General features: G+C 45.4%; 4 protein-coding genes across 13 annotated transcripts; 1 reads left to right on the forward strand and 3 right to left on the reverse strand.

The window, feature by feature from the left end:
• Positions 1–5,614: 5,614 nt before the first annotated feature.
• Positions 5,615–17,241, reverse strand: VPS37D (VPS37D subunit of ESCRT-I). The gene is made up of 4 exons (XM_060756718.2): positions 16,978–17,241; positions 11,220–11,391; positions 10,004–10,086; positions 5,615–7,712 (listed from the first exon to the last, which is right to left on the reverse strand). The coding sequence occupies exons 1-4, from the start codon at positions 17,146–17,148 to the stop codon at positions 7,233–7,235; spliced, it is 906 nt and encodes a 301-aa protein (XP_060612701.1). The 5' UTR covers positions 17,149–17,241; the 3' UTR covers positions 5,615–7,232.
• A 9,250-nt stretch (positions 17,242–26,491) lies between these two features.
• On the forward strand, positions 26,492–56,947 carry LOC132763319 (septin-4-like). 7 transcript variants are annotated; one of them, XM_060756712.2, is made up of 13 exons: positions 26,492–26,578; positions 32,128–32,250; positions 33,555–33,911; positions 35,407–35,500; positions 35,692–35,778; positions 37,920–38,043; positions 40,431–40,565; positions 40,736–40,853; positions 41,696–41,797; positions 44,710–44,806; positions 45,205–45,367; positions 52,295–52,394; positions 55,143–56,947. In XM_060756712.2, exons 1-13 carry the CDS (start codon positions 26,576–26,578, stop codon positions 55,200–55,202), a joined length of 1,563 nt encoding a protein of 520 aa, XP_060612695.2. In that variant the 5' UTR covers positions 26,492–26,575; the 3' UTR covers positions 55,203–56,947. The 7 variants fall into 7 exon arrangements, with proteins under 7 accessions (XP_060612695.2, XP_060612699.2, XP_060612697.2 ...); XM_060756713.2 differs by lacking the exon at positions 26,492–26,578 and adding an exon at positions 27,535–27,924 and having other exon boundaries at positions 52,290–52,394; XM_060756711.2 differs by lacking the exon at positions 26,492–26,578 and adding an exon at positions 27,537–27,924.
• Positions 56,948–58,221: 1,274 nt separating this feature from the next.
• LIMK1 (LIM domain kinase 1) lies at positions 58,222–84,762 on the reverse strand. 3 transcript variants are annotated; one of them, XR_010910353.1, is made up of 17 exons: positions 84,602–84,762; positions 77,309–77,405; positions 69,618–69,756; positions 68,688–68,797; positions 68,063–68,254; positions 67,671–67,776; positions 66,996–67,162; positions 66,601–66,784; positions 66,398–66,484; positions 65,798–65,929; positions 65,112–65,171; positions 64,691–64,756; positions 64,230–64,377; positions 64,059–64,114; positions 63,583–63,740; positions 59,475–60,906; positions 58,222–59,420 (listed from the first exon to the last, which is right to left on the reverse strand). XR_010910353.1 is itself a non-coding variant. In XM_060756709.2 (16 exons), exons 1-16 carry the CDS (start codon positions 84,657–84,659, stop codon positions 60,744–60,746), a joined length of 1,923 nt encoding a protein of 640 aa, XP_060612692.1. In that variant the 5' UTR covers positions 84,660–84,762; the 3' UTR covers positions 58,222–60,743. The 3 variants fall into 3 exon arrangements, 2 of the variants coding, with proteins under 2 accessions (XP_060612692.1, XP_060612693.1); XM_060756709.2 differs by having other exon boundaries at positions 58,222–60,906; XM_060756710.2 differs by lacking the exons at positions 77,309–77,405; positions 84,602–84,762 and adding an exon at positions 74,645–74,821 and having other exon boundaries at positions 58,222–60,906.
• A 3,827-nt stretch (positions 84,763–88,589) lies between these two features.
• ELN (elastin) lies at positions 88,590–136,858 on the reverse strand. Of its 2 annotated transcripts, none has more exons than XM_067472175.1 (33): positions 136,473–136,858; positions 120,529–120,579; positions 120,006–120,083; positions 117,813–117,845; positions 117,646–117,669; positions 117,348–117,446; positions 116,547–116,687; positions 115,142–115,210; positions 114,273–114,335; positions 113,911–113,982; positions 113,369–113,401; positions 113,189–113,263; positions 112,799–112,825; positions 112,441–112,503; positions 111,689–111,733; positions 111,243–111,344; positions 108,578–108,643; positions 105,465–105,593; positions 105,012–105,056; positions 103,525–103,662; positions 103,392–103,442; positions 102,393–102,524; positions 102,232–102,291; positions 101,104–101,280; positions 100,878–100,937; positions 99,614–99,781; positions 98,800–98,847; positions 98,654–98,692; positions 98,465–98,533; positions 96,257–96,277; positions 94,709–94,726; positions 93,769–93,813; positions 88,590–90,950 (listed from the first exon to the last, which is right to left on the reverse strand). In XM_067472175.1, the coding sequence occupies exons 1-33, from the start codon at positions 136,561–136,563 to the stop codon at positions 90,925–90,927; spliced, it is 2,358 nt and encodes a 785-aa protein (XP_067328276.1). In that variant the 5' UTR covers positions 136,564–136,858; the 3' UTR covers positions 88,590–90,924. The 2 variants fall into 2 exon arrangements, with proteins under 2 accessions (XP_067328276.1, XP_067328275.1); XM_067472174.1 differs by having other exon boundaries at positions 120,006–120,125.
• Positions 136,859–143,272: the final 6,414 nt, after the last annotated feature.

Raw genomic sequence — 143,272 nt, forward strand, 5'->3', positions numbered from 1 at the left:
TATATCTGTGGGAGAAAGAACTCTTGTCTGTTGGAGGCAAGTGTGAATATTGAAATTGGCCACCTTGATCAGCATTGAATGTGGGTGAAACGTCATGTGAGAATGCTTCTGGAACATGGCCATACAGCCCGGAAAGCCCACAGTAACCCAGTGATTCCGGTCGTGAAAGCCTTCAATCACACCCTGTATCTAATTCTCAATACAATTCTCAATATTGGAAGGTGGCCCTTGGCTTTTAAACAGAGGCTTTTGGAAGGGCTTTGATTGTGCTTTTCCTGGACTAGATGGCCCTCTAGGAATCTATGATTGATAGATAGATAGATAGATAGATAGGTAGATAGGTAGATAGGTAGATAGGTAGATAGATGTGTAAATATAGTAGGTAGCTAGGTATGTAGGGGATCCCTTCTGGAACATGGCCATACAGTCCAGAAAAAACACAGCAACCCAGTGATTCTGGTCATGAAAGCCTTTAGATAAATGGATGGATGGATAGGTAGGTAGATAGACAGACAGACAGACAGACAGACAGACAGATATGTAAATATACTAGATAAGTAGGTATGTAGGGGATCCCTTCTAGCCATACAGCCCAGAAAACTCACAGCAACCCAATGATTCTGGTCATTAAAGCCTTCGACAATAGATAGATAGATAGATAGATAGATAGATAGATAGATAGATAGATAGTTGGATAGATAGATAGATAAACAGATAGACAGATAGATATGTAAATATACTAGATAGGTATGTAGGGGATCCCTTCTAGAACATGGCCATACAGTCTGGAAAACTCACAGCAACCCAGTGATTCTGGTCATGAAATCCTTCAACAATAGATAGATAGATAGATAGATAGATAGATAGATAGATAGATGAGCAGACAGATAGATATGTAAATATACTAGATAGGTATGTAGGGGATCCCTTCTGGAACATGGCCATACAGTCTGGAAAACTCACAGCAACCCAGTGATTGCGGTCATGAAAGCCTTCGACAATAGTTAGTTGGATAGATAGATAGATAGATAGATAGATAGATAGATAGATAGACAGACAGACATATATGTAAATATATTAGATAGGTAGGTATGTAGGGGATCCCTTCTGGAACATGGCCATACAGTCCGGAAAACTCACAGCAACAATTCCGGTCATGAAAGCCTTCCACAATAGATAGATAGATAGATAGATAGATAGATAGATAGATAGGTGGATAGATAGTTGGATAGATAGTTGGATAGATAGATAAACAGACAGGCAGATAGATAGATATGTAAATATGCACAGCAACCCAGCGATTCCGGTCATGAAAGCCTTCCACAATAGATAGATAGATAGATAGATAGATAGATGATAGATAGATAGATAGGGTGGTTGTACTGAATGGCCCTTGCGTTCCCCTCAAACTCTAGGATTCTATGCTAGATAGATGTTCGATAGATAGACTAGATGGGCCTTGAGGTCCCTTCCAACTCTAGGAATCTATGACCTATAGATATATAAATGCACATATACAGTATAGATGTATGGTGATGGTACTGAATGGCCCTTGGGTTCCCCCCCCTCCCAACTCTAGAATTCTATGCTAGATAGATAGGCACATACATGCAAACAAACATCCATGGAGGGGGTTGGACTAGATGGCCCTTAGGGGACCCTTCCAACTTTCCAATTCTATGAACGGGCTACGAATTTTCCATCTCCCACAAAGAATGATGCAATCCAAAGGCCCTTGAGGGTGACGTAACGCCTTGCTTACAATGCTGGGTCAGGAGAATGGGGGCTCAACCCTGCTCTTTCTGGCATCTCCCCCCAAGCCCCAGGACCCCCACATTTTTGGGGTCAGGATGGCAAAATGGACCTTAAGGACCGGTTGCCATGGCTTTGGTGTGTCCCTGGATGCAGAAGGGAGGTAGACCTCTGCTTCCCCCCTTCTTCCTTTCCTGCCTCCCTCCCTCTTTTCCTGGCAGCTGCTGAGGTTGAGAGTGGAAGATGGGAAGGAAAGGGGGGAGAGAAAGAGAGAGAAAGAAGGGCTCCGCTTCCTATTTGCCAGTGGGTAGCCCTTGGTTACAAGGCAGAAGCCGCTGTCTCCGGGATGCCAGCCCGGCGCGGCGATTGGCGGAGAGGACCGGGCCGTTTTCAACGCTGATGGGATGCCCGTCGCCTTGGTAACAGCAGCATCCAGACCTCGGTGCTCCACAGCCCCTTCTTCTTCGCCAAAGAGACGAAGGAGGAGGATGCATTGTGCCGCCCTCCCCCTGAGGCACAGGCCCCAAAAGCCAGGCCCAGGCATTGCAAAACAAAGACGGGGAAAGGGAAGGGACCCAGGCGGTGGCTTTGGAAGAATCAGAGGGCCCTAGAGTTCCATTTATCTATTATAGGATCCTAGAGTTGGAAGAGACCCTCAAGGCCATCCAGGCCAACATCCAACCACCTATCGATTGATCTCATATTCCTAGAGTTGGAAGGGACCCCAATGGTAATTCAGTCTATCATATCTATCTATCTATCTATCTATCTATCTATCTATCTATCTATCTATCTATCTATCTATCATATAGATTCCTAGAGTTGGAAGGGAACCCAATGGCCATCCATCCATCACATAGATTCCTAGAGTTGGAAGGGACCCAAGTGGCCATTCAGTCTACTATCCATCCATCCATCCATCCATCCATCCATCATATAGATTCCTAGAGTTGGAAGGGACCCCAGCGGACATCCATCCATCACATAGATTTCTAGAGTTGGAAGGGACCCAAGTGGCCATTCAGTCTACCATCTCTATCTACCTACCTACCTACCTACCACATAGAATCCTAGAGTTGGAAGGGACCCCAGTGGCCATTTGGTCTACCATCTATCCGTCCGTCCATCCATCCAAGCATCCACCTATCTATCACATAGATTCCAAAGTTGGAAGGGACCCCAATGGCCATTCAGTCATCCATCCATCCATCACATAGATTCCTTCTTGGAAGAAACTCCAATGGCCATCTAGTCTTCCATCTTATCTATCTATCTATCTATCTATCTATCTATCTATCTATCACATAGATTTCTAGAGTTGGAAGGGACCACAATGGCTGTCCGTCCGTCTGTCCGTCCGTCCATCCATCTATCACATAGATTCTTAGAGTTGGAAGGGACTCCAATGATCACCCAGTCTACCATCCATCCATCACATAGATTCCTAGTTGGAAGAGACCCCAATGGCCATCCAGTCTAATCTCTCTCTCTCTCATCAAATCCTAGAGTGTAACAGACTCCAAGGACCATCTAGTCCAACCCTCCTGTCTTTATGTATTTAGATATATGCGCTCCCTCCTCAATGGGGCATCCTCTCAGACATTGAAACAAAGCATGGATGTCATGCTCCCTTCTCTCAGCCTTCTCTTCTCCAAGCTAAACATCTCCAGCTCTATAAGCCTCTCCTCAGAGAGGTTTCTGGCTTCAAGACCTTTGGCAATTTCGGCCTCCCTTCTTCCACCTTGTCCATATCCTTCTTAAACATAATACTCTCAGTGAGGTCTGACCAAAGCCAAAGAGAGTGGGGCTAGGACTTCCTTTGCTCTGGACAGTGTCTTCCTATTGATGCTGCCTTGAATTGCATTGGCCTTTTTTTGCTGCTGCATCACACTCTTGGCTTCTGTTCAGCTTGGAGTCCACTAAGACTCTGAGATCCCTTTCCCATGGAAGTATATATTAAAGAGAGATGCTTAGAGAGCAGGAAGACAGGGTTGGCTGCCCTTTGGCCTAGCGTAGCATTGCAAGCCAGAAGAAAGAGCAGTTGGCATCACACCACCATCGAGGACCTTAGCATTGCATCATTCTCCATTGAAGATGGAGCAGGAAATTGGAATGGCAGAGGTATAACAGTGCACCGTAATAGGGCCTGAAGAGGTGTGCCACCAGGGTTTTGCCTTGAGGCCGAGAGAATGTGACTCAAGATGTGTAGGTAGAGGGATCTGCCTCTATCCCGGCCTCAAACCATCCCTGCCAAGCTCTTCCCCCAACTGCCAGCCGTTGTCGGTCTGCTTCTCTTCTCCAGCCTCGCCAATATTTTGTCTGCTGCTTTCCCCCAAACAGCACCGGCAGCTGTGCCAAAGGGAAGCGCTGCCAAGCAGCTCCCATTATCATCATCATCATACGGAGAAGAGGCCTCCCTTCAATGCGGATCTGCTTCTTCGACGCTGAGCAGCCTGTCCCTGTTTCGCTCTTCGTTGTCTCCTAGTCTCCAAAGTAGGCATGGGCCAACTTTGGCCCTCCAGGTGTTTTGGACTTTAACTCCCACAATTCCTAACAGACTACCGGCTGTTAGGAATTGAAGTCCAAAACACCTGGAGGGCTGAAGTTGGCTCATGCATGCTCTAAAGCAACAGAAAACAAACTTCCCTTCTCCTCCTCCTCCCTTTCCAATACATAAACAAGCCACAGAGAGCGGGGCTATGATTTTCCTCAACACTGTCGTCCTAAAGATTCAGCATCAAACCGCATTAGCCATTTAACCAGCTGCATCAACACTCAGCTCATGTCCAGCTTGTGGGCCACTAAGACTCCTCAGATCCCTTCCACGTGGACTGTTCCCAAGCCAGGGCTCCCCCTATATCTGTGAAACTTACGGAGACACCAGCATATCTACCTGGTATTGACTGGGTGCCACTGGGATCATGGCCCATCTACTTTCTCCCTTCTCCATCTCTGAGAAGGCCTACCGCACAATGTCTTCACGGCAAGGCTCTCTTTGTGGCTCTTCCTTCCTCTGATTCCCCTCATACACCTTTTCCCTCGCTATTTGCTTTCCTTTCTCTTCCCTTCTTTCCTTCTTTTCCCTTCTTTTTCTCTAATTCCCTCCCTTCCTTTGTCTCCTACTTCTCTTCTTTTTCTTTCCTCCTTCCTTTGTCTCCCTTCTTTTTCTCTTTCCCTCCCTTCCCTTGTCCTTTTCTTTGCCTCTTACTTTTCTTCCCTTCTTTTTCTTCCCTCCTTCCCTTCACCTACCTTCTAGTCTCTCTTTCCCTCCCTTCCTTCATCTCTTTCTTTTCTTCCCTTCTTTTTCTTTCCTCTTTCCCTCCCTTTGCCTGATTCGTCTTACCTTCCTTTTCTTCCCTTCCTTTTCCTCTCTCCCCTCCCTTCTTTCCTCCCTTTTCTCTTTCCTCCTTCCTTCGTCCCTTCTTTCTTTCCTTCTTCTTCTATCTTTCTTCCTCCCCCTTCCTTCCCCATCTTTCTTCCCTTCCTTTTCTTCCCTTCTTTTTCTCTTCCTTCCTTCTTTTCCCCCATCCTTTTCTCTCTCCCCTCCTTCCCCCTTCCTTCTATCTTTCTTCCCTTCTTTTTCTCTCTTCCCTCCTTCCCTCCCTTCCTTCATCCCTTCTTTCTTCCTTTCTTTTTCTCTCTTCCCTTCCTTCTTCCTTCCTTTCTTTCCTTTCCTTTCCTTTCCTTTCCTTTCCTTTCCTTTCCTTTCCTTTCCTTTCCTTTCCTTTCCTTCCTCTCCAACCTTCCCCCTAATTCTTTGGGGAATAACCAGCCACAGAACAACATATAACACAAGACCCATCCAAATGCACCTGACCCACAGCGGGGACTTCGCTCCAGAAGGTTCCTCCTCCGTAAAAAATGCATTACTTAAAATTTTATTCCAAAGAATATTATATATCGCTCGACATAATATATAATATTCCACACATCATGTTTTCCACACTGAAGTTTCCAAAAAAAGGGGGTGGGGTTTACATGGGCAAAGGAGGGAAGGGGGGAAGAAGAAAGGAAGCGTTTTTCCCCCCACAAAAAGACAGCAGTGAGGTCTCGCTGGGAGCGGTCAGGATTCGAATCCAGTCCCCTGGAATAAAAAGGACCCCGCCAGGCACACGCAGACACTCACTCAGAAGGAATCGAAAGGCGCTCTGATCCGGACCTTATGGACAAGGAAAGTGGGTCCCGTATACCCTCCCTGGGCTTCCCTCCGTCCAAATTCTCAATTTCCGGCCAAGAAAACGCTGCAAATTCCCCCTTGAGATTCCCAATAGACTCTCAGTTAATCCACATTCCGGCTAAATGTCGTTCCAGGTTGCTCGAGAGTTCCTATTACAAAAGAACCCTAACTAATACTTTATCCTATACTAGACTTGATATTCATATTCCACTTCTAGATTTACAATAGACTCTCAGTTAACCTAATATGGATAGATTCCAGATAAATGTCGGTTCTAATTGTGTAAGTTTCAATCAAATGGGCCTGAGTAATACTATTTTAATTCTTTTTATTTAGAGGACTTATTTATTTGATTTTTTTGCCGGTTGCTTGAGAGTTCCATTTAACTGAGAGTCTAATGCATTTTGGAAACGGAGGGGTTTGGTGGTAGGAGAAGATGCCTTCTTTGTCTTCATGGAAAAGGGAGGGAAATGTATAAAACGGTTGGAAAAAATTGTATTTCTTGAGTTTCGAATTCTAAACCGATGAGAGTCGTGGCTGTTTGAAACTTTGCAGTTCGAACCGTGGACCAAAAAGTTGTTTGCATTTGTAGAGGCAAGGAAAATGGGGCATTTGCGACCTCTCCCGCTCCGGATACCCTGTGGAGACCGTGTCCCTGTGCTGGTTACAAACTCTGTTCTGTCGCCGTTGCAGAACTTGAAATAACTCTACCCTGTGCTTCACAATTTTGGAACCCGACCCACCCCGAAAAAGAGACCCCCGCCCCCATAAAACACCCCCTTCCACTTTCAACAGAAACACCAAATAGCAAGGAAGACGGACGGAGACGCCAACCATGCCCCGCCGTGCCCTTCCTTCCGGTCCTTCTCTCTGCCCACTTGTCCCTTTCTGTTCTGAGCAACCTCGCACTCACGCCCCCATTCACACGCCCCTCGGATGTGGGATGGATTGCGGATCGTCTCCCGGATTGGCAGCTTGGTGGTCTTCGTTCTCCGGATCATGGTTAATAATGAACCCCCACGAAAGAAGGAAGTGGCAGGGGGGAAAAGGACAGCGAGATGGCACTCAAGCATCGCTCAAAACGGGGACGTCTCCCGTCCCGATCCCACAGTCGTCCAAACAGCTGCCTATTTGGGGAGTGTTGGAGACAAAGGGGAGTCCAAATCAGATTTGGCGCCAGAAAGAGGAAACAAAGGGTCCGGAGCCGTCTGGGGTTCCGACCCGTCATCAGGTCCAGGGCTCCGCACCTCGGATCCCGACCCAAAACGTCCCATGTTCGGTACAACTGTCGCATCTCGTCAGGCTACCGGTGGGGCGGCTCCTTCTTCTTGGTCTGGTGGGGCAGGTGGGCTTGCGGCAAGTGGATGTGTCCAATTAAGCCGAAGGGGGCGCCGGCGGCTGGATGCGTGGCAGAGGTGGTTAGGGAAGGCAGGCAGCACTTCTGGGGGCCACCGGCTGCCACTGGGATGGGCAGGACAGCCTCCGATGGGATCAGAAATGCTGGTGCCAAGCGGAGCTGGAAGAGCTTGGCCCCACTCTGTGCCAGAGCCAAAGTGGACGGGGGGATCGGGGCCATGGGTGGGGCTGCCGGGGAGATAGCAGGGGTATCCTCGCTGCCGGGACTGGGCTTCTCCCCTGGAGTCTTCTCCTTCTCCAGCTTCAGCATCTCCTGTAGCTTCTCCAGCTGGGTGCGGCGGAGGTGGGAGAGCATGCGGCTGTGCTGGAACGTCTCCACGAAGCTCTCGATGGGCAGCTCCCAGCACAGGAAGCGCTCCATTTGTTCCTAGAGGGAGCAAGAAAGTTAGGTCACTGGGATCGAATGGGTACCACACTTGCAGCCAAGACAACTTGTTCCCCTACCACATCATTAATTCCGTGTGAGCGTCAAACTGTTGCAGTCGTTCAAAGACAACTTGTTCTCCTACCACGTCATTAATTCCATGTGAGCGTCAAACTGTTGCAGTCGTTCAAAGACAACTTGTTCCCCTACCACGTCATTAATACCGTGTAAGCGTCAATCTATGGTAGTGATTCAAATACAACTTGTTCCCCTACCACGTCATTAATTTTGTGTGAACATTAATCAATGGCAGTGGTTCCCAACTGCAGGTCCATGGACTATCAGTGGTCTGCAAGAACTAAAATATGTTCTTGTGGGTTTTTTCGGGCTATATGGCCATGTTCTAGAGGCATTTTTTCCTGACGTTTCGCCTACATCTATGGCAAGCATCCTCAGAGCGAAACGTCAGGAGAAAATGCCTCTAGAACATGGCCATATAGCCCGAAAAAACCCACAAGAACCTAGTGATTCCAGCCATGAAAGCCTTCGACAATAACTAAAATATGGTCCGCGACCTCACCATCTCTACACTGTAGCAACAAGAGCGACTGCTCTCGTGAAACCTCTTATACTGCCAAGGCTTTTTAAACATGTTAATAGTTGCTCTATGTTCGGTTTTATAATAATGTGAGGCATTAAATTTTGCCATAAATAAGTTGAAAACTGCTTTGAGCTCCCCCCCCCCCCGGGTGAGAAAAGTAACATATAAATAAATAAATACATAAATAAAGTTTTTTGTGGGCGGGCAGATGGCAGCTACTGGATGGCATATGTTCTGTATCAGAAACTAGAGCTGATGTGGTCTGTCCAATGCAGTTTTTTCTGAATCAGCATCCCAAATAACTAAACCGAATCTAAAGTTGACCAAAAACTGATTCGTACCTTTTTTGGTACTAATGTTGGAGAGTGGTCCCTGGTCAAAGGGGTCCCTGGTCAAAAAAGGTTGGGAACCACTGATCTTTGGCAGTTTATCTCCGCATTTGGATCAATCCCACCCAGAGGAGAGCTTTGACATCTGCAAGGCGCAATGTGTTGTCATCCGCTCTTTGGGATGGGAGATATGAAAATGTGGAACGTTCTAAAAGGGTGTGTTCATGTGACTTGTTTTCTTCCCCATTCTTTGTTTGCATGGCCTAAATATGATTATATAAGGATGAAATACAGGAATTTCCTTTTTTTTTTCAGTGTTCTCATTGGCAAGGGTGTTATAAAATGGCCTGTCTTCAGAACAACTCTGATGCATTCTTTCGTCAGACTGTTGCACAATTTATTCTTGGGGTTCGTAACTCTTAATTATGCTTTTCTTTTGATCTGTGACTTCCTCTTGCTGTATATGCCTGTGTTGTGATTTTGTTGTTGTATGTCAATAAAGGCTGCGTATGTGTGTGTACACGTATGTAGAAGCATTGGACCACACAGATCTAGGATGGATGACACCTGGCTTGGAAACAGTCCCTAGGGAGGGGATCTAGGCATCTTAGTGGACCACAAGCTGGACATGAGCCAGAAGTGTGATGCGGCAGCTCAAAAGGCCAATGTGATTCTAAGTTTTTATGCTTTAGCTAAAATAAACAAATTGATTTATAGCTATGTATAGGATGGGAAACACTTGGCTTGGAAACAGCCCCTGGGAAAGGAATCTAGGAGTCTTAGTGGACCACAAGCCGAACATGAATAGCTCCATTTGCTCCTGGAAACAACGAGAAAGTTGGATCTCAGGGAAGAATGGATAATCTGACACCATTCTGTGTGGAAAAACAAAGGTTTTTGGAAAGAAAGCAACATTTTCTGTGAGGAAACCAGCCTTTTCTATTCAGAAAAGCCACCCTGAATCTCAGTCTGGAAGAAAAGTGGGATATTAATCCAAGAAATGAAGTTTTTTTCTGCACAAAAACACATTATTTTTTCTTTTTGCAAAGAATGAATCCGGAATAAGTCTACATTGAATAATTATAGTGGTTTGATACCACACTTTGATACCACATCCTATCATATCCTGCAATTTGGGACTTGGATAAGGTCTAAGAATTTGCTTGTTCACTCACATTAGCGAATACTTCTTACCTCTGGAAACTACTTATTTCAGTATTGCCTAGCTATACTGGTAGCTAAAGCTGGTCAAATTGTTCTTGTTTTGGACAGAGTTCCTAAAGTTTGGGAGCTGCCACCAAAAAGACCCTGCCTTTACATATTATCAACATCAGTGTATGTGGATGATTTCATGGTGGACTCACCTCGACTCTGATTTCTACTCCATCCAGCTCAGCTTGGAGTCGACTCAGGGCATTTTCGGGTGTCCATTTGGCCATACACGCTCCTGTGGGTGCAAAGTCAGCATAAGTGTGTGTCTACACTGTCAAATTAATGCAGTTTGACACCACTTTGACTGCCCTGGCTCCAGCACCTTGGAAATTTCAAAGCTTTCCAAAACTTGGAGAAGATTCACAGCTCCAGATCCTAGTCCTCTGGGGAAGACAGGGTTCATGGAGTTGCCTCAGGCCAATAATTTCCATCTTCTTCTGCTTTCAACCTGACCTACCTTGCAGGGTTGTTGTGAGGTTTAAGGAAGGGAAGAGGAAGGAAGGCACTACTTTGAGCTCATTAGAATAAAGGTAAAATATAAACCCAATGTAATGTATTAAAAATAGGTATTGCATACTCCATGGAGTAGAGCTCCCATGTCAGTGGGATGGCGGATCCACTCCAGGTTTTCACTCATTTAATCAACAGAAATATAAACCCAATGTAATGTATTAAAAAATAGGAATTGCATACTCCATGGAGTAGAGCTCCCATGTCAGAGGGATGGTGGATCCATTCCAGGTTTCACTCATTTAATCAACAGAAATATAAACCCAATGTAATGTATTAAAAAATAGGAATTGCATACTCCATGGAGTAGAGCTCCCATGTCAGTGGGATGGCGGATCCATTCCAGGTTTCACTCATTTAATCAACAGAAATATAAACCCAGTGTAATGTATTAAAAATAGGAATTGCATACTCCATGGAGTAGAGCTCCCATGTCAGTGGGATGGCGGATCCATTCCAGGTTTCACTCATTTAATCAACAGAAATATAAACCCAGTGTAATGTATTAAAAATAGGAATTGCATACTCCATGGAGTAGAGCTCCCATGTCAGTGGGATGGCGGATCCATTCCAGGTTTCACTCATTTAATCAACAGAAATATAATCCCAATGTAATATATTAAAAAATAGGAATTGCAGATTCCATGGAGCAGAGCTTCCATGTCAATGGGACACTGGATCCAGTCCAGGTTTCATGACATTCAGGGCATCCAGCCTTTGGGAAAACTCCGACATTTTCCAAAATCCGGAGTGGATTCTCTGCCCTGCCAGCATGGGATTGCTAGTCACCAATGCATCTGGGGAGGACGGTATGTAAATATACATATGGAGAAACACATGCATCTAGCTTTGGCTCACCCAAGCGCTGCTGCTTGTCTCGGCAGGCCTCGCGCAGCTCCCGCAGCTCCTGGTACTTGATGGCTAAGGAGGCCTTGCCGTTCTCCAGCCGTGGCTGCATGGCCAGATTCTGCCTCGCCAAGGTGTAGTTGGAGGCCAGGCGCATCTCCCGCTCCAGCTGCAGGTTCTGGAACTGCAACAACATACAGGCGAGGGAGGCCAGTCAGGGTTCCGGCCTTGTGACGTTTGCGAGCTAACCCATTCAAGAACTGCATGCAATGTTTGCCAGTTCCCCAAGCCTCTTTGGTGGTTGGTTATAGACACTTCTTGACAGTTCGGACTAAAGCTCGGAGTGGATAGGCCAACAATGCCCACAGCAGCTTGGAAACATTGGGATTTATTGAGACTTTGACGTCTCCCACCTCAGGGATCAATTAAACATCTTTTAAAGTTTGGACTAAAGCCCAAAAGCGATAGTGGTGGGTTTAAATTCATTCTAGAAAGTTCGGATGAAAGACCACAGACCCATTCACCGCCCTCCGCAGAGCGGACTAAAACCCAGATGGATTTGCCTTTGGAGCACAGATGGTCGACAACTGAATCCATGGGCCTTTTACGAGAAGTCCCAGAAACCAAATGGATCCATTAACCCTCCTGTAATGTTTGGACTAAACCACGGAGCGGATACACCAGCACAGACTATTAAAACCCAGTTGAGTGTGGACTACCAAATCCATATGCTTTTTAGGATACTCTCCAAAACCAAATGGATCCATTAACCCTTCTGTAAAGTTTGGATTAAAGCCCAAAAGTGATGGTGGTGGGTTTGAATTCATCCTAGAAAGTTTGGGTGAAAGACCCCATTCACCGCCCTCTGCAGAGCGGACTAAAACCCAGATGGATTTGCCTTTGGAGCACAGATGGTCGACAACTGAATCCATGGGCCTTTTACGAGAAGTCCCAGAAACCAAATGGATCCATTAACCCTCCTGTAACGTTTGGACTAAATCACAGAGCGGACACACCAGCACAGACTATTAAAACCCAGTTGAGTGTGGACTACCAAATCCATATGCCTTTTAGGATACTCTCCAAAACCAAATGGATCCATTAACCCTTCTGTAAAGTTTGGACTAAAGCCCAAAAGTGATGGTGATAGGTTTGAGTTCATCCTTGAAAGTTCGGGCTAAAGACCACAGACCCATTCACCATCCTTTGCAGTGTGGACTGAAACCCAAGACGGGTTTGCCTCTGGAACACACAATCTCAACAACTGAATCCATGGGCCTTTTAGGATAACTCCCAGAAACTGAATGGATCCATTAACCCTCGTGTAAAGTTTGGACTAAAGCCCAGAGCGGACACACTAGCGTGGAGGCTACTGAAACCCAGTTGAGTGCGGACTACCAAATCCATGTGTATTTTAGGGTACTCCCCGAAACTGAATGGATCCATTACCCCTCTTGAAAAGTTTGGACTAAAGACTGGAGTGGACCCACAAGTGCGGAGCCTATGAAAACCCAGTTGAGTGCGGACTACTGAATCCATGTGCCTTTTAGGATAGTCCCCAAAACTTGAATGGATCCATTAACCCTCTTGTAAAGTTCAGACTACAGCCCGGAGCGGACACACCATTAAAACCAAGTGGAGTGCAGACAGCCCAGCCCATGTGCCTTTCCAAAACCCTGATCCATTAACCCAGGACACCAAGATCCCAAAACACCATATGTGTGTGTGTGTGTGTGTGTATTCCTCTCTGTTGTGCGCAGGCACACGACTGTTGTGAAGGAGTGTGGGAAGGTGCCTTTCGGAGATAAACAGACCCCGACATCTTTATTTTTTGTTTGGTTTGTTCTGGATGACACAAAGCGTGTGACGTGACCGCTGTGCCACAAAAATAACAATGGGACTGGATGGTGATGGTGATGATGGGAGGTGAAACCAGGAAAATTTGGGGAGAAATGGGGGGAATATATAATATATATATATGCCTGTGTATATATATTTTCCCCTATTATTATTATTTTGCTCCAAGGGGGCGGAGAGACTGCTTTGTGTCTCTCTTTCTCCAGCAGAGAAATGGAGACCCAAGGATGTCTTCACCCCAAAAAGATTGGGGGTGGCAAATAATAATAAATAATAGAGAACACACACACACACACCCCAATAATGAAACCAGTTTGGTTGTTTACTGGGAATGGAAACCAGTTTGGAGGGGTTGGCCTCTTTGTGTGTGTGTGAGGTTGAGAACAAGGGGCATCGGAAGAGACAAAAGACCCCAAAGCACCCCAAATGTATCATCAGCACCCCCTTTCCCCCCATCTGGTTTCAATATATACAGATGACAAAGGGATTTCTTTAAAGGAGAGGGTCTTGATTGACAGGTGGGCGGGAACATGGCCCCTACAAACCTGATTTAATGGGTTTCTTGGTCGGATTTTGGGGTGCTTCTTGGGTGGATCGAACCAACCCACGTCCATGAAAAGGGGGTCTTTTTGTCCCCCCTAAAAAGGCCATTTTGGGGGTGATACTGTCAATGCATATATCTGGAGTGACCCCCAACTCCACAAATCAAACCTAGGCCCCCCCTTAAGTGGCATTGCATTACTATTATTATTATTAATAGTAGTAGTAATAGTAGTAGTAATGGAGATATAATTGCATGGCAACCCCCTTTTATAAGATCCAATGTATAAATATAATATATAATATGTGCAATAAATAAATAAATAAATATTTTGTATACACTCACACACTTATATAGGCATGACCATCCACCTTTAGAATAATACAAATATAATAATATAGGAATAATGGAAAATAGACTACCAATAATCCAATGGCACAATATTTAGAACAATATAAATGTAATAATATAATGATAAATATAGAAATATATGACTCCAATGGCACAGTGGGTAACCCTTTACGAATAAATATAAATACAATTAGGCAATAATAGTAATAATAATAATAATAATAATAATAATAATAATAATAATATAACGGCATGGCGATTCCCCTCTAGAATAGTAAATATAATAATATAAGAATGAATATGGAAATATAATACTAATGATGGTGATGTTAAAATGGCATTGTGTGTCTCTTTTATAAGGATATAAATAAGAATAAATATAGAAATGTAATACTATAATATCATGGCAGCCCCCCCTTTATAATAACAACAATAATAATACAAATAGTCATCATCATAGGAAGAATGCATTGAAATCCTACACACACACACACACACACACACACAAATATAATGACATCATGGCATGGCAAACCCCCCTTAATAATAATAATAATAATAATAATAATAATAATAATAATATAGACACAGAGTACTAGAATGGAATGGCAATAATAGAATGGCATGGCAACCCCTTTATAGTAATAATAATAATAACAATAATAGTAATGATGATGATGTGGAAATAGAATATTACAATGGCATGGCAACCCCTTTATAATAATAATATGTAAAAATAGAGTACTAGAATGTCATGGTAATTTATAATAATAATAATAATAATAATAATAATAATGTAGAAATAGAATACTGTAACAGCAACAATAATAAATGAAATAATAGTATATTAGAATGTCAATGTAAAATTGCACTTAATAATAATAATAATAATAATAGACTACTAGAATGGTATGGCAAAATCCTCCTTTAAAATAATAATAATAATAATAATAATGATAATAATAATAATAATAATGTAGAAATAGAGTACTAGAATGGCATAGCAACCCCATAATAATAATAATAATAATAATAATAATAATAATATGGAAATATACTAGAATGGCATGACAGATGCCTGATAATAATAATAATAATAGTAACAATAATAATAGTAATAATAATATGTAATAATAGAGTACTAGAATGGTATGGCAACACCTTAATAATAATAATAATAATAATAATAATAATAATGATAGAATACTGGAATGTCAATGGTAAATCTTTTATTATAATAATGAGATAGAATACTGGGATGCCAATGGCAAATATCCCTTAATAATAATAATAATAATAATAATAATAATACTTATGATGTAGAGATAGAATACTGGAACATCAATGGCAAATCCCTCTTAATAATAATAATAATAATAATAATGTAGAGAGAGAATACTGGAATATCAATGGCAAATCCCTCTTAATAATAATAATAATAATAATAATATAGAGATAGAATACTGGGATGTCAATGGCAAATCTCCCTTAATAATAATAATAATAGTAATAATAATAATAATAATAATAATAATGTAGAGATAGAATACTGGGATGTCAATGGCAAATCTCCTTTTATAATAATAATAATAATAGTAATAATAATATAGAATACTGGAATGTCAATGGCAACTCTCCCTTAATAATAATAATAATAATAATAATGAGATAGAATACTGGGATGTCAGTGGCAAATCCCTCTTAATAATAATAATAATAATAATAATGTAGAGATAAAATACTACAATGTCAATGGCCAATCCCTCTTTATAATAATAATAAAGAGATAGAATACTGGAATGTCAATGGCAAATTCCTCTTAATAATAATAATAATAATAATAATAATACTTATGATGTAGAGATAGAATACTGGAACATCAATGGCAAATCCCCCTTTAATAATAATAATAATAATAATAATATAGAGATAGAATACTGGAATGTCAATGGCAAATCTCCCTTTACAATAATAATAATAATAATAATAATAATAATAATAATATAGAGATGGAATACTATAATGTCAATGGCAAATTCCTCTTTTTTATAATATAGAATACTGGGATGTCAATGGCAAATCCCTCTTTATAATAATAATAATAATAATAATAATAATAATAATGTAGAGATAGAATACTGGAATGTCAATGGCAACTCTCCCTTTATAATAATAATAATAATAATGTAGATGTCAATGGCAAATCCCTTTTAATAATAATAAGAATAATAATAATAATGTAGAGATGGAATACTATAATGTCAATGGCAAATTCCTCTTTTTTATAATATAGAATACTGGGATGTCAATGGCAAATCCCTCTTAATAATAATAATAATAATAATAATAATATAGAGATAGAATACTGGAATGTCAATGGCAACTCTCCCTTTATAATAATAATAATAATGTAGATGTCAATGGCAAATCCCTTTTAATAATAATAATAATAATAATAATAATAATGTAGAGATAGAATATACAATGTCAATGGCAAATCCCTCTTAATAATAATAATAATAATAATAATAATGCTAAAACTGCAGGGCAAGCCTCCCTTCAACAATATGCAGGAGCAGACTGAGAAGAAGACCTGCATGGCAACAACAACAACAACAATAACAGAAATGAACCCCCTTTTGTATAACCAGGAGCTGTCTGAAGAGAGGAATAGAGGGAGATGCACCAGGATCACAACACGGCCATTTCCCAGGGAGAAGAAGGAAGGCAGGGAGGGAAAGAGGGAGACAGAGAGAGAGAGAGAGCACAATGCCTCCCGAATGCACCCAGTGATGGAATGGCAGGCATGAGGGAGGGATGCAGAGGCAAGAGCGAGCCTTTGCAGCCCCCAGACCCCTTGGGTTTGGCCATGGGGAGAGGCAGAGGCAGAGGAGGAGAGGCAGGGTGGAGGGGCTTCCAAGGGAAGATGGGGATGATGCAATGCAATGGGGACAATGCAAGGAGACAATGCAACCCACGGCCTTTCTTTCCTCCCATCTCCATCCCCACCGCACCCCCTACCTTCCGGCTCAGCTTGACGATGCGCTCTAGCCAGGTTTCGTCGCGCATCAAGGCTCGGAGCTGGGCGGTGCTGAGGGCCCCGAAGCCGAGATCCACGGCCGAGTTGCCCCCTCCTCCTCCTCCTCCTCCGCCGCCTCCTCCTCCGCCCCGCGGGCCCCGATCGCGCTCCATGGCGTGCGGAGCCGACCCCAGCGGCGTCCGCACCTGGCGGATGGAGCGGCGCGATCCCGCACCTGCACCTGCACCGCCTCCGCCGCCCGCCGCCCGCCGCCACCAGAGGGCGCGCGCGCGCCGGCTCTTAAAGGGGACGCCAACGCTCTGCTGGATTCAGAAGGAGGAGGAAGGAGGAGGGGGCTGCCTCCCAGGCGCAGACAAAGGAGGGCTTCTGAGCATGTGCAGAGCGAAGCGTCAGGCCCCCTCGCACACACACCAGGGAGGCGCGATGCCTTAAAGAAAGGGCTGGGAACTAGTCCACAGATATAGAAAGGGAGGTTTATATATCTGTGGAATGATTGGTGTCCAGGGTGTCTGTTGGAGGCAAGTGTGAATAGCACTTAATAGCCTTGCAGCTGCAAAGTCAACCAGGGAGGGTATCTGCATAGAAATAGCCTAGCCTTTCTATGCAATGATGTCCAGTGTGGACAAGAAAGAACTCTTGTCTGATTGAAGCAAGTGTGAATGTTGCTATTGGTCAGCTGCAAAGTCAATCAGGGAGGGTATCTGCATAGAATAGCCTAGCCTTTGTTGCCTAGAGGCACCCTCTGTGGAATGATATCCAGGGTGGGAGAAATAACTTGTCTGTTGGAGGCAAGTGTGAATAGCACTGAAAAGCTTTGCAGCTACAAAGTCAACTAGGGAGGGTATCTGCATAGAGGTAGCCTGGCCTTCGTTGCTTAGAGGCACTCTCTGTGGAATGATATCCAGGGTGGGAGAAATAACTTGCTTGGCGAAACATCAGGAGAAATGCCTCTAGAACATGGCCATATAGCCCGAAAAAACCCACAAGTTAATGTTGCCATTGGCCAGGTTGGTGAGCTGCAAAGTCAATCAGGGAGGATATCTGCATAGAGGTAGCCTGGCCTTCGTTGCCTGGAGGCACTCTCTGTGGAATGATATCCAGGGTGGGAGAAATAACTTGTCTATTGGAGGCAAGTGTGAATAGCACTGAATAGCCTTGCAGCTGCAAAGTCAATCAGGGAGGGTATCTGCATAGGAATAGCCTAGCCTTTGTTGTCTGGAGGCACTCTCTGTGCAATGATGTCCAGGGTGGACAAGAAATAACTCTTGTCTGATTGAAGCAAGTGTTAATGTTGCCGTTGGTCAGCATGGTGAGCTGCAAAGTCAATCAGGGAGGGTATCTGCATAGAGGTGGCTTGGCCTTTGTTGCCTGGAGGCACCATCTGTGGAATGATGTCCAGGGTGGGAGGAAGATCTTATGTCTGTTGGAGGCAAGTGTGAATGTTGCCATTGGCCAGCTTGATTAGGATTCAATAGCCTTGCAGCTGCAAAGTCAATGAGTGAGGGTATCTGCATAGAGTAGCCTGACCTTTGTTGCCTGGAGGCACTCTCCATGGAATGATGTCCAGGGTGAGAGAAAGAACTCTTGTCTGATTGACGCAAATGTGAATGTTGCCATTGGTCACCTTGGTCAGCTGCAAAGTCAATCCGGGAGGGCATCTGCATAGAGGTGGACTGGCCTTTGTTGCCTGGAGGCACCCTCTGTGCAATGATGTCGAGGGTGGGAGAAAGAACTCTTATCTGTTGGAGGCAAGTGTGAATGTTGCCATTGGCCAGCTTGGTCAGCTGTAAAGTCAGTCAGGGAGGATATCTGCATAGAGGTGGCCTGGCCTTTGTTGCCTGGAGGCACTCTCTATGGAATTATGTCCAGGGTGGGAGAAAGAACTCTTGTCTGTTGGAGGCAAGTGTGAATGTTACTATTGACAATATATTGTGTTATTATACATATCATGACCACAGTGGCTTATTATAATAAGCCACTGTGGCTATAATAAAAAACCAAGGCAGTGACATCACTGGCCCATCTGCTGTTCAGATATCAACCAAAATGCCAATGCAATAGTTTCTTAAGATCTACAGAGATAATAGCAGGAACACCTCAGCAAGCAAGAGTCCAAAAGTGGCAGGCTAAAACCCAGAACCTCAAGCCATGGCTGATATCAAATGAGAGACTCCCTCCTGGGCACACAGAAGACTGGGTGACTTGGAAGGCAGGGAACAGACTGCGCTCTGGCACCACGAGATGCAGAGCCAACCATAGGTGGGAGTCCGCTACATGTGAGTGTGCCTAAGGTGGGAGTCCGCTACATGTGAGTGTGGAGAAGAGCAAAGCGCCGACCACCTATTACAATGCGGTCTGAGCCCTTCCACATGCACAGTGGAGGACCTTCTTATAGCAACACCAGAGGGCACTCCAAGTGGCTAGCTACTGGTCAAAAGACATTTAATATAATACAATTTTTTCAAAACTTTATGTTTTTTTAATACATTACAACTGTATGCTTCGTTTTCTCCTGATACAGTAAATAAATAAATAACCCCGTCATTAATATATCCTCACCATCACATTCTGCATATGATTCTATTATGATAATGATGATGTCATAAATATCATCATCGTGCTGGTTTACGTTGAAATCTGTGCTTCACTGGTGGATACCTATATCTGTGGGAAGCCAGTCCACTTTATGTTGTTGTTCATTCGTTCAGTCGTCTCCGACTCTTCGTGACCTCATGGACCAGCCCACGCCAGAGCTCCCTGTCGGCCGTCACCACCCCCAGCTCCTTCAAGGTCAGTCCAGTCACTTCAAGGATGCCATCCATCCATCTTGCCCTTAGTTGGCCCCTCTTCCTTTTGCCTTCCACTTTCCCCAGCATCATTGTCTTCTCTAGGCTTTGCTGTCTCCTCATGATGTGGCCAAAGGACTTCAGCTTTCCCTCTCGTCTCCTTCCTCCAATGAGCAGCCGGGCTTTATTTCCTGGAGGATGGACTGGTTGGATCTTCTGGCGGTCCAAGGCACTCTCAGAACTTTCCTCCAACACCACAGCTCAAAAGCATCTCTCTTCCTTCGCTCGGCCTTCCCTAAGGTCCAGCTCTCACATCTCACACCATGGCGGATCTTTGTTGCCAGTCTGATGTCTCTACTCTTTACTATTTTATCGAGACTGGACATTGCTCTCCTCCCAAGAAGGAAGCGTCTTCTGATTTCCTGGCTACAGTCTGCATCTGCAGTCATCTTTGCACCTAGAAATACAAACCCTGTCACAGCCTCCACATTTTCTCCCTCTATTTTCCAGTTGTCAATCATTCTTGTTGCCATAATCTTGGTTTTTTTGACGTTTAGCTGCAACCCGGCTTTTGCGCTTTCTTCTTTCATCTTGATTAGAAGGCTCCTCATCTCCTCCTCGCTTTCGGCCATCAGAGTGGTGTCATCTGCATATCTGAGGTTGTTAATGTTTCTCCCGGCAATTTTCACCCCAGCTTTGCATTCATCAAGCCCCGCACATCCTCGCATGATGTGTTCTGCATACGAGTTAAAAAGGTTGGGTGAGAGGATGCAGCCTTGCCGGACGCCTTTCCCAATCTTGAACCAGTCTGTTGTTCCGTGGTCAGTTCTGACTATTGCTACTTGGTCCTTGTACAGATTCCTCAGGAGAGAGGGAAGGGGGCTTGGGATGCCCATCCCACCAAGAACTTGCCACAATTTATGATGATCCACACAGTCAAAGGCTTTAGAATAGTCAATGGAGCAGAAATAGATGTTTTCCTGGAACTCCCTGCCTTTCTCCATTCTCCAGCATCCGGATATTGGCAATCTGGTCTCTCCTTCCTCTGCCTTTTCTAAACCCAGCTTGAACATCTGGTAACTCTCGCTCCATGTATTGCTCCATGTCCACTTTATAGATGCCTTGAAATGAACTCTCCAAGGTCCTGAACCTGGTAGATGCCATGTCAGCAGGATAGCAAATCCATTCCAGGCTTTGCAGAGCTTGAGTTCTCCAAAGTCCTGAAGATAGCTTTCAGGACCATATTCTTATTACTTTATTTTATATTATAATGACATTACTCTTATATTTATTTGTATCTCACTTTTACCACTTTGAAGCCGAGACTGAAACCTGGACTCACTGCCTTGTTGACGTGGGAGCTTCTAGCCACCGTGACTTTCCCAGTGACCTGTTTTAGGATATTCTCCTGACTGCAAGTGGGATTAAAATCCACATTCCTGCTCTGTGCATTTCATGGCCACAAGGAATTGCAGGAAGTGACAAAGGCATCCCTGCAGGACTTTGCAAAAGAGAAGCGTTGGGCCGACATGAGGTGGACTCTGGCCTGGGCTTAGAGGGAAGGCTATATGGGAAGATGATGTCACAGTCTCTGAGAGTGAGGTCACGGCTTTATGATCTTTGCCCAGCAAAGGCAGAGCTTAGGAGGTCAAAAAAGAGAGCCAGGCTGCTTCAAAAACAATGGAAACCAAACAGCTTGGGATTGCGCAGTTTCGTAGGAGAAGAAAGGAGATCCCACCTTCCGGACTAGAATGAGAAGGTCTTCCTGGTGACGAGAGGCCAAGATGTCCCGGCCGGTCCCAGCTTGTGAAGTGTTTCCTCGAGACACGTCTCCAGTCCAGGAAGGGCCCAGTAGTGGTCGCCAATCCCGCCGAGGGAGTAGCCCCCCAGTGCCCCCCAAAGTTCTGAGGACCACCACGGACTTCCCCAGGGCCGCCTCGCCGAGGAGAGAAAGTGATGTGCAAAGAGGACATGATACTTCCCAGTGCGCCAGCCCGCGACGGGGCAGCGAGGCCCCACAAGGTCCGAACATGAGGAGAGCATTGCCGGGACCCTCTTCACGGAGAGAGAGTGACCTCTCCCAAAGCGGAGGCTCCCCTCCGAGGGACAGCAATGAGACCTCCCGAAGGGCATCCACACCAAGAAGCATTCCTCCACCACCAGCATCGGGGACCTCCTCGCGACGAGGGAGCGAACTGTCACAAACCTTTTCCATCCGGCAAGCAGATGGCTTCCCGCGGCCCTCTTCTCCACAACGGAAGGGTGAAGATTCCCGGAGCACTCCATCTCCCAAAGGAACAGACGTGGTGACGGGAAACTCGTCCCGTCGAGGGAGTGAACTGTCTCAAACCTTCTCCCCGAGGTATGTGAGTCCGCTTTGCCAGGACCCGCCCGTGCTGTACGCTGACCCTGCTCAACGTGGAAGGACCCCAGTCCGGACCGTCTCACCACAAGCATTAACTGACTACCGCGGTGGACGGTGTTCACTCCAGGCAGGGCAGTTCAACATGACCGCCAGCCAGATGCTCCTTGCCATGCAACAAGGGCTGAATTCACAGCGGGAGGAGCTGTACCCAAGGTCTCGTCCCTTGTCAGAAATGGACACCTTTCCAGGGAGGTCCCAAATGGAGAGCAAATACATACCTACCTGCTTTGCCCCAGGTGAGACCTTACAGTCAACGACTAAATATTTAGCAAGGCCTATAATCTTCAGCCCAAAAGACGAAGCAACCCAAACGCCACTTCCGAGAAGAGAGTCCATACAGTCACCCCGGATCCCTCTCCAACTAGGAAATGAATCGGGGCAACAGGATTCCTCCCAGCCTCCGACAAAGTTCATCCGGAAACATGTTGCCAACCCCAAGGACATATGGACCCAAACAGAGCCTTATCGCATCTCCGTTTTCCCCAAGAATGACCGGCCGCAGGTGGAGGTGTGGACCATGACTACAGATACCAAGCCTGGACCATCCCCAACGTCCCCCGTATTCCCCGAATCGGAGTCCAAACCGAGCTATAGACCAGTTTCCCAACAGGAAAGCCAAGCCAATTACCTCTGTTACCTCCATCGAGAGATAGAAGCCGCCCAGAAGCGAATCCTTGAGCTAAGATCTCAGAGCCTTGCCTCTGCAGACACTGAGCGGAGAAGGAGTTCTCTCCAAACCAGGCCCCAACCCGGCCCAACAGTAACCAGGACTGAACCCAGCCCAACAGTAACCAGGCCTGAACCTGGCACAATGGTAACCAGGCCTGAACCTGGCCCAATAGTAACCAGGCCCGAACCTGGCCCAAAGGTAACCAGGCCCGAACCAGGCCCAAAGGTAACCAGGACTGAACCAGGCCCAACAGTAATCAGGTCCGTACTAGGCCCAAGAGTAAGACGTCGGGTTTGGCACCCAGAAAGTGAATCGGAATATCGGTGCCAGCTCCACCAAGAGATGGAGGCCCGTAACCGGTCGGTGTCTCCAGAGATGTTCCAACAGACTGATCTTTTCCCTAGTGAAAGGAGGAGCTCCCTCCAAATGGTACCCAGAGAAGAGCCAAAGCAGCCTGTTCTGCAGGAGATCCTGGCCCACCAGGCACCTTGTAACCAATTCCCAACGTCGCACCGAGGCTCCTTGTTGAAAGAGGCTGAGCGGCGGAGGACGCTTCCGACCGTTCTTGAAACAGCCCACCAGTATGCCCTCCGATCTGAGTCACCGCCAAATATCCACCAGCGCTGCTTCCAGACAGAACAGCGGCCCTCCAGTCGCTCCGAAAGCGAGCCAGGATACCGATGCCTCCTTCACCAAGCGTTGGAGGCCGAGCACAGGCGTTTGTTCGCCCCCGAGACCAAAGACAGGTCACGGGACCCGGCTTGGATAGCCGGCATGAACACAGCGACCCAAACGGAGCCGTATCAAGAGCCCAAGATAACCCCCCGGACCAAGACCCCAAGTCCAAGACCGTTGCAATATCCAGAGATTGCTGTGGACCGTGATTCGTTACCGCCGAGAGGATTGGGGAAGTTCGGGCCTCACTCAACTTGGTGGCCTTTACTCCAAGAAGATCTCAATTCACCATGGACGTCACCAAGACAGGAGTTGATGGAGCAATGGAGGGAGAGAAGCAGGAGTCTACCAGCTCCGGATTGGATGGAGAAGGACGAGAGTCAACCCACGTCGGAGTGGACTGAGAGGAGCCTGAGTTTGCCGGCAGTGGACTGGATGGAGAGGAGCACGCCGGACTGGACGGAGATGCCGTCCTGCTCGTTGTCGCCGAACATAATGGAGGACACCTCGGCCTCGCCGGCAGCATCCGAGATCGCCCTGGACGCTCCGCTTGGCTTAAGGGACAACCTGTCTCCATCATCGCCCCCCATTGAGCGCCCGTTCATCCAGGATCATAGGAAGCAGAGGCTTGAGTGCGAGGGTCCCAGCCACGAAGCCGACAACCTCCTCACGCCTTTGAAGGGGAAGCCGGCCGACAGGTTCAGCGCTTTCTTTGTGGGTACGTTCTGAGTCTCTGAGCCACGCTCGGTGAGGAGGCTGGGTTTCTTCCAAAGGCTAAAATAGACTATCAGATACGAGAAATTAACTTGCAACCCAAAATATATGAACGATCATGCTCTCAATTCAGTGGTTTCCCAGTTACATGGGGGAAATCACACATCGAAGGAGCTCTCCATGGTGAGAAACTCTTACAAAAGTACATTCAGCACCACGGCAAGCTCTTGAAAAGCCAGCCAGAGCTTGAATTCACAGTTGTTCCTCCTCCATGTTGGTTGTCTCCCATTGGGCATACTACTGAACATTGTAGGCATTTCCAGCGCCACTCATGGCCGCCAAAAGTCGCTCCTTTAATAGGTTTGCTCTTACCCACATGTTTTCCATCTCTGCATCATTGCATTTATGGCAATCGAGGTGTCCTTATAAGATTCAGAATCATAGATGATGTTGCCTAGAATCACATTGGCCTTTTGAGCTGCCACACCACACTCTTGACTCTTGTTCAGTTTCTAGGACTCCTAGACTCTCTTTCCCATGTTCTGTTTTTCAAGCCAATCTCCTTCCTTTCCCAGATGTCTCAGATTCGATGAACACAGACATCCTCTGGTGGCTGAAAGGTGGGTACGTTTCGGAGGCCAGGGTGGGACGGGGTGGAGTAGATGGCTTTTGGAGTCTCCTCCAGCCCTCTGGGTCCCATTTCTGGTGGCTGTTCCTCCAACTGATCTCTCTCTCTCTCTTTCTTCGTTCTTCTGGTTGCATCCTGAATCGGGTGGTTGGTTTGGTTGGAACTGGACCATTTCTGGCAATTTGCAGATGAAGAGGTGAGTCAGGAAGCAGCTCCAATCTTTCCCAGCATTTTTTATTTCATTTGGAGTGATTGATGAGCCCTTCCTTTGTTTCCCTTCCTCCTGCCTTCCTTCCACCTCCCTCCCTTTACTCCTTCCTCTTTCCTTCTGTCTTCCACCTCCCTTCCTTTACTCCTTCCTCTTTCCTTCTGTCTCTCCTTCCTTTCTCCCTTCTCTCTTTCGTCTTTCCTTCCTTCTCTCCTCCCTTCCTCTTTACTTCTTTCTTTCTTTGCTCTTACCTTCCTTCTCTCCTTTTGTCCTTCTCTCCTCTTTCCTCCTTCCTTTCTTCTCTCCTTTCTCTCCTTCCTTCCTTTTCCCCTCCCTCATCTCCTTACTCTTTCTTTCCTTTTCTTCCTCTTTCCTTCCTTCCCTCCCTCCTTCCTCCCTCTTCTTTCCTTCTCTTCCTTCTTTCTCTCCTTCCTTTCTTTTTCCCTCCCTCCTCTCCTTACTCTTTCTTTTCTTCTCTACTTCCTCTTTCCCTTCTGTCCTTCCTTCCGCTTTCCCTTCTTTTCTCCTTCCTTCCTTTTTCCCTTTTTCTTTCTTCCTTCTTTCCTCTTACTTTCTTTCTCTCCTTTTGTCCTTTTCCCCTTTCTTTTCTCCCTTCTTCCTTCTCTTCTTCATTTCCTCCCTCCTTCTCTCCTTCCTTCCTTTATCTTTCCTTTTTCCCTTTCTTTCTTCTCTCCTTTCTCCTTCTCTTCCCCTCCTCTTCATCCTCTTTACTTCTTTCTCTTTCTTCCTCTTTCCTTCCTTTCCCTCCCTGCTTCCCTTCCCATATTTTTCTCCTTCTGTTCTTCTCCCTTCCTTCTCTCCTTTCCTCCCTCCCTCTTTTTTCTTTCTTTCTTTCTTTCTTTCTTTCTTTCCCTTCCTTCCTTCCTTCCCTCCTTACTTTCTCTTTCCCTCCCTCCTTCTTTCTCTCTTACCTTTTTCCTTTCTTTTCTACTTCCCCTCTCTTTCTTTCTTTCTCTTCTTCCTCTTTCCTTCCTTCCTCTTTACTTTTTTCTCTCCTTTGCTCTCCTTTCTTCTCTCCTTCCTTCCTCTTTATTTCTTTCTCTCCTACCTTTCCTCTTTCCCTTCCTTTTCTCCTTTCTTCCTTCTCTCCTTCCTTTCTCTTTCCCTCCCTCTTTCCCTTCCTTTTCTCCTTCCTTCTCTCCTTCCTCTTTCCTCCCTCCCTCCCTTCCTTCCCCCATTCCTTCCATTCTTCCTTCCATTCTTCCAATTGGAACATCCCTGGGCGTTTGGTCCTTGCTGAGCCTTCAGCACCTCGGAGAGCTCCTCGGAAGCCTTTCTGGCACTCTGCACATGCTCAGGGGCGCCGTGTCCTCCGTCACGCAGGCGGGGGGGGGGGGGGAGGAGGAGGAAAGGGGCGGAGTTTGGGCAGGTCACGTGATCCCCGGCGCCCTCCAGCCGCTGAATCCGGAGCCGAGGGCGACGCAGGGAGTCGCCGGGCCGCCCTTCCCTGGCATGGTAAGCCCCGGATCCGGAGTGACTCCGCTTCTATGCCCACCCTGCTCCCAGTGCCACCTCTTTCTTTTCCCTCCAGCCTCTGGGAAAAGCCTCAGCCGCGCATGCGCAGCAATCGCTCCCCTTTTGCTGGCGGGGGGCTTCCTTTGCCTCCCATGCAGCCGGGGCTACTTTAGGGACACGCCAGCCCTGCAGAGTAGGCCACACACACACACACACACAGAATGACCCTCGCAAGGTCAGCCCCACCGAGACCCACGCTTCTCCACCTTCTGCGTTATTAAGGGCGCAGCCACACGGGAAACTTAGCGCACTTTCATACCGCTCCCTGCAATGCGAGAATTTTTTTTTTGAAGAAGGCCTTTCATACTCTAGTTTGGCATCACTCGAATGGCAATGACTCAATGCTATTGGACATGGGAGTTGTAGTTTGGCAAGGTCTTCTTGGCGGGCCTCTAGAATGGATGCAGTTTGGCCCAGTCGCGGCTATGGGAGTTGTAGTTGGATCCAGTCGTGGCTGTGGGAGTTGTAATTCGGCCCGGTTGCGGCTATGGGAGTTGTAGTTTGATCCAGTCATGGCTGTGGGAGTTGTAGTTTGGCCGGGTTGCGGCTGCTTGAATTGTAGTTTGGCCCAGTCATGGCTATAGGAATTTGAGTTTGGCTCAGTGGTGGCTATGGGAGTTGTAGTTTGGTTCATTCACAGCCATGGGAGTTGTAGTTTGGCCCAGATGTGGCTATGGAAGTTGTAGTTTGGTCTGGTTGCGGCTGCTTGAATTGTAGTTTGGCACAGTCATGGCTATAGGAATTTGAGTTTGGCTCAGTGGTGGCTATGGGAGTTGTAGTTTGGATCATTCACAGCCATGGGATTTGTAGTAGGCTGGCGTGTCCCTACAACTCCATGGCTATGAAAATTGTAGTTTGGCCTGATTGCGGCTGCTTGAATTGTAGTTTGGCACAGTCATGGCTATAGGAATTTGAGTTTGGCTCAGTTGTGGCTATGGGAGTTGTAGTTTGGCCCAGTCATGGCTATGGAAGTTGTAGTTTGGCTCAATAGTGTCTAAAATGTCATACTGAGAAGCCACACAATCCCCTATCTGCCTTTTGGAGGCCTCCGAATGACAGCAGTCCACGATTTTCGATCCCGGGATCCTCGTCGGGTCGTTGGCTGTGTCCTATTTTCCGAAGCATTCACCTCAGGGCAATGAGAAACACGGGCCCCATTCCCCCCTCCTTTGCCCCACTTCCGTCCCCTTTTAAATGGCCAGCCCTATAGCGAAACGTCCCATTTGCTGCATCAGAGGGAAAGGATGGCTTCGTCCCATTCGGAGCCAGCGGAAGATGAGCCAGAGGTACCGGGTGGGAAGGGTGGCGGGCGGGCGTTTGAGGCCTTTTCCAGAGATCCTTGCTGTCTCTTTAAGGGCTCGGGGTTGGGAAACACTTTGGGAGTGTGTATAGGGAATAATTCACTTCTCAAACTATGGCATGCATATGATCTGATGTAAAGCACTGGTGATGACCTTTAAGGCACTATAAGATTTCATTTCGATAATCTATAAGGCCTTATGGGATTCAGTGTAAAACACTGGTGGTGATCTATAGAGCCCTATAGGTTGCTTTTTCTATTATGCATAGAGCCCTATAGGATTCATTTTTGATGACATATAGAGCCCTAGAGGATTATTTTCAATTACCTATAGGGCCCTATAGGATTCCATTTTGATGACCTATAGGTTTCTTTAGTATTCCATTTCGTCAAACTATAGGGTCCCATAGGATTCAATTTTATTGACCTACAGGATCCTATAGGATTGCGTTTCATTGACCTATAGGGTCCTATAGGATTCCATTTTGATTATTTATAGCATCCTATAGGATTCCATTTTGTTGACCTATAGAGCCCTTAGGACTATTTTTTGATGACCCATAGAGCCCTATGAGGTCACCAAGAGTCGGAGACGACTGAACGAATGAACAACAACAACAGAGCCCTATAGGATTCTTTTTCATTACGTATAGAACTTTATGGGATTCCATTTTGATGACCTATAGGTTTCTTTAGGATTCCATTTTGTTGACCTATGGGGTCCCATAGGATTCAATTTCATTGACCTACAGGGTCTGATAGGATTGCATTTCATTGACCTATAGGGTCCCATAGGATTCAATTTAGTGGACCTATAGGGTCCTATAGGATTGCATTTCATTGACCTATAGGGCCCTATAAAATTCCATTTTGATGACCTGTAGAGCCCTATAGGATTCTTTTTCGATGGCCTATAGGACCCAATAGGATTCTTTTTTTATGATCTCTAGAGCTCTATAGGACTCTAGAGCTCTATAGGAGTCAATGCAAAGCACTGGCAATGATCTACAGAGCCCTATAGGATTCCATTTCAATGACCTATGGAGCCCTATAGGATTCAATGTACAGTGTCGGTGAGGAAAAAGCAATGGACCTGGGACCGTTTGATAAGCAGTCTCTTTGTCACAGTCACTCCGGTTTCAGCGTGAAGCATTGGGATCCTTTCTTGGTTTCTCTTGAACCAACTCCCTCTTTTTGCCAAAACATTTCCTGTTCCTGGCAGAGAGGGGTTCCGGTTTTCATAAAGGAGGGCGAACCCAAATCCAAATCCTGCCGAAATGTCCTGATAGCATTCGGCACCTTGAAGAACTCCTTTTTCATAAAAAGCTTGTGAAACCTTGGACAGGATTTCCCGCCCCATGGATTCGGGTCAAAGATGGCAGGAATCCGCACGTCTTGGACAGACGTTGGAAGCTCCCCACGCAAGCCTGGATAATTTTGGGTACCGCCTTTGCGTTCTCAAAATATCCCATCTGTACAAAAGGATGAGAGATTTCACAATGGATTCCAACGAAACTTCGTTTGCCCTCCTTCTTCCATTTGGGCCAATTCCTACGTGATCATGCCAGCCTTTAGTCTGGCTTCTCCTTGAGTTCAGGGACCTTTCTGGCTGGGATTTGCGACTGTTCATAGTCTCCAAAAGGATCCGTTTGGCAAATTGGGTCTCCTTTCCACTTGTTATTATCCCCATTAATGAAAGGCTTCCCAGACACTGAATGGCACTGCTCAGATCTTGCAAATGTAGGACAGCTGTGGTTATCATTGGGTTGAGAGAGTGCGACTCACTCAATGGGTTTCCCTGGTCTCCAGAGTTGTAGATTGACACTCAAACCATGAGCGCTGTTAACCCAAATCTGTCTCCACCAATCCTTACTTACTTACTTACTTGCTTAGGTGATCCCTCGTAGTCCGAGGATGATGGTCCTCCAAGTGTAGTGTCCTGGCGGTGAATCTGTAGGTGACTGTGGAGCCCTATTCTTGACCCGCATCTTCTCCCACAGTGAGGGCATCGGTTACCAGGTGGAAGACGGTCCCGGTCGGGGTTGGCTTGATGCACTTTCCTCTTGGCACATTTCTCTCTTTCACCCTCCGTTCATGCCTCTTCAAATTCTACAGCACTGCTGGTCACAGCTGACCTCCAACTGGAGCGCTCAAGGGCCAGGGCTTCCCAGTTCTCAGTGTCTATGCCAGAGTTGTTAAGGTTGGCTTTGAGCCCATCTTTAAATCTCTTTTCCTGTCCACCAACATTTTGTTTTCCTTTCTTGAGTTTGGAATAGAGCAACTGCTTTGGGAGACGGTGGTCGGGCATCCGGATAATGTGGCCGGTCCAGCGGAGTTGATGGCGGAGGACCATCGCTTCAATGCTGGTGGTCTTTGCTTCTTCCATCACGCTGAGATTTGTCCGCTTCTCTTCCCAAGAGATTCGCAGGAGTTTTCGGAGGCAGCGCTGATGGAATCATTCCAGGAGTTGCATGTGCCCTCCTTCTTCCTTTTGGGCCAATTCTTGCATGATCATGCCAGCCTTTAGTCCGGCTTCTCCTTGAGTTCAGGGACCTTTCTGGCTGGGATTTGCGACTGTTTATAATCTCCAAAAGGATCCGTTGGGCAAATTGGGTCTCCTTTCCATTTGTTGTTATTATCCGCCATTAACGAAAGGCGGCTTCCCAGACACTAAATGGCACTGCTCAGATCTTGCAAATGTAGGACAGCTGTGGCTATCATTGGGTTGAGAGAGTGCGACTCACTCAATGGGTTTCCCTGGTCTCCAGAGTTGTAGATTGACGCTCAAACCGTGGGCGCCGTTAACCCAAATCTGTCTCCGCCAAGGCTTACAAAGACGTTATAACTATATGATCATCACAGTCTTTCGTTGCATTTCGGCAACATAAGATCAAGGCCTTGACAACACTTAAATGGTATTGTATTTGAGGACTAGAAGCTTGACTGGGTCTTGCGTCGGAAAGGCAGAAGGATATCATCCATCTGCTTTTGGCCTGAAGCATCAACCAACCCCTCCAAGGTCAGAGAGATAGCAATTATGTAGATGTAATGAGTGATATTGATTAGTCTGGATGAGCAAAGCCTGGCTCCAGATGGTGCACAAAGGCCCAGCTCAAAGATACACTTCATCCTCTATCCCAATGTTGGAAGGAACCCCAAAGGCCATCCAGTCTGACCCCTTTCTGACAGAAAGACACAATGCAAGTCTTCCTGACAGATGCTTCAAAACCTCCGGAGAAGGTCTTGTTCCGCTGCCTAACTTCTCTTCCCACTAGGAAGTTCTTCCTAATGTTTACTTGGAATCTCTTTTCCTGCCATTTGAATCCATTGGGGTAGCGGATTGCAACATGGCTCTCAAATCCCCTTCTCTTAACCTCTTCTCCAAACTAAACATCCATCTGCAGGATTCATAGTTTGTTTATGTATTTATTTAACTACTCACGTTGCTGTTTTCAAAACTGCTAGCTAGGCAGAAACTGAGTCAGGAGTTCACCCTGACCTGGGCTTCGAACTGTCAACCTTTCGGTTGGCAAGATTTACTTCAGCTGGAAATTTACTTGCTGTGCTACAACCTGGCTGTTCCCAGACCTTTGGCCATGTTTGGCGCTTCTTGTTTGTCCAATCCTTATTGAATGGCCCAGACATAGACATAGGCAATATTATCCCAACTCAGGTCCAACCAAAGCAAAACCGAGCAGGACTAGGACTTTCCTCTGTGGCTCTTATTGACGTAGCCTAGAATCACATTGGCCTTTTTTGCTGCCACATCACACTATTGCAATTTACTAAGACTTCTACATCTCTTTCTCACGGATTGTTTTTAAGGCAAGTACCATCCACTCTTTATCTGTGCAATTCTGTTCTTTCTGCCTTACATTTCCTCCCTGTTGAAATCCATGTTGTTAGTTAGTTTTGGATCTCATTTTGGATTCAGATCCTGTCAATTGGAACAAAAACATATGTTGATGAATGCACCGTATACAAATACAAACATTGCTTGGTTGTCTCCAAGGGATGCTCTAGATGTATGTTGGGGTTTGTGCTGAGCGTCATTTGTCTTTTCTTTTTTCCTGTCCCTTCGGCTCCTTTCCTCCCTCCGTTTTGGCTCCTTCCTTCTCACCCTTCTCCTCTCCTGAATCCGAACACACGCCCTGCCCTGTTTTTGTTGCCCCCTCCATCCTTGACGCAGGCGGCGGAAGTGGAGGGGACCTTGGAGCCCCCCGAAGATTTCCGAGAGAAGCCCCTTCCTCAAGCCCTCAGGGACTACTCTGGGGACCCCGAAGAGCCCCCCGAAATGCCGAGGGAGCACGCAGTAAGGCACACGCGGCGGAGTCAGCTCCCCCTCGGCAGATGCAGACCCCATTTATTCAATTTTTAGAATTTCCTCCCTATGTAGGACCCTCTTGAGTTTCCCTAGTTCCTCGCTGTGCCCTTGGGAGCTCTTCCACCTCTAGGATTCTAATATATATATAGTGAACTATGTTGTGGAGTCTCTTCTGGAGGTTGTTTAAGCTAAGACTAGATGGACATTTGTTGGGAAAGCTTTGTGCCTTTCTGCCCAGCAGAATGAGACTGGAATGGCTTTGCCTTTTGGGGACCCTTCCAGCTTTAGGATATACCTATTATATACATCTCACTCAATTACATCGCTCATATCTATGGCCATCTGTCTTTGGTTAGATGGCCATCTATTGGGAGGATTGGATTGTGCCTTGATTATGTGCTAAAACACATAATCATTTAAAAACGCATAGATTCAGACAGTTGGACTGGATGGCCTTTGGAGGACTCTTCCAGATCTAGGATATACCTATCATAGATGTTTCTCTCAATTACATCTCTCATATCTATGGCCATCTATCTTTGGTTGGATGGCCATCTGTCGGGAGGGATTGGATTGTGCCTTAGAGAGGGAGACATACATACATACATACATACATACATGAGTTTGGACTGGATGGTTCTTGGAGTCTCTTCCAGCACTAATAATAATAATAATAATAATAATAATAATAATAATTCTTGTCTGCCTCCTCACGGCTCGAGGTGGGTTACAACATGGCTAAAAGATGTAATCAGAACGCATAATAAATAATTTAAAACACATAGATAGATAGATAGATAGATAGATAGATAGATAGATGATAGGTAGACACATACATATGTTCCTGTGGTTGGATTGGATGACCTTTGGGGATCCTTCCAGCTCTAGGATATATCAATCCCCTCTCTCTATTACATCATATCTATGACCATTTAGATAGGAATGGATGGATGGATAGATAGAATGATGGATGGATGGACAGAAGGTTAAATGGATAGGTGAATGGATATATAGAAGGATAGGTAGAAGGATAGATGGATAGATAGAAGGATAGAAGGATGTATGTATAAAAAGAACAGATGGATAGAAGGATAGATGGAAGGATGGATGGATGGATAGAAGGAGAGATAGGAGGATAGATGGATGGATGAATGGGTAGATAGAAGGATAGATGGCTAGATAGAAGGACAGATAGAAGGATGGATGGATAGATCAATAGATAGATCGATAGATAGATAGATAGATAGATAGATAGACACATACATACATTTCTTCTCTCTCTCTTTCTCCAGATCAAACGCTTCTTGAAGGACGACTCGGAAGAGGCAGAGCTGGTCCAGTTCCTCGGCGACCAACCTGCAGAGCAGACCTTCCGTCGCCCGGAGCCCAAACAGGAGGAAGACACCTGCAAGGGCCTCGGTCTCCATCGTGCGCCCCCCGAGATGTTCGCCGCCATGACGGGGGCCCGGCCCCTGCCCCAGGACGATGCTGTCACCATGGATGAGAAGGAGCCCAAAGCCTTCCACCGGCCACGGCCTCTTGATCTGAGGCAGCAACAACCACAGCAGCATATGGCTGCTCCGGCGCCACCGAGCCCTTCTCGGCCTCGGAGCCCTTGGGGAAGACTGGATCCGTACGATTCTGATGAGGTATGGCTACCCAGGATCACAGGGTTAGAAGAGACCCACAAAGGCCATCCAGTCCAACCCCATTCTGCCCAGCAGGAAGGCACAATCCAATCCCTCTTGATGGATGGCCATCCCACCAAATATAGATATGATAGATGTGATTGAGAAAGAGAGATATGATAGATATATCCTAGAGCTGGAAGAGTCCCCCAAGGGCCATCCCATCCAACCCCATTCTGCCATGCGGGCAGGCACAATCCAATCCCTCCTGACAGATGACCATCCCACCAAAGATAGATGGCCATAGATGTGCGAAATGTAATTGAGAGAGGTGTATATGATAGATATATCCTAAAGCTGGAAGGGTCCCCTAAAGGTCATCCAGTCCAATCAAAGGTAGATCACCACAGATGTAATTGAGAGAGAGATGATAGATATTAGGCATGTGAAATAAAATTAAAAACGGTTCGAAAGTATTTACAAAACTGGGGGACCCTGGCGCTTTGTTTCTAAAGTGTTTCTAATGTTTTGTTAGTGAAAATTTCTGTACTATAAGGAAACTAACGAAATTGCGTTACTATTTCATTACAGCAATTGTGCATGCACATTCATGCAATAATACTACCATTAGGGAAATTTCAAGGGCTCCTTTTCCCCTCATATTTAAAGATATTGGAGTGATAATAATAATAATAATAATCCTTTATTTATACCCCACTACAATCTCCCGAAGGACTCGGTGCGGCTTACAAGAGGCCGAGCCCAAATACATCAGAAACAAAAAACAATACAACAACAATAAATAACTCATAGCAAAGCAAAACAATAACAAAATATCACGACGCATTTAAAAACCTGTGGCAGGGCCAAATGTAATCGTTATTTTTTTTTAAAAAAAATGCTGGGCATGTCCAGGTGAAATAGGATGGATATTTTAGGGATAAGTGGGTGTGCAGACATTTCTAACTCTCTCGTAAAGTGCATTTGGGACAAATTGCTTGGGATACCTTAATCTGGGAAGGCACACTGGAACATCCATGTTTTCAAGCTCCTTCTAAAGACTGCCAATGTTGGGGCATGCCTGATGTCCTTGGGGAGGGAGTTCCAGAGTCGTGGGGCCACCACCGAGAAGGTCCTGTCCCTCGTTCCCACCAATTGCGCTTGCGATGCATAGATAGAGCACATTTACTACTTTTAGCCCACCAGATTTCAGAACGTTTCACTTAGCCACAGATTTTTGGGGATTTTTTTTATAAACAACAATTTTTGAAAAAACTATAAGAGCTATCTCCTTGAATTTTATCTGCAATGCCCAAGATCACCAGGGCATCAATCCCCATAAGTTTCAGAAAGATTCACACATCTACAGAAAGAAAGATCTGATAGATATATCCTAGAGCTGGGAGGGTTCCCCCAAATGACATCCTTCCATTTGAATCCAGAATCCCAGGTTGTAAATCCCATCCCTTTATGCGCTGAGCCACTCTTTCTTTTTATCCCCCTTCTCTCTCCTCAGGATGATAAGGAATACGTCGGATTTGCCACTCTGCCCAACCAGGTCCATCGGAAGTCGGTCAAGAGGGGATTTGACTTCACGCTGATGGTTGCAGGTATATCAGAGATGGTGAACACAAATAGTGAGAGGTTCTCGGTGTCTTAGTAGGACTTGGGTTGGACATGCGCCAAGAGTGCGATGTAGCAGCTCAAAAGGCCAATGTGATTCTGTTCCTTTTCCTTGTTTCTTTAAAAAAAATGAGGAAGTCTAGTTTCAGACTGTCTCTTCTTCCTCTTCTTCTTTCAGGAGAAGCCGGGCTGGGAAAATCGACTCTGGTGAACAGCCTCTTTCTTACGGATCTATACAAGGACCGGAAACTCTTAAATGCAGAAGGTAAGGCGTGTTCCTGTAGAATTAGAAAGGTGCTCTCCACTGGACATCATCATGGAGGGCCTCTCAGAGCTGGAGAAGGGAGAAAGTAGGCGGGCAGCAATCATAATGACACTCCAGCAATACAGAGTATATATGATGCTAATAATAATAATAATAATAATAATAATAATAATAATAATAATGGATGATCTGGACAGAAAAACAAGAAAACCGATGACAATCCACTACGCATTACACCCGTGTAGTGATGTCGACAGACTTTACCTGGCCAGAAAATCAGGAGGCAGAGAGAGGGCTTCTGCAAGTGAAACAAATTGTAGAAGAAGAGAAACACGCACTGGCAGATTATGTGAAAGGCAGTCACGAACCAAAATTGAGGAAAGTCAATAGTAGTAAACTGCTTAAAGTGCAAAAGACAAAGAGGGAATACCATGAAAACACAATCCAGAGCAGAAGAGAAAACTGGGAAAAGAAGGCTCTCCATGGACATTTCCTGGGGAAAATGGAGAGGCAAATTGACAAAGAAAAAACATGGCTGTGGCTCACATTTGGAACTTTGAAAAAGGAGACAAAGGAGGGCCTGATTCTGGCAGCCCAAGAACAAGCCATTTGAACCAAGGCCATCAAAGCCAGATTTGAAAAGTCGACAACAGATCCCAAATGTAGACTCTGCAAGGAAGCAGGCGAAACAATAGATCCCATCCTCAGCTGCTGCAAGAAAATTGCGCAGACAGACTCCAAGCAGAGGCACAACACTGTTCCTCAGATGATTCATCGGAACTTGTGCCACAAAGACCATCTGTCTGCGACAAAGAAATGGTGGGATCACAAGCCGGAGAAAGTTACACAGAATGAACACGCTAAACTCCTCTGGGACTTCCAGATTCAGACAGATAGAGTTTTGGTGCTGACCTCACAATCGTGTTAAAAACAAAGTATGGATTGTCGATGTCGCAATCCCAGGTGACAGCAGGATTGCAGAGAAACAACTGGAAAAGCTGACACGATATGAGGATTTAAAAATCGAACTGTAAATATTCTGGCACAAGCCAGTAAAGGTGGTCTCAGTGGTGATTGGCACACTGGGTGCAGTGCCTAAAGACCTTGTCCTGCACTTTTAAACACAATGGGCGCTGACAAAATTACCATCTGCCAGCTGCAAAAGGCCACCTTACTGGGATCTGCACGCATTATTCGCCGATACATCACACAGTCCTAGACACTTGGGAAGTGTGCGACGTGTGATCCAATACAAAAGCCAGCAGAGTGTCTGCTGTGGACTCATCTTGTTGTGTTTTAAGTAATAATAATAATAATAGTGCCTTCCTGTCTGGCAGAATGAGTCTGGACTGGATAGCCTTCCACCTCTAGGATATATCTATCATATATTTATTTCTCAATTACATCTATCATATCTATGGCCAGGGAGAGGCGTGAGCTCCCACTGTTAGCCCCAGCTCCTGCCAATCTAGCAGTTCAAAAACATTCAAATGTGAGTAGATCAATAGCTACCTCTCAGGTGAGAAGGTAACGGCGCTCCATGCGAGTCATGCTGGCCACATGACCATGGAGGTGTCTACGGACAATGCCAGCTCTTTGGCTTAGAAATGGAGATGAACACCAACCCTCAGAGTCAGACACAACTGAACCTTTACCTTTACCTTATCTATTGATCTTTGCTTGGATGGTCATCTGTCGGGAGGGATTCGATTGTGCCTTCCTGCTGGGCAGAATGGAGTTGGACCGTATAGCCTTTGGGGTACCCTTCCACCTCTAGGATATATCTATCATATATCTCAACAGGGCAGTGAATGCATTCCAGGTTTCATCAAGTTTGGAAGGAGAGCGCCTTCAATGCCTGGTTGAAAACCCAGAGTGGATCCATTGCTCCACTGACATGGGACCAATAGTTCAGAGCCTTAAAAATTCAGGCCTTCATTGGAGACCCCCTTTCCACATGATAATAATTCTTCCAGGAGTGGATTTCCCTTCCAAATGATAGCTTTCTTTCACTTCCTGTTGTCCTGCCCCCGTTCTTAACTAGGAGTCATTTGTAAGTGGTATGTTTGTAACTTAGGGATGGCCTATATGGGTCTAAGAAACATGGGATTCTACATCCTTCCTTCCCTCTTTCTTTGTAGAACGGATCCTCCAGACAGTGGAGATCACCAAACATGTGGTGGACATTGAGGAGAAAGGCGTCAAGCTCCGCTTAACCATCGTGGACACGCCAGGCTTCGGAGATGCCGTCAACAACACCGAATGGTATGAGAAGAAGAGGAATTAGCCGCGGTGGATTTGCCGCAGAGCTATGGCGAGGGGGGAGGGAGGGACTTCGAGATGGGAATCCCATTAAGGCCTCCGTCTCTTCTGGGCCGGCGTGACCTTTGGACGCTGGCCAGGAGCTCGGATAAAAATACCTCGCAAGCCACGGCGGGAAAATCCTGTCGCTTCGCAGACTTACAGCTGCCTTTTAAAAAACCACTCTTTGCTTTTTCAGCACCCTTCCCATGCAAGCAATGCCAGTTCACCCAAGATTCTGGGATAAACAGTACAGCTTGGACTAACGTTCTCAGTTTAACTTTCCATCGCTCCTTCTGTAGATTTTGGATAGTCTTCTTGGCTGAAGACCCCAAATGGAAGTGCATGTAACCAACTCTAGGCCCGTTGATAGACTCCTGTCTGCAATCATTGTTTGGCTGCAGTGTCACATCTTTTCATAAACTCCAATTGTGGCTTTGTTTCGATTCCAGACCTTTTATAGACTCTTATCTCCAATCATTGCTTGGTTTCGACTCCAACACCTTTACATACCCTACTTACTTACTTAGGTGAACCCTCGTCGTCCGAGTAGGATGGTCCTCCAGGGTCAGCGTGCAGTGTGCGGCGGGTCCGTAGGTGGCTGTGGAGCCCTATTCTTGATCTGCATCTTCTCCCACAGTGAGGGCATTGGTTTCCAGGTGGAAGGTGGTCCTGGACGGGGTTGGCTTGATGTGCCTTCCTCTTGGCACATTTCTCTCTTTCACCCTCCATTCATGCCTCTTCAAATCTTACAGCACTGCTGGTCACAGCTGATCTCCCACTGGAGCGTTCAAGAGCCAGGGCCTCCCAGTTCTCAGTGTCTTTGCCAGAGTTTTCAAGGTTGGCTTTGAGCCCATCTTTTTTTTAAAATGATTTTTATTGTGCTTTTACAGTATCATTACATAAATAAGAACAAGAACAGGTGTTTTATAGAGAGAAAGAGAGAAAGAAATAAGAAAAAGAGATAGAGAAGAGAGAAAGAAAAAAAAGGAAGAAAAGAGGAAAAAGTTTAAAAGACTTCCCAAAAATCTTTGAAGATTGTTTACAGTTTACGTTTTGATTGAGTATTTCTCTTCTGTCTCTCCGTTGCCGCTTCCTTAGGCTGATTCCTTATATGCTGGACAGATCTATCATTGGGATTTTCCTTGTCAAGAAGTAGTCTTTGAGCTCAGACCAGTTGGTCTTCTTACAAGTTCTATTCAATCTTTGAGACAGACAGTCCATTTGAACAATCTCAAGGACCATGCATCTACTTCTGGGATTTCTTTTTGCTTCCAGATTTTTGCAAGAAGGATTCTGGCTGCAGTGCTTAACAGGAAGAGCATATTCTCTTGGTTTTTGTTAAGCTTTGGATTTGATACACCTAATAGATAGATCCCATATTTGAGCCCATCTTTAAATCTCTTTTCTTGTCCTCCAACATTCTGTTTTCCGTTCTTGAGTTCGGAGTAGAGCATTGCTTTGGGTGGTCGGGCATCCAGACAGTGTGGCCGGTCCAGTGGAGTTGATGGCGGAGGACCATCGCTTCAATGCTGGTGGTCTTTTCCAGGAGTTGCATGTGACGTCTGTAGACAGTCCACATCTTGTAGGCATATAGCAGGGTTGGGAGGACAGTAGCTTTATAAACAAGCACCTTGGTATCCCTACGGATGTCCAGGTCCTCAAACACTGTGTGCTTCATTCAGAAAAAATGCTGTACTCGCCGAGCTCAGGCGGTGTTGTATTTCGGTGTCAATGTTGACTTTGGTGGAGAGGTGGCTGCCAACGTAGCGGAAATGGTCAACATTTTCTAATGTTACACCATTAAACCGCATTTCTGGCATTGGAGAGGGATTGGCTGGTGACTGCTGGAAGAGCACTTTGTTTTTCTCGATGTTCAATGACAGGCCGAGCTTCTCGTATGCTTCTGCAAAGGTGTTTAGAGTGGCTTATAGGTCTTCTTCTGAATGCGCACAGATGACATTGTCATCAGCATACTAGAGTTCTATAACAGATGCTGTTGTAAACTTGGTTTTGGCTTTCAGTACCCTTATCTCCAATCATTGTTTGGTTTCAATTCCAGATTTTTCCATAGACTCTTTGCTCCAATCACTGGTTGGCGTCAATTCCATGCCTTTTCACAGACTCTTGTCTCCAATCACTTGTCTCTTTCAGTTCCAGTACTTTCAGTAGACTCTTATCTCCAATCACCAGTTGATTTCTGTTCACATATTGATTCTCAAGTGAACCCAATCTATCAACAGGTTTTGCACATCGGTTGACTCATTGTTGATTCAAAAAGGTCTACTTCATTTGGGACCAATCATAAAATTTTGGGACAAACATTTAAATCTTTGCCCTGCTTTTTCCAGCTGGAAGCCAGTGGCTGACTACATCGACCAGCAGTTTGAGCAATACTTCCGGGACGAAAGTGGCCTCAACCGGAAGAACATTCAGGACAACCGAGTGCATTGCTGCCTCTACTTCATCTCCCCTTTCGGACATGGGTATGGCTGGATCCCATTTGTGTCACAATGTCTCTATTACAACACTTTCCCCCTCTTCATCCCAAACAAAATCACCCACTTCCCTATTCATAAATGCACTGTGACAATACAGCATTCCTTGTTCCCTGCAAGAACAAAATGTACCAAGATGAACATCCCAATTTTTCCAGGTTACGGCCCTTGGATGTGGAGTTCATGAAAGCACTCCACCAGCGGGTGAATATCGTGCCCGTCTTGGCCAAAGCAGACACCCTCATGCCCTCTGAGGTGGACCGGATGAAGAACAAGGTGAGGGAAGGAGGGGTGGGGAGAAGAGAGTCCAAAAATGAGATTCATGATTGAGGTTCTTCAGATGATTCAAGATCGAGGTTCTCCAGATGAGTTTACAGTAGCAGTTCTCCAGGTGACCTTAAGATTCAGGTTCTCCAGATGATTCAAGATTGACTTTCCAGGTGCCTTTAGGATTGAGGTTCTCTCCAGATGAGTTTACAGTTGAGGTTCTCCAAATGACTTTAGGATTAAAGTTCTCCAGATTATTTAAGACTCACATCCCAGATTTTTTTTTGACTTTAGGATTGAGGTTCTCCAGAGGATTTGACGCTTCAGATGACTTTAGGGATGAGCTTCTCTTCAGATGGCTTTAGGATTGTGGTTCTCTCCAGATGAGTTTACATTTGAGCTTCTCCAAATGACTTTAGGACTGAAGTTCTCCAGATTATTTAAGACTGATGTTCCAGATGACTTTAGGATTGAGGTTCTCCAGAAGATTTGACGTTTCAGATTACTTTAGGGATGAGCTTCTCACCAGATGACTTTAGGACTGAGGTCTCTTCAGATAACTTCAGACTTGAGGTTCTCCAGATCATTTCAGATGGAGGTTCTCTTCAGATGGGTTTACAGTTGAAGTTCTCTAGATGTTTTAAAATAATGTTCCAGATGATTTTATGATCGGGGTTCTCTCCAGATGACTTTAGAATTGAGGTTCTCCAGATCATTTCAGATTGGCATTCCAGATGATTTTGATAGAGGTTCTCTCTAGATGTCATTAGGATTCAGGTTCTCCAGATGATTCAGTATCAAGGTTTTCTGTGCAACCGGTTTATAACTGACTCCTTTCCCTTTTTCTGCAGATCCGGGATGAAATCGAACAGTTTGGGATCCGGATCTACCAGTTCCCTGATTGCGATTCAGACGAAGACGATGATTTCAAGCTGCAGGACCAGGAGCTCAAAGTAAGGTGGCCACAGAGGGGGGATTTCTCCTTTTCCTCCTTCTGGGCCTGAGGGAGGGTGGCTCATCCAAGGTTTCCACAGCTGAGTAGGAATTCAGACCTAGACTTCCTGAGTTACTGTCCAATGCTTATTGCAGTATGATCCCCCCCCCATTTATTTATTTATTTATTTATTGTGTTAGAAGCAAATTGAGAATATAGTTATACGGCTCTGGCCCAGCTTACTTATCCGAACATATCTCTCTCTACGTTCCACCTCGTAATTTAAGATCTACTGGGGTGGCCCTGCTCTCGGTCCCACCAGCATATCAAACGCTTCTGGTGGGGACGAGGGACAGGGCCTTCTCAGTGGTGACCCCCCGCTTGTGGAATTCGCTCCCCAGCGAGATTAGATCAGCGTCCTCCCTCCTTACTTTTAGGAAAAAACTAAAGACGTGGTTTTGGAGCCAGACCTTTGGCTAGTGGGCACAACAGCACTTTAGGCACTGAACTCGGAAAATTGGAAATGGCTTTATGACCTGTGATTCTGTGATCTGTTCTATGTGGTTATGTAATTTTAATTAATATCACTGCTTAATTGTTATGTAATGGATTTTATATTGCTGTTTTATATTGTTGTTTTGATACTGTTGGCATTGAATAGTTGCCTGTGTTAGCTGCCCTGAGTCCCCCCTCGGGGGTGAGAAGGGCCGGGTAGAAATGGTCTAAATAAATAAATAAATAAATAAATAAATAGTTATAATGTATAAAAAACCACAAACAAAGTTAAAAACTTGGGATTATACTAAATGTCCTTTGACCAGTAGCTGGCCACTTGGAGTGCCTCTGGTGTTGCTATAAGAAGGTCCTCCCTTGTGCTTGTGGCAGGGCTCAGGCTGCATTGCAGTAGGTAGTCTGTGGTTTGCTCTTCTCCACATTTGCATGTTGTGGACTCAACTTTGTGGCCCCATTTCTTAAGGTTGGCTCTGCATCTTGTGGTGCCAGAGCGCAGTCATTCCAAGTCGCCCTGTCTTCTGTGTGCCCAGGAGGGAGTCTCTCATCTGGTATCAGCCACTGATTCAGGGTCCAAATGATTCACATTTGGACTCTCTCTTGCTGAGGTGTACCTGCAAGTATCTCTGTAAATCTTAGGAAGCTGTTTCTTGATTTAAGCCATTGGCTTGCTGGCTGATATCCAAACAGAGGATGGGCCGGAGATGTCACTGCCTTGGTCCTTTCATTATTGGTTGCTACGGATGTCAGGTGGTGCAATATTGGCTAAACATTATAATTTCAGTGGTGTAGTGCACTGACATTCTGTGATAATGTGGCATGTCTCATTAAGAGCCACAACCACTGTTTTAATGTGCTGAGATGTATTCCACACTGGGCATGCGTACTCAGCAGCAGTAGAAAAGTGCAATGGCAGATGTCTTCACGGTATCTGGTTGTGATCCCCAGGTTGTGCCAGTCAGCTTTTTTATGATATTGTTTCTAGCGACCACTTTTTGCTTGATAGTCAGGCAGTGCTTCTTGCAATTCAGAGCACGGTCCAGAATGACTCCCAGGTATTTGGGTGTGCTGCAATGCTCCAGTGGGATTCCTTCCCAGGTTATCCTCAGAGCTCAAGATGCTTGTCTGTTCTTACGTTGAAAAGCACATGTCTGTGTTTTAGATGGATTGGGAGTCAGCTGGTTTTCCCCTGTAATAGGCAGTAAGAGCACCTAAAGCTTTGGAGAGCTTCTGTTCAACCATTTCAAAGCTCCCTGCTTGAGTGGTGATGGCACGATCGTCAGCGTAGATGAAACTCTCTGTCCCTTCTGGCAGCGGCTGGTCATTCGTGTCAACGTTGAATATTGATGGAGCAAGCATGCTCCCCTGAGGCAGGTTGTTCTTCTATTTTTGTATCTGCTTCCCTGGCCCTGGAACTCAACAAAAGAAAACTCATGTTTTGTAGAAGATTTCCTATGAAGTGGGTGAGGCGGTAATTCTTTGCATTGATCCACTCTTATGGTTACACTAAGAGTGGGTCATTGTTCTGTTCCTGGTTTTAAAGTGTTATTTCCTGTTTAATTGTGTGGCTCTTACTTTGAAAGTTGTTGTTTTACTCCAGAAACTTCATTTTGTGGCTGCCACAAATAATGTTGAATTGGTTGAGACGCGTTGATTCATTGAAAAGCTATAGCAATATGTTCTGCAGGATGTCCTGCAAAAACAAAGTCTTTGCAGTTTAATAAACCTTTTCCATGTTTTTATAATAGAACCAATTAGGAAATGCCATTTATAACCCAGGAACAATAATCGTGTTTCATAGAATCATAGAGTTGGAAGAGACCTCATGGGCAATCATCCAGTCCAACCCCCTGCCAAGAAGCAGGAATACTGCATTCAAATCACCCCTGACAGATGGCCATCCAGCCTCTGTTTAAAAGCTTCCAAAGAAGGAGCCTCCACCACGCTCCGGGGCAGAGAGTTCCACTGCTGAATGGCTCTCACAGTCAGGAAGTTCTTCCTAGTGTTCAGATGGAATCTCCTTTCTTGTCGTTTGAAGCCATTGTTCCGCGTCCTAGTCTCCAGGGCAACAGAAAACAAGCTTGCTCCCTCCTCCCTATGACTTCCTCTCACATATTTATACATGGCTATAATGTCTCCTCTCAGCCTTCTCTTCTTCAGGCTAGACACGCCCAGCTCTTTAAGCTGCTCCTCATAAGGCTTGTTCTCCAGACCCTTGATCATTTTAGTCGCCCTCCTCTGGACACATTCCAGCTTGTCAATATCTGGTGCCCAGAATTGGACACAATATTCCAGGTGTGGTCTAACCAAGGCAGAATAGAGCATGGGGAGCATGCCTTCCCTGGATCTAGACACTAGACTCCTCTTGATGCAGGCCATGGCATTATTACACCCATAGTAAGCCATGGCTTTGTTTTGCAGGAGAGCATCCCGTTTGCCGTAATTGGCAGCAACACGGTCGTGGAGGCCAAAGGGAGACGCATCCGAGGCCGACTCTACCCATGGGGCGTCGTGGAAGGTATCTCACAAATTTCCTAAATTTATTTCATGTATCTTTGCATCTCATTGTTTTGTGACTTTCTGCTGATGGTTGAAGCCAACAGAACTGTGTCCTTCTAAGGATAAGGAAACCTTCACCACTGCTGTCACTCAGTGCTTAGTTCAGCACCTTGGAGAGCTCCATTGAAAGCCACCTAAGCCTGGAATTGCTTGACTGACTCAATGGCATAATGACTCACCTCACTGCCTCTGAGGATGCTTGCCATAGATGCAGGCGAAACGTCAGGAGAAATGCCTCTAGAACATGGCCATATAGCCCAAAAAAACCTACAACAACCCAGTGATTCCGGCCATGAAAGACTTCGACAATTCAATGGCATAATGTCTTGTGTTAATGCTCTGTTCTCCCTTCTCTAGTGGAAAACCCGGCCCATTGCGACTTTGTCAAGCTGCGCACCATGTTGGTGAGGACGCACATGCAGGACCTGAAGGACGTGACCCGGGAGACGCACTACGAAAACTACCGGGCCCAATGCATCCAGAGCATGACTCGGATGGTAGTCAAGGAGCGCAACCGGAAGTGAGTGAGGGAAAGAGTGGGGAGGTGAACATTGGATCATGGGCTCCGAGGGTTGGAAGGGCCATCTAGTCTCACCCCATTCTGTCATAACAGGAGACAATCCAATCCCTCTCAACAGATGGCCATCCAGCCTGTTAAAAATCCTTATAAAAGAATCATAGAGGTGGAAGGGACCCTAAGGGCCGTCCATTCCCACCCCCATTCTGTCATAAAAGAAGACACCATCTGATCCCTCTTGACAGATTGCCATCGAGCCTGTTAAAAATCCTTATAATAGAATCATAGAGTTGGAAGGGACCCTAAGGGCCATCCATTCCCACCCCATTCTGACATAAAAGGATACACAATCCAATCCATCTCGACAGATGGCCATCCAGCCTGTTAAAAATCCTTATAATACAATCATAGAGTCCTAAGGGCCATCCATTTCCACCCCACTCTGTCATAAAAGAAGACACAGTCCAATCCCTCTCAATAGATGGCCATCCAGCCTGTTAAAAATCCTTATAATAGAATCATAGAGTTGGAAGGGGCCCCAAGAGCCATCCATTCCCACCCCATTCTGCATAAAAGAAGACACAATCCAATCCCTCCAGACAGATGGCCAGCCAGCCTCTGTTTATAAAATCATAGAACCCTAGATTTGGAGGCCTTCCAATCCAACCCCCTCCCGCCATAAGGGAAAACAAAACCCGATTCCTCCTGACAGATAGCCACCCTTCTCTGGACCCTTTCCATGGTGTCCGTCACCCTGTGGACTCGTGCCCAGCTTGTGGTTTATGCAGAGCCCTTTCAGATTGGACTGTGGTCCAGACAGGTGTTACTCATGCTATAGGTCTGCATTGAGGCACAGAGTGTTAATCCAGGTGAGGTCTGCCAAAAGCAGAAAAGAGTGAGATGGTGGCTTCCTCTAGAGCAGTGTTTCTCAACCTGGGGGTCGGGACCCCTAGGGGGGTCATGAGGGGGTATCAGAGGGGTCATCAAAGACCATCAGAAAACACAGTATTTTCTGTTGGTCATGGGGGTTCTGTAAGGGAAGTTTGGCCCAATTCTATCGTTGGCAGGGTTCAGAATGCTCTTTGACTCTAGGTGAACTATAAATCCCATCAACTACAAATCCCAAATAGACCTTGGTCTATTTTCCCCAAACTCCATCAGTGTTCACATTTGGGCATATTGAGTATTTGTGCCAAGTTTGGTCCAGATCCATCATAGTTTGAGTCCACAGTGCCCTCTGGAAGTAGGTGAACTACAACTCCAAAACTCAAGGCCGATGCTCACCAAACCCTTCCAGTACTTTCTGTTGGTCAGGGGAGTTCTGTGTGCCAAGTTTAGTTCAATTCCATCGCTGGTGGAGTTGAGAATGCTCTTTGATTGTAGGTGAACTATAAATCCCAGCAACTACAACTCCCAAATGACAAAATCAACCCCCCTTCCAACTCCACCAATATTTAAATTTGGGCTTATAGGATATTTGTGCCAAATTTGGTCCAGTGAATGAAAATACCTCCTGCATATCAGATATTTACATGAAGATTCATAACAGTATCAAAATCTCCGTATTGAAGTACCAACAAAAACAATTTTATGGTTGGGGGTCACCACAACATGAGGAACTGCATTAAGGGATCGCGACGTTAGGAAAGTTGAGAAACACTGCTCTAGAGCAGGAATGGGCAAACTTTGGCCCTCCAGGTGTTTTGGATTTCAACTCCCACAGGCTGTTAAGAATTGTGGGAGTCGAAGTCCAAAACACTTGGAGGGCCCAAGTTTGCCCATGCCTGCCCTAGACCCTTGCATCCAGTCGACTCCTGCATAGGGAAAGCGGGATTGTGGAACGGCGGAGGAGGCACCTGTAACCGTTTTGTTGCCTCCTCCGCATCGCAGGCATCAGCAAGGAAGCTGGATCGCCTGTTCTTAAGAGACCGCCGGAGGTTGAGGCGGCAGAGCCGAGCATCTGACCAGAAGGTTAGCACGGACCAGTCCCGGATTTCTTTTTCAATTTTCTCTCTTTTTTTGCAATACAAAAATATATGAAGATTTTAAGGGCCTGTCTCCAGAGCCAGCCTCCGGAGTCGTGCTTCGCAGCAACGGAACTGAGTTTGCAACAGAAATAAATTTGGCAAAGTGGAAACAGTTGACTCTTACGTGGGTAGTGTTTTTGCAAAGGGCATCGCAATCCCGAAAGGTTCGTGGAGGGTTTTAGTTGCTATTCTTTATTTACAGTCAGGATCATCATTTTTCCAATTCCATAGATGTTTTCACTAAGCTCCTCATTTCAGTGGGGCAGTTTCTCCGCTCCTGGTTGCAGTCTGAACTTTATACAAATGGCTGCCCATTTTTCATTGGCAAGCATTAGTTCCAGGGTCAAAAACAGAAGAACAGCCTGCCTCAGGGGAGCACTGCCAAAAGGGACAGAGAGTTTAATCTATGCTGACGATCATGCCACCACTGCTCAAACAGGGAGCTTTGAAATGCTTGAACAGAAGCTCTCCAAAGCTTTAGGCGCTCTTACTGCCTATTTCAGGGAAAACCAGCTGATTCCTAATCCATCTAAAATGCAGACGTGTGCCTTCCCTACCCTCTCTCTGTCTCCCCTCTTGAGTGTCTGGCATTGAAGCTAAGCTTGGTGTCTCTATTGTTTCTTTGTTCCACTTGCTGCCGGCCCCATTGGGCGGAAAGGAGGGACTCCTCGTCTCTAAGACTCTGTTGCAGCGACTGTTCAATGGAGTAGCCGGCCATCCCAGCCACGTCCCAGCATGCCCTCCTTCCCCTTTCCTGTTGCCTCCTGTGAATGGCTTCTGTGCATTTACATAAAACATTATATTCCCAATGATTTCAGTTGTCCTTTTTGGTCTCTTTGGTTGGTGGGAGACAGGGGTTCACGTTTCCAAACAAGGGCTCCTGTACCTTTAATTGTGGCTTGATAGAGAGAGTTCAGGCACCATAACAGAGGTACCCTGGCTGACATTCTGTGTATTTAAAGTCTGGAAAGGAGCGGGTAAAAAGATACTATTAAAGGCACAGAAGCCCTGTAAAGATACTATTAAAGGCACAGAAGCCCTATAAATATGCTGTTAAAGGCACAGAAGCCCTGTAAAGATACTATTAAAGGCACAGAAGCCCTGTAAAGATACTATTAAAGGCACAGAAGCCCTGAAAAGATACTATTAAAGGCACAGAAGCCCTGAAAAGATACTATTAAAGGCACAGAAGTCTTGAAAAGATACTATTAAAGGCACAAAAGCCCTATAAATATGTTGTTGAAGGCACAGAAGCCCTTTAAAGATACTATTAAAGGCACAGAAGCCCTGTAAAGATACTATTAAAGGCACAGACGCCCTGTAAAGATACTATTAAAGGCACAGAAGCCCTTTAAAGATACTATTAAAGGCACAGAAGTCTTGAAAAGATACTATTAAAGGCACAGAAGCCCTGTAATGATACTATTAAAGGCACAGAAGCCTTGTAAAGATATTATTAAAGGCACAGAAGCCCTGTAATGATACTATTAAAGGCACAGAAGCCCTGTAAAGTTATTATTAAAGGCACAGAAGCCCTGTAAAGATACTATTAAAGGCACAGAAGCCCTGTAAAGATGCTATTAAAGGCACAGAAGCCCTATAAAGATACTACTAAAGGCACAGAAGCCCTCTAAAGATATTATTAAAGGCACAGAAGCCCTGTAAATATACTAGTAAAGGCATAGAATTTATTTATTTATGACATTTATATGCCGCCCTTCTTACCCCAAAGGGGACTCAGAGCAGCTTACAAGTAAAAAGTAAATACAATATATTATATTATTACCATAGCACAATATTAATATTATATATTACATTGTATTATAACATTATGCTGTAATATTATTAGTAATATTACATTTAATATAAAATATATAATTATAATATATTATTTTTATTACTATTATATTGTATTACATTATAATATTATCAATATTATATGTATGTACAATGTAAAAATATACTATTAAAGGCACAGAAGCCCTATAAAGATGCTGTTAAAGGCACAGAAGCCCTTTAATGATACTATTAAAGGCACAGAAGCCCTATAAATATACTAGTAAAGGCACAAAATTTAGTTTTATTTATTTACGGCATTTATGTGCCGCCCTTCTCACCCCGAAGGGGACTCAGAGCAGCTTACTAGTAAAAAGTAAAAACAATATATTATATTATTACCATAGCACAATATTAATATTATATATTACATTGTACTATAACATTATACTGTAATATTATTAGTAATATTACATTTAATATAAAATATATAATTATATCATATTATTATTATTAGTAGTAGTAGTAGTATTATATTGTATTACATTATAATATTATCAATATTATATGTATTTACAATGTAAAAAGATATTATTAAAGGCACAGAAGCCCTATAAAGATACTATTAAAGGCACAGAAGCCCTATAAAGATACTATTAAAGGCACAGAAGCCCTATAAAGATACTATTAAAGGCACAGAAGCCCTGTAAAGATACTATTAAAGGCACAGAAGCCCTATAAAGATGCTGTTAAATGCACATAAGCCCTATAAAGATGCTGTTAAAGGCACAAAAGTCCTGTAAAGAGACTATTAAAGATACAGGAGTTCTATGAAGATGCTAATTAATGTCACAGAAGTCCTGTGAAAATACAATTAGAGGTACAAAAGTTCTATAAAGATGCTACTAAAGATGCAGGAGCCATGTAAAATGCTATTAAAGATACAGAGGCCCTACAAAGATGCTATTAAAGGTACAGAAACCCTATAAAGATACTTGTAAAGGTACAGAAACCCTGGAAAGACACCATTAAAGGTACAGGTGTTCTATAACAATATTATTAAAAGTCCTGTAAATACAATTTTAAAGGCATAGGAGCCTTGTAAAGGTACTGTTAAAGGCACAGAAGCTCTATAAAGACACTATTAGACACCCAGAAGCCATGTTAAAGGTATAAAAGTTCTATAAATATGTTATTAAAGATACAGGAGCCCTGTAAAATATTATTAAAGGTACAGAAGCTCTGTAAAGATAATATTAAGGGCAAGGGGATTGCATAAAAATACTATTAAAGGTACAGACCTTCTATAATCATACTAATTGTGTAGAAGTCCTGGAAAGACACTATTAAAGGTCCAGAAGTCCTATAAAGGTGGTACCAAAGGTGCAGAAGCCCTGTGAAGATATTATTACTAGGGATTGCTAGGTCCTCAAGAGGAATTTTGTGGTTGGAATGGTGAGGCATCCATATCATTGTATGGGGTGGGGTGGCAAGAAATCCATAGCATTGTCCAAGTGGAATGATCATAGAATCAAAGAATCAAAGAATCAAAGAGTTGGAAGAGACCTCATGGGCCATCCAGTCCAACCCCATTCTGCCAAGAAGCAGGAATATTGCATTCAAATCTCCCCAGACAGATGGCCATCCAGCCTCTGTTTAAAAGCTTCCAAAGAAGGAGGCTCCACCACACTCCGGGGCAGAGAGTTCCACTGCTGAACGGCTCTCACAGTCGGAAGTTCTTCCTCATGTTCAGATGTCAAATCCGGATCATTTTCCACCAGTGGTTGACCATATACTCCCACTGAAGGATCCAGAAATGATTCAATGCTAATCAAGCTGGCCAATGACAATGGCAACATTTACACTTGCCTCAAGCAGACAAAAGTTTTTTCTCCCACCCTGGACATTCCACAGATATATAAAACCCACTTGCCTCGTTTCCCAGAGACCTCACAACCTTTGAGGATGCCTGCCATAGATGTGGGCAGAACATCAGGAGAGAGTGCTTCCGGAATATGGCCATACGGCTTGGAAAACTCACAGCAACCCAGTGATTCTGGCCATGAAAGCCTTCGACAACACAGGAAATAACACTTTCACTCCAGAAACAGAAAATACAATTATGCCTATAAGTACAAAACATATTCCAACTGACCAATGGTGCGATCAAAGTATATCAAATGGCATTATATGAAATCCCAAAAGCTTTGGGAAAAGGGCAAGTTTTTAATAGAGATGTCAAAAGAGCGAGAGGAATAGCAGTTCAAAGCTCAGACTCAATCCCATCCTACTGACACCAAAGGCACGTAAGACAACAGCCTCGCTGGATCGGGACCTGTAGAAGAGCCAGGCCTTTCCTCCTACACACGGGAATCCCATAGAAGATCCTATCACGTAGGTAAGTATTAATAGGGTGGCGCTTCGGTGTTGGAAAGTAGCCGCCCGTAGGCGAAGACACGCTGAGCTCCCTCCGCTTTGCCGCCTTGCTCTTGAGTAGACCCAGCTCCCTTTATGCAGATGTGCCTTTGCTAGATCCTGGATCTGAAGGATTCTGGAGAGAGATGAGGCAGTCACCTTGATCAAACCTAATGCTACAAATTGCAAGAGAAATGGTTGGGAAAGTTCCTTTGCTTGGATTGCGCCTCCCCAGAATCCCCTTTTCATTCAGGATCTGTAACTGGTGGGTTCTTTGCAAGATGCATTTTGCTGTATCTTACATTGCCATAGAAGCCTGTGGAACCTATGGCTGCAAGATGTTAGTGTCAGAACTCAGAAAACATTGCTATTAGAGCTCAATTTCGTGGAATGTTCCAAACAACGTGAACATCGTTGGATGCTAAGACCTGCAGCAAACATAATAGTAACTTTCCCAAACTCTTAATGGGTTGGGGGGACTATCACCAGTATATCATTATTACTATTGCTTTTGTTGTTGTTATTGTTTACATTAATGACAACCAGAAATAACTGTGACCGACAATTGGAACTGCAAGAGTTCAAATGGAAGCACAGCAATATAGGTATCCCAACGATAAAATATAGTTACATTATATGTAGAATTAAATCCATCCATCTCTCTCTCCCTCCCTCTCTTTCTCTGGTTTTTGGTTTTTACTTTTGAGAATAGCAAACTCACCAGAGAAAGTGGGACAGACTTCCCCATCCCCGCCATGCCGCCGGTCCCGGACTCGGAAACGGAGAAGCTGATCCGGGAAAAGGATGAGGAGGTGAGATCTGGAAAAAGAATCGAGTGGATAAATGAAGAAGGGAGGGGGAGAAATCAATATCTTAGTCCAGGTTGGGTTGGTGAGAAATTGATATCATTGTCGAGGGTTGCAAGGTAAGATGTCCATTCTCATTGTCCGGAGTGGGGTGGGGGGTGGGGGGGGGGGGAAATCCATATTATTATCCTTAGTGGGATGGGGAGACATCCGTATTATTATCTTTAATGGAACGGGGAGATGCCCATATTATTATACATAGTGGGATAGGGAGATGTCTATTTCATTGTCCAGAGTGGGATGGAGAGACGTCCATCAAATTGTCCAGAATGGGATGGGGCAATGTCTTTCTCATGGTCCAGAGTGGGATGGGGAGATACCTATCTCATGGTCCAGAGTGGAATGGGAAGATGTCCATCTCATTGTCCAGAGTGGGATGGGGAGACATCCATATTATTATTCTTAGTGAGATGGGAAAACGTCCATACTATTATCATTAGTGGGATGAGGAGATGTCCATGTTACTATTCTTAGTGAGATGGAGAGATGTCCATATTATTATCATTAGTGGGATGGGGAGATGTCTATCTCATTGTCTGGAGTGGGATGGGAGACATCCGTATTATTATCCTTAGTGGGATGAGGAGAGGTCCATCTCATGGTCCAGAGTGGGATGGGGAGACATCCATATTATTATTCTTAGTGAGATGGGAAAATGTCCATATTATTATCATTAGTGGGATGAGGAGATGTCTATCTCATTGTCTGGAGTGGGATGGAAGACATCTGTATTATTATCCTTAGTGGGATGGGGAGAGGTCCATCTCATGGTCCAGAGTGGGATGGGGAGACGTCCATATTATTATCCTTAGTGGGATGGCGAGATGTCCATATTATTATTCTTAGTGGGATGGAGAGACATCTGTATTATTATCCTTAGTGGGATGGGGAGATATCCATCTTACTCTCCAGAGTGGGATGGGGAGACATCCATATTATTATCCTTTGTGGGATGGGGAGATGTCCATCTCATGGTCCAGAGTGGGATGGAGCAACGTCCATATTATTCTTAGTGGGATGAGGAGACATCCATATTATTATCCTTAGTGGGATGGGGAGATGTCCATATTATTATTCTTAGTGAGATGGAGAGACATCTGTATTATTATCCTTAGTGGGATGGGGAGATATCCATCTTACTCTCCAGAGTGGGATGGGGAGACATCCATATTATTATCCTTAGTGGGATGAGGAGATGTCCATCTCATGGTCCAGATTGGGATGGAGCAACGCCCATATTATTATCCTTAGTGGGATGGGGAGATGTCCATCCCATTGTCCAGAGTGGGATGGGGAGACGTCCATCTCATTGCCCAGCTGCCATGTGTCCAAACTCACCAGGTCTCAAGGGCTGAGATTATTATTGTAATAGTGGATTATTGCTTTGTTTAATCAATCTCAGCCCTTGAGACCTGGTGAGTTTGGACACATGGCAGCTGGGCAATGAGATGGACGTCTCCCCATCCCACTCTGGACAATGGGATGGACATCTCCCCATCCCACTAAGGATAATAATATGGGCGTTGCTCCATCCCAATCTGGACCATGAGATGGACATCTCCTCATCCCACTAAGGATAATAATATGGATGTCTCCCCATCCCACTCTGGAGAGTAAGATGGATATCTCCCCATCCCACTAAGGATAATAATACAGATGTCTCTCCAAGCATATTCTTGTTCCCACAACAACAAACAGTAATATACAATGAAACATAAGTTTGTTATATTCACAGTACTGATTACTATTTCTTTCTTGTAGAAGGGAATTTCCAGCCAAAGATTCTTTAAACAGATTTCCTCTTTAAAACAATAGTTTCTTTTTCTTTCTTGTAGAAGGAAATTTCCAACAAAAGTTTGCTATGCACAGATTTTCCTCTTTGCTTCCTTATGGAGAGCTTCCGCTTCTTTGTAGAGAACTTCCGGTTTTGACCTTGACAAAGTCTTCTTCAGGTGGAAAGGTCTGGCCAACTTGAAAGGTCTGGCCAACTAAACAGAATTGCAGCACGCAGCTGTAGTACCACAAATCAAAGCGAAGAGTCCAATTAATACAGAGAAATCCAGTTGTACTTCAGGAGCAAGAATAGCCAAGACCACAGTTCAATAGTCAGACACCAAGAGTTCTTAGAATAACGTTCCAGAATTCAACAGCACAAACCAAAGTCAGAGTTCCAAAGTCAAACCAGATAGCCTGTCCTTAAATCAAACTCCTGTCCTTAAATCAAAGCCAGGAAATTAGTCCAGAATTCAGACTCAAGGTTTCAAGATACAACCAGGTCCAAAACAGGGTTCCAGGGACAGCAGAGTTTAAAATTACAGGAACAAGGTCATGGTTCAGGATTCTAACCCGGGGTTGTAGAGCCAAGATCCTGGACAACAGTGCCAAAGTATGACTTTATCTGCTACCAAAGAGCTATCTCTTCCAGACCCCTTTTAATCCAGATTTCGGCTTCTGCTCAATTCAGGAAGCCTCTACAAGTCATTCCAGAATCCCGTGATGCTTTCCTGGGGGAGGAAACTGCTGGCCATGACACCAGGGTGGGATGGTGAGAATTCCATATTGTTGTGCCATCATGGGGAAAAGTAACGGCGCTCTGATGTAGAAAGTGGGTTGACCCATCAGGTGGAAGCATCAGATCAGACTCCTTTCCCCGCTCAACCCAGACCCTCTCAGCTCTTTCTTCTCCTTTTCCAGTTGCGACGCATGCAGGAAATGTTGCAGAAAATCCAGCAGCAGATGGAAGACACCCACTAGCCCTTTCTTACTTCTCAGTTGCCCGTCCTCCAACCTTCTCCATCTCTGGTCCTCTTTCTCACCCTCCTGCCTCGGAGACACACAATGTTTACATTTCTCACCCAGAACTTGACCTCATCCTGGCACCTCTGACTTGACGCTCCTCATAGATATATATATATATATATATATAGAGAGAGAGAGAGAGAGATTATATACTCACACACATTGCTGCAACCATCGCCTTACAGCCAAAGTTGGCCGCGCTTTGCTGAAGAAACAAGACGCTCGCCCAAAGATTTGACCTGCGACTCCCAGCATGTGGGAATTCCGCCTTTCTGTTTTCTGGTTACCTGAAAGACGCCGTTGTGGCAATGAACATATTTCGGAGGATGTCTAATCAGTTGGGAAGGAGTTAGAGAAGGTAGAAAAGCTGGGAAAGGACAGAGCCAACTAACAGTCCACCATTTTTGCCCGATGTTGATAGACCTTCCTTGGTAGCCACCATAGGGTTGGCTCTTTCAAAGGTGGCTCGGCTCTTTGAGAGATGAGAGGTCACCCTAAGCAAGGAGTTGAGGTCCAATGGGAGTGTCCCTAAAGTTGTGTATCCATGAATTGGGACACCAGTCCTTCAGAACCATCATCCATCCATGGTCCAGGCTTGGAAGATAACACCGCCATTGCAAGGCTAGCTGGAGGCTCCCAAAAGAGTACCTTCTCCAGTCGTTGGATCGTAATAATCTCCCACGAGTCCTGCTTATTGGGAAACCCTGAAAGCCATTCCTATCATTCAGGACGTTGGGGTTGCCAACATCGCCTTTCTGCTGTGCTCCTCTGCCTTGGGGCACTTTGACATATACTTGCCAGCTTTATTTTCCTAGCATGGAGAGGCATCTTCCCCCCCCCCCCCTCGTTTGCAGGTAAAATTGCTATTACTATACAGGAGTGACAATAGATTGGGGTGTATATTTGAATAATCCCCTCTGCATTATTATAGCGTAACATGCCTTTAAAATACTCTCCCTTTTTATTCTTCGAGGTTGGTTATTGCCCCCCCCCCCCCCGAAATCCTTGTTCAATTGATGGATTGATTATTGTAAAATATTGATCATGTACTCTTTCCGATGCTTTCTTACTGCAGGCGACATTCTTGAATGCCTCATTTTTCACCCATTTTAAGGTATTATTATTATTAGATATATTTATTATTGTAATACATTAATTTATTTTGACCATTAATGTTCCATTATTTATTCTTTATTATGTTGCTATTTTTTTCAGTTTGACAATTCAGAAGCGGCATTTTTGAATGCCTGGTTTCTCACGGATTTTTAGTTGCTATATTATTATTATTATTATTATTATGAGTTGACATATTTATTATCGTGGCATATTGATTACTTTTGGCTTGGTTTCTCACAGATTTTTAGTTGCTATATTATTATTATTATGAGTTGACATATTTATTATTGTGGCATATTGATTGCTTTTGGCCACATAGTTTGTGTACTCTTCTTGGGGAGCAGCGGCGTAAAGTTAGGGAGCACTTTAGGATGGTTTTTCAGGGTTTACGGGTCCATTCCGCCCCCCCCCCCCCCCCCCAAATCTTGCTATTTTCTTACCCAAAAAGATTTTATTTTGCACGGCTGTCAAAACCAAGAAATGTATTTATTGATACAGATGCAAAAGAATGAGATGTTTATACCTTTGGAAAGGCTCCGGTAGAGAATATTTTTAAACCCGCCAATAAATATTGCAAATTTCAAGATGTGTGTTTGGACCTCCTGGTCATTTGAATGGTGTCCGGAACCCTGGGATTCCCCAGTTGGCCACGCCCTTTTACCTATGACATCATCATTGGGGGATTAGCTACAAGCCCAAAGATAAGTGTGTCTGCAGTGCTTACATGCAACCAGGAGAGGGCAATATACAGATAGAAAGGATTAGCTACAACCCCTAAGGTGTGTCTGCAGTGCTCAGATGCAACCACAAGAGGGCAATATACAATTAGAAGGGATTAGCTACAGGCCCAAAGATATGTGTCTGCAGTGCTCAGATGAAACCACAAGAGGGCAATATACAATTAGAAGGGGTTAGCTACAGGCCCAAAGATAAGTGCGTCTGCAGTGCCCAGATGCAACCACAAGAGGACAATATACAAATAGAAAGGATTAGCTACAAGCCCAAAGGTGTGTCTGCAGTGCTCAGATGCAACCTCAAGAGGGCAATATAGAATTAGAAGGGATTAGCTACAGGCCCAAAGATAAGTGCATCTGCAGTGCTCAGATGCAACCACAAGAGGGCAATATACAAATAGAAGGGATTAGCTACAAGCCCAAAGGTGTGTCTGCAGTGCTCAGATGCAACCTCAAGAGGGCAATATAGAATTAGAAGGGATTAGCTACAGGCCCAAAGATAAGTGCATCTGCAGTGCTCAGATGCAACCACAAGAGGGCAATATACAAATAGAAGGGATTAGCTACAGGCCCAAAGATAAGTGCATCTGCAGTGCTCAGATGCAACCACAAGAGGGCAATATACAAATAGAAGGGATTACCTACAGGCCCAAAGATAAGTGTGTCTGCAGCGACCAGATGCAACCACAAGAGGGCAATATACAGATAGAAAGGATTAGCAACTGGCCCAAAGGTGTGACTGTAGTGCTCAGATGCAACCACAAGAGGGCAATATACAAATAGAAGGGATTAGCTACAGGCCCAAAGATAAGTGCGTCTGCAGTGCTCAGATGCAACCACAAGAGGGCAACATAGATAGAAAGGATTAACTCCTGGCCTATAGAGATACATGTATGTAGTGCTCAGATACAACCACAAGAGGGCAGTATATAGATATAAGGATTAGTTACTGGACTGTAGGGATGTATGTATGCAGTGCTCAGATGCAGCCATGAGTGCCTTAGCATTTATTAGAGTTTCTATAATAAATTCCATGAGACGTGCTGGTATTTTTATGACCTTCTCCTTTTGGAACCATCCTGACAAAAACCACCCCTTACACCCCGCAAAAGAAAAGAGAGGCATTTCTGAGGGTGGAAGGACTGTTTATTAATTCTACGCAATTTCATTCGATGTCACAGCTTGGTTTTCCGCAAATCCTCCCTCCCACTTCCGGGTCCAAAAGTGCGTCACAGTCTTCTGTCAATTACATTTTCTCGTTTCCGCCCCCCTCCCCCCTGGACTTAAGCAGAACTGAGGCAGAGTGTGAGAACGAAGCGGCCAACCGCCGTGAAAAAATAATACAAACTCTTCTTTTCAGCTATGTTACAGTTGGGGCAAAACAAACAAATACAGGAGACCAAATGTGACAGAGGATTTTGGGTGACACTAGAAGGGGATATAGAGGATTTGGGTGGATGCTGAAGCCCCAAGGAGTCGAAAAGCACCAACGGGAAAGGACAAACCAACGTGGAACCGAAGTAGGACTTCTGTGCATTCTACTTCTATCCCTTGCAACACATACTACCATGCTTCAGTGCAGAGGAAATAAGTGCAAATAAGTGTGAACTAAAAATAAATGCTATGCAGAACTTCCAAAGGTGAAATGAACACAAACAGAAAGTTTCGCAACTGGGTTTGAAAGAAGGAAGTGGGATTTGGAGAAGTCGAATCAAACTGAGACTGAATGCTTTCCCCGTTCTATCAGAAACGTACCGTTTGTATCTATCACCGGCGACTGCATCACATTTTTAGTGGTCCGGTTTCTCCTTGTTTATATAGACATCTAGCAGCTCAGGGAGGGAATTTGAGGACAAAACGGCATATGGATGTGACTCCAGAAAACTACACCATGCACTATGCACAGCATCCAAGGGTTGAAGGCCATTAATGGCTGCATCAAATGGCTCTGGAGACGGGGAGCAAAAAGCTTCATCCTCGGGTTTTGGTTTCCCCTTGACATTAAATCTAGTTGAGTCTGACTCTGGCCATTTCTAAGCCAAAGAGCCGCTGTTGTCCGTAGACACCTCCTAGGTCATGTGGTCAGCATGACTGCATGGAGCACCGTTACCTTCCCACCTACATGCACAATGGAGGACCTTCTTGCGGCAACACCAGAGGCACTCCAAATGGCCAGATACTGGTCAAAGGACATTTAATCAACTACCAAGTTTGCAAACTTTGTGTTTTGTCTGTTTGTTTGTTTTGTTCTGTTAGAAATGTAATACAATTGTCTGGTTGCCCCTGACACGATAAATAAATAACGTTCCCACCGAAGTGGTACCTATTGATCTACTCACCGAAGTGGTACCTATTGATCTTCCCACCGAAGTGGTACCTATTGATCTACTCACTTGCATGTTTTCGAACTGCTAGTTTGGCAGAAGTTGGGGCTAACAGCAGGAGCTCACCCTGTCCCGAGATTCAAACCGCCAACCTTCCAGGCAGCAAATTCTGCAGCTTAGCAGTTTAACCCACTGAGAAGTATTTGGAAAACAAGTTGAGTTTAGTGTGACTTGGATGCTGGGCTCGGAAGAGCCTAAGGTTTGGATCCCTTATGAAACCAATTTGGTGGGTCACACTCTCTCAGCCTCAGAGGGAAGTGAAGGTAAACCTGCACTGAACACATCTTGCCAAGAAAACTCTGGAATAGGTTCACTTTTAAACTGCCCTCAAGTGGACGGTTAGTTTAACTACATTTAGCAACAACTTTGGGGATGTTTTTATACATGTGTGTGCATATGTATTCTTCCAATTTCCCTTTTGTCGGAAACTTGAGTGTTTGGGTGTACTGTATCTGTTGGTGGCTTAGTATGGAAAACGATATCGAAACGAAAGGAAGGGATGGAAATGATAACATGAATGAGAAATAACAATTTACGGTTCCGTGCCAAAGACCTCAACCACCCCTTTGAATCGCATATTCTACAGGACACAGTGGAATGAGTGTGCCATTAACTGTGCAGCGTACCTTTTGGATCGAAATGAAGCTTGAAAAGGAGAGCCATTGGGAGAGGAGAAGCCAAGGGCAGGGAAGGGGTTACGGCCTCAAATGAACCCCCCCCAAAAGCAGCGGAGACAGACTGCAAGGATGGCGGAAAGCTCGGACACATGGGCACAGAGAGACGGACAGGCGGACGCACGCTTCCAGGGCCATGCACGCACATGGACACACGGACACGCATACATGTGGACGGAGTTTGCACCGGCAACGCGGACAACGAACGTGTGTGCGAGTTCCCTGCGAACCCAAGGCACCGCTTTGGAGGATGAGGGTCTGTACAGGACGGGGAAAGGGCCTGAACGTGTGAGAAAGAGAGACCCCCTCCTTTAATGCCCCCTTTCAATGCCGAAGCGGACGTGCTCAGCGGAAAAGCGTGCAAAAGGCGTTTGGGTTGGAGGGGCCAAAAGATGCCGCGCTCCTTCTGTCGGAAAGAAGGGGATGTCTATTTACACAAGCTGGGAATGTGTGGCACCCCCCACCCCTACCCCCCGCACCCCATTTTGCCATTCCTGTGCAGGCCAGGCACAGAAGTGTCTCCCTTTGGGGCCGGAGACCTGCTCCGGCTGGTGATCCTTAGGCAGCGGGAAGGGGGCCCAAAGGCTCTCATTCGGAGACTTCTGGGTGGACGCTCAACCCGCCATCTGCCCGTCGGTGGGTCTCCCAGAAGGCCTGGTCCAGCTGCTCCAGTTGCGGACTGAGGGGCAGTGCCATGGCCAGGTGCATCCGAAGCGCCTCCAGCCACTGCTCCAGCCGGCAAAAAGAAGGCCTACAAAGGGAAGAGAAGGCAAGGCTTAGTTTAGGGTAGAGCTTCCCAATCTTGTCACATGCTTGAGACTTGCATCCTTTCATGCCACGGGAATTCAGCTTGACTAACCAGAGGTTCAAACAACCCTTTTTAAGAATTTATTTATTATATTATTTATTTATTTCAGAGTTTTATATACCGACCTTCTCACCTCTTTTGAGGGACTCAGACCAGTTTCCAACCATAAAAACACATACAGTCGGTAAAAACATCATAGTTCATATTACAATAACGCATTAAAACAACAAATATATCGAAAACTACAGTGGTCAGTCGTCATACTAAAAAACAATTATACATAATCTTCCATCCATGTCTTAGGGTGTTGTCTCACTCATCAAAAGCTTGTCTCCATAACCACGTCTTCACCTGTTTCCTAAAAGTCAGGATAGAAGGGGCGGTTCTGATCTCCGGTGGGAGAGAGTTCCAGATTCGCGGGGCCACCACCGAGAAAGCCCTGTCCCTCGTCCCTACCAGATGCGCTTGTGAGGCCGGTGGGACCGAGAGCAGGGCCTCTCCAGACGATCTTAATAATCTTGATGGTTCATAGGGGAGAATTCGTTCAGAGAGGTAAACAGGGCCGGAGTCATTTAAGGCTTTAAAGGTTAACACCAGCACTTTGAATTGTGCTCGGCAGCTAATTGGCAGCCAGCAGAGTGGTGTGCTCCCTGTACCCAGCACCCGTTAGTAGTCTGGCTGCTGAGCATTGGACTAGCTGCAGCTTCCGGGCAGTCTTCAGAAGCAACCCCACGTAGAGAGTGTTGCAGTAATCTAAACGGGATGTAACCAAAGCATGGACCACCGTGGCCAAGTCAGACTTCCCAAGGTACGGGCGCAGCTGGCACACAAGTTTTGGTTGTGCAAAAGCTCCCCTGACCACCGCCGAGACCTGGGGCTCCAGGCTCAGCGATGAGTCTAGAACTCCCAGACTGTGAACCTGCGCCTTTAGGGGGAGTGTGACCCCGTCCAGCACAGGCTGTAACCCTATACCCTGTTCGGCCTTACGACTGACCAGGAGTACCTCTGTCTTGTCTGGATTTAGTTTCAATCTGTTGTCCCTCATCCAGTTGGTTACAGTGGCCAAGCACCGGTTCAGGACTTGAACCTCCTTAGTAGCAGGTGGAAAGGAGTGATAGAGTTGGACATCATCTGCGTACAGATGACACCGCACTCCAAAACTCCGGATGATCTCTCCCAATTGCTATATATATTACTGTTCATACAGGCAGTCCCCAAGTTACAAACATCCGATTTGCAAATGACTCCAAGTTAAGGGTGGAGGCGAAACAATAGAAAGTGAGAGGAACCTGCACTTTGGAAGGGCAATCCATCATGAGGAAAAGGGCTCTCCAGTGAAGCTTTATCTCCAATCCTTCTTTCCTCAACAGGCTGAGTTTTTCAAAATCCAATAATCACAGGGACAGAAAGTGAGATGAAATCAGGGCACAGACAGCAAAACAAGCACCACAGGGGTGTGAATCCTTCCCTATGTGATCCACAGCATGTCTATATATAGACCCTTAGCGATGACCTTTCAGCAGGTGGCTATATAAGGAGGATGAAAGAATCCATCTTTCTCTCTCCTGTGTGACTCAGTGTGAGTATTATTATTATTAACTTTATTTATACCCCGCAAAATCTCCCGTAGGACTCGATGCGGCTTACAAAGGCCAAGGCCGTCGACAACAACAACATACAATATACAATAAACTCATAAGCAAACAATAAAACATCAAGCAAAACAATAAAACAATAACACCGTGACGCAATTTAAAACCAAGGACTGGGCCAATGTAATGGACACGTTAAAAAGTGCTGTCGTGACAGGTAATATGTAGAGGTATTTGGGTAGGTACAATGTGCAGATAATCCTAAATCTCTAGCAAGATGCTTGGGACTTGAAACCAGGAGTTTCCTATTCTGGAAAGGCACACTGGAACAGCCAGGTCTTCAGGCGCTTCCTAAAAACAGCCAACGTTGGGGCTTGTCTAATGTCCTTGGAGAGCGAGTTCCAGAGTCGGGCTACCACAGAGAAGACCCTGTCCCTCGTCCCCACCAAACGCACCTGCGACACAGGTGGGATCGAGAGCAGGGTGGGATCGAGAGCAGGGCCTCACCAGAGTATTTGCCTATGTTGTAAGTGACTATTTGATGACGCAAGTACAAGGAAAGTGGATCTGTTTTCTGTTTGTACATTTTGTCTATATTGCAACTCTGAAGATTAAAGCCTCTGAGTTTACTAAACAGTGTGTAGATAAAGGTCAGATGCTGGAAGTAGCATTCTGCTGATACAAGGGTTGAAACATGTTTTGGCTGTGAAAGGATGCTGCTGTATTTTTGCCTGCTTCTGGAACACTTGCTATCTAGCTTGCAGCAGTTCAGGGAGGACGTGATTTGGAAACTATAAATCATCCTGTGACACACACACACACACATATATGGCTGGCGTTACTTTAAAAATGTACCTATTCCAACTTACATACAAATTCAACTTAAGAACAAACTTACAGAACCAATCTTGTTCGTGACGCATACGTATACCCATTTTTCAAGGCAATGCCCTCATGCTGAGATTCCTCCCCTTGGATGACCAGAGGTGGGCCTGAAATTCAAGGCCAGGACTCCTCCTAGGCTTACCGTTTCTCCGGATCCAAGTCACAGCACCGGACAGCAATGGGGAAGAAGCTGGGAGGGCAATTAGGGGGGCAGTACCGGTCCAGGAAGCCCCGGACGTTGAGGCCAAAGTCCAGGGTGCGAGGCAGGTAGTCGGGGTCCGCACTCACTCTCCCGATGATCTGTGCCAAGGGATGAAATGAATAGAGATCAGCGAGAAGCCCCTTAGCTGAGAACCAACATCTCCTGGATCACTGAAACGTATGGAATCCACTCTGTTTTTCAGTCTGAATCTTCAAGGAACTTTAAATGTATTGAGACTCGGGAGTTAACCCATAGTATTGAACCATGGCTGTTTGAGTGGAGCTAAACTGGATTCATTCTACGGTACAGATGCATCCTTTCTCTTCCTCCCTCCTTTCATCCCCTTCTATCATCCCATTTTCTCCACTTCTCAATCCCAATTACTCCTTGGCATTCTCCCAGTTCTCCCAACTTGCCTCACACAGGATGATGCCAAAGGAGAAGACGTCGACTTTCTCATCGTAGCTCCTTCCTAGAAGAGAGAAAGGAAGCCCATTGTCCACACCAAGAGCTGGCTTGGTGGCCTTTGTTCTCTCTGGATTCATGGAGAATTCAAGAGGGGAGCACCACCATTCATCCCAGCTCACCGTTGATCATCTCCGGAGCCATCCAGTATGGGTTGCCCACCACCGTGTAGCGTTTCCGGCGGTCCGGCTTCTTCAAACTGGCCAGTTGATTCTTTTCATCCACCATGAGCCGAGCGAGGCCAAAATCTGCCACGACGACACTTTTGTTCTGTGGAACAGGGAGAACAGATCCCTGTTACTTATGTCAGAGGCCCAGAATTGACTTGGTCAGTCACAAATGGAGGAGACCTTTTCAACAAATCAGCAAGCCAACCTGGAGGCCAGTTGGGGACATCCGTAGGACACAGGCTTGTAGCTGGGTTCTAGGTTCTCCAATGAGAATTTGGGTGACCTTGTTTGAACCACTTCTTAGGCTTATCATGGAGGATCAAATGGGGAGGGGAACCATGCAAAACCCATTGAACTCAGGGAAGAAAAGAAGAAGGACCCTTCTATAGACCAAAGACATTGCAGCCACGTACCTCTCGCACAAGGCAGTTGTGAGTGTTGAGATCCCGATGGATTATGTTCATAGAGTGAAGATAAGCCTAGAAGTAGGGGAAAGCGGGGAGGAGGAAGGAAGAGACAAGATGGGTTGGAAGATTGTGTTGCCAGTGCAACTATTCCAGTCATCCTGTGTAGCACCTACATGTGAGGATGGTACTCAGGTAGCCCTAAACTATGTTGAGATGGCCCCTATGTAGGCCTTCAACTATGTTGAGATGGCCCCTATGTAGGCCTTCAACTATGTTGAGATGGTACCTATGTAGGCCTTCAACTATGTCAAGATGGTCAATATGTAGCCCCTTAACTATGTCAAGATAGGCCTTATGTAGCCTCTGAAATACATAGAGATGATCATTATGTAGTTGTCAACTCAAGTCTGATTTTCGGAAAACTTACCATCCCTGATGCAATGTCTTTGGCGAAGCTGACCCTCTGAGTCCAAGGATACTGGCTATCCTATAGACAAATATAGTATTGGTGAGCAATAAATGCTGAGAAGATCTGAAACCCTAGTAGGGTGGGGTTAGGAGTCAAGATTATGCAGGTCCTGAGATTTCAGGAACAATCTGGGACCTAGTATTTACTCCATGGAAACATAACCCTGGTCAAAGGAGCAGCTCCATGTCAGTGATGTAGCATAATGTATTAAACATCAACTACAGTTCCATATATGATGTCACAGAGATTAAAAAAGATATATACAGTATGCCATTGGTTTGTATTGGGGTTCTGTTCCAGGACTTCCTGTGGATATGGAAATCTGTGGATGACCAAGTCCCAGTATATGCAGTGATATATGAAATCAGCACTTCTTATATAAAATCAAATTTTGCTTTTTGGGAATTTTTGAATATGTTCAAGCCATGGATAGCGGGAAATGTGGATGCCAAAATTATGGATATGGGGGGCCAACTGTCCATACTTTCCAAAGCAGTGCTCTTGCCCTGGAGTGGATTCAATGCCCCACTGGAATGGCTAATGAAGTAATTTGGCTCTTCCTTGCCGTTTTGGCTTTGAAACATGACTCTGACACACTACGAGATTAGACCATGGGCACATCTTTACGTCATTTCCATACTCACCATGTTCTTGATGATCCCCCGAAGTGTTCCCCCCTTGATGTATTCAGTGATGAAGTTCAGCCGCTTGTCTTTGTAAAGAACGCCGATGAACCTCAGCACATTGGGATGCTCCAGGCAACGCATTACCTTCACCTGGGGAGATCCAAGCACCACAGAAGGTTAGACAGTGAGTCACAGCTATGGTGGCATCAGACCATCATTTGGAATGCATCTGAAGCTCAAATCAGTGAAGGAATGGGAGGGAGAGCCTGCTTTTGGCCAGCTGAAAACCCAGCTTCCTATTCAGTGTGATCTACCATGACCTCTTCTATAAATATATGGAGGAAGAACAGCTAGTTGCCCAGTTCTAGCTATGTGAGAGGACTCATTCAGGGTCCATCAAAAGCTGTGTGTTTTCAAGAAAAGAGAACCAGAATTTCAAGATAACCAATATTTTAGCCTCAAGGAGCAAAGAGAAACAAAGAAGTAAATGGGATAAGGACATTATGAGGGAGATGAGATGAGATACCATGGTGAGGAAGGGTGAAAGAGGATAACTGATGCAGTCTCCTTGTGGAGAGACAAAGTGGGGTATAAAGAAACGTCATCATGGTGGCTCACCTCCTTCAGGAACGTCCGTTGGGTCTCCTCGTCAAAGCGAATGAGCTCCTTCATCACCATGACCTCCCCTGTCTCTCGATGAGTCACCTGAAGGAGGAAGGAAGAAAGGGATGAGAAGAATCAAGGACACCGGGAGAGGAAGGGAAGTCAACCAATAGGCCTTGGCCATTCTGTTGAGATGGTGAACATCAACCGGGATGTACCTTGATGGCTTGACCAAAGCACCCTTTGCCCAAGACCTCGCCATGAATGAGGTCCGAGGGGCGGAAGATGCGGTGATGCCGGGAGACAACCCGGAGCGATTCGGAGCGGCCAATGTCCTTCCGTTGGGAGGCGGGGGACCCCAGGGTGCTGGAGCAAGGAGATTTGTCGATACTACAACTTCTCCTAAGAGGAAGAAGGAGAAAACATTCAAAATGTGGTCCTTTTTCTGATCCTACAGGATGAATCCAAGAAGGAGAAGGATAAGCTAGAAGGTATCCAGAAAAGGGCAACCAAAATGGTCCACGGTCTGGAAGCAGAATTGAGTTCTAATTCCACTGAGTTTGGAGATGTGTCCTGATGTACCCTACCCAACATATTTCAACTACATCCTTACATAATGGATCGCTGACGGATGGCTGCTGGATCTGGGCAAGGTGTCCGACTTGGTGAACGAAGAGGACTGCGCAGTTCTGACAAAGGGCTGCTCTCCAAAACCTCATGTGGGTCATGCTCAATGGTCAACTGCAGGAGCCGGCTGGTTTCCTGGATTAAGAGGTCGATCTGTGGGGAACAAAGAGGCTGGATGAGAAGGTGCCATGGAAGCAGAAGAGCTTTGAGATGAGGATGTTAAATATCACACTGGTAGGAGGGAAGGGTTCATCCAAAACAAGATAACTTCTAATCTTACTATGGGGCAGACTTGCACAACATACAACACATGGGCCACATACAGCCCCTAAAGGATTTGAGGTGGCCCAAAGAGATTGACATTGTCACCAGTTGTACATGCAATCCTTGTAGTTCGTGGTAATTTCAATACTGGCCCCTTACTACTGCTGAGTTGTGCAGGCCTACCATAAAGGTAGCTGGCAGCTTCCATGTTGGTGGGGAAAATAACCTATTCCAGGTTTTCATTCTTGAAAAGAACTCTTCCAAGGATTAATGCTAGTCTCTCCAAATAGGTTTCACACCTTGTAAAAGTTTCTGCCATAAATCCAGGAATAGATTCATAGCTCCAGTGTTACAGAGTATTAAAAAATAAATCAAAAGAAGACAGGAGATAAGTCACCTCATCAAGGGGAACATGCCGGATCGGGGTGCCGTTGATCTCCAAGATGCGGTCCCCAACATGGATGGAGTTCTTCATGTCAGGGCTGATACAGTCTGGGTCCAACCTGTATATGAGATAGTGAGGAACGAGGAAGATGAGGATGAATGACATTAAACATGGCATCAACTTCACTGCTGAGATTAAAATTTGACATCGGTTTGGGAGCCAATTCTACCAAACTTTATTTCTGGCCTCCAAGTTTACACCGAGAGCTAATTATTGACTGTCTTTGCATTCCCATTTTCTTCAGTTACGTACACCTTCACTAAATGCCTATAGCTACATATCAGTATGGGCTGCTTTCCATCTTCCATACAAAAAGATCTCAATGTTCCTCTGGATCTACTTACTCCCGGACGCGTACTGTATGGGCATGCTCTGAACTGCTGTGTTGGTCGATAGAGATGGAGAAGCCCCGCTTGCCCTCAGAAGATGCTGGAATGGACACCAGGGTGACGGTGTGGGGGATGCGGGGCCCGGGAGACTCCGGAAGCAACTGGTCCATCACTGGTGTGACCACCGTCTGGTAATAGCAGCGGCCACTGCAACAGGGGATAGAAAGGGGACATGTCATGTCAAGTCCATGATAGAGCATATGCGGAAGTGCAAGGAATCTGAATCATTCTGCACCCAGGAAGTTTTGGAGGCAACAGCTCTAACAGAATTGCGGGAAGGACCATCTAGTTGGACCTCCTGCCATGGAGAAATAAAACAACCAAAGCACTCCAGAATGATGCCCATCCAACCTCTATTGAAAGATCCCCAAAAGTAGGAGCATCCACCACTCTCTGAGGAAGCCCATCATCTAGTTAGAGAGGAACCCTCAGACCTCCACCATTCTACAAAGGTCCATCATCCACTAGAATTGGATTGCAACCCAGTTCCCACAGACCCTCCAAGGAGGCCCATAATCTACTAAGATTGGAAGGTGCTCCCAAAGGTCATCTAGTCATCTTAGCTTTCCTTCCAGCTCACCAGTAAAGCTTGGACCTCTCCACCAGCGCATAGGTATCCCCATCCCCGATGAACGCCCTGCAATTGAGGCAGCTGAAGCATTCAGGGTGGTACTTCTGTTCTCCAGCCACCTAGAACAGAGACGGGAGCAAAGAGGTGAGCGGTATGCCTGTCCCAAGTGCGAGTCCTCCCCTGTGACATTTCCTGCACTTCTAATGGTGTCGAACCGGAAATCACTTTTATGCACAAATTTAATAAATTTGATACTTCTGATTTTGATCCAAAATTATGCACAAGCCTAATAATGACCCCGGTTGATTTCATGGTCATGCTTCTGTCTGGGTGGGTGACACACTCTCTCAGCCCAGAGTCACATAGTGGATTTTCAGGTCCGAGCTTTCCGACTTGTGGTAACAGTTTCCCAATTTGTTTTAGCCCTGAGGCAATCTTTTCGACGGTGAAAAGGTCCCTTGACAAATTGGAAATGACTTGAAACAAAACAGCAGCTCTCTAGGACCCTGGAATAAATCTTCCCCTTTGGTTGGGTCGCTGTCATCTGCTCAAGATCCGTGTCTCGGCTTCCTTCTCCTTTTTCTGACTTCCCGTTGGGCCCTGTTGTTTCAAAACCAGCCCATTAAGATCTCCACTTTCTGCCCCCCAGGCACGCCATTGAAACACAAGTCTTGTGCCGAAAAGAACTCCTCTCCAAACGCTCTCCCAGAGAACTAACCCTTGTTCCCGTTACAGGCATCAGTCCAAACCTCTGCCAGGCAGGAAGGCATAATCAAAGCCCTCCCGACAGATGGTCATCCAACCTCCGGAGAAGGTGGCTCCAGCAGACTCCCAGGCAGCACATTCTACTATTGACTATCTCTGGCACTTAGGGCGTTCTTCCTAATGTTTAAATGGACTGGTTTTTATTCAATTTGAATCCGTGGCTCTCTTCCTTACCATGACCAACCCTTTGGTGATCTGTTCGGAGCATCCGTGGCACATCTCCCCAAAATGGGCCCAGTAGTCCTTCTTGCAGTAGAGGCGGCCATCTTTCTCATAGTATTGGTGGGAGAGTGACGTCCCACACTCGCTGCACCTGAGGAAGGAAGGAAGGAAGGAAGGAAGGAAGGAAGGAGAGAGTCAGATAGGAAGCTGAATTTTGACATGGAAGCACACAAATGAAAAATAGGAAATCCCCACCAACTTCAAAATTTTGGAGCACAGAAAGGAAAGGAGAAAAAGGCAAGCGACACTCGGGGATTTCCTCAGAGCTTCCTGGTGATTTGGGGAATTTATAGTTTCAAAAGATCCTTCCCCTCCCTTTGACCTCCTCGCCCTCAAAAAGCCCCTTACAGTCATGCTCCAAATTCATTTCTCAGAATGACTCTGCTATTCTTATTGATGGCTGTGTGGGCGAATCCATTCCGAATTTAAGTCCAAATTTCAAAAGTTTGGGATCCTGGATAAAGAACTTTTCCTTATTCTGGTGTTTTACTGCTGGGGGAGGATGTCCCCTGTCGGCAGGAGTGGAGAACCCATTTTGGATTTTAGTTTGAACTTTAAAAGAGCTGAACATAGCTTGAGGTCCCCAAAAAAATCTTCTGGGATTTGTAGTTTGGCAAAGTGCCAAGTCAAGAAAAATCAAGGAACACGAGAGAAAAAAAAGAAATAGATGAAAATGCATGTATAACTTAAAAACTAAGGGTGTGTCTACATGGTAGAAGGAAAAGTTTAATTGCTATGGAGTCATGGGAGTTATAGTTTCAACTGGATGAGAATCTCTCAGGGATTGGACTAGATGACCTTCAGGGTCCCTTCTGAGCCCAAACTTCCATGACTCCTTCTCTGGATTTCTTCCTGGTGAAGCGCAACTTCATTTTAAGTCACAAAGGCGAATCCTTTGCACACCCTTTCCCCCACAATCTTTTGCAGAAGAGGAAGAAGCCACTAGGGAGCCCATGGGGAGAAATAGCGTGACAGATTCACTTCCCATCCAGGTCTGAGGACCTCTTACGAAGCCCACTTCCCACGCTGCATGGTGTGACATCGCAATTCTGACGTGGACTATGGGGCAATGACGTTTCCCCATGAAAGTTGCAATCCTTCGAGGAAACCAAGCTAAAGAGGACAGATCTTGGAAATCAGGGTTCGAATTTCCCCTCTATCATGAAACCCCACTACAGCAGCAACAAGACATCACCATGCCACCTCCCCAATGTATTCCAACCCACCACAGAGAGTCATTCCCGTGTCGGAGGGGCAGGGAGTCCACTCTGGGTTTTGAAGAGCCTTCAAAGAATCCTCCAAGGTCTTGTGTTCTTTCCTTCGGTTGTTTATTCAACTTCCTTTTATGTATCTATCCATCCATCCATTCATCTATCTGTTTATTCATCCATTCACCTATCCATCCATCCATCCATCCATGTATCTATGATTCACCTATCCATTCATCTATTCTTCCATCTGTTCAACTACTATCTATCCATCCATGTATCTATCTATTCATCCATTCATCTATCTGTTTATCCATCCACCTACCAGTCCATCCATGTATCTATGATCCACCTACCCACTCATCTATTCTTCCATCTATTCAACTTCTATCCATCCATGTATCTATGATCCACCTACCCATTATCTATCTTTCCATCTATTTAACACCTGTCTATCTATCTATCTATCTATCTATCTATCCATCCATCCATCCACCCATCCATCACTTTATCCATCTAACTATCCATCCATCCATATATCTATGATCTACATACTTACTCATTCTTCCATCTATTCAATGTCTATGGTATCTATCAATCTACACATCTATCCATCCATCCATTCACATACTCATCCATCCATCCATGTATCTATTGATCCACCTATCAATTCATCCATCCTTTCAGCTTCCATCTACCCATCTATGTATCTATCCATCCATCCATGGACCTCAAATCCAAAGCAGGAGCTGAAGACTTGCAATGAATATCCAGAATATTAGCCTTGGCTACAGCTTTGCCCAGTTATTTGGCGATTCTGCACAGCAGCAGAACCCTGAGACGTCCCTGAATCTGAAATCAGAAGCAGTTCCCATTTTCCCAGCCCTTCCGCAGAAGACCCGTCTCTGCCCTATTTGTTGGTATTGTCCTCCACCCCGATCTTTTTTCTAGGTTGGCATTCTCAAGAATCGGCCTCTTTTGGACAAAACAGTTGACCACCAGCGAAGGCGTAATTGGCTTGGCGTCCTGTGCTTTGTCAGGGCGGGCTCCATTTCCGATCCGGGTGTCAAATGGCCAGTCTCCCACGTCTCTCGCTTCAAATGGGTGGCAAGATGCAAGCCCAGGGGAAATGAGCTACATTGGGTTGAAGCCAATTCCAGGTTTCGACGGAGCTTTCCAAGGTCCTGAAATGAGTTCAGCACCTTGGAGAGCACCTTTCTAACATTGAACAAAACCTGCCCCAATGACATGGGAGTCAACAGCCAATTCTTCCAAATGGGCATGAAAGTAAAAACTGTTCAGTTGTTGGAGTCATAGAGTTGGAAGGGACCCCAAAGGTCATCTAGTCCAACTCCTTTCTGCCAGGTGTAAAGACCCCATTCAAGCCCTCCTGACAGATGGCCATTTGTTCCAAGGAAAGCAATTTATTCCACTGCCAAACAATTCCCATTGCCAGACAATTCTTCCTAATGTTTCAGCAGAATCTTTCTGCAGCTGTCCTGCAGTTGAATTCAGGACAACATCAACAAAGCTGCTAAATCTCTGCAGCACTTAATATGAAAAAAATTCAAATCAACCCACGCCTGGCAGGCCCAAAGGGAAATCCTTGGGAATATGACAGATGGTAGATTGGGTCTGCTAAGTTTCAACTCCCCCATTTTTTGGTCATGGGGTTCCCAGCAGGAATAGCAGGGTTTCCCCATTGTCTGGAACCAGCCCACCACTGGGGCTCTCCATCTGGTCAACTGAAAAGCAGCCCTGGAAAGCTGCCATCCTGCGGGTGAAGCGAGAGCGGCCTGGGCTGGCGTGACTCAGCTTGCCTGCATCACTCCTCTGCCGCATGACAAAAGCCTTAAGACACACGCACGCACACCTCCACGCAATCCTTGCCGTTCGCCACCTGCCAGGGAAAGGGCTTGGCATCTGCCACTGAAAGCCATGCATTGGGGCTGCATGCCGGCGCATTGTGTCCACACGCACAAGGCTTAGCTGCATGGCAGTCAGGGGAAGGCTGCCTTCTGGGTTGACCAAGGAAGAAAGAAAGGGAAAGAAGGAAAGGGAAGGCAAAGAGTTGCCCTCCGGGGTGCCGCTGTTATTCCTGAGGAGGGAAGAAGTTGCCATTGAGAGTGCTCAAGAAAGTCTTTATTTTTTCCTGGGGAAAGGAAGGAAGAAAGGTTGTTGTAAGTTGCCTTCTGGATGTGGAAGGAAGGAAGGAAGGAAGGAAGGAAGGAAGGAAGGAAGGAAGGAAGGAAGGTTGTTGTAAGTTGCCTTCTGGATGGAGAAGGAAGGAAGGAAGGAAGGAAGGAAGGAAGGAAGGAAGGAAGGAAGGAAGGAAGGAAGGAAGGAAGGTTGTTGTAAGTTGCCTTCTGGATGGAGAAGGAAGGAAGGAAGGAAGGAAGGAAGGAAGGAAGGAAGGAAGGAAGGCAGAAAGGTTGTTGTAAGTTGTCTTCTGGATGTGGAAGGAAGGAAGGAAGGACGGCAGGAAGGTTGTTGTAAGTTGCCTTCTGGATGCAGGAGGAAGGAAGGAAGGAGGGAGGGAGGGAGGGAGGGAGCCTTCTGGGGTGCCCAAGAAAGAATAGAGGGAGGAAGAAGGGAGATGGAATGCTCAAGGAAGGAAAGAAGGAAAGAAGGAAAGAAGGAAGGCAGAAAGAATGGAGGGTAGGTTGGTAGGTTGTTGTAGGATGCCCAAGGAAGGAGGAAAGAAGAGTGCCTTCTGCATCACTCAAGGAAACCTTCATTTTTGGGTGACTTCCTTCCCAACTTGTCGCTGGGCTGAATGTGCCTTCAGGGGAAATTTGAACCCTGCTCATGCTCCAATGCTCAAACTCACTATGCCCGGCTGCCTTCCTAAGAGAGATTGAGCTCTATGGCTTTTCCCACACGAGGTGGAGAGATGCGTGCGCAGAGACACACGCTGCATCAGCCTTTCCCACAATGCCCCCTGCTTATCCCCCTTCCCTCCCTCTCTTCCTGGAGGAGGGGGGCATGGCCAGGAGCAGCAATGACATCACCAAGCCCCCACCCCCTCTGAGGGAGCCCCCCTCCCATGACATCATCTCTGCGGAACTTCCCTATGTGGGTGGGGGGGGGGAAGGGAGCAGCCAATCGGATCGCTTGCCTTATTAACCCTTGCGGGCCCAATAGGTTCTTTCTTTCAACTCAATAATAATAATAATAATAATAATAATAATAATAATAATAATAATGGAAAGACAGTTTGTAAAAAAAGCAGATGCTCGTGATATCCACCTGCCTGTATATATAAAAGTCAAGGTATGTATGGATGTATGTTTTGGCTGCAATGCAGGCCGAGTGGGTTTGATCCCTGAATTCGTTGAGACTGATTGATTAATTTCATTCAATTGATGTATCTGTGATGATTTTTCTCCCCCAAAGCCAAATCAGAGAGGCTTCTGGGAACCATCCAGAGAGGGAAAACGGACCCATTCGATCGCATCAAGCCATTGATCTGTCTCGCACAAGAGTGGCCCTAAGGCCATATCCGGCAAACCATAGTGATTTGCCAGATATGCTGGATGAATCTCCCTGTTTGGAAACCATCAATTAATTCATAAGGGCAGGCTCATTGAAAACAACAGTTTTCCTCAATGCCTGCACCAGAGCATACTGGTGATATGTGGGAAGCCAAGGCTTGAGACGGGGACTTCAATCAGTGCTACGATTTGCTCCGACTTCAGCCTGTCCGCTCCGAGTTCCACTCCGAAATCTAACCAATCCATCCCCAAAGACATATAGATGATGGGGACTTACTTGGCTCCGGCTGTCAGGAAACGGTTGCCCTTGAGAACAGCAGCCAGCATCCTTGCTGCGTTTGTTGGCCAACGGTGGCCCCAAATGTACAACCGGGGGCCCCTTGAAACCGAGATCCCAACAGTCCAGTGAAGAAGAAAGCAGAGCGAGCGGTTCTGCTTCCCTTTCTCCAGCCTTAGCTCTGCAACTCTGGCTTAATTTAGCTGAGCCCAAGACCTGCCTCCCCTCTTCCTCCGGCGCACCAGACAGGAAGCCGTGCTGTAATCATAATGGAACAGCACTTCCTCTGCGGACGGAGGCACACAGCAGCTAATGCAATTGCCAGAAACCACTTGCGCATGAACATGTGGGCGACAGGACCATAGTGTCACCACCCCAATAAGCCCCAACATTGGTGGCCATTGAATCGGAACCCCATTAGGTCCCAGTGTTGGTAATCCAACAAGTCATAGAATTGGTGCTCTGATAGGCCATTGAATTGTATTCCATTGGCCACACAGTTGGCATCCCATAGCCATACAATGGTACCCAATAGGCCATACATTGGGAACCACATATATTTTAATACTAATTTATCTCTTATTTTAATGATGTCGTATCCCACCTCGCAACACAGGGAGATGCAGGTAATACAATTATTATTATTATTGGTATTATTATTATAGCTATAGAATTGTATCCAGTAGGTCACGCGGTTGATAAACCATAGCCATAGAATGGTACCCAGTAGGCCATAGGTTGGGACCAAAATAACTTTTTAAAATAGTGTGTTATTTCTTGTTTTAAGGAGGTCGTATCCTGCCTTGAGCCACAAGAAGATGCAGGTAATACTACTACTACTACTACTGTTGTTGTTGTTGTGATAGCCATAGATATATAATATATAATAATATTATATATACCGTAAGTCACAGACTGGTACCCGATAGACCATACAATTGGTGCCTCATAGGACATAGAGATGGCACCCCACACAGTCAGTATCTCATAGCCCATAGACTGGTATCCAATAGGCCTTAGTGTTGGTATATCCAATAGGCCATACAGTTGATACCTCATAGGGCATAGAAATGGCATCCCATACAGTTGGGACCCAATAGGCCACAGACTGTACTCAATAGACCAAACAGTAGGTATCTCATGAGGCATAGAGATGGCATCCCATACAGTTGGGACCCAATAGGCCACAGACTGTACTCAATAGACCATACAGTTGGCATCTCAGAAGACATAGAAATGGCATCCCATACAGTTGGGACACCATAGGCCACAGACTGTACTCAATAGAACATACAGCTGGCATCTCAGAAGACATAGAAATGGCATCCCATACAGTTGGGACACTATAGGCCACAGACTGGTACCCAATAAGCCACCGACTGGTACCAAATAGGCCATACAGTTAGTATCTCATAAGGCATAGAGATGGCATCCCATACAGTTGGGACCCAATAGGCCACAGGCTGTACTCAATAGGTCATACAGTTGGTGCCTCATAGGACATAAAGATGGCATTCCATATAGTTGGAACCCAATAGGCCATAGACTGGTACCCAACAGGTCATACAGTTGATACCTCACAGGACATAGAGATGGCATCTCATATACTTGGTATCCCAGAGGTCACAGACTGTACTCAATAGGCCATACAGTTGGTGCCTCATAGGACATAAAGATGGCATTCCATACAGTTGGAACCCAATAGGCCATAGACTGGTACCCAACAGGTCATACAGTTGGTACCTCACAGGACATAGAGATGGCATCTCATATACTTGGTATCCCAGAGGCCACAGACTGTACTCAATAGGCCATACAGTTGGTGCCTCATAGGACATAGAGATGGCATTCCATACAGTTGGAACCCAATAGGCCATAGACTGGTACCCAACAGGTCATACAGTTGGTACCTCACAGGACATAGAGATGGCATCTCATATACTTGGTATCCCAGAGGCCACAGACTGTACTCAATAGGCCATACAGTTGGTGCCTCATAGGACATAGAGATGGCATTCCATACAGTTGGAAGCCAATAGGCCATAGACTGGTACCCAATAGACCATACAGTTGGTACCTCATAGGACATAGAGATGGCATCCCATATACTTGGTATCCCAGAGGCCACAGACTGTACTCAATAGGCCATACAGTTGGTACCTCATAGGACATAGAGATGACATCCCATACAGTTAGTATCCCATAGGCCAATGAGTCAGTACCCAATAGGTCATACAGTTGGTGCCTCATAGGGCATAGAGATGGCATCCCATACAGGCCATCAAGTTCGAATGTCGATAGTCCATTGAGTGGGGAACCCTTTGGCCCCAGAGTTGGTATCTCACAGGCCTAGAGTTGGTTCACATCTTGCCAAGAAGACCCTAAAAGAGGGTCTCCATAAGTGATCGGAAGACACAACAATGATGCCAAGTTCCGTCCGGAGACTCAAAATACAGCTAGCAAAGCCGGGCTGAAAAGGAGGCGGATGTTATCGCAGGCAACGGGGATTGAGTCCTTCTGGCCAGTCCCTGGAGCCCAATCTACTGAGTGCGGGGGCGTGAGAGCCACATCTGGAGCAAGGGAAGGAGAGGACCAGATGGAGAACAGGCCGAGGGAGGGAGGGAGAGAGGCCGAGAAGGGAAAAGTCTTTGGAAAATGACTTACCGGAAGCAGTCCGCATGCCAGTCGGCGTTCAAGGCCTGCAAGTACTGGCCGTCGTAGATGCTGTGGCTGCAGCTGGCACATATCGGCAGGTCACTTCCTGCAGGACAAAAGGGATAGAAAACATAAATATGGGACAAGTAGGACCAACCAGGTAAGCTTCATCTCCAATGGAAAGGCATCTTTCCAGAAGGGAATCATCCATGCAAAGTCTGTATTGGGAGGCTCTCCTTCCAGAACATAGAATCATAGAATCAAAGAGTTGGAAGAGACCTCATGGGCCATCCAGTCCAACCCCCTGCCAAGAAGCAGGAATATTGCATTCAAATCACCCCTGACAAATGGCCATCCAGCCTCTGCTTAAAAGCTTCCAAAGAAGGAGCCTCCACCACACTCCGGGGCAGAGAGTTCCACTGCTGAACGGCTCTCACAGTCAGGAAGTTCTTCCTCATGTTCAGATGGAATCTCCTCTCTTGTAGTTTGGCCTCATGACCAAGTATTATTATTATTATTATTATTATTATTATTATTATTATTTGAAACACCACAAGATGAGTCCACAGCAGACACTCTGCTGGCTGTTGTATTGGATCATACGTTGGATTCTTCCCAAGTGTGTAGGACTGTATGATGTATTGGCAAATAAGTAAGGTGGCTTTCTGCAGCTCGCAGATGGCAATTTTGTCAGCGCTGATTGTGTTTAAGTGCAGGCCAAGGTCTTTAGGCACTGCACCCAGTGTGCCGATCACCACTGGGACCATTTTTACTGGTTTGTGCCAGAGTCTTTGCAATTTTAAATCCTTGTATCATGTCAGCTTTTCCAGTTGTTTGTCTGCAATCCTGCTGTCACCTGGGATTATGACATCGACGATCCATACTTTGTTTTTAACATGATTGTGAGGTCAGGAGTATTATGCTCCAAAACTCTGTCTGTCAGAATCCAGAAGTTTTATTATTATTATTGTTGTTGTTGTTACTACTACTACTATTGTTGTTGTTGTTGTTATTATTATTATTTATTGCTACTACTACAATTATTATTGTTGACGATACCCTGCTTTCTCTCTCCGGAGACTCATAGCGGCTTGACATAACAGCATCAGCATACAATTTAAAATATAGAAACATGTATATATGTGCATGGATATATATGTATATGTGTATAGCTATATATCTTTATATGTATATCTGTGTATGTAGATATGTGTATATATTTATACATGTGTATGTGTACATGGATATATATGTATATGTGTATACCTGTATATCTTTGTATATATCTGTATGTATATTTATGTAACTGTATCTGTATATCTGTGTATGTGAATCTGTGTATCTGCATGTATATATATGTGTGTGTGTTTACCTGTGTATGTCTCGTGTCTTCTTACTTCTGGTCGATTAACTTTCCATGTGTATATATTTATGTGTATGTGTGCATATGTATGTATATCTGTGTATGTATATCCATGTATGTAGATACGTCTATTTGTACATGTGTATGTGTACATAGATATATATGTATATGTGTATACTATATGTAGATCTGTGTATGTGAATCTGTGTATCTGTATGTATATATATGGGTGTCTATCTGTGTATGTCTTGTGTCATCTTACTTCTGGTCGATTAACTTTCCATGCAAATGTATCTATATGTATGTGTGTATATGTATGTATATCTGTGTATGTATATCCACATATGTAAATATGTGTATACTATATGTATATCTGTGTATGTGTATCTATGTATCTGTATATCTGTGTATGTGAATCTGCATGTATATATATGTGTGTGTGCGTATCTATCTGTGTATGTCTTGTGTCTTCTTACTACGGGTCGATTAACTTTCCAGGATCCCTTGGATATCACTGGGGACCCTGTTATTGTGGTCACTAAATCCCTTTTCTTGTTATTCTGACATCTCTGTTGTAGTGATGATCTTTTGACGTTGTGCAAAACCCAACTGGGGAGGGTCTCTGCATAGTCCATGCAGAGTTAGTCTCCATTGAACTGATCTCTTTCCAGAAGAAGACCAACCATACAAGCTGGGTCTCCGTTGGAAGAATGCCTTCACAGAAGTTCAAACTCAAACCTGACCTAAACCTGCAGCTGTCCCCAAATGGTGGCAATTGTTCCTACCTCCCACAAGTGCCCCATTTTGTGCATGAGCGCAATGCCAGTCGGTCAATGGTGCCCAGAAGCCGGAATGGCCTCTGGTTGAGTGACCATCGGTGCCCTCCACTCCTTTTCCAAGGACTTCTGCCCACTCATTGATTTTCCAGTTTATATAACAAGCCTCGTCTGTCGCTTCACTAAAAGGGGGAGAAAGGGATACCCAAAAATGGCTGGGGGACGATGGGTATTGCAGTCCAGAATTCTTCCCCCCTCCGGTTTCCCTCCAAACCTATTTGAAGCCATTGCTGAAGGAAAGGGTACCTCTGAGCATGTGTAGAGTCCTTCCTGCCTTTCTTTGGCATGTGTACATGTGAACATGGATATATATATGTATATGTGTAAACCTGTATATCTTTGTATGTATATCTGTGTATGTATATTTATGTAACTGTATCTGTATATCTGTGTATGTGAATCTGTGTATCTACATGTATATATGTGTGTGTGTGTCTATCTGTGTATGTCTTGTGTCTTCTTACTTCTGGTCGATTAACTTTCCATGCGTATGTATCTATGTGTAGGTGTGTATTTGTATGTATATCTGTGTATGTATATCCATGTATGTAAATATGTGTATGTGTGTACTATATGTATATCTGTTTATGTGAATCTATGTATCTGCATGTATATATGTGTCTGTGTCTGTCTGTGTATGTCTTGTGTCTGAGCATGTGCAGAGTCCTTCCTGCCTTTCTTTGGCATGTGTACATGTGTACATGGATATATATATGTATATGTGTAAACTTGTATATCTTTGTATGTATATCTGTGTATGTATATTTATGTAACTGTATCTGTATATCTGTGTATGTGAATCTGTGTATCTACATGTATATATGTGTGTGTGTGTCTATCTGTGTATGTCTTGTGTCTTCTTACTTCTGGTCGATTAACTTTCCATGCGTATGTATCTATGTGTAGGTGTGTATTTGTATGTATATCTGTGTATGTATATCCATGTATGTAAATATGTGTATGTGTGTACTACATGTATATCTGTTTATGTGAATCTATGTATCTGCATGTATATATGTGTCTGTGTCTGTCTGTGTATGTCTTGTGTCTGAGCATGTGCAGAGTCCTCCTTCCTGCCTTTCTTTGGCATTTCCTGGTGTTCACCACCTTATGTTGCCATCCACATGAATAAATAAATACATGTACAAATAATATATGCATCAAATATAATTAAGTATATAACAAATAATAAAGTCTCAATAATAATAATAATAAATAAATAATAATAACAACACACACACATATATATAATACTAAGGGACCTTTCCTCCATTAGATCAATTAAAAATGTATCGGAGAAGAAGATAATGAGAAGTTTGAGCCTGCCAACCCAAACTTGCAGCAAACTGAGCTTGGAAACATCTTGCGTTCCAATTTTGGGTGAAAAGGGGGGCATATACATTAAATGAATACATCAGTGCCTTATCCCAGTATAATGGTCGTTTCAGAGATGCTGGAAAGGGGCCATAAGGTGAAGTGAGGGCATTGCCAACCAGCTGGGAGGCCGGCAGCACCTTGGACAGCACCCAACACTGATGCCCAGAGGGCGAATGGGAGGCAGCCCTAAATGCAGTGATATAGAATCATAGAATCATAGAATCAAAGAGTTGGAAGGGACCTCATGGGCCATCCAGTCCAACCCCCTGCCAAGAAGCAGGAATATTGCATTCAAATCACCCCTGACAGATGGCCATCCAGCCTCTGCTTAAAAGCTTCCAAAGAAGGAGCCTCCACCACACTCCGGGGCAGAGAGTTCCACTGCTGAATGGCTCTCACAGTCAGGAAGTTCTTCCTAATGTTCAGATGGAATCTCCTCTCTTGTAGTTTGAAGCCATTGTTCCGCGTCCTAGTCTCCAAGGAAGCAGAAAACAAGCTTGCTCCCTCCTCCGTGTGGCTTCCTCTCATATCCCCTCTCAGCCTTCTCTTCTTCAGGCTAAACATGCCCAGTTCCCTAAGCCGCTCCTCATAGGGCTTGTTCTCCAGACCCTTGATCATTTTAGTCGCCCTCCTCTGGACACATTCCAGCTTGTCAATATCTCTGTGGGTGACACCTGTCTGCCCCTGTATAGTAATAAATTAATATTAATGTAGTAATGTATTAATATTATTAATATATACTAGTAAAATATTGACATTATATAAATATTATTATATTTATTTATACCCTACTTTATCTCCCTGAAGGAGACTCAAAGCAGCTAAATATGATTAATATAGAAATATATTAATATTATGTATATATATTAATATACAAATATATTAATAAGGACTACCTGGTGGCACAGTGGGTTAAACTGCTGTGCTGCTGAATTTGGTAACCAAAAGGTTGGTGGTTTGAATCTGGGGAGTGGGGTGAGCTCTGCTGTTAGCCCCAGCTTCTGGAGCCCCCGTTGGCACAGTGGGTTAAAGCTCTTTGCCGGCAGGACTGAAGACCGACAGGTCACAGGTTCGAATCCGGGGAGAGGTGGATGAGCTCCCTCTATCAGCTCCAGCTCCTCATGCAGGGACACAAGAGAAGTCTCCCACAAGGATGATAAAAAAAACCCCAAAAAACATCAAATCATCCGGGCGTCCCCTGGGCAACGTCCTTGCAGACGGCCAATTCTCTCGCAACAGGAGCGACTTGCAGTTTCTCAGGTCACTCCTGACACAACAACAAAAAAAAAAAGCCCCAGCTTCTGCCAACCTAGCAGTTCGAAAACAGGCAAATGGAAGTAGATCAATAGGTACTGCTCTGGTGGGAAGGTAATGGTGCTCCATGCAGGCATGCCGGCCTTGGAGGTGTCTATGGTCAATGCTGACTCTTTGGCTTAGAAATGGAGATGAGCATCACCCCCCAGAGTTAGACTTAATGTCAAGTCTTTACCTTTACTAATATATTAATATAGTCAATATATAATATTAATATATAAAATATTATTAATAGATACTATTAAAATATTCATTATTATATAATGATTATTATTATATTTATTTATAGAATCATAGAATCAAAGAGTTGGAAGAGACCTCATGGGCCATCCAGTCCAACCCCCTGCCAAGAAGCAGGAATATTGCATTCAAATCACCCCTGACAGATGGCCATCCAGCCTCTGTTTAAAAGCTTCCAAAGAAGGAGCCTCCACCACACTCCCTCCGGGGCAGAGAGTTCCACTGCTGAACGGCTCTCACAGTCAGGAAGTTCTTCCTCATGTTCAGATGGAATCTCCTTTCTTGTAGTTTGAAGCCATTGGTCCGCTGTGTCCTAGTCTCCAGGGAAGCAGAAAACAAGCTTGCTCCCTCCTCCTCCCTGTGGCTTCCTATCACATATTTATCCATGGCTATCATGTCTCCTCTCAGCCTTCTCTTCTTCAGGCTAAACATGCCCAGCTCCTTAAGCCACTCCTCATAGGGCTTGTTCTCCAGACCCTTGATCATTTTAGTCGCCCTCCTCTGCACACATTATACCATGCTTTATCTCCCTGAAGGGGACTCAAGGCAGCTATATATTATTAATATATACCATTAATATATACTATTAATAAAAGTAATATATTATATTAATAATATTAATATATTTATGTTAATATGGATTATGGTTCCTTTGAAAGGGATCTCAGAAATCTTGGCAGACCCCAAGCCGAGCATGAGCCAAGAGTGTGATGTGGCATCCGAAAAGGCCAATGCGATCCTAAGCTGCATCCATCAATGGGAGTCATATGGAACTTTTATGGAACTTGTGCTAGAATACTACCCTCAGTCCCAATGATGCAGTGCCAACTAAGTCTAGTGGGAAAGGAGGAAGACCAGGATGAGAAGCAGGAAGTGACAGAGGAGCTGTATAAAATCCACACTGAACTGGATTATATGATACTGTATAATCCAGTTAAAGCATCTGCCTTGACATTCTGGGTTATATGGCTGTGTGGAAGGGGCTAAAGAGAAAAGTGGAAAAGGAAAAAGAGGAGGAGGAAGAGAAAAAGAGAAGGAGACAGAGAGGGAGAAGGAGATGAGGTGAAAGGTAGAAGGGGAAAAAGAGGAAGAGAAGGAGAAGAGAAGGAGGGATCGAGAAAGAAGGGAAGGAGGAGAAAGAGTGGGGCAAGAAGGAGGAAAAGGATAAGGAGAAAAAGGAGGGTGACTAGGAGAAAGTTGGAAAGGGAGAAAGAGGAGGAGGAAGAGGAGGTGAATGAGGAACAGAAGAGAAGGAAGGAAGGAGAAAAAAGGGAAGGAGGAGATAGAAGGGGAGGAAGAGGGTGACTTGGGGGAAAGGGAAAAAGAAGAGGAGGTGAAGGAGGAAAAGAAGAGGAGGAGGGTATGAGAAAGAAGGGAAGAAGGAGATAGAAGCAGAGGAGGAGGGCGACTAGGGGGAAGGGAGAAAGAGGAGGAAGAGAAAGTGAACGAAGAAAAGAATAGGAGGAGGGAAGGAGATAGAAGGGGAGGAAGAGGGCGACTAGGGGGAAAGGTGGAAAGGGAAAAGAAGAGGAGGAAGAGGAGATGAAGGAGGAAAAGAAGGAGTGAAGGAGAAAGAGTGGGACAAGAAGGAGGAAAAGGATAAGGAGAAAAAGGAGGGTGACGATGAGAAAGATGGAAAGGGAGAAAGAGGTGGAGGAAGAGAAGATGAAGGAGGAAAAGAAGAGAAGAAGGAAGGAAGGAGAAAGAAGGGAAGGAGATAGAAGGGGAGGAAGAGGGTGACTGGGGGGAAGGTGGAAAGGGAGAAAGAGGAAGAGGAGATGAAGGAGGAAAAGAAAGGAAGAAGGAAGGAAGGAGAAAGAAGGGAAGGAGGAGATAGAAGGGGAGGAAGAGGGCGACTAGGGGGAAAGGCGGAAAGGGAAAAAGAAGAGGAGGGAAGAGAAGCAAAGGGGAAAGAAGGGGATGGGGGAGGGAGCTGAAGGGCGCCCCCCCCCCTTTCCCGGCCCCCCTGCAAGCACGCATGCGCCCCGGCCTGCCGAGAGGGGTCTGTCTGTCTGTCCGTGTGCCGCACGTGTGAATGCGTGCCTTGCCGCAAGAGGCGGGGCGGAGAGAGGACTAGGGAGGCGGGGGGGGGGGGCTTTCCTTTCTCAAGGTCAGGCTGCAAAGGGGGGGTGGGGGGGGGCGCAGAGCATGCCTCTCTGGGGCCGTGCCCACCTTCGTCCTCGCCCATGGGCTCCTGGCTCCAGGTGCAGCACAGGAGCATCAACCGCATGCAGCCGGCCTCCGACGCGGCGCCTGGGGAAGCGGGGCTGCCTTTTCCCGGCCGGAGCCTCTTCTTCCTCTTCCTCTTCCTCCGAAGCCCAGGGCCGACTGAGAGGAAGCCCTGGGAAAAGGGGAGGGGGGAGGAGGAGGGGGCGGGGCCTCCGAGGAGGGAGGGGGAGAGAGAGAGGAAGAGGGGAACACCCCCTCCCCACCACCACCGTCCTCTCTTTCAAGGCTTCCTTGGCAGCAGAGAGACTGCAGCATCTGGGATCCAATACTCATCCTTTATCTGAGCTGCCTGGCCATGTTCCAGAAGCATTCTCTCCTGACGTTTCACCTGCATCTATGGCAGGCATCCTCGGAGGTTGTGAAGGAGTAAATAAAGATCAACATTCAAAAACAGGGGAGCTGCAGACAAGAAAAAATCAGGGACAGCTAATCACCTCTCAACAAAGGATTTCCCCAGGCAGTAAGAAACCAGACCTTGAAAACTGCTAGGCCCTTCAATGCTCATCAAGGTGGCCCATTGCTACATTCACACCTACCTCAAACAGACCAGAGTTCATTCTCCCAACCATACAAGAAACCATCAGGGACAGCTAATCACTTCTCAACAAAGGATTCCCCCAGGCAGTAAGAAGCCAGACCTTGAAAACTGCTAGGCCCTTCAATGCTCATCAAGGTGGCCCATTGCTACATTCACACCTACCTCAAACAGACCAGAGTTCGTTCTCCCAACCAGACAAGGAACCATCAGGGACAGCTAATCGCCTCTGAACAAAGGATTCTCCCAGGCAGTAAGAAGCTAGACCTTGAAAACTGCTAGGCCATTCAATGCTCATCAAGGTGGCCCATTGCTACATTCACACCTACCTCAAACAGACCAGAGTTCTTTCTCCCACCCAGACAAGAAACCATCAGGGACAGCTAATTGCCGCTCAACAAAGGATTCCCCCAGGCAGTAAGAAGCCAGACGTTGAAAACTGCAATGCTTATCAAGGTGGTCCATTGCTACATTCACACCTACCTCAAACAGATCAGAGTTCGTTCTCCCACCCAGACAAGAAACCATCAGGAACAGCTAATTGCATCTCAACAAAGGATTCCCCCAGGCAGTAAGAAGCCAGACCTTGAAAACTGCAAGACCATTCAATGCTCATCAAGGTGGCCCATTGCTACATTCACACCTACCTCAAACAGACCAGAGTTCGTTCTCCCACCCAGACAAGAAACCATCAGGGACAGCTAATCGCCTCTTAACAAAGGATTCTCCCAGGCGCTAAGAAGCCAGACCTTGAAAACTGCTAGGCCATTCAATGCTCATCAAGGTGGCCAATGGAAATATTCACACCGACCTCCAACAAAACTCTAGAATCAGGACAGTAAATAAAAAGGAACATTCTGAAAACATGGATTCCAGACAGGAAACAATCTGGGCCAGCTAACACCCCCCAGGCAGAGAGCAGCCAGGCTTTGAAGCTGCAAGGCAGTTCAATGAATTATAGAATCATAGAGTTGGAAGAAACCTCATGGGCCATCCAGTCCAATCCCCTGCCAAGAAGCAGGAAATGCTAATCAAGGTGGCCAATGGCAACATTCAGACTTGCCTCCAACAGACAAGAGTTCTTTCTCTCACCCTGGACATCATTCCACAGATACACAAACCCCATTTTCCTAGTTTCCAACACTCACAACCTCTGAGGATGCCCGCCATACATGTGGGTGAAATGTCAGGAGAGAATGCTTCTAGAAGAGGGCCAGGCAGCCCAAAAAACTCACAATAACCCAGTTACTCCAGCCATGAAAGCCTTCGACAATACATTAATATTCTTGTTATTATTCGGTTCTTCTCTTAGGACTGTTATTCTCAGGGACCACTCCCCAACTTTAGCACTGAAAGGGTCACGAATCCGTTTTTGGCCAACTTTAGATTCAGCTTGGTTATTTGGGGGTGCTGATTCAGCAAATTGCATTGGATAGACCACATCAGCTCTAGTTTCTGATTCAGAACATATCCCATCCAGTAGTCGCCATCTGCTCACCCACAGAAAACTATCCTTGGCACTATAAGAGGGTTTCACGAGACCAGTTGCTCTTGTTGCAATGGTGTAGCACAGACCATATTTTAGTCCTCATGGACCACTGTTTTAGGGGTTGGGGAAGGTTCTTTTTATGGACTGCCAGCCCCAGATTCGCCAGCCAGCATCTGGAACCCTGGGAGTTGTAGTTTCTCAAGGGTCTGGGGCCTTTTCCCTGCCCAGAAAGGGTGGGGGGCTCCGTAAATGGCAACTCCCAGGAAGCTCATATAAGATCACCAGACCCAGAATCCCCAGCCAGCATCTGGAACCCAGGGAGTTTCCCAAGGTCTGGAGCCTTTCCCTACCCGAGATGGCTGGGGGCCTCCCCAAACGACAACTCCCAGGCAGCGCATATAGGATTGCCAAACCCAGAATCCCCAGCCAGGATCTGGAACCCTGGGAGTTGTAGTTTCCTAAGGTCTGGGTCCTTTCTGCCCAAGAAGGCTGGGGGCCTCCCTAAACTACAACTTCCAGGAAGCACATATAGGATTGCCAGATCCAGTATCCTCAGCCAGCATCTGGAACCCTGGAATTTCTAGTTTCCCAATGTCTGGAGCCTTTTCCCTACCCGAGACAGCTGGGGCCTCCCTAAACTACAACTTCCAGGAAGCACATATATGATTGCCAGGCCCAGAATCCTCAGCCAGTATCTGGAACCCTGGGATTTGTAGTTTCCCAACGTTTGGGACCTTTTCCCTACCCGAGAGGGCTTGGGCCCTCCCTAAACTACAATTCCCAGGTAGTGCATATAGGATTGCCAGACCCAGAATCCTAAGCCAGCATCTGGAACCCTGGGAGTTGTAGTTTCCCAAGGTCTGGGCCATTTTCCTTGTCTGAGAAGGCTTGGGGCCTCCCTAAACTGCAACTCCCAGGAAGCTCATATAGGATTGCTAGACCCCAATTCCTCAGCCAACCTCTGGAACCCTGGGAGTTGTAGTTTCCCAAGGTCTGGGGCATTTTCCTTGTCTGAGAGCCTTTTCCCTGCCAAAGGAGGCTGGGGACCTTCCTAAACTACAACTCCCAGGAAGCGCATAGCATTGAAGACTACTGCAACGCTCTCTACGTGGGGTTGCCTTTGAAGACTGCTCGGAAGCTTCAATTGGTTCAATGTTCAGCAGCCATGATACTAACAGGAGCAGCACTCAGGGAGCATACAACACTGTTGCGCCAGCTCCACTGGCTACCAATCTGCTACCAGGCACAATTCAAAGTGCTGGCGTTGGCCTATAAAGCCCTAAATGGTTCTGGCCCAAGTTACCTATCCGCATCTCCGCCTACGAACCCACTAGGACTTTAAGATCTTCTGGGGAGGCCCTGCTCTCGATCCTGCCTGCAACACAGGCATGTTTGGCGGGGACGAGGGACAGGGCCTTCTCAGTGGTGGCCCCTCGGCTGTGGAACGCCCTTCCTACGGACATTAGATCGGCCCCCTCATTAATGGTATTTCGGAGAAAAGTGAAAACCTGGTTATTTGAGCAGGCGTTTGGATAGGCAGTGCAATGAATATAGGAAAACGGAACTACGGATGACGAGCTGGATCATGATTCTAGTTATGAGATGCTAATGAGTTGTTTACTGATGTGAAATTACCTAGTATATTATTGTGTTAATTGTTTTTAAATGGTTTGTATGATTCTAGCATTGAATTTTTGCTCCTGTTTGTTGTTAACCGCGTTGAGTCGCCTAAGGGCTGAGAAACTGCGGTATACAAATAAAGTAAGTAAATAAATAAATAAATTCTAGCAATGCAAGTGAGGACCAGAAAAAAGTGGAAGACCTTGACAAACTACAACTTCCAGGTTCAAGAAACGAGAAGCATTCCCCAGGGGAAGAAAAAAAATAAGACAACCAACAGACTTCCGTTTCCTTTAAAAAGTTATTTATTAGTCAGGTAATTTTTATTATTATTATTATTATTATTACTTAAATTCCATTCCATTTTTTTTGTTTTGTTTTGTGTTTTTTTTTTTCGTCCCAGTTTGGAGACGGAGGAGGACGGGTTTGGCGGGTCGCCCGGATGGGACGGGGTCGGCTCTGGACCATTGTGACGCGGGTTTGGGACTAATCTGGCCCAATGGAAGCAAGGAAGGGGGGGGGGGAGAGAAAGGGGACCGCCAGCTGCGGCTTCGGGATTAAGGTCAATCCCATCGGGGGAAGAGAAAGGCCGGAAGGGTCCAGCGGAGCCGAATGGCAAGGCAAGTGGGACCTGCGTCAACGGTGTGATGCATCAGCTCCGAAAGCCAACGCGATCCTAGGCTGCGTCCAAAAGAGTCTTAGTGTCCAGATCGAAGGGAAGGAAAGCCATCGTCCCGCTCTCTTCCGCTTTGGTCAGACTGCTTGACCTGGAACAAAACTAGGGAGCCTTAGAGCCAACTGTGTGATGCGGCAGCTCAAAAGGCCAATGCGATTCTAAGGCTGTATTGAGAGAAGTCAGGATCCCGTTCTATTCTGCTTTAGTCAGACCTCACCTGGAACAGCCCTCCGTCCAGGATACGGACAAGACAGAGGGGCCACCACAATGGTCAAAGGTCTGCAAACTATAAATCCCTCTAAAGAACTGGGGGTGTTTAGCTTGGAGAAGAGAAGGTCGAGAACAAGGGACAGGAAAGCCAGGTTTAAATATCTGGAAGGAGGCCGTACTGAAGAAGGGGGCAAGCTGTGTTTTCTGGCACGCTAGAGCATGCATCCTCAAACTGTGGCCCTCCAGCTGTTTGGGCCTCCAACTCCCAGAAGCCCTTACAAGCTTATTCAATTGTCAGGAATTCTGGGAGTTGAAGGCCCAAACAGCTGGAGGGCCACAGTTTGAGGATGCCTTCTCTAGAGACTGGGACATACAGGAGCCATGGGTTCAAATGGTAGGAAAAGAGATGTCATCTTGGGAAGGAACCCCTGTTTCCACACTGGAATAGATTGCCCTGGAATTGCCTTCTTGGGAGGCATTTAAGCAAGGGCTGAATGGCCATCTGTTGGGAGGGTTTGGATTGTGTCTTCCTGCCTGGTGGAAGAGGTTGGACTGGATGGTCCTTGGGCTCCCTTCCAACTCATAAGACCCTATGACTGATTGAGTGATTGATGCATTCATTATGTCTTCCTTCCTGGCAGAAGAAGGGTGGACTAGATGGCCCTTGAGGGTTCCTTCCAACTCTAGGATCCTATGATTGATTATGTCTTCCTTCCTAGCAGAAGAGGGAAGGCCTAGATGGCCTTTGGGGTCCCTTACAACTCTAGGATCCTATGATTGATTGATGCATTTATTATATTTCCCTTCCAGACAAATGAAGGGTGGACTAGATGGCCCTTGAGGGTTCCTTCCAACTCTAGGATCCTATGATTGATTGGTTCATGCATTGATCATATCTTCCTTCCTAGCAGAAGAGGGATGGCCTAGATGGCCTTTGGGGCCCATTCCAACTCTAGGATCCTATGATTGATTGGTTCATGCATTGATTATGTCTTCCTTCTTAGCAGAAGAGGGATGGCCTAGATGGCCCTTGGGGTCCATTTCATCTCTAGGATCCTATGATTGATTGATGCATTTATTATATCTCCCTTCCTGACAAATGAAGGGTGGACTAGATGGCCCTTGAGGGTTCCTTCCAACTTGAGGATCCTATGATTTATTGGTTCATGCATTGATTATGTCTTCCTTCCTGGCAGAAGAGGGTTAGATTGGATAGCCCTTAGGGGTCCCTTCCAACTCTAGGAGCCTATGATTGATTGATGCATTATGTCTTCCTTCCTGGCAGAAGAGGGGTGGACTGGATGGCCTTTGGGGTCCCTTCCAACTCTAGAATCCTATGATTGATTGATGCATTGATTATGTCTTCCTTCCTGGCAGAAGAGGGGTGGACTGGATGGCCCTTGGGGGTCCCTTCCAATTCTAGGGTTCTATGACTCTGTGAAGAAGTCCAGGGAGCAAAGGAGCGGCCATGGACCCCCCAGGGGAAGCTAAAGTGCTTGGGCGACCCCCGCCCCTCCGCCAAGGAGATGGTCAAAGTAGCACCAAAGACAGGGCAAGGGGCTCGGCGGGCCGTCTTTGGGAGGGAGACTGTGTGGGGCAGCGGCAAGGATGGTGCCAAGAGGAGAGGGGTTCTGTGGGCAAAAGGGGTGGATTGGGGTGGGTGGGTTGGGGGTACATTCGAGACCAGGCAGTAGCACCAAAGTTCATGAGGTGAAAGGTCGGCGGTCAGTTCGGGGCTACTTCCGTCTGCGGCCGAGGGCACCTGAAACAGAGGGCGAAAGAGAGAGACATGAAGGCACCATTGGCATCGGGGTATAGGGGTAAATCCACCCTACAGACCCCCAAATTTGTATACCAGTATTTACCAAAGCAACTATATTATTATTATTATTATTATTATTATTATTATTATTATTATTGCCTACCACACTTTTTTCCCAGGACTGAGACTCAGAGCTATTATTATTATTATTATTATTATTATTATTATTTTTAGGTGAACTACAACTCCCATGATGCCATTAACTCCGAAAAACTCCATCAGTACTCAAAGTTTGTTATGTTGGGCAAGTTTGCCCTAGATGCATCATCGGTGGGGTTCAGCGTGCTCTCTGGCTGCAGGGTAAACTACAACTCCCACTATGGCGAGTCAGTCCTCTCAAACCCTTCCAATAGCTTGAGTTAGTCATGGGAGTTCTGTGTGCCAAGTGTCATCCAGATCCATCATGGGTGGACGTCACCATTTCTCTGGTTGTGGGTGAACTACAACTTTCAGAAAGGAAGCTCAGTTTTCTCCAAATCCCTCCAGTGATCAAATTTTGGCATGTCGGGTATGTGTGCCTAGTTTGATCCAGATCCATCATTGGTGGAGGTCACAGTTTATCTGGTTCTGGGTGAACTACAACTCCCATATAGAAAGGTCAGTTTCTCCCAAATCCCCCTCAGTAGTCAAATTTCAGCATATCCGCTTTGTGTGCCTAGTTTGGTCCAGCTCCATCGATGTTTGGATTCCACAGTGCTCCCTGGATGTAGGTGAACTACATCTCCTCCAAATCAAGGTGAATTTTCCCCAAAGATGTCCAGTATCTTTTGCTGTTCATGGAGATTCTGTATGACAAGTTTGGTCCAATTCCATATTTGGTGGAGTTCAGAGTGCTCTTAGATTGCAGATGAACTATACATCCCAGTACCTACAACTCCTCTAAATCATGGTGAATTCTCCCCAAACCTTTCTAGTATGTTCAGTTGCTGATCAGTTCCTCTGTGTGCCATAGAAAAGAATAGGAAAGAGTTATGGGAGAGGCAGTGGATGGGGGTGATGCAAATTCCACACCAATGGAGAGAGTAAGGAACGCTGGGATGTCTGTGATGGAGGAAACACATAAAATCTAGGGTGAAATGGTCACCGTATTAAAGCCTTCACTTGGGTGGTGGGCAGTGTGGTGTTGGTGGAGGACATTGGCAGGGCTTTTGGACATGTTTATGGCGCTCACTGTAACCTGCAATGTCATTGGAAGGAGGGCCATTGGTGTCTCCTGAGTGGTGGAAGCTAGAGCTGTTTGTTGGCAGGAGTTTGTCTGTGGAAGTAGACACCCCAGCCACATAAACATAAAGGTAAAGGTTGTCCCCTGACATTAAGTCCAGTTGTGTCCGACTCTGGGGTTGGTGCTCATCTCCATTTCTAAGCCGAAGAGCCGGCATTGTCCGTAGACACCTCCAAGGTCATGTGGCCAGCATATATATTTTCCCTTTCATTATGTATATAGATAAAGGTTGTCCCCTGACATTAAGTACAGTTGTGTCCGACTCTGGTGGTTGGTACTCATCTCCATTTCTAAACCGGAGCCGGCATTGTCCGTAGACACCTCCAAGGTCATGTGGCCAGCATACATATTTTCCCTTTTATTATGTGTATAGATAGATTATTATTACCTATCCTGCTTTTCTTCCGGGGATGGGACTCAAAGCAGCCATTATTATTATTATTATTATTATTATTATTATTATTATTATCTCTCCCAACTGACTATATCCAAAGATAGGCTTTTGAGGGTTTTGGAGTTGCAGAATTGGGTGTTTGCAGGCTTGCTAGCAATAATTGTGAATATGAGGGCCCACTGCAAAAAACTGCAGACATGGAATGGTAAAGACAGTGGTTCTTAACCTTTCTAATGCTGCGACCCCTTAATACAGTTCCTCATTAGTGGTGACCCCCAACCATAATATTATTCTCGTTGCTACTTCACAACTATAATTTTGCTACTATGTATTGTCGAAGGCTTTCATGGCTGGAATCAATAGGTTCTTCTGGGTTTTTTCGGGCTTTATGGCCATGTTCTAGAGGCATTTCTCCTGACGTTTCGCCTGCATCTATGGCAAGCATCCTCTGAGGATGCTTGCCATAGATGCAGGCGAAACGTCAGGAGAAATGCCTCTAGAACATGGCCATAAAGCCCGAAAAAACCCAGAAGAACTTATATAATTTTGCTACTGTTATGAATCATAATATAAATATCTATTTTCATTCACTGGACTAAATTTGGCACAAATACGTGATATGCCCCAATTTGAATACTGGTGGGCTTGGCAGGGGATTGAGGTTGTCATTTGGGAGTTGTAGTTGCTGGGATTTATAGTTTACCTACAATCAAAGAGCATTATGAACTCCAACAACTCCCTTGACCAACAGAAAATACTGGAAGGGTTTGGTGGGCATTGACCTTGAGGTTTGGAGTTGTAGTTCATCTACATCCAGAGAGCACTATGGACTCACACAATGATGGATCTGGACCAAACTTGCCATGAATACTCAACATGCCCAATGTGAATGAACACTGATGGAGTTTGGGGAAAATAGACCTTGGCATTTGAGAGTTTTAGTTGCTGGGATTTATAGTTCACCTACAATAAAAGATCATTCTGATCCCCATCAATGATAGAATTGGGCCAAACTTCCCACATGGAACCCCTATGACCAACAGAAAATGTTATGTTTTTGGATGGTCTTTAGCGACCCCTCTGAAACCCGGAAAGTTCCTTTTTTGGGATGACAACTCCCAGTGTCCTGCTCCACATCTTACCATATTTTGCCGCTTTCGCAGCTGCCTTAGCTGCTGGACTCAAGCCTAAAAGAGAAGAAGAAGGAGAATATGGAGTGGAGGAGGTGAAACAGTTCCATCTAGGAATTGGCTAACTCCTCCTGTGTAACTGTATAGGAAAGTCTGCCAGAAGCATACCATCAAATCGCCTCTCAGAGAAGTCACCTCTCTCTTTTAGTTATTTTAACCCTTTACTTCAACTACTTGAATTCTGAGATTTGTAGTTTCAGGAAGATCACTCCGCAGGCCATGTTGGAGAGTTTCTAATCTTCTTCCCCTGAATGCAGCTTTTCCCTCTTTCACTTTCACCCTGATCAGCTCAATGCTATGCAATTTTGGGAGTTGTAGTTTGGTGGTGCTGTTCGCCGTATCTTTGTTGTAGAACGAATGCCATTTGGCACCGCTTTAACTGTCATGGCTCCATGTGATGGAGTCGCAAGGTCCTTAGCAAACTACAACTCCCAATATGCGATTGCTTGGAGCCACGGTGATTAAAAGGAGTGCCAAAGGGAACTACAATGTAGATGCGCCCCTGGCCTATAGAAATCTCTTCCCTGGACAAAGCATGGTGGGAAATAGCCGTTTTGGTGGCAAGGTAGACTGCTCCTGAGCTTGGAGGCTCAGCCATTGAAGGAGGCAAGACACCAACCTCTGTATCCCAATGTTCCTAGGGCTCTGTTGGGTTTGGGGGGTTCCCCACAATGAAGGGAGTAGGGAAGGGACAGAAAAGAGGGATGAGGTTGTTCGGGGTCAATCGACCAGTGGAAGAGATCATCTCCCAGGTCAGTGGGGTAGCAGATCCATGCCAGGAGTGGGTTTGCTTTGGTGGTGCTCTCCGTGGTGCTGAACTTACTCAAAACCCAACATTGATCCAACCTGCCAACCTCACAGTTTTTCCTACCTGAGAAGGATTCCAACTTACCTCCATAGCCAGCTCCAACTAGAAAGGCAAAAAGAAAATATATTTAGAAGGAGTATTCCAACCTTTTGGGGCTAGCTTTCTAAGGGAGGGGAGAAGGACACTGAATAAAAGGTCTCTTAAAATGAATATTCCAAGCTTTTGGAGCTACTGGGTTGTTGTAGGTTTTTCCGGGCTATATGGCCATGTTCTAGAGGCATATTTTCTTCTGACGTTTCGCCTGCATCTATGGGAAGCATCCTCAGAGGTAGTGAGGTCTGTTGGAACTAGTAAAAAAGATTTATATATCTGTGGAATGACCAGGGTGAGACAAAGGACTTTTGTCTGCTGGGGTTAGGTGTTTTGAAGCTACCTTTCTAAGGGAGGAGAGAAGGGCACCAAATAAACAGTTCCTTAAAATGAATATTCCAAGCCTTTAGAGCTAAATTTCTAAGGGAGGGGAGAAGGGCAATGAATATAAGGTCTCTTAAAATGAATATTCCAACCCTTTCTAAGGGAGGGGAGAAGAGCACCAAATAAAAGTCCTTTTAAATGAACAATGCCATGCCTTTAGAGCTAGCTTTCTAAGGGAAGAGAGAAGGGCAATGAATAAAAGGTCCCTTAAAATAAATAATGCCAGGCCTTTGGAGCTAGCTTTTTAATGAAAGGGGATAAGGGCACCGAATTAGAGGTCTCTTAAAATGAATATTCCAAGCCTTTAGAGCTAGCTTTCTAAGGGAGGGGAGAAGTGCACTGGATAAAAGGTCTCTTAAAATGAATATTCCAAGCCTTTGGGGCTAGCTTTCTAAGGGAGGAGAGAAGGGCACCAAATAAACGGTTCCTTAAAATGAATTCCAAGCCTTTAGAGCTAAATTTCTAAGGGAGGGGAGAAGGGCAATGAATATAAGGTCCCTTAAAACAAATAATGCCAGGCCTTTGGAGGTAGCTTTTTAATGAAGGGCACCGAATCAGAGGTCTTGTAAAATGAACATTCCAAGCCTTTAGAGCTAACTTCCTAAGGGAGGAGAGAAGGGCAACAAACCAGAGGTCTCTTAAAATGAATATTTCAAAGCTTTAGAGCTAGATTTCTAAGGGGAAGGGAGAAGGGCACTGAATAAAAGGTCTCTTAAAATGAATCTTCCAAGCCTTTAGAGCTAGGTTTCTAAGAGAGGAGTGAAGGGCACTGAATAAAAGATCTCTTAAAATAAATAATTCCAAGCCTTCGGAGCTAGCTTTTGAAGGGATGGGAGAAGGGCACCTACTGGGAACAAGGGCAGCAATAGTTTTTATATCATCTCTCAGTCCATCCCAGTGATCCCAGCATGCCTTAGACCAGTGGTTCTCAACCTGTGGGTCCCCAGGTGTTTTGGCCTACAACTCCCAGAAATCCCAGCCAGTTTATCAGCTGTTAGGATTTCTGGGAGTTGAAGACCAAAACATCTGGGGACCCACAGGTTGAGAACCACTGCCTTAGACAGACCAAGATGGGGCAGAACTCTTTGTGAGAGATTCGAGCTCAGTTCCCAAGATTGCATTAAAGGGTTATATAGAATTTTTCAATTGATGCCTTACCGGGAAGTCTACCACCATAACCTGCAAGGAAAGAGGGGAAAATAATACACCATCAGAATCGGTTCTGTTTTAGGGACTTGATGGATGCTATGGAAGACATATCCCATCATCGTGACCATCCTGGTGGAGATGATGGGACTTGTGATCCCCATTTTCCATCACTATCTTGAATACAATGGAGGAATTTTACTATGTGGATAGATAGATAGATAGATAGATAGATAGATAGATAGATAGATAGATGATATATAGATAGTAAGCATGGGCAATCCATGGTTCTAAATCAGGGGTCCTCAAACTAAGGCCCAGGGGCCAGATACGCCCCTCCAAGGTCATTTACCTGGCCCTCGCTCAGGGTCAACCTAAGTCTGAAACGACTTGAAAGCACACAACAACAACAACAACAACAATCCTTTCTCATGAGCCAAAAGCAGGCCCACACTTCCCATTGAAATACTAATAAGTTTATATTTGTTAAAATTGTTCTTCATTTTAATTATTGTATTGTTTTAAATTGATTTTTGCACTACAAATAAGATATATGGCATGCATATTATTTCAAATTATAGTCCGGCCCACCAACAGTTTGAGGAACTGCGACCTGGCCCTATGTTTAAAAAGTTTGTGGACCCCTGTTCTAAATGGTTCTAAAATACTTACAAAACTAGGGGGCACTGGTGTTTTGCTTCTAAAGTGTTGCTAAAGTTCTGGTGGTGAACATTTCAGAACTCTAACAAAACTTTCAAAAATTAATTATAAATGACAGCTCCTAATTGGTTCTGTCCTAAAAATCGCCAATAACAAAATAATAATGAAATTTTGAAAGTTTTGTTAGAGTTCTGAAATTTTCACCACCAGAACTTTAGCAACACTTTAGAAGCAAAGCACCAGCACCCTCTAGTTTTGTAAGTACTTTAGAACCAATTAGAACCATGAATTGCCCATACCTAATAGAGATAGAGAGAGAGAGAGGGAGAAAGCGCTTCCTTGGGACCCCATTTGCTCATCTGTGTCCCATATCTTTGGACCCCATTTGGAAAGAAAAAATCAAAATATTACCTGGTTTGCGTGGGAGCAAAAAAGAAAAAAGCAAACAGTGCCAATTCTCAACATGAAAATATGTCTTTACCTATTAAATCCTTCATGTCCTGACCTTGAGGCAAATATTTTGCAGCAATAACACCCAAAACCGAGGAAGTAATTGAGTTATTTTAAAAAATTGAAACAATGATCCCACAGTAGAGCCAATTAAAGGGGGTTCAAAGCATCGGATTGCGGTCCTGGAGTCCCGGGTTCACGCCCATGGAAAACCAGGGGGTGACCTTATAGAATCATAGAATCATAGAATCAAAGAGTTGGAAGAGACCTCCTGGGCCATCCAGTCCAACCCCATTCTGCCAAGAAGCAGGAATATTGCATTCAAAGCACCCCTGACAGATGGCCATCCAGCCTCTGCTTGAAAGCTTCCAAAGAAGAAGCCTCCACCACACTCTGGGGCAGAGAGTTCCACTGCTGAACAGCTCCCACAGTCAGGAAGTTCTTCCTCATGTTCAGATGGAATCTCCTTTCTTGTAGTTTGAAGCCATGGCTTCATTGCATCCTAGTCTCCAGGGAAGCAGAAAACAAGCTTGCTCCCTCCTCCCTGTGGCTTCCTCTCACATATTTATACATGGCTATCATATCTCCTCTCAGGCTTCTCTTCTTCAGGCTAAACATGCCCAGTTCCCTAAGCCGCTCCTCATAGGGCTTGTTCTCCAGACCCTTGATCATTTGAGTCGCCCTCCTCTGGACACTTTCCAGCTTGTCAATGTCTCTCTTGAATTGTGGTGCCCAGAATGGGACACAATATTCCAGGTAAAGTGGTCTAACCAAAGCGGAATAGAGCATGGGGAGCATTACTTCCCTGGACCTAGACACTATGCTCCTATTGATGCAGGCCAAAATCCTATTGGCTTTTTTTGCCGCCACATCACATTGTTGGCTCATGTTTAACTTGTTGTCCACGAGGACTCCAAGATCATTTTCACACATCCTGCTCTCGAGCCAGGCATTGTCCCCCATTCTGTATCTTTGCATTTCGTTTTTTCTGCCAAAGTGGAGTATGTGAGTCATACTCTCTCATCCCCAGAGGCACTAAAACAGAGAGCAGATCCACCACCTTACCGGTGTGGAAAGGTGACTAAGTATACTATTCCCTGTCCTACTCACCAGTTCCCAGCCCCCCGTAACCAGCACCACCGGCTCCGGGGACGACGCCACCGCCGCGCCCACCATAACCTGTACAGAAAGAGGCTCATTGACGTGGTTTTGAAGAATTCCTTGCACTTTTTAGACTTCCCTGTTTATCCTTGTCTCTTTCCCCTTTCCCCCAAATGCCCCGTTTCGGCCTATTTTTACCTGGAACGCCAAGTCCACCCAGTCCAGCTCCTGGCACACCTGGCAAAGAAAGAGCAGTTTGAGTGCTGTCAAACTGCATTAAATCTACAGTGTAGAAGCACCCTCATCCCTTGGTTGGCTGTATGTTGAACAGGACTTAGATTTACCATATTTAGGGGGCTTGGCTCCAGGCTGTACTCCGATTTGAGGGATTCCTGTGAGTCAAAGAGAAGGGAAGAGCATCAGCATCCGATGCATGGAGATATTTTATGGGAAGGGACTCTGGAGACCCAGGTTGGATTCCCCACTCAGATACGGAAACCCCTTGGCTGACCCAGACTTTCTCAGCCCCAGAAAACCCCATAACAGCAATAGGACCACTTAATCCTGTATTCATTGTCCATAGGAATAGAAGTATTATTATTGTTATTTTATACATAACAGGATTAGTACACAGCAAACAAGATCATGATGGGTTGTTGTAGGTCTTTCCGGGCTATATGGCCATGTTCTAGAGGCATTTTTTTCTCCTGACGTTTTGCCTGCATCTATGGCAAGCATCCTCAGAGGTAGTGAGGTCTGTTGGAAGTAGGAAAAAGGGTTTATATCTCTGTGGAATGACCAGGGTGGGACAAAGGGCTTTTGTCTGCTGGAGCTAGGTGTGAATGTTTCAAAGATCACGATGCTGGCTGTTGTATTCGATCACATGTCAGACCCTTCCCAAGTGTTTAGGGCTGTGTGATGTATTGGTGAATAATGTGTGCAGATAGGGTGGACTTTTGCAGCTGACAGATGGTGATTTTGTCAGCACAGATTGTTTTAAAGTGCAGGCCAAGGTCTTGAGTCACTGCACCTATTATTATTATTATTATTATTATTATTATTATTATTATTATGTGCTTCATTTATAACCCGCCTTTCTCACTCTGCAGGGCACTCAAGGCGGCTTACAGATCGGCAAGGATGCTCCAGGAAGCCTACCTCCAGGCAAGACTCCGCCTCCAGGGATGACTCCGCCTCCAGGCAAGACCCCTCCTCCAGGTAAGACTCCACCCCCTGGTAATACTCCGCCTCCAGGTAAGACTCCACCTCCAGGTAAGACTCCGCCTCCAGGTAAGACTCCGCCTCCAGGTAAGACTCCGCCCCTTCCTAAAAAGACATTGGGACAATTTTTCTGTTATGACTTTCTGCCCAGAAAAGTGTTGTTTCTGCAGCAAAATCAACACAGTGTGGATTCCGCAGTGGTGAAGATTCTCATCCGTCCGGGTGAATCCCGCGGAAGTTACCATAGTGTTGTTTTGGAGGACGAAGAAAATTCCCAGAAGAACAATCTCTTTGGAATATTGTGACCCTGGACTCATCGTTGAGCCTGGATCCCCAGGTTTCAGCGGTGACCAGGGGAGCATTTGCACAGCTCAGGCTCGTGCGCCAGCTGCGCCCATATCTCGGGAAGTCTGACTTGGCCATGGTGGTACACGCTCTGGTCACATCCCGCCTTGACTACTGCAACGCTCTCTACGTGGGGCTGCCCTTGAAGACGGCCCGGAAGCTTCAGCTGGTTCAGCGTGCGGCAGCCATGTTACTAACTGGAGCGGGATACAGGGAGCACACAACGCCCTTGTTGTCCCAGCTCCACTGGCTGCCGATTTGCTACCGGGCCCAATTTAAGGTGCTGGTTTTGGCCTACAAAGCCCTAAACGGCTCCGGCCCAAAATACCTTTCGGACCGCATCTTGGCCTATGAGCCCACGAGGACCTTGAGATCGTCTGGGGAGGCCCTTCTCTCGATCCCGCCTGCCTCACAGGCACGTCTGGCGGGGACGAGAGAGAGGGCCTTCTCGGTGGTGGCCCCCCGGCTGTGGAACACCCTCCCTGTGGACATCAGACAGGCGCCCTCCCTTATGTCCTTCCGAAAAGGCCTTAAGACATGGCTGTTCGAGAAGGCATTTAATTAGTGCTATAATAGTGTGGTAAAGCTGACTGGAATGAAACAAGGAATACGAGATTGGTTATGATTCCACTATGAGACGAAGCGGATTTTTTAGTGTAACTTTATAATTGTTGTATTGTTAATATGTTGTTCTGCGACTGCCTTTTTGTAAATTGCCTTTTTATGTATGTTGTACACCGCCATGAGTCGCCCTAAAGGGCTGAGAATGGCGGTTAACAAGTGCACCAAATAAATATTGAGCTCCTCCAATGCAACTCTATGGCAAGTTGGGACCATATGGCAAGTTGGGACTCACCATATTTAGCTGCCTTTGCTGCTGCTTTAGCTGCCACGGCTGCGCCGATGCTCCCGGCTCCTAACAGAAAAGACAGAAGGGTTTGGCCTTGGCAAAGTAGCAAAAGGGTCGCTGAGGACGAAAGCGGAAGGAAGGGAGAGAAACTGGGACAGTTCGTCTGCAAAGGAAACAATGGAACGGCAGGAGATTCCCATGTTAGCAAACCTTTTTAGTTTCGCTCCTTTACCTCCTGCTCCTGGAACAAGACCACCGCCAACACCGCCTACGCCACCAATGCCGCCGACGCCGCCAACACCGCCTACGCCACCGACGCCCCCGACACCACCAACACCACCGACGCCGCCAACACCACCAATGCCGCCGACTCCTGCCCCAGGAAGGACACCCCTCGCTCCGCCGGCTCCTGCTTGGGAAAAACCCACAGGCTGAAAATCCTACCTTTCATTGAATCCTAGAATCCTACAGTTAGGAGAGACCCCAAGGGCCATCCAGGACAACCAACTATATGTATGTGTATATCTGTCTATATATGTATTGTAGAATCAGAGTTGGAAGAGATCCCTAAAGGCTATCTATCTATCTATTTATCTATCTATCTGTCTGTCTGTATCATAGAATCTTAGCGTTGGAAGGAATCCCTAAAGGCCATCCAGGCCAGCCCCTTTCTGGCAGGAATACAGCATCCAAGCCCTCCTGACAGATGACCATCCAGTACAACCAGCTGTATGTATGTGTATATCACTATCTAGTATCTCTATCTGTCTGTATGTCTGTCTATTTATCTATCATCTATCTATCTATCTATCTATCTATCTATCTATCTATCTATCTCATAGAAACTTAGAGTTGGAAGTGATCCCTAAAAGCTATCCAGCCTCTTTCTGCCAGGCAGGAATACAGCATCCAAGCCCTCCCGACAGATGACCATCCAGTACAATTAGCTGTATGTATTTGTATATCACTATCTAGTATCTTTATCTATCTATCTATCTATCTATCTATCTATCTATCTATCTATCTATTTATCTATCTCATAGAAACTTAGGTTTGGAAGGGATCCCTAAAGGTTACCCAGCCTCTTTCTGCCAGGCAGGAATACAGCATCCAAGCCCTCCCAACTGATGACCATCCAGTACAATTAGCTGTATGTATGTGTGTATCTCTGTCTATATATCTATACATGTATCATGTAATCTTAGGGTTGGAAGGAATCCCTAAAGGTCATCCAGTCCAACCCCTTTCTCCCAGGTAGGAACACACCACCCAAGTCCTCCCAACAGTTGGCCATCCAGCCTCTGCTTCAAAGCCTCCAAAGGAGGAAGGAAACTCCAATGGGTAGAAGACACTTTCGTACCGTATTTTGCTGCTTTGGCGGCTGCTTTTGCCGCAGCGGCGGCCGCCGGACTTCCTGGAGCTGAGAAGAGAGGAACAGGCCGATGTTCAATCCCCGAAGGAGAGATCTGGATCCACAAAGTCAACCCAACCAACTCAGTTGAGAAAATGTTAGCCTCCTACTTAGACCGCCGACGCCGACACCACCGGGCACGAAGCCACCAGTTCCAATCCCACCAGTGCCAATGCCACCGGGTCCAATGCCACCGGGTCCAATTCCACCGATTCCTCCATAGCCAGGAGCAACTCCTCTCCCTATTGAAGAGAACCAAAATAACATATTGGCTTGTTTATTTATTTATTTATTTATTTGCTGCATTTGTTAACCGCCGCTCTCAGCCCTAGGGCGACTCGCGGCGGTGTACAACATGTAAAAACACATTTCACAATAAACTACAACAACAAAAACAACCTATCACTAGTACACTATCATCTAATTACACTAAAATAATCCGCTTCGTCTCGTCATAGAATCATAACCAATCTCGTAGTCTACATTCCGTTCCAGTTGTCATTTCCAGTTACTATAGCATTTAGTTAAAGGCCTTCTCGAATAGCCACGTCTTCAGGCTCTTCCGGAAGGACATAAGGGAGGGCGCCTGTCTGATGTCAACAGGGAGGGTGTTCCACAGCCGGGGGGCCACCACCGAGAAGGCCCTCTCCCTCGTCCCCGCCAGGCGTGCCTGTGAGGCAGGCGGGATCGAGAGGAGGGCCTCCCCAGATGATCTCAAGGTCCTCGTGGGCTCATAGGCCGAGATGCGGTCCGAAAGGTATTTTGGGCCGGAACCGTTTAGGGCTTTGTAGGATAACACCAGCACCTTAAATTGGGCCCGGTAGCAAATCGGCAGCCAGTGGAGCTGGAACAACAAGGGCGTTGTATGCTTCCTGCGTCCTGCTCCTGTTAGTAACATGGCTGCCGCGCGCTGGACTAGCTGAAGCTTCCGGGCCGTCTTCAAGGGCAGCCCCACGTAGAGAGCGTTGCAGTAGTCGAGGCGGGATGTGACCAGAGCGTGTACCACCGTGGTCAAGTCAGACTTCCCAAGGAGTTGTGGAAATAATAATAATAATATTAATAATCAGTGAGGAAGCTTCAGTGGAGACCCTGTAGTCAGCTCAACGTACCATACGCTGCAGCTTTTGCAGCTGCTTTAGCTGCAGCTGCGGCCCCAGCACCTGTTGGCAGAGAGAAAAACAAGTCAAGGAACAGGAGATGCATTGGTCCTTGGGCAGAGCAGGTTTTATCCTATTAACATACCTGGAGCTGCTGGCAAACCCGGAACACCTCCAGGGACGCCACCAACACCGGCACCAGGAACTCCACCAACACCGACGCCGGGAATGCCGCCAACACCAACGCCGCCTGGGATGGCCCCAACACCGCCTGGCCCCAGACCTGCACAGAAAAGGCATGAAATGCTGCAGCGGCTTCATGCTGCAGGATGAGAGATGCCACTGACACATATGTGATGGGGAGAGCTCTCCGGCAGTAGAATCGATTGCCTTGGAGTCTCCTTCTCTGGAAGTTTGGAAGCACAGGCTGGGTGGCCATCTGTCAGGAGGGTTTTGATGGCCTCTTTCAGCCTGGTAGGATGAGGTTATGCTGGATGGCCCTTGGGGGCCTCTTCCAACTCCATGACCACCAGTTATCTATCTGTCTGTCTGTCATTCTTGCCCTCGCGGGAAATAGATTTGTGGCTAAAATGCATTGCGGTTTCACTTTATCTGAACCAAGGAAATTAAAAAAAATTGGATGGCAATTCTACTAGAGCAAAGAAATATATGCAGAGACATATATCTATATATATGACAGACACATACATCATACATAGTGTTGCCCAAGTATACATTTTCTTTGTGGCTCTTTTCTTCCTTTCTCCATTTCCATCATATAACTTCTACTTCTCCCTTTTCTTTTCCTCCCTCCCTTCCCCCTTCCTCTCTTGCTTTCCTTCATACATCTTCTTCCATCTTCCTTCCTTCCTTCCTTCCTTCCTTCCTTCCTTCCTTCCTTCCTTCCTTCCTTCCTTATTCCTTCTTTCCTTCTTCCTTGGCTTTCCTTCATACACCTTCTTCCATCTTCCTTCCTTCCTTCCTTCCTTCCTTCCTTCCTTCCTTCTTCCTTGGCTTTCCCTCATACACCTTCTTCCATCTTCCTTCCTTCCTTCCTTCCTTCCTTCCTTCCTTCCTTCCTTATTCCTTCTTTCCTTCTTCCTTGGCTTTCCTTCATACACCTTCTTCCATCTTCCTTCCTTCCTTGCTTCTTCCTTGGCTTTCCCTCATACACCTTCTTCCACCTTCCTTCCTTCCTTCCTTCCTTCCTTCCTTCCTTCCTTCCCTCCCTCCCTCCCTCCCTCCCTCCCTCCCTCCCTCCCTCCCTCCTTCCTTCCTTCCTTCCTTCCTTCCTTCCTTCCTTCCTTCCTTCCTCTACTTTCTTCTTCATTTGCTTTCCCTCATATACCTTCTTCCTTCCTTCTTTCCTTCCTTTCTTATTCCTTCTTTCCTTCTTCCTTTGCTTTCCCTCATACAACTTCTTCCCTCTCCTTCCTTCCTTCCTTCCTTCCTTCCTTCCTTCCTTCCTTCCTTCCTTCCTTCCCTGCATTCTGTTCTATTCTCTTCTTTCTCTTTCCTTCCTTCCATCCCCTCATATCTCCTCCCCTTCCTTTTTCGTTTCCTCCCCCAGCCTTCCCTTTCCCTTCCTTTCTTTCCCTTCTGCTTCTAGGAGTCTGGACAATTGAAACGCACCGTATTTGGCTGCTTTTGCGGCAGCGGCGGCAGCTGGACTCACACCTAAGGGATACAAAAAAGGGAAGAAAATCAGGAGAAACTTCCTCGAGATTGAGAATTACTCTACTAAGAAACTGGCCCTGAGCTTTAATGCAAACCCAGGGTCTCAATCCTCTTGCTAGGGCTTGTGCCTTCAAGTTGTTTCCAACTTATGGAGACCCAAGGGCAAGATTCGTTCACAGAGTTCGATTTCGCTTCTCTCTGAGACTTAAATTTCAACCTAAGCAAATAATCCCCCTCCTTCAAGCAATCCCCAATCCTCCTAAAATGACAAGGAGTGGAGATGCAGTTGAGTCTGGAATGGGCACTTCAGAGCCAAGAGATGGAAAGTTACGTTCTCTGCTTGCAGTGGCAGAATGATGAAAGATGCCCAGATGACAAACTCTACAATTAAGCGGTACACCCGTTTACCTCCGACCCCTGCTCCGGGGACTCCTCCAACCCCAGGTCCGACCCCTGGAAGTCCGCCGACCCCTGGAATCCCAACACCTCCAGGGACCCCTGCTCCGCCAACCCCGGCCCCAGGAAGGCCTCCAGCGCCTGCAGGAAAGAGAGAGAAAGGGGCACCTCAGGACCCCCGGAAATGAAAGAGAAGGATCACCCTCCATGGGGGACAATCCTTCTGGACCAAACATGATAAAGGTCCTCCTCAAGATATGGGGAAGTGGACTGCCTTATAGAAAAGTTGGACTTTCCTTCATTGGTGAACAAGGAAGAGAGCTTGGATGGCCAAGATTGGATTACTACATGAACTTCAGGATCCCAATGAAGGATAGAGTCCACCTATGAACATCATGCTGGAAAACCTAAAAGTCCCTTGAAGACTTAACAGGAACCTCTAGGTCCTCCATTGTGGTTCTAGGTCATGCAGTGTGGTTCTAGGCCCTCCAAAGTGGTTGGAATTGATTACTCAGACTTGATGAAAATGTGAAACTCTTTGAGTGTCATGGTAGAAAACCTATGCACCCCTTAAAGACATCTCAGGAACCTCTGGGTTCTAAGTCCTCCAATGTTGTTCTAGATTCTCCAATTTGATTGGGGTTGATTACTCAGACTTGATGAAAATGTGAAACTTTGAATGTCATGCTAGAAAACCTATGCATCCCTTAAAGACTTCTCAGGAACCTCTGGGTTCTAGGTCCTTCATTGTGGTTCTAGATTCTCCAATTTGATTGGGATTGATTACTCAGACTTGATGAAAATGTGCAACTCTATTAAGTTTGTGCTGGAAAACCTAAAGGTCTGCTGAAGACTTCTCAGGAATCTCTAGGTCCTCCAGTGTGGATGTAGGTCCTCCAATGTGGTTCTCTAAGTCCTCCAGCACAATTCAATGGCCAAGCTGTACCAGACATTGCCCATAAAGCCACACTAGAGGACCTCCAGCAGGAGGAACTTGCAATTCCTTGAACGTCCCTCAAGTTAAAAGTTGACCATAGATTCATACTGGAGGACTTTGAGGATCTCAGAATGCTACTCTGGAATCTCGAGGTCATCCAGTGCTACTTTATGGGCAGGTTGGCTACTAAGTTGTGCTAGAAGACTTAGAGATGGATGTGGAAGACTAAGTGCATGTGCATAAATGAAGAAGAAGGGATCTTCTAGTCTTAGAAAATATTGCCTTCAGAAAACTTATAGCCAGAATGTTCCACTAGTGGGCAGCATGCATCCATGATGAGCTCCATCCCTGACTCGAAATGGTCCATATAGAGATAAAAGGATGCAAGAGGGCTGGAGTGTCCTCAAACAGCCTGAATGTACGCTTGGAATGATCAGTTTCATTCATGAGAGAGTGGAATTCACTTCAGGCCCACCTAGTGGATTTCTTTGGCCGAGCGGGGATTCGAACCCAGGTGCTAGGTCTCATTTGATTAATAATAATAATAATAATTATTATTATTATTATTATTATTATTATTATTCTGCCCTATCTCCCTGAGGGGACTCAGGGCAAATTACAGTACACATATATGGCAATGACGCTCTATGCAGTCATGCTGGCCACATAACTTTGGAGGTGTCTACAGACAACACCAGCTCTTCAGTTTAGAAATGGAGAGGAGCACCAACCCCCAGAATTGGACACGACTGGACTTAATGTCAGGGGAAAACGTTTACCTATATACGGCAAACATTCAATGCCATTATATCAGTGTTTCTCAACCTGGGGGTTGGGACCCCTGGAGGGGTTGCAAGGGGGTGTCGGAGGGGTCGCCAAAGACCATCAAAAAACAGTATTTTCTGTTGGTCATGGGGGTTCTGTGTGGGAAGTTTGGTCCAATTGTGTTGTTAGTGGGGTTCAGAAAGCTCTTTGATTGTAGCTGAACTAGAAATCTCAGCAATTACAACTCCCAAATGTCAAGGTCTGTTTTCGCCAAACTCCACCAGTGTACACATTTGGGCATATTGAGTATTTCATGCCAAGTTTGATCCAGAGCCATCATTGTGATGTGGCGGCAAAAAAGGCAATGGGATTTTGGCCTGCATCAGTAAGAGCATAGTGTCACTGTCTAGATCTAGGGAAGTAATGCTACCCCTCTATTCCGCTTTGGTTAGACCACACCTGAAATATTGTGTCCAATTCTGGGCAATTCTGGGTGTGGAGAACAAGCCCTTTGAGGAGCGGCTTAAGGAGCCAGGCATGTTTAGCCTGAAGAAGAGAAGGCTGAGAGGAGATATGATAGCCATGTATAAATATGTGAGAGGAAGCCACAGGGAGGAGGAGGGAGCAAGCTTGTTTTCTACTTCCCTGGAGACTAAGACGTGGAACAATGGCTTCAAACTACAAGAGAGTAGATTCCATCAGAACATGAGGAAGAACTTCCTGACTGTGAGAGCCATTCAGCAGTGGAACTCTCTGCCCCGGAGTGTGGTGGAGGCTCCTTCTTCGGAAGCTTTTAAACAGATGCTGGATGGCCAGGGGTGATTTGAATGCAATATTCCTGTTACTTGGCAGAATGGGGTTGGACTGGATGGCCCATGAGGTCTCTTCCAACTCTTTGATTCTATGATTCTATGATTGTTTGAGTCCACAGTCCTCTCTGGATGTTGTTGAACTACAACTCCCAAACTCAAGGTCAATCCCTACCAAACTCTTCCAGTATTTTCTGATGGTCATGGGAGTTATGTGTGGCAAGTTTGGTTCGATTCCGTAGTTGGTGGAGTTCTTTGATTGTAGGTCAACTATAAATCCCAGCAACCACAACTCCCCAATGATAAAATCAATCCCCCCCCCCCCAACCCCACCGGTATTCAAATTTGGGCGTATCAGGTAAATTTGGCCCAGTGAATGAAAATGCATCCTGCATATCAGATATTTACATTACGATTGATAACGGTAGCAAAATTAGAGTGATGAAGTAGCCACGAAATTAATTGTATGGTCGGGGGTCACCACAACATGAGGAACTGTATTAAGGGGTCGTGACATTAGGAAGGTTGAGAAGCACTAATGAAGACAGACAGTACACAGAGAGAGGTAAAGGCTTTGTTTATGCATAATGTTTCTATATTACAGATGTACTCACCATAAGCTCTTGCTTTGGCTGCTGCTTTGGCCGCAGCGGCAGCAGCGGCGGCTGGACCACCAGCACCTGTGGCCAAAACGTAAATAGGGGTCAGAAATAAAGAGAGGCGTTTCCCTACTTTCCACAGCTGTAATTCATCCCTTTTCTCCCCCACAAAGGGATTTCCTCAGTCATGTGCTCCAGGAGTCAGACTGACAGATCTAGCTTGAATTTCCCCCAGAAAACACCAATCAAGGGAAAGGCAAGACAAGCAGAGAGGAAAAGGATGGGCTGTGAGAAACAGATGTCTTTCAACCACTAGAGGGAGCATTTCCAAAAAAAAATAACACTATGTAACGCGATTTTTGTTCCTTGGTTATAATTACAATTTCCTAATTGGTTCTGTCATAAAAACATGAGAAAAGGTTTATTCAGCTGCTAAAACTTTGTTTTCACTGGACATCCTACAGCACATTTTTCTCTAGTTTTTCAATGAATATCACATAGATATCACAACTAGGGCCGGGCGGTTTCGTTTCGTTAATTCGTAATTCGTTAATAATTCGTTATTTTTTTTAATTACAAAATGATAACGAACCATTCTGGAGCAATTTTTTTTAAAAAACGAATTTTTAAACACGTTTTGTAAATGCTTCGTATTTCGTTATTGTATTCGTTTCGTTATTGTTCTGAGGTCGTTTCGTTATTATTTCCGCATGTCTGGGGCAAGTTTTTTGTTTAATTAGTGAAAAAAAATTATAATATCACACCAACAGCCAACAACAGAGGGAGAGGGAAGCTTCAGAAGTTTTTGGAGGTTTTTTTAGCGTATTTCGCGGTCGCGTCCGCCATTAACGAATCGATTCGTTATTGTTTCGGAAATCGATTCGTTAATGTTTTGTAATTTTTTTCACATTTACGAAATTTCGTAAATATCGAACTTTTTAAAAGGAAAATTTTGTAATTATTTTAAATAACGAAACGCAAAACCCCCCAAAAAATGAATCGATTTTAGAAACAATTTTTTTCGTTGTTACCCAGGCCTAATCACAACCAATTTGACCTAGTTTGTGGCAGCCACGAAAACAACGTTTTTGGAGTAGAACAACTGCTTTCAAAGTAAGGACTGAACATTAAACAGCAAAGAACACTTCCAAACCAGGAACAGAATATTTTCCAAATTTTGGTACTTAGTGTAATATACAGCGTGATGCAATTTCCAGCGACTTTGTATTGTAATATTAGCAAACGATGATGGCTTGAATGTAGTCACATTTATTATTATTATTATTATTATTAGACTTTATTTATACCCCACTAGCATCTCCCGAAAGACTCGATGAGGCTTACAAAGGCCAAGGCCTCAACAACACAATAGTATAACAATACAATTCAAAGCAAATCAAAAACATTAAAGCAATAACAGTAAAAACAACAAAACAATACAGCATAACACAATAAAAACAGGGCCGGGCCAAGTAATGGGTACAGATTAAAAAGTGCCGAATGTGACAGGTGATCTATCGGATTTCAAGGACGTGCAGTGTGCAGAGAATCTTAAAGTTCTGATAAAGTGCTTCTGGGACTCTAATAAAGTGCTTGCTGGAGTTTCCTATTCTGGAAAGGCACATCGGAACAGCCAGGTCTTCAAATTCTTCCTAAAGACTGCCAGTGTGGGGGCCTGTCTAATGTCTTTGGGGAGGGTGTTCCAAAGTCGGGGGGGCCACCACAGAGAAGGCCCTGTTCCTCGCCCCCACCAAACGCGCCTGCGATGCATATAAAAAATATTCTATTTTTTTCATATCCATATTGGGTCATGGATACAAAAGAGCAATGGGTTCAAACTGCAGGAAAAGCGAGTCCACTAGGAAGAGCAAGTGCTGTTTGGCAGTGGGATATGTTGCCTAGGAATCCAGTGGAGTGTCCTTTCTTTTCAGGTAGGCAGGTTTGGGACACGCCTACCTGTGCGACCGCAGCTCCGTCTACGAACACACGCAACCTTTTCGATCTTCTGGAGAGGCCCTTCTCTCGCTCCCGCCCGCATTGCAAGTGCTACTTGTGGGGACGAGAGAGAGGGCCTTTTCTGTAGTGGCCCCCCGGCTCTGGAACTCACTCCCCAGAGACATTAGACAAGCCCCCACGCTGGTAATCTTCAGGGGGAAACTGAAAACCTGGTTATTCCAATGTGCCTTCAATGACTGAATGTAGGACACTCCCCGTCCAAAATGACCTCAGAAGCACTTTATTTTATGGTTTGTGCAATTAAATCCTTCCTCATCCCCGGTTTCCCCTTCACGACAATTTTACATTGCCAATCTCCCAGTGTTTTAAATAATTTTAAATTTTTATTCTTGAATTGGCCCTGCCCAGTGAAATTTCTTGTGTTTTGATGTTATATTGCTGTGTTGTCTATTATATTGGTTTTTGCATTTTATGTTTTTGTGTACTACTGGGTTTATTGTATTGATGAGCGTGGCCTTATGTAAGCCGCCCCGAGTCCCCCTGGGGGAGATGGAGCAGGGTATAAATAGTTATTATTATTATTATTATTATTATTATTATTATTTTCTGACGGTTTAATCACAGGCTGGATGGTCATCTGTTGGGAGGGCTCGAATGGTGCTTTCCTGGGGCTGGACTAGATTTCCTTTGGGGGCCCTTCCAACTCTAGGATTTGATGATTTACCGATTCCTCCTGGCACACCGCCGGCTCCTGGCACACCGCCAGCACCTGGCAGCAAACCTCCTCCAAGGGTCCCGACTCCAGGAAGTCTTCCCGCTCCAATGCCTTCAGAAAGGGACAGAATGACACACCATTGGATCTGCATGTGTTGTTGTCCACAACGCCCATCATCCCCAGCCAGAAAGGCCAACTATAAGCATTCTGTGTGCTATCATCCCAAAAGAGTTGGGTTGCCAACTTCTGGACTGGTTCAGAATCAAACCTCCACACTGATTTTACGCATAGACTTGAGGATGCAAACTATACTGCAGAATGAATGCAGGGAGATGCAGCATTGTAAGGTTTGCTGTTGCCTCGCCAAATGACAACTTATTGCATAGCCTCCAACAGTTAAAGTGGCAGGGTGCAAATGAGCAAGCGTCATGCAAACCCAAACACTGGCTTCTCACCGTATTTCGCGGCGGCTTTTGCAGCAGCTGCTTGCGCCCCAACACCTGGAAAGAAACAAGACATGGCTTGCAAACAGACTCCCAACTTCAACCACCCTGGTTCCATGTGGTAGGATCCTGGGAGTTGTGGTGTGACAAGGACCCAAGGATACCATTGCCTTGGCAAACTATAACTCAAAGGGCCTGATTGCTTCCCATTGATGACGCAGATGTTCCCTTCCCATCGTCTTGTTCCCCAGAGTCTTGGGATATCCCACTTCCTGACTTTAAAGGCGTCATGCAAGGACAAGGGTTTGAAAGGCAAATGTATGGTATTCAACTCCAGCATTACCTATTATTATTATTATTATTATTATTATTATTATTCGATATACAACATGATTTGTGCACAGCAAACAAGATCACTATGTTGGCTTCCCAAGGGTCTAGGACTGTGTGATGTATCAGCGAATAATTCGTGCAGATCTGAGTAGAGTGGCCTTTTGCAGCTGGACAGGTGGTAATTTTGTCAGGGCTGATTGCTTTTAAGTGCAGGCCAAGGTCTTTAGGCACCACACCTAGGGTGCCAATCACCACTGGGACCCTCTTGATTGGCTTGTGCCAGAGTCCTTGCACTTCAATCTCTAAATCCTTGTATCATGTAAGCTTCTCGTCAATTCTTCTTTCACCCGGGATTGCAACATCGACAATGTACACTTCGTTTTTCCCATTATAATTATTATTATTATTATCATCATTATTATCATATTTACCTGTGCCAGTAGGGTACCCAGCCTTTCCTCCAGCCCCACCAAAGACTCCACCAGGCCCAGCTCCTAAAACCACAAGGAGAGATGGACATTGGTTCAACATAAAGTCCAAATGAAACTTCATGAAGCAGGAAAAGCATTAAACGTTCTCATGATGTTGCCATAGCTATAAGGTCCAAGAAGAAGGGACCCCTTGGGGTGCTTTGATGGTGTGATGCGGCAGCTAAAAAGGCCAATGTAATTCTAGGTTGCATCGATAAGCGTCTAGTGTCCTGATCGAGAGAAAGTCATTACACCACTCTATCAAATCTGGCAATTTTGGGTTCCATTGATAACACAGGTATAATTCAAGAGGACTCACCGAAAGATAGCTTTCCATAAATGCTACCTGCAAAGAAGGAGGAAAGGGGATCAAAATGTGTATGCATTCCTTCCCAAGATGTGAATGTATTCCTTCCCAAAATGTGAATGTATTCCTTCCCAAAATGTATGTTTATTCCTTCTGAAAATGGGCACGTATTCCTTCCCAAAATGGGCACATATTCCTTCCCAAAATGGGCACATATTCCTTCCCAAAATGTGTATGTATTCCTTCCCAAAATGTGTATGTTTCCTTCCCAAAAATTTATTCCTTGCAAAAATGTGAACTTTTCCTTCCAAAAAGGAGAATGTATGCCTTGGTTTTGAGGGCCAACACCAAGAAGGCATTGCTACAACACTGAGTATCAATGAAATCTGGATGAAGACTCACCTGGGAGTTTAGGGGCTTTGATCGGATATCCCAGAGGTAATCCTGGTTGCTGGCCACCACCAAAACCCCCAAAACCTAGAATAGCCAAAGGAGAATAGAAATACAATAAAGCATAATAACAACAACAACAACAATAATAATCCATCCATTCAGAAAGTTGTTTTAGAGACGCGAACTTACCAGGGATCCCAGCAAAAGCGCCTCCTCCTGCTCCTGGAAAGGAAAAAAGGAGAGAGAATTAGTAGAAATGGTCTCTCGACAGACTGAAATATACCCAGAGAGGAATAGAGAAACGCAAGCGGTAGATAATAGGATTCCAGTGTGTGCCATAGAAAAAATATCACACTGTTTTCTGGTCTTTTTAAGAACCACTTTGGTTGGAAAATGCAATAGATATATATATATATAGAGAGAGAGAGAGAGAGAGAGAGAGAGAGCACCCTTGAAATATGCCCAACCAACCCCTGGTTGGAGGCTTCCAAAGAAATCTAACTTCCGATGGAAACTCTTTCATTCAAAAAGTCCTCCCGATGTTTAGTTGGAATCTGTTTTTCAGTCATTGGGATCCATGGACCCTCTCCCCGTCTTCATGTGATGATTGTGGATATTGAAACATGGTTCTCGTGTCTTCTCCATATGAAATATACCAGACTCCCTCAGAAGGTCTCCAGACATTAGTCTTGACTAAAGATGGACGTATTAAGTCATTGAAAAGGACTTACCTGGGACTTTGGCCTTGAGCCCGTTTCCTGTTGGCACCCCCGGTAAGACCCCTACCCCGGGGTAACGGATACCTACAATCGGAGACATTAAATAACACCATGGACAACAACATATGTGATCTTTTGGATTCTTAAGACTGAAATCCCAACAAAAGAGCTGATGGGAAACCTGTTGGTTCAATCTGTCTATTCTCAATGGGACAAGATGTTGGATTGAGGGCAATGGACAGACCTCAGACCTTAAATATGAGATATGACCTACCAGGAGACCCTGAATTAAGCAACACAATATTTGGATACTGGATTTTTCATGGGAGAAGGACAGGAAAGGGAATGATGGGACCATTGGAAACTCAACTCACCTGTCCCAGGGAGGACACCTCCAGGGAAGACGCCCGGGATCCCAACGCCTGGGATGCCAACTCCTGTTGAAGGAAGCACACAACCAGAGTGACCCAATGCCCCTTTCCTCATTCCTCCATTCTTCTCCAAGAGATGTATGGTAGATGCCTTCAAGACCAATGCTAAGGGCGGTTACTAGATTCACAGGCTGCAAGAAGGCAAGCTGGGCCTTCCAAAAAATATGGAGCTTCTCAAAGTGTCCTGACTTTCCCCCATTCTAGTATCCGTTTTAGGCATTTACATGTCTAAAAGCCTACATGTTTCAGGTCAATACCTAAAACAGTCACTAGATGGCAAACTATACTTAACCCCAATGTTCAGTTAGGGATCGGACTCACAGATTAAGAAGCTTTGCTCTAAACAGTTGATTCCACTGCTGAACCACTCTTACCATCCTAGTGTTCAACTAAAATCTACCTTCGTGTAACGTCAAGCTATTAAACCAGGTCCCACTATCTGGAGAACAACCCCTAACCTCTCTCCCTCTGTGAAAGCCCTTGAGATGTTTAAGGAGTGCTTCCTTCCACTTTCTCTTCTCTAAACTGAACATGCTCCTTTAGCCTTTCCTCATATGTCATGTTCTCCATCTTTCTTACCATCTCTGTTGCCCTTCTCTAAACTATCTCCAACCTTATATCCCCCTTAAAATGAGAAATGAACTCTAGACTCCAAACAAGTAACTCAGAATATAATGGGACTATTACCTTTTGTTGGGTTATCATAAAACCCTTAATCCTATGGGTCTCTCCTAGTAGCGATACATGAAGACAGTGTGTCAGGAGGTCTTGTTTTAATTGGAACTTGGCCCTATGAGAAAATGGGGACCTACCAGGGATTTTCCCAGGCTTGGCCCCAACGCCGGCTCCCGGTTGGACTCCAGTCTGTGGAATCACACCTCCTGGAGAGAAAAGGAAAGAGAAAGAATGGGGAATTGGCACAGGAGATATACAATCAGGACACATCTTCAATATAGCTCTATGCGATCCGAGATAGGAGCAAAGGCACTTAGCTCATATAATTGGAGACAGGAACAGACAGGAACAGACACTTAGCTCCGTATGATCAAACACAGGAGCAGGTGCATTTTTAGCTCCATATGATTGGAAATAGGAGATCTCTCTTCAAGACATATGATCTGATCTAGCAGATGATCTCTTAGATCAGAGGCAGGAGGAGATGCTGTCTTTGGTCTATCTGATCAGAAATAGGTGGAGATGTTCTCTTACATCTCTTTCATTGGAGATAGGAGGAGATGCTTTCTTCTATCTGATCAGAGATAAGAGGAGATGCTCTCTTATGTCTCTTTCATTGGAGATAGGAGGAGATGCTCTCTTAGGTCTGATTGGAGATAAGAGTAGATGCTCTCTTAGATCTATCTGATGAGAGATAGGAGTAGATGCTCTCTTCAGTCTACCTTATTGGAGATAGGAATAGATGCTCTCTTAGGTCTATGATTAGAGATAGGAGATGCTCTCTTCAGTCTACCTTATTGGAGATAGGAGGAGATGCTCTCAGGTCTATCTGATCTGGAGATAAGTGTAGATGCTCTCATGTCAGTCTGATCAGAGATAAGAGTAGATGCTCTCTTAGGTCTAGATAGATGATCAGAGATAGGAGGAGATGCTCTCTTTGGTCTATCTGATTGGAGACAGATGTTCTCTTAGGTCTAGAGGGGATGCCGTCTTAGATCCATATGATCAGAACTAGCAAGTGCACTCTTAGCTTCAGATTGATCAGAGATAGAAGGACCTCCCTTAGGTCTGTCTGATTGGAGATAGGAGTAGGTGCTGTCTTAGGTCTATGTGATCAGAGGTAGATGCTCTCTTAGGTATATCTGATCAGATATAGATGTTCTCTTAGGTCTATCTGATCAAAGACAGGAGGGGATGCTGTCTTAGATTCATATGATCAGAACAAGCAGGTGCACTCTTAGCTTCAGATTGATCAAAGATAGAAGGACCTTCTCCCTTAGGTCTGTCTGATTGGAGATAGGAGTAGGTGCTGTCTTAGGTCTATGTGATCAGAGGTAGATGCTCTCTTAGGTCTATCTGATCAGAGATGGGAGGAAATGCTCTCTAGTTCCATGTAACTGGAGATAGAAATGGATGTTCTCTTCGCTTCATATGAGAGGAGATAAGAGTAGATGCTCCCTTATCACCATGCAACGGATGCAATCCCAGATGCTGGAGTACAGAAAGTTCAATCCAGTCCCCTCCCCTGAGTATATAGCGTACCTCCAGGTACTCCAATGCCGCCTCCAGGAACGCCAACCCCAACTCCTCCTCCAGGAACACCGACTCCTCCTCCAGGAACACCAACTCCAACGCCACCGCCGGGAACACCGACTCCTCCCCCGGGAACACCAAGGCCAGCCGCTGGTTGAAGAGAGGCAACACAAAGTGAGGTTGTTGTTGGAGTTTTTCAATCCTAGTGTAAGAGTATGAGCAGTAAAGAAGGCACCACCCTTAGAGAAAATAAAACATCCACCCTTACTTCAAAGGAAGGATATGTGAGCCTGCAAGGATGCCGAGGCTTGGGAAAACTTTGACACAATCATCTTGATAATTGTAAGGATTGAAAAGGCAGACACAGAGAAGAGACGGGGAGGAAGACGAGAAAGGATGGGAAGATTTGCCCTTAAATCGGTCTTACATGAAAACAAAATAAAAGGTATTAAAGAGTATGGATTCTGGTTGTTTGGAGACCTTATGCCAGAGTTTTTATTTATTTATTGACCCAAACAGCAAAGGAATGTTGAAAGTTTTCAAAATGCAAGCCTGGGCTTTTGCAGTTTCCTATCTCAACGTCTTCAAGGAACGAAGGGGGAGATGCCAGCCAATGTTAAGAGTTTAAGTTCATCTCATTCATTGCCTATGTGTATGTATGCGTTCAAGTCTTATCTCAACTTGGAATGACCCCATGGAGTTTGTAAGAACCAAGGACTTGTTAACTCTTTCTATGCCACTGGGGAGCACTTGAAAAATGTTGGCCACAAATAGGAGGAGGACTTTTCAAAGGCAATACTATCAACTCACCTGCTTTGGCAGCAGCTTTATACGCTGCAGCGGCTTGTGCGGCGGTCCCAGCGCCTGGATAGGCCCCTCCCGGATAAGCACCCCCTGGATAAAGGCCACCTGAGGGAAAGCAGAAAATTGGTTGAATTACTCCTCTTTGGCCTGTAGTAATTCCATTAAGAAAACCTTAGATAACTACTGCATATGTGAGGTATATGTCTGAGTGACAAAACCTACAAGGATATGATTTCAAAGGGGAACGTTATCACTTATGGGCATTTGACTACATCATCATCATCAACTATTATGGCAGCCTTACCTAGTGATCCAGCACCTCCAACCCCTGCAGAAAAGAGGGGGGAAAGAAGGAGAAAAGTCAAGATGGATGAGGCAGCTGCTTCATCCTATTGATATCTATTCAAAAGGGGGGATGGTTGAGGTCATTTCATGCCCCCCCCCCCTAATAATAATATTCCGAACACTGACCTGGTTTTGGAGGTTTGCCCCCTGCACCGTATCCTGATGGAAAAGCAAAATACAGCATTGAATTAAACATGCAATGTGTTTTGGAAGAGAACCAAAAGCCCTTTAAGCCGGGCATCTGTCTTGACAGGATGAGAATCCCAAGAACTGTAGGATCCAACACCCTGCAGTTAATTCCACTTTGAAGGCAGGCTTTTCATAGAATTCTAGAGTTGGAAGAGATCCCAAGGGCCATCAACCCCATTCTGTCATTGAGGAAGACACCATTCGATCCCTCCCGACAGATGGCCACCTAGACTGCCTCCAAAGAAGGGAAAGAGATGGAAGGGAGGAAGGGGGGAGGAAGAAAAAGGAGTGAAGGAAGGGGAAGAGAAGGAAGGAAGGAAGAGAGAGAGAAAAAGAAGGGAAGAGAAAGGAGAGAAAGAAGAGGCCGGGCTTTAGCACAGTGGGTTAAACCACCAGCTGCAGAAAAACTTGCCAATCGAAAGATAACAGTTCAAGCCTGGGTTGGGGTGAGCTCCCAACCATCAGCCCAGCTCCTGCTCACCTAGCAGTAGATCAGTGGTTCCCAACTTTTTTTTTTTGACCAGGAACCACTTTGACCAGGGGCCACTTTCCAACATTAGTACCAAAAGTTAGGGCAGAATATAAATAAAGTATATCATTATATATTATTTATTAGGCATGTGCGATCCATGGTTCTAAATGGTTCTAAAGTACTTATAAAACTAGGGGGCGCTGGTGCTTTGCTTCTAAAGTGTTTCTAAAGCAGGTGCTTTGCTTCTAAAGTATTTCTAAAGTTCAGAACTCTAACAAAACTTTCTAAATTTCATTATTATTTCGTTAATGGTGATTTTTATGACAGAACTAATTAGGAACTGCCATTTATAACGAAATTTTGAAAGTTTTGTTAGAGTTCTGAAATTTTCACCACCAGAACTTTAGAAAAACTTTAGAAGCAAAGCACCAGCACCCCCTAGTTTTGTAAGTACTTTAGAACCATTTAGAACCATGGATCGCACATGCCTATTATTTATTAAGATAGGAAAAGGAAGGAAGGAAGGATGGAAAGGAAAAGGGAAAAAGGAAGGAAGGAGAAAAAGAAGGTAAGAGAAAGGAGAGAACGAAGAGGGAAAGATGTATGAGGGAAAGCAAGGGAAGAAGGAAAGAAAGGATGGAGAGAGAGAGAAAGAAGGTGTATGAGGGAAAGGGAGGAAGGAAAGGGAGAGCCACAAAGAAAATACATATCCAGTTAAAAGCAGTGCCAAATCGCATTGATTTGAGGAAGGATGAAGACCTTGTCAAACGACAAGTCCCAAGGGTCCCTAGCCTTGAGCCAAGGCAGTTCAAGGGATGTCAAGCTGCGTTCCTTCGACAGTGTGGATGCATTTGCAACCCATCAAGCAAAGAGAGGTGTGACTTCTTTTTTTTTAGTATCCCATAAAAGCGAGGAATGGAGAACTATTTCAGTTGTGAGCAGCCAGCAAATGGGACCGCTTTACTGCTCACCTTTGACTCCGGATGGTTTGCCGGAGAGCCGAAAAGCCCCGGTCCCAGGATGAATGACTCATTGAGCCTCCTCTGGGTCGGGCAATTTGGTTTCGGAGCGTGCTTTTTACCCTGAACAGACCAGCAATCTTCCCAGATTTAACTCCATCCCCTTTTCTCGAAATTGGGGTTTTCCTGGCGACACTCCAAACCCCGGGCACCGAGGCCACACTTTTGGGAAAACGGCGCATATTTGAGTGAGAAGATCAGCTCCATTTGCCTCTTTAAGAAGCCGCAGATGGAGACCATCTGGTTTTGTGAAATCTTGTTGGAGGAAAAAGGAATCCGGCTGCGGACTTTGATAAGTAGCATCAGGGTTGGAAGGAAAATCAAGACCTGATCAAATCGCCGGCCATTGAAAAGGACCCATTGGATGGTTCTACATGGTTGGGTTAATGCGGTTTGGCACCTCTTGATGGCTTGAGGTTACTGGGTCCTGGGAGTTGTAGTTCGACCAAGGCTTGAGCCTTTTCCCCACCAAAGAGAGCGGGAGATTCCCCAAATTGCAACTCCCAGGATTCCGTAGCAATCAAAGTGGTGTCAAACTGCATTAACTTGAGTGTGTAGATGCAATGCATAGCATTCCATATCTAAGTCGATTATGGGTTATTGTAGTGGGAAATAACTCCAATGGGGGGGGGGACTCACCTGCTCCCCCCAATCCAGTCCCAAGTCCGCCAGCTCCTAGACCTCCAACACCGGCTCCTAGACCTCCAACACCGGCTCCTAGACCTCCAACACCAGCTCCTAGACCTCCAACACCGGCTCCTAGGAAGAAGAAGAGGAAGAAGAAGGTCCCATCTTGGCCTTCAGGGAGCTCTCCAACGTTCTGGAGATGGTCGAGAATGACCTTCAGACCCTCGGAGATCTCCAAAGGCCTTCTTGAGATCCCCGAAAATCTGGGATTCACTCTTGTGGTCTTTCAAGTAAGACAGAGGACTCTCAGGGTGAGAGAGCAGTCCTAAAAGGTATGTCTCTGTGTGTGCCTCTCTCTATATATATCAACTCAGTCCTCCACTTTTGCGGGATGGGCTTATTTTAGATGACTGGCAGGCAGAAAGACGCAGAGGTTCCTAAAGAGCTACTCTCTCAAGTTGAAAATAATTTGTGGATTTTAGTCCAAACTTGAAAGCAGGTACAGGCACCCCCTAGTGATGGTTGCAAGTCTTACCAGGGTAAAGCCCTCTTCCGGGAATCCCACCTGCTCCGGCGCCTGGGACTCCTATAGGAAAAAGAGAACACAGATAAGAGAGGTAAATATTTTGCTTTGAAACTGCAGAACTCACCTCCACAGGACACCATGATGGCCTTTAATCATTATTAATGGGTTCCAATGGGACTTTTTCATGTGTCATGTAATTTGTTGTGCTTTTAAAAATATGTATACTTCTTTAAGAAAATTGAAGGGGTCCCCATAAGTCGACTAGGGTCTTAAAGGCCCACATTAAGACAAAGAATGTGAAATAAATGAGATGAACTTAAACTCTTAACATGGGAATGCAAGGATAATAATAATAATAATAATAATAATAATAATAATAATGATGATGGATGGCTGTCCCATTGACAAGGCCTATATGCCCTGAAAGCTGCAGATCCCCCTCTGATCTTGGAAGCTAAACAGGGTCAACCCTGATTAGGACTTGGATGGGAGGCCGCCAAGGAATCCCAGGAACTGTAAGTGACATTTCAGAGGAAGTGGCAAAACATCGGCTGTCTGTTGGCAGGGGACCCCAACATACATTTGAGGCCTTCCCTGGCAACTTATAGAGCATTTTCTTGGCACTTCCTGCAGGCGCTCTGGTTTGCCTCTGACCATCTGGTCAGATTGTGTAACAGAGACCTTTGCTGGGCCACGTTCCCGTATGTGTCCCCCCCATTGCCTCCTTTTGTCTTAAACAAACACTAAGCCTAGTCTGGGGGAGCAGAGCAGAAGAAACAAATATATGGAAGAGACAATGTCAGCGCAGCCAAAGAACCAGAGGCTGGAAACATAACACTCCAGGGTTTGTATTGGATGAGGGTTACATTAGGAAAAATGCCATCTGTCCAACTTGTAAAGCCAACTCTTGGGTTTGTAGTCCGAACTTTTGAGTTCTCTCATTGCTATTTTGGAATAAACCCGGACCCATCAGCCTAGAAAGCAATTTTCAATGTACCAAATACAAACCAACCCATTCCCTGGACAGCTCTGAAGCCAGAAGATGCCTTGTAAATGCCGTTATGAGTCGTTGGGGAAACGTAAAAGTTGCCTGTTTTCAATTGAGATGCAATTGTTTGGAATTGTGGAAAACTTTATTGGGGGTGAATCCATGGGCGGAGGGACTGAATTAATACAACTTGCCTCAGCGTTCACTTCTCAAGTTCCTGAACTCTGGGGACTGTGGGCAATGATCCCCAACATTGGAGGGTTTTGGGCTCCAACTCCCAGCATCCTTGGCCATTGCCATGAAGGGCCAATGAATCTGGGAGCCAAATATCTGGAGTTCACAGTTCTAGTATTACAAGATCTTGGTGTCTTAGCTAACTATGACTCCTAGGATCCCATAGCATTGCGCCATTGCAGCTGAAGTGGTGTCAAATTCCATTCATTCTACAGTACAGATATCCCCAGGATCTCGCACACCTATATATATATGGTTTTCGTATGCCTCCTATAGCACTCTGTTGAGTGGGCCTGAAAACAAGTTTCCAAAACTCCGAACATTCCTACTTAATTGCCCCAGGGATGGCAGCCAAAGTGAAGTTGGTGCAGGCCAGAAAAATCCCCCGGATGCCTGGATTGAGAAACCCATTGGACGGGACGAGGGGTTGAGAAACACCAAGAAGAAACAAAATCTGGTGAAATAAATAAAGATGCATGGAGCCAGGAGAGGGAGGAGGGGGAGAAGAGGAAGAGGAAGAGAGGAGGAGGAGGTGGAAGAAGAAGAATTGGAGAGAAGAAGGGGAGGAAATAGAAGGCGAGGAAAAGAACAGTCTGGGAGAAGGAGGAGGAAAAGGAGGAGGAGGAGATCAAGAAGAAGAGAGAAGAAGAAGAATCACGGAGAAGAAGGGAGGAAGTAGAAGATGATGGCAAGAACAGTCTGGGAGGAGGAGCCAAAGAAAGAGAGCTGGGGAGAAGGAGAAAGAGAATTGAGGAGAGGAATGGGAGGAAATAGATGACAATGAGAAGAACTGAGAGGAGAAGGAGAGGAGGAGGACAAAATAAAGAAGTGAGAAGAAGAAGAATTGGGGAGGAGAAAGGGAGGAAACAGAAGATTATGAGAACAGTCTGGGAGGAGGAAGAGAGGGAGAAGAAGGAGGAGGAGAATCAGGGAGGAAAAAGGGAGGAAATAGAAGAGATGGGAAGAACAGTGGGAGGAGGGGGGGAGGAGGAGGAGGAAGAAGAAAGAGAAGGGAGAAGAAAGGGAGGAAATAGACAATGAGAAGAACAGTGGGAGAGGAGGAGGAGGAGATAGAAGAAGAGATTAGAAGAAGAATCGGGGAGAAGAAGGGGAGGAAATAGAAGATGATGGGAAGAACAGTCTGGGAGGAGTGTTCAGTCTCCTCCCAGTCTGGAAGGAGGAGAAGGAGAAGAAGAACCAGGGAGAAGAAAGGGAGGAAATAGAAGACAATGAGAAGAACAGTCTGGGAGAAGAGGAGGTGCAGATAAAGAAGAAGAAGAAGAAGAAGAAGAAGAAGAAGAAGAAGAAGAAGAAGAAGAAGAAGAAGAAGAAGAAGAAGAATTGGGTAGAAGAAGGGGAGGAAAACAAGATTATGAGAACAGTTTGGGAGGAGGAAGAGAAGAAGAAGAGGAGGAAGAAGAAGAGGAGGAGGAGGAAGAAGGGAGAAGAAAGGGAGGAAATAAACAATGGGAAGAACAGTGAAAGGGGAGGAGGAGGAGGAAGAAGAAGGAGAAGAAAAAGGGGAGAAGAGGGGGAGGAAATAGAAGACAACCAGAGGAGGAGAAGAAGTGGAAGAAGAGAAGAGGAAGGATAATAAGAAAAGAAAGAAACAGCAAATTATAAGAATAAGAGTCAGGGAGAAGGAGGAGGAGGAAGAAGAGGTGAAGGAGTACAAATTGGGAAAGGAGGAGGAAAAAGTAAAGACAAAAATGAAAAGTCAGGAAGAGGAAGAAGAGTCAGGGAGAAGGAGGAAGAAGAGTAGAAGATAAGAAGAAGAATTGGGGAGAAAAAGAAGGTACAAGGAAAAGAAGAGGAGGACGACGAAGAAATTTAAAAGAAGGATTGGGGAGAAGAAGCAATTTAGACGGTGAAAGCTTTGCTCGTGTACTTCAAATATTTGGTTTTGGTTTGTGCTTCCAAAATTGTTTTGTGTGGTATCACAGAGGGACACTTCACCTAGAAGCAGCAGCTTGTACATACTCTTCCAAACATAGATAGATAGATAGAGAGATAGATAGAGAGATAGAGAGATAGAGAGATAGAGAGATAGATAGAGGATTTCCAGTCCCATGTGCCACAATTCTAGGAAGATCACCTTTTCTAAGTGACTTCAAAATTGGGATTATTCTGCGTTTTCATTCTAGTTGATCACAATTTTCAAAAAAACAGAAGCCTGGCTGGCGTTGTGTAATTTATGCCGAAGAGCATGTGGACGAGGTTAGCTTTGCGGAGAAACACATGGCCGAGCGAACTTTTATTTGGGATTTAGGCACAGCACGCCACGCTAATAGCGACTTCCTGATTATAAACCTTGAGAGCCATGCGTCTCAGTTGTCCTGTTGAGCTCTATTTAAATGATTCAGTGCTAGGAGTAAAGACCCGGAGCATGTGCAGAGTGTGGGCTCATTGTCTCAAGCTGTTCTGTATCATTTTTTAAGAACAAACACTTAAAATGCTACTATTTGGAGTTTGGTCAAGAACATAAACAACACAGAGAAATAGTAACCATCTATCTCTATAAAAGTCAAAGTACATATATAAGTTTGTTCCTCAAAAGGCTCCTCTGTGGCTTGATGGATCTGGACCAAACTCAATACACAGACCCATCATTACCCAAATTAAAATACTGATGGGTTTCAAATACATAAGCTTTCCACATTTGGGGTTAGGGTCCCAAAAATGAACCAACAAGTATCTTGGGATGCAGTGTGCAGATGCAACCACAAGAGGGCGGTCAAGAATGAATCTGAATTAGTCTGTGTTGGGAGCATTCAAAGAATTGTAAAGTTAAGAGTGAGTATATCTAAGAAATAGCGTTGGAAAATATATATCTGGGAAACACCAGATATATACTTCGTTGTTGTTGTTGTTGCTGTTGTTGTTGGTGTTTGTACCCCTTACTCCACACTTCTCCCAGACCTGCGACTCAAACTGGTTCATATTTTTAAAATCTCTCCAATATAAGAACCTAGAAAATACATACGAGTTGCTTGGGGAATCAATCAAGTGAGAACAGAATAGTAGTAGTAGTACAAGTAGTAGTAGTGGTAGTAGTAGTATCTACATATGACAAAATATGTCCCCTGAAGGCATTTTCTAGTTCCTTCAGTGCAACTCTATGCTATTCTTGGGCCAGAAGTCCTTCATTTTAATAGGGTTTGCTATTATACATAGTTTCAGGGATCCAAATTAGCCGGTTGCCTCCTTTGAGACACAACAAACCACAAATCAGCCCCATGGATCCCACAAATCAACAGGAAGGATTACCGAGGATGAGTTACAAAGTGCAGAGAATACAAAGACTTGTGGTCTGTTATCTTAATTTATGGCCCATTTTGGAAACGAGGCCAAAAAAATATAAAAGACGTCCAGATATTACAAGTCATCGTGTAGATTGTTCCTTTTTTATTTTTTTGCTGGTGCTGAGGAGGACTGAGAGTTGGTTTCCTTTTATTGAGAGTAGAGCATCTGTTTTGGGTTTTAGTCCAGACTTTAAAGGAAACTGGCTCCCTACTGATGAGAAGAATAATGAAAATAATAATAGTAAAAAGAGAATCCACTTTGGGTTTTAGTCCAATTTTTAAAGGAACCTAGAAACCACCCCAAGATCACCCTAAATCCACCAGATCCTGCCTGACATTACATGCTAAGCAGGGTCTGCTTTGATTGATCTTTGGAGGGAGAGACCAGCGATGATAATGATGATGCTGATATTAATATTAATAATAATAATAATAATGTTCAACGTTCCTCTCCTAAAGTCTAGAGACTAAAAAAAGGGGGGCACATACAAACAAACACAGATGGGGAATGAACGAGATGAACTTAATCTCTTAACACAGGAAGGCTAAGATGGCCATCACATTGTGGAAGTATCCTAAAAGCCTTGGATCCCATCTGGTCTTGGAAGCTATGGTCAAGATTTGAATGGCAGACCCCTTATAAATATATTAGGTGATATTTCAGAGGAAGGAACTGACCAAATCCACCTCCTTGTCTAAGAAACTCCATTGGGTCACCATAGGTGACTTGAGGGGAAAACATATAGAGCGGGCATGGGCAAACTTCAGCCCTCCAGGTATTCTGGACTTCAACCCCCATAATTCCTAAAAGCCTTCCAGGAGTTGAAGTCTTAAACACCTGGAGGGCTGAAGTTTGCCCATGCCTGGCATAGAGATTGGGAAATGAATGAGATGAACTTAATCTCTTAACACAGGAAGGCAGAGAGGATGGGTGACTTGAATGCCCACAAAGTCACATGAGTCTGGGCCTCAAAGTGGTCAGAAGTTAAGACATTCACCAAGATATAGGTGTCTCCTTAAGGCAGTGGTTGTTAACCTGTGGGTCCCCAGATGTTTTTGCCTATAACTCCCAGAAATCCCAGCCAGTTTACCAGCTGTTAGGATTTCTGGGAGTTGAGGGCCAAAACATCTGGGGATCCACAGGTTGAGAACCACTGCCTTAAGGTCTCTATCAGTTGGAAAGGACCTGAAGGCACTCAACATGGAGGAGGAGTTGCTTCTCCCCAGAAGTCTTTCAAGATCTCCACCTCCATGTTGAGTGCCTTCAAGTCCTTTCCAACTTAAGGAAACCCTATCATGGGGATTTATGGAGTGGGAATTCGAACCAACATCTCTGGCAACTTTGGAAAGGTTTGGAGTGGAACCGCAAGCCATGGGATCTGTGTATTGTCTCCGAAGAAGAGCAAAGGAGGAGTTAAAGGAATGCGGCCCGTTTTCAAGCTTTCACCTGGAATGACCCCTTCCGAAGGCCGGGAAAGCGGCAACGTTGGAGGCTCCGTTTTAGGGAAAGAATTAAATCCAGCTGCAAATGCTGAGCTCCATCCATAAAAAAGAGCAAAGGACTCGCTTCACGGTAACCAAGCGAGAGATGTCTTACGGACCAAAAATAATGGCCTGTCGCCAGTTGACACATATCAAAGAATCGCTCCGAAATCAAAGGGAGATTGTGTTCCCAGGGGGGCTAATCAAGTCAAATAAAGCCCCAAAAGGATTTGTCCCTGTGGCCCATTCTGATTGGCCTCTAATCCCAATTACTCCTCTGCCATCCCTCTTTTCTCAGAGGCTTTCGAAACATCCCGGTTTCCATCCCTTCTGCCTCTTTTGTCCTCAGCTGCAAACCAAGTCCGAAATGCGATTGCCATTCAATTAACTCAGGAAAGGAGAAACTCCAGAATCCTAGAGTTTGGAAGGGGGCTCTAAAGACCATCCAGTCCAGCCCCCTTCTGTCAGACAGGAATCGCATTGGCCTTTTTTGCTGCTGCATCACACTCTTGTCTCAAGTTCTACTAAGACTCCTAGATCCCCTTTACATGGACATTTTCCAAGCCAATATAATACTATACATTTCTTCCTATTGGAAGGGAGCAAAAGTAAACAGTGGCCTTCTTGACTAAGGATCACAAGTGGCAGCAAGTGACCCTATGGACCGAAGCAATGGGGAAAATCCAAGACTAAAGCATAAGGACTTATAATTTGTCTCAATCGGAGCATTATTCTTCCTTTTGAGTCCGGGAAAATGACTTAGCGGCTTAAGCGGAGGGTTGCCAAGTCTCTGCCCGGTTGGCGAAAGGAACAATCCAGAACGATATCTTTATGGGATCGTTTCTGTGCAAAGCCTCAAACCCTAAGACCTTTGGGTTTTTTTTCTTTTTTGGGGAACGAGGGCTAATCTTATCTCCCAGGCCTTGCTTTCACAAGAAAGGGATCTTGTGAGGCTCAAAAAAACGAGATAAAGGGCAAAAGTTAAACAAATGCGGCTTAATGCGCTCCAGCTTAGTTCCTCCCGCTTTCCGATTAGCTCTGGCCGTTGCCAGGTTTATGGATTTGTGCAAACAATGCTCGGCCTGGTTTTCTTCTTACCCTCCCGTCCCTGCGGGGACATCCCGTTCCCTCCCTTGTTTATGTATTTACTTGAGTTCTATCCCAATAAAGGGAACGTTTATTGGGACGTTGGGTAGAGGAGATCCTATTCAGCAGCAATATATGGTAGACTGTACCTATTGCTGGAGGCTCCATTCATTACAGATGATGTCTCCTCCCTCATTTTGACTCAAAATGTACCAATCCAACTTAGAAACTTAGAAACAATTACAACTTAGAAACGATTACTACTACTAGTAGTAGTACTACTACTAGTAGTAATCGTTTCTAAGTTGGATTGGCACATTTTGAGCCAAAATTATGGAGGTAGTAGTGTTGTTGTTGTTAGGTTCTTCTGGGTTTTTTTTGGGCTATAGGGCCATGTTCTAGAGGCATTTCTCCTGACATTTCGCCTGCATCTATGGCAAGCATCCTCAGAGGTAGTGTAGTGAAAAAAACCCACAAGAACCTAGTGATTCCAGCCATGAAAGCCTTCGACAATACGTTGTTGTTGTTGTTAGAGGAGACAGCAAAGCTTATTCAGCTCATTCCAGAACTTTTGGAGGAAAATGGGTCACAATACCATTTTTAGTCGATTTTTTGTGTCTTGTTTAAGAGAGGAAAGTGAATTAATAATAATAATAATAATAATAATCTATACACATAATAAAAGTGAAAATATTTATGTATGTATGTGGCTGGGGTATCGACATACACGGACAAGCTCACACTTCCAGCTCCCACTACTTAGGAGACACCAGTGGCCCTCCCTCCAATGACACTGCAGGCTATAGTGAGCGCCAGAACATGTCCAAGAGTCCTGCCAATGTCCTCCACAAATGCCATACTGCCCACCACCCAAGTGAAGGCTTTCATACAGGGACCATTTCATCTTAGATTTTATGTGTTTCCTCCACCAAAGACATCCCAGTGCTTCTGACTCTCTCCATTGGTATGGAATTTCTATGGCCCCGCCCACTCTCTCCCCCTTAACTCTTTCCTATTATTTTCTATGGCACACAGCAAAACAAAGGAATTGATCAACAACTGAACATACTAAAGAGGTTTGGGGAGAATTCACCATGATTTATAGGAGTTGTGGGCACTGGGATGTATAGTTCACCTGCAATCTATGAGCACTCTGAACTCCTCCAAAGATAGTATTGGACCAAACTTGGCACATAGAGCCCCCATGAGCAGCAAAAAATACTGGATATCTTTGGGGAAAATTCACCTTGGTTTGGGGAAATTGTAGTTCACCTACATCCAGAGAGCACTGTGAACACAAACACTGATGGATCTGGACCAAACTAGGCACACAAAGCTGATATGCTGAAATTTGACTACTGAGGGGGATTTGGGGAAAACTGACCTTTCTATCTGGGAGTTGTAGTTCACCCACAACCAGAGAAACGGTAACCTCCACCCATGATGGATCTGGACCAAACTAGGCTCACATACCCAATATGCCAAAAATTGATCACTGGAGGGATTTGGAGAAAACTGAGTTTCCTTTCTGGAAGTTGTAGTTCACCCACAACCAGAGAAACAGTGACCTCCACCCATGATGGACCTGGACAGCACTTGGCACACAGAACTCCCATGACTAACCCAAGCTATTGGAGGGGGTTTGAGAGGACTGACTCACCATAGTGGGAGTTGTAGTTTACCCTGCAGCCAGAGAGTACACTGAATCCCACCGATGATGCATCTAGAGCAAACTTGCATAACAAACTTTAAGTACTGATGGAGTTTTTCAGAGTTAATGGCATCATGGGAGTTGTAGTTCACCTACATCCAATAATAATAATAATAATAATAATAATAATATCGAGTGGCATGCATACTCGATATGCCCACATTTGAATACTGGTGGGTTTTGGGGGCAATTGGCTTGGACATTTTGGAGTTGTAGGTACTGGGATGTATAGTTCACCTGCGATAACTGAGCACTCTGAACTCCACCAAAGATGGAATTGAACCAAATTTGGCACACAGAGTCCTCATGAGCAGCAAAAAATACTGGCAGTCTTTGGGGAATATTCACCATGATTTGGTGAAATTGTAGTTCACGTTCATACAGAGAGCGCAAACACAAACACCGATGGATCTGGACCCAACGTGGCATGCAGACCTGATATACCGAAATTTGATTACTGGAGGGGTTTGGAGGGAACTGGCCTTCCTTCCTAGGAGTTGTAGTTCCCCCACAACCAGAAAAAGGTGACCTACACCAATGAATAAGCCTAGAGATCATGTGGGATTTTGGTAACTCCGCTTCGAATCTCAGCCATGGAAACCCATGCCCGAGCCACACTCTCTCGACCTCCAATTTTGAATAAGTCTGATTGGTGGCTAAATCCTCGAGGAAATGATACTTGATAACATCTTCCCAAAGTCTTCCTATCTCTTAATGTTCACAACCAGGATTTTTTATTTTTATTAATATAGCCTGCCTTTTACACAACTCCGAAAAGGTTTCAGAAAGGGAAATCGATGTCAACCTGCCGCCCACTTTTTTGCAGGGGAAAAAAAGAAAGAAAATTGCCTTGAGAGGCCAAGATTGTAGGAAATGATTTCCATTTCTTACAGCTCCAATTACTCCACCCTCCAACGAAAAAGAAATATGGGGGAGAAAACTGAGAAATTGGAGATGCCGGAGAGGTCCAGGAAAGGGGAAGGCGCACCAGAGGTTGCTTGCTTCCAAGGAAAAAGCAAAACGAGTTGGAGAAGTTTAGTCTAGACGTTTGGGAAGAAATATTGGAGGAGGCAACACAGTGTTTTTTCCTGTAATCGCTCAATGCTGTGCGGAAATTCAGGGTTGCTGGAGGAATACATGTTGCAATACAAGGTTTAGCCTCTGAGCCTCACTAAGAGAGAAAATCGGGATATATATGAATATAACAACAACAACAACGGCAGAAAAGCTTGTTCATGAGGTTGTAAATTCACCGAAGCGGTACCTATTGATCGACTCACATTTGCATGTTTTTGAACTGTTAGGTCAGTGTTTCTCAACCTGGGGATCGGGACCCCTGGGGGGGGTTGCGAGAGAGTGTCCGAGGGGTCACCGAAAACCATCAGAAAACACAGTATTTTCTCTTGGTCATCTGGGTTACATGTGGAAAGTTAGGTCCAATTCTATTGTTGGTAGGGTTCAGAATGCTCTTTGATTGTAGGTGAACTATAAATCCCAGCAACTACAACTCCCAAATGCCAAGGTCTATTTCCCCCAAACTCCACTAGTGTTCACATTTGGGCATATTGAGTATTTGTGCCAAATTTGGTCCTGATCCATCATTGTTTGAGTCCACAGATGTAGATGAACTACAACTCCCAAACTCAAGATCCATGCCCACCAAACCCTCCTAGTGTTTTCTGATGGTCATGGGAGTCCTGTGTGCCAAGATTGGTTCAGTTCCATTGTTGGTGAAGTTCAGAATGCTCTTTGATTGTAGGTGAACTATAAATCCCAGCAAGTACAACTCTCAAATGATAAAACCAGTCCCTCCCCCCAACCCCACTAGTATTCAAATTTGGGTATATTGGGTAGGCTTGGGCAATCCATGGTTCTAAATGGTTCTAAAGTACTTACAAAACTAAAGTTCTGGTGGTGAAAATTTCAGAACTCTAACAAAACTTTCAAAATTTAATTATTATTTCATTATTGGTGATTTTAATGACAGAACCAATTAGGAACTGCCATTTATTATGAAATTTTGAGAGTTTTGTTAGAGTTCTGAAATTTTCACTACCAGAATTTTAGTTTTGTAAGTACTTTAGAACCATTTAGAACCATGGATTGCCCAAGCCTAATATTGGGTATTTGTGGCAAATGTGGTCCAGTGAATGAAAATACATCCTGCATATCGGATATTTACATTACGATTCATAACAGTAGCAAAATTACATTTATGAAGTAACAATGAAAATAATTTTATGGTTGGGGGTCACCACAACATGAGGAACTGTATTAAGGGGTCGCGGCATTAGGAAGGTTGAGAACCACTGTGTTAGGTTGACAGGAGCTGGGCCTAAAAGCAAGAACTCACCCTGCTCCTCTGATTCGAACCGCCAACCTTTTGGACAGCAAGTTCAGCAGTTCAGCGGTTTAACCCACTGTACCACCGGGGGTCCTATGCCAGTGTATAGATAGATAAATAGCCATTCCCTATGGATCTTTAGGCTCAAACTATGACAACCCATATCCTTATTGAATGTATTGCCTATGCTGAAACCATGATGATCCATAAGCTACTTTAATATATAGCCAATGAATCCTAAGGCTCAGACAACAACCCATAGACACCTTTGATGTATTACCAATGCTCAAACAAGGACAGCCCATAGGCTGATTCTGAGTATTGCCACAACAACCAATAATGGATTGTCAATGGGTTCCTATATTGGAAGAATAATATAAATAAAACAAACACCAACAAATACATGGTTAGATCCCATTGATTCTTATAGAAAACAACTCTTTCCTGTTCTTGTAATTGCCGTTAAGGTAATTTATTAGGTCCTGATGACTTGAATCCATTTGGAGTAGCTAGATATTCTTACACTACCAATACTGTGTGGCGTTTCCTTTACTGCTCTAATGGGAATTTTTAAATTTGATCAGCCCAATTAAAAATTAAAAAGCAATCCATTAAATGTGTTGGAAAGCCATTGGTTGCTATAAATTATAGAATGTGTCACCAATTTATCCCCCCAAAAAGGGGGACAGTCAAAATTTGCGACACGCAAGGATGACAAGTAGCTATTTCACAACTCAGCGGGAACGGACGCCTAGATTCCAGTTCTTTTCAACATGTGTTTCTCTGTTTTAAAAAAAGAACAACATATTTTCCAGTTTCATAAATTCCATGATGCACATATTTCTGCCTTCGTGGAGGGCCCAACGCTTCCAAAATTGGGGATTTTTTTCTTCTTCTGGCATCTTGTTCCATGTCAAAAGGACAAACTTTCCAAAAGAAAGGACTTTTCATATAAAGAGTATCAGCAGAATTTGATAAACAATTGCATCAAGGTAGATCTCAATCTTTTTGCAGCCAAATAACTACACATCCCAGCATTTTTATGAATGCTAGAGCAGGTGGGATTTGTAGTCTTTGAGGGATGCTCACACCTCCATCAGCTCCTAAGCTGGACTTCAGGGAACAATTTGGAAAAAGATTCCAAATCTTGCTCCTTTTTTGACTAATTCAGTGGTTCCTAACCTTTTTTTGACCAGGGACCACTTTGACCAGATACCACTTGAACCAGGACCACTTTGACCAAGGACCACTTGAGCAAGGACCACTTTGACCAGGGACCATTTGATCAAGGACCATTTTGACCAGGGACCACTTTACCAAGCATCACTTGAATAGGGACCACTTGACCAAGGACCATTTGAATAGGGACTACTTTGACCAGGGACTATTTGATCAAGGACCACTTGAACAGGGACTACTTGATCAGGGACCACTTTGACCAAGGACCACTTGACCAGGGATCACTTGATCAAAGACCACTTTGACCAGGGACCACTTTACCAAGCACCACTTGAACAGGGACCACTTGATCAAGGACCACTTTGAACAGGGACCACTTGATCAAGGACCATTTTGACCAGGGACCACTTTACCAAGCACCATTTGAACAGGGACCACTTGATCAAGGACCATTTGAACAGGGACCACTTTGACCAGGAACCACTTGACCAAGGACCACTTGAACAGGGACTACTCTCCAACATATATTATTATTATATTTTAATATAATAATGAAAAAAAACAATGTAATGATAATGTAATTACAATGTAATAACTACAATAACAACAACTGGAAGCAAAATATACACTCCCTTTCTCCCTCTGATGCTGGGAACTGTCAGCTTTATGTATAATCTGAATTGAAAGCATGCTGATCAGATTTGCAGATGGGACCAAATTGGGAATAAGAGCTAAGATCCCAAAAAGACAGGATAAGGATCCAAAAGGACCTTAACGATCAGAGAGCTGTTCAGCTAAAACTAACAGAATGCATTGCAAGAGGGAAAAATGTATAGTACTACACTCTGGCAGTAACCATGAAATGCACAGCTGTAATAGAATGGGTTTGAAAGGAGTCCATGCAAAAGGCATCTAGGTGTCTTCATAAAGAGACACAAGGAGAGGCAGGTAAGAAACAAAAGTATTATTATTATTATTATTATTATTATTACTATTATTATTATTATTATTAGCTGAACCTGAGCCAACAGTGTGATGCAGCAGTGCAAAAGGCCAATGTGATGATTCTGGGGTCTCGAGATTTTTAGGGTCTTCCTTGGATGCATTGTTGGTCAGTCAAGATGGCCTTTGGGGTCCTCCCGTGATCCCAGGATTCTCCAAACAGACTGCATCACCAGTGAAATATTTCACAAACCTATACTTATCAAGCACCTTTAGCTCGCTTGAGTCACAAAGCCAAGCCTTCCTCAGAAAGATCTCCCAAGCCTTTCTCATCCCTCTGAGACAACTCATCCACTGCAAAATTAGCCACATTTCTCTTCCAAGACTTATCCCAACCCAACCCAGTTGTCTCGCCGAAGCAGAGCATGGGAAGAATACATCATGTCAGTTTGAAATTGCTTCACTGCGAATGAATTGTGATTGCCAGCCGAAACCCAAGGGGTTCGGACAACTTGGTCCAAAAAAATATAGAAGTCGCAGACGGACGTGCAAAGTTTGACCGGACGAGAAGTTCTTAAAGAAGGAACAAGAGAACCCACTGGGCATTGGACAGATCTGAGAGACTATTGGTCCCATTTCTTGGATCCTTTGCAAGTTAGAAAGGGATCCCAAAGTGTCCAACAAGTGGGACCCATCTCCTGTTTCCATTCTCCTTTGCAACCAAAGTAACCTAGAAAAGGATGTCAGATCAGAACACAGGTGGCTCTTACTAACCAACTTGTGTGCAAATTAGAACAAAAACACACACTTTTCTGGTAACTACTCCTTTTCGATACAAACTCTCGGGCTTGATTGTCCCATGTTCTAACCACCATCCAGGCTTACTCAGAACACTTGTACATGCTCAGAGGCACTCTCTGATCCATCCCCATGACCAAGATTTGCAATTTGGAAACCATCTCTCAAACCCAGCTCATATTGCCACTCTTCCTACCCTATTTAGTTCTGATTTTTTAAAGTGAGGAATATAATGGTGGCATCACCATTTCCCTATCCAGCTGGTTTTGCAGACCCTCTTCCATCAGAAGGCTGGAGCAAAGAGTTGGGAAGTTTTGTTCCTTTCAGTGAAAGTGAGAGGAGGGATGCAAAGGGGGAGGAGGGAAGAAAAAAAAATTGGAAATCGGAGAAGACAAGACTGGAACATTGGAAGAAGTTCCCCAGAAAAGATGGAAAGGAGACAACAAGGTCCACCATCCATAGTAAGGGAAGACAGGGAAGTTCAAGATGCCCAGAGAAGAAGAAGATGGAAAGGAGACAAGATAGTCCAACACTGCAGGACGAGATCAGCCAAAAGTTGGAAGATCCCCAGCAAAGATGGAAAGATCAGAGAAGGAGAGGATGGCAAGGAGGAAAAAAGGACCACCATCTGCAGTAAAAGACCAGAAAGTCAGAATATGTCAAGAGGATGAAGTGAAAGGAGACACAGAGGTCTACATTAAGAAAAGACCAGAAAGTTAGAAGATGCCAAGAGAAGGAGAAGGTGGAAAAGAGGCAAGGAGGCCCACTGCTGTAGGGTGAGATGAGCAGAAAGCTGGAAGAGCTTCAGAGAAGGAGAAGATGCAGAGATGGTCCACCATCCACAAGAAGAGAAGACTGGAAAGTTGAAAGATGCCCAGAGAAGGAGAAGATGGAATGGAGGCAAGGAACACCATTTGCATTAAGAAAAGACCAGAAAATTAGAAGATACCCAGAGAAGAGGAAGATAGAGAGGAGACAAGGAGGTCTACCATCCACAGGAAGAGAAGACCAGAAATTTAGAAGACGCCCAGAGAAGGAGAAGATGGAGAGAATGCAAGGAGGTCCAATGCCACAGGAAGGGATGAGCAGAAAATTGGAAGAGCCTCAGAGAATGAGAGGATGGAAAGGAGAAGACTAGAAAGTTGAAAGATGCCCAGAGAAGGAGAAGATGGAATGGAGGCAAGGAGCACTATTTGCATTAAGAGAAGTCCAGAAAGTTAAAAGATGCCCAGAGAAGAGGAAGATGGAAAGGAGACGAGGTCCATCATTTGCATTAAGAGAAGACCAGAAAATTGGAAGATCCCGACAGAAGGAGAAGAAAAGGAGACAAGGAGGTTGACCATATGCAGAAAGAGATGAGCAGAAAGTTAGAAGATGCCCAGAGAAGATGGAAAGGAGACAAGGATGTCCACCATTCATATTAAAAGAACCAGAAAGTTAGAAGATGCCCAGAGAAGAAGATGGAAAGGAGACAAGGATGTCCACCATTCATATTAAAAGAACCAGAAAGTTAGAAGATGCCCAGAGAAGAAGATGGAAAGGAGACAAGGATGTCCACCATTCATATTAAAAGAACCAGAAAGTTAGAAGATGCCCAGAGAAGAAGATGGAAAGGAGACAAGGATGTCCACCATCCGCATGAAAAGAAGACCAGAAAGTTAAAAGATGCCCAGAGAAGAAGATGGAAAGAAGACAAGGAGGTCCAATGCTGCAGGAAGAGATGAGCAGAAAGTTGAAAGGTCCTCACAGAAGGAGAGGATGGAAAGGAGGCAAGGAGGTCCACCAGTAGCCTATCCAAGGGCTGGCCTTCCTTCTACATGGAGGGGATGCATGCTAACCCCCCAAACCAGGTAGCCTGAGCCTGGAGTGGGCTCTCCCTTTGCTTACCTCCTTGCCACGAAGCCGGGAGGCTGGAGAGGAGGAGAAGGAGGAGGCCGGCTGCTCCAGAAAGGAGGGAAGAAGTCCACGGCTTAGCCATCTCTCCCCAGCAATGCCCCAGTCTGCTGGCGGCCCGAGCGGTTTTATCCCAGCGGTGCCGCAGCTCAATTTGCGGCTTCCAGAGACTTTTTTTTCAGGGGGTGGGTGGGCTGAAAAAAGAGGGGGTCTAGAGAGAAGGAGGGAGGGAGAAGGAGGAGAACGGCCCGGGACACGACGTCATCCAGAGAGGGCAAACAAACAGGAGAGTTTTTTGGGCTGGCTTCCCTTGTTTCGAAAAATCTCTCCCTCTCGGTCGTCTGGGCCCAGTCTCTTGCCAAAAGCGAGCACAGCTGCCAAGAAAAGACAAGAGTTTGTAGGAAAAGGAGGTGTTTGGAGCTCCCTCTAGCTTGGGACGGCAGCCCTGACCCAACTCCATAAAGGATGTGTCTACACCGGCGAAAAGAAGGCAGACTCACTCCCAAATCCTGCAGTGGATCTGTCTCTGGGCCCAAGCTAACTCCAAACTCTCTTCATGCGCATCAGCGCTCTGCGGTTCACATCAGCACCATCCGGGCGTCCAACTGGTTCCAGGATTTCCAAGGCAATCACCTGTGCTTACTTCCATAGTGGTTTGAAACTGTGTTAAATGGTCAGTTAGACAGGGCCCTTGTTTGCCCACAACCCAACTTTCTTCAAAGCGAAGCAAAGTCAGAAGGAAGGACTACGTTTCACGGGAACTCCGGAGTGACTTTTGGTTCTTTGATGGTGCGGACAGCTCAAGTGAATCATGGAACCAGAACATCAAAGAGTTGGAAGAGACCCCAAAAGCCATCTAGTCCAACTTCCTCCTACCAAGCAGGAGGACACCACCTAAGCCCTCTTGACAGATGGCCATCCAGACAAAGATAATGGTCATAGATATGATATATATGATTGAGAGAAGGAGATATTTTTGTGTGTGTCAAAAGCAGCTTGAGAAACTTGAGATAATTGGCCGTCTGCAAGGATGTTGCCCAGGGGACGCCTAGATGTTTTTGGTGTTTTACCATCCTGTGGGAGGCTTCTCACATATCCCCACATAAGAAGCTGGAGCTGACAGATGGGAGCTCACCCACGCTCGCCAGATTCAAACCACTGACCTGTCTGTCAGCAGTCCTGCCGACATGAGGGTTTAACCCATTTTGCCACCGTGGGTTCTAGAATAATAAAAGTCTAGAACGTATGTATGTGGATGTATAGGTATGTGTGTATGTGGCAGCTTTCTGATTGGCTCCCACTTCCACAGGACACTGTGACCCCCATGAAAGACGAACCTGGACCAAACTTGGTACACATAACCCCCATGACCCATTTTACATCCTGGTGTAGTTTGGGGGAGGATGGCTGACAGATGGTGGGATTTGCAGTACTTTCAATCACTTCAGCTCCCACAGACCACTGTGACCCCACCAATGATGGAACAGGACCAAACTTGGTACACAGACCCCACATGACCCACTTTACAGCCTGGTGTGGTTTAGGGGAGGATGGACCACGGATGATGGGACTTGCAGTACCTTCACTCACTTCCTGAGACCACTGTGACCCCCACCAATGACAGATCAGGACCAAACATAGCACACAGAGCCCCCATCGCCCATCCTGGTGCAGTTTGGAAGAGGATGGACCATGGATGATGGGACTTGCAGTACCTTCCCTCACTTCCTGAGACCTCTGAGACCCACACCAATGAAGGATCAAGACCAAACTTGGCACACAGAGCCCCCATCGCCCATTCTACATCCTAGTGCAGTTTGGAAGAGGATGGACCATAGATGATGGGACTTGAAGGACTTTCACTCACTTCCTGAGTCCACTGAGACCCACACCAATGACGGATCAAGACCAAATTTGGCATACAGAACCCCCATGACCCACTTTACAGAAGGAGCTGATTAGATATGTTTGAAGAGGGAGAGAAATGGTAGATATATCTTCAAATCCTTCAATCGGAAGGGACCACAAGGAGGACACCAAGCAGGAAGACACCACCCAAGCCCTCCCTGACAGGTGGCCATCCCCCTCTGCTTAAAGACCCCCAGAGAAAGGGGCTCCACCACACTTGGAAAACAAGGGGGCCCAGACAATTGGGGGGGGGGGGGGACAGAACGTCTGGAGATAGCCTATCTCCAAAAGCATTCTTCCTTTGCTTCCAAACAGCTGAGCCGGAGATTCGGAGCCAACGGGGCTGAGGGCCAGACATGGCTCAAGCTGTTTTGTGCTCCGATATCCCACACCTGGAGCCCCAAAAAGGGCAAGGGAGGGCACCGGACGTGGCTGACACAACACAAGACACAGGCAGACAAAAGGAACATCCGATCCCCCGCAACGGCAACAATCTCTTGTCGCTCATCTGGGATGGATGGGTTTGCTTTGGCAGGAGGTTTTGCCGACACATTCCTGGGCCCTGCGATGTTCCGCAAATGGAAACAGGGAAGGGCCTGGCCATGCAAAGTACAGTCAAGATGGCACATGTTATTCATCGCGAAGACCAGGCAAGGTAGATGAGGATGCAGCCATTTGCTTTTGCCAGAGCCAACTGGGAAGGGTCCTAAGCAAATGCCTCTGTGTACTAAGATCTATATCTTTGGGAGGGGGAGGGGGAGGGGAAGGTAGGTTGGACTACAACTCCCAAAGGACATCCAGATGTTTTGGGTCCAGCTGCAAAGTCAGCCTGGCAGGCTTCCCTAGGTCAGCGACCGCAGACAGCGCTATGTTTCCCAATTTCAAGGGTGTGCATTTGAGTGTGTGTATATCTTTCTCTCTTTCTTTCTTTTGCTCTTTCTTTCTTTCTTCTCTCTCTCTCTCTCTCTCTCGCGTTTCCACTTGGCTCCGGACGGCTCCAGATGGCCATCTGTCTGTCTGGGAGGATGCAGGCTCCACTTCTGAAGGAACCGCTCTGTTTTCCTTTGCAAAAATGCCTTCTCCTCCCTTTCTTCTGTTCTCTTTCTCCCTTCATCCAGCTGCCTTGGTACTGGATTGCAAAACATGGTGAGGCGGGCGACTCGTGCGAGGAGAACACACAAGTTGCACTGAGAGAAAAGTCTTCTTGTCTGGTCTGAGACACCCCTTGCCACCTTTTTCCAAAAGGTGTAAGGTCATACAATGCTTTATATGAGGTTACACTGACCATACAACACCTTATATGACCCCACACTGATCATACAGTACCTTATATGCATCTATATTTACTATGCAATCCCTTATGAGCCTACTGATCATATAATGCCCTACCTAGAACAGCAACAACATGACTCCATACTGACCATACAACGCCTTATATGACTCCACATGTATCTATATTGACCATTCAATGCCTTATGAGTCTACTGATCATACAATGTCTTATATGCCTCTACGCTGACCACACAATGCCTTATGAGACTTTATACTGACCATACCATTTCTTATATGCATCTATGTTGACAATTCAATGCCTTATGAGTATACTGATCATCTAATGCCTTACTCTGACCCTATAAAGTGCTTTATATGTGTCTACACTGACAATGCCATGCATTATATGAGTCTATATTTACCACACAATGCCATATACTGACTGTATAATGCCTTAAACGAGTACACTGACCGTGTAATGCCTTACACATGTTCACACTAACCGTATAATGCCTTACACGAGTTTACATTGACCTTATAATGCCTTACGCGAGTCTATACTGATTGTATGATGCTTTACACAAGTCTACGCTGACTTTATAATGCCTTGCATGAGTCTACACTGACCGTATAATGTCTTACAGGAGTCTACACTGACCATATAATTCCTTACACTAGTCTACACTGACCGTATAATGCCTTACACGAGTCTACATTGACTGTATAATGCCTTACACGAGTCTACGCTGACCTTATAATGCCTTACACAAGTCTACACTGACCGTATAATTCCTTACACGAGTCCACACTGACTGTATAATGCCTTACAGGAGTCTACACTGACCGTATAATGCCTTACACAAGTCTACATTGACTGTATAATGCCTTACAGGAGTCTACGCTGACCTTATAATGCCTTACAGTATTTACACTGACCCTGTAATTCCTTACACGAGTCTACACTGACCGTATAATGCCTTACATGAGTCTACGCTGACCTTATAATGCCTTATGCGAGACTACACTGATTGTATGATGCTTTACATGAGTCTACACTGACTTTATAATGCCTTACATGAGTCTACACTGAGCATATAATGCCTTACAGGAGTCTACACTGACCATATAATGCCTTACGCGAGTCTACACTGACCGTATAATGCCTTACACGAGTCTACACTGACCATATAATTCCTTACACAAGTCTACACTGACCGTATAATTCCTTACACGAGTCCACACTGACCATATGATGTCTTACACAAGTCTACACTAACTGTATAATGACTTACATGAGTCTCCATTAACCATATAATGCTTTACACAAATCTACACTGATGATATAATGCCTTACACGAGTCTACACTGACTGTATGATGTCTTACACGAGTCTACATTAACTCTATAATGCCTTGGACGGGTCTACACTGACCATATAATACTTTACACGAATCTACACTGACTGTATAATACCTTACACAGGTCTTCACTGATCATACACCTGACATGAGTCTACACTGCTCATATAATGCCTTATATGAGTCTACACTGACCATATAATACATGATATGAGCCCACATTGACCATTTATATATTGCCATTTCTCACCGCCTTCTATGCCATTGTTGATGAGACCTGTTTGCAGCAATTGAAGCGAGCTGAGGCTGAGGGAACAAGGCGGGAGAAGAAGAAAATAACCAGGACAGAGGAAAACATGGGACGCAAAAGGAGTCACGGGTGTGTTTTTGGTTCGGACAAGAAGGTGGACACCCGCCAAGGACATGCCTCCTTGTCCTCCTTGTGCAAAAGCTCCGAGTTCCTGCTCCGTGAGTCACCCTCTGCTATGTTTAGCAGCTCCACGGGACGCCTCCGGCTCCTTTTCCAACAACATCGAGGAAAGGGGCGAAGATGAAAGCCAGGCCGAGGGCCCTCCATGCTGGGGCCAGCGGGCAGCCGGAGGCGGTATTGACCTTGGCTCTGCTTGGGCTTTGGCACTGTTCTCCCTTCGCTCGGCACCAGCTCCCAAGGCTGGTCTGCGTCTCCTAGGCCAGATTTGGTCTTCATTTGGACCTCGGAAACAGAGAGAGGTGAGGAGCAGGGCATCCCAAGGAAGAAATTGAATGGTGGGCCGCCACATCCCATCATCCTCTGCAAGAAGGGCATCCCAGTTGGATCCCAGTCTGGAGTTGGCTATAGTCAACACTCCATTGGGATTTCCTCAGATTTGGGATGCAGAAGCTTTCTGTAGAATGCTAAAGTTGGAAGAGACCTCAAAGGTCATCCAGCCTAACCCCATTCATGCAAAAAGACAATCTGAGACCTCCCAACAGATGACCATCCAGCCTGTGCTTATCATTAATTGATTGATTCGTTGATTGAATCATAGAATCCTAGAGTCAGAAGAGACTCCAAAGACCATTCAGTCTAACCCCATTGATACAAAAAGACACAATTCGAACCCTCCTGACAGATGGCCAACCAGCCTGTGCTTGACTATTAATTGATTGATTAGTTGATTGAATAATAGAATCCTAGAGTTGGCCATCCAGTCTAACCCCATTCATACAAAAAAAGCACAACCCAAGCCCTCCCAGCTATCCAGCATGTGCTTGATTATTAATTGATTGATTAGTTGATTGAATCCTAGAGTCAGAAGACACCCCAAAGGCCATCTAGTCTAACTCCATTCTACCATGCAAAAAGGCATATTCTGAGCCCTCCTGACAGATGGCCATCCCACTTGTGCTTAATTAATTGATTAATTGGTTGATTGATTCATAGAATTCTAGAGTTGGAAGAGACCCCAAAGCTATTCTGCCATGCAAAAGGCACAATTTGATCCCTTTCAACAGATGGCCACCCAGCCTCTGAAAAATCCATTTCATAGAATCATAAAGTCCTAGAGTTGGAAGAGACCCCAAAGGCCATGCAAAAACCTATTTTGGGCACCAAAGTTGGGAGGGCATTGATTGCATCTACCTGCCTGGTAGAAGGGAGTTGGGCTGGATGGCCTTTGGGGTCTCTTCCCACTCTAAGGGCCCATGGTTTTGCCTCCTTCGCACACCCAAATGGTGCCAAGGTCAGGTCACAAGCAAAGGGAGCTTGGCCTATGCAGTTTTGCAAGGTTTTTGCAATGGACAAGAATGACCCTCTGTCTCTGAGCCGCTCTGCAGGTGTGGCGCCCCAAGCCTTCGGTGAAGGAAAGAGACGCTGAGGACATGGCTGGCAATCGGCAAAGAGGGCCCTTCCACTCCAGAAACCACACTGAGGCCAGGAAGGTGTCTGCCTCCATGCTGGGCAAGAAAGAGGAAAGAAGGAAGGGGAAAAAAGGAGGGGAAAATGGCATGAGTTCATCCATGCTGGGCCATGTGTGGCAAGGAGGAAAGAAAGAAAGAAAGAAAAAAGGAGAGGGAGGGCGGGTGGGAGGGAGGGAAGGAGGGAGGGAAGGAAAGAAAGAGAGAGAGAAAGAGAAAAAGAAGGGAGTTTCCATGTTCCTCCATAGTGGGTCATGTTTGCAAAAGATAGAACGAAAAAGAAAGAAAGAGAAGGAAATAAATGATTTTCATCTTCTTCTCTACTGTGGCATGAAATGAATGAATGAAGGAAGGAAGGAA

The sequence above is a fragment of the Anolis sagrei genome, chromosome 11 (genome assembly GCF_037176765.1).
Source record: "Anolis sagrei isolate rAnoSag1 chromosome 11, rAnoSag1.mat, whole genome shotgun sequence".
Lineage (NCBI taxonomy): Eukaryota > Metazoa > Chordata > Lepidosauria > Squamata > Dactyloidae > Anolis > Anolis sagrei.

What these genes read in the sequence shown, in the direction of transcription:
- VPS37D (XM_060756718.2), bottom strand. Translation starts at nt 17,148, where the DNA reads ATGGAGCGCGATCGGGGCCCGCGGGGCGGAGGAGGAGGCGGCGGAGGA. An exon ending in TCGTCAAGCTGAGCCGGAAG is followed by an intron (nt 11,392 to 16,977) that starts GTAGGGGGTGCG and finishes ATGTTGTTGCAG; the next exon opens with TTCCAGAACCTGCAGCTGGA. An exon ending in GAGTAGAAATCAGAGTCGAG is followed by an intron (nt 7,713 to 10,003) that starts GTGAGTCCACCA and finishes TGCTCCCTCTAG; the next exon opens with GAACAAATGGAGCGCTTCCT.
- LOC132763319 (XM_060756711.2), top strand. Translation starts at nt 27,883, where the DNA reads ATGGCTTCGTCCCATTCGGAGCCAGCGGAAGATGAGCCAGAG. An exon ending in GAAACTCTTAAATGCAGAAG is followed by an intron (nt 35,779 to 37,919) that starts GTAAGGCGTGTT and finishes CTTTCTTTGTAG; the next exon opens with AACGGATCCTCCAGACAGTG. An exon ending in TCCGGGAAAAGGATGAGGAG is followed by an intron (nt 52,395 to 55,142) that starts GTGAGATCTGGA and finishes CTCCTTTTCCAG; the next exon opens with TTGCGACGCATGCAGGAAAT.
- LIMK1 (XM_060756709.2), bottom strand. Translation starts at nt 84,659, where the DNA reads ATGCGGTTGATGCTCCTGTGCTGCACCTGGAGCCAGGAGCCCATGGGC. An exon ending in ACAACTGCCTTGTGCGAGAG is followed by an intron (nt 64,378 to 64,690) that starts GTACGTGGCTGC and finishes CCTGTTCCACAG; the next exon opens with AACAAAAGTGTCGTCGTGGC. An exon ending in GACTTGGATCCGGAGAAACG is followed by an intron (nt 60,907 to 63,582) that starts GTAAGCCTAGGA and finishes TTCCCTTTGTAG; the next exon opens with GCCTTCTTTTTGCCGGCTGG.
- ELN (XM_067472174.1), bottom strand. Translation starts at nt 136,563, where the DNA reads ATGGCTAAGCCGTGGACTTCTTCCCTCCTTTCTGGAGCAGCCGGCCTC. An exon ending in CCCGGCTTCGTGGCAAGGAG is followed by an intron (nt 120,580 to 136,472) that starts GTAAGCAAAGGG and finishes TTTTTCCTATAG; the next exon opens with GAGTCCCAGGCGCCGGAGCA. An exon ending in GACTGGATTGGGGGGAGCAG is followed by an intron (nt 117,846 to 120,005) that starts GTGAGTCCCCCC and finishes CTTTTCCATCAG; the next exon opens with GATACGGTGCAGGGGGCAAA.